The 144,179-nt window shown below is 35.2% G+C and overlaps 1 pseudogene; it reads right to left on the bottom strand.

The window, feature by feature from the left end:
- Positions 1-44,389: 44,389 nt before the first annotated feature.
- Positions 44,390-134,036, bottom strand: LOC149195005 (putative receptor-like protein kinase At1g80870; annotated as a pseudogene).
- Between the last annotated feature and the right edge of the window lie 10,143 nt (positions 134,037-144,179).

The raw sequence follows: 144,179 nt of genomic DNA, 5'->3' as shown, positions 1-144,179 counted from the left end.
CAAAATATTGAATGAGATGCCATTACTTCTATGAAGGTAAAATACATGTGTCTACACTAATTCTATCTGAAGAAAACATCTTTTTTGTATTTTTGATTAAGTCATCAGTTTCATCATGCATATTCTCTCACTGTTCTTTGACTGTGCAGGGGTGGATCAAGGAGGAGAAATACTTGGAAGAGGTTGGGAAGGTTCAGAGAGGGTCTATGTAGTCCCTAACACCCTTCCAGAGAGTTTCACAAAGTTTGGCTATCAAGAAACCTCATTTGTGAGCTTCTACAGAAAGTCTGCAGGGGTTCTACAAGATGTTCAGGAATTTCTACAAGATGTTCAAAAATTTCTACAGGATGTTTAAAAATTGGATTTTGGAGAATGGGTGAGTGAGGGAAGATGCATGAATGGATATGGAGGTAGGACAGGGGTCTGAAGTGGCCCAGGGACGAGTGGATGGAGTGGTGAGAAGGTGTAGATGGCTAAATTGGCTCAAAGAAGGTTGAAACAATGATTGCACAAAAAGGTAGGGTTACGTGGGCAAGAGGACATATGTGAGATGAAGAACTTATCTAGGAAATGGAGCAGATGGCTCTGATGAAGCTTAGGTGGATGAAAGAGTGGTAGAGATTCTCTGCACCGTATACATTCAACTGAATCAACAAAGTCTTGCGAGTAATCAAAGTCCTAGCTAATCTAATCTAAATAACAATAAAGTGAATGAACAACAGCTAAATTTGAAAGAGAAACATGTATATCAACTATGCAATGAAACATTTCAGAGATATGAACACATAACCAACTTCTGCAAATGAAAACAGTACACTAAGGATTGCATGGTAAAGCAAACTAGTGTTTTTGTTTGGGACAACACGGTTACTTCAATTACAACCCCTGATCCAATAAGGAAGAGGTGAAACCAAAATTTTTTGTTGACCCTTTCTTGGAGCCTTCTTCCTATTATTATCCTACCAATCTATTCTAAAAATCTGAAGCATTCTATTCATAAAGAGTGACCTAGTTAATCCACACAACTTAATTTGCCTAACAGAAATACCTTTGCAAATGCAAAAAAGGAAAACAACGATGCTTAAAGGAAAGATAACAGTACAAAATGGAGGCCCTAGGCTCTTAGGTTGGGCCCAACCCTGAGAGCTACGACTCCTATAGAAAACTCAAAGTTGATATGAAATAGGACTGCTTATCATTATCAAAATGGCTACAAGAAAACGAGCTAAAGATGACAGCACTGTAGTGAAAAAATATTCAATTGTTTCCAAAAATCCCCTACGAAGGCTGAGGCCTTATCATTTATACACCATGAGGGCCCTAGCAGGCCTTCTAAATCTGGGGGACTTTGTTGTCCAACTGTTAGTAGACAGTCCCTTTTCCAAAATCTGCTTGGCTGCCTTCAAGATACGGTTTTGGTGGCCTGTGAGCTCGGAGTTTGGGGGTGAAGATCCCGAGGAAGGGATATTTAATGTCATAGAAAACCCCCCTACGATTCCTCACCTCAAGCTTGGCTGTCTTCTAGCCCATAATCGCTCGATTTTTCTCCAACATGTATCAGAAAAACCTGAAATAAGCACGTGTTAGCCACCTAGGAAGAGTGACCACCCTTATTCGTACAAATGACTTAAACATACTAAAAAAATAATGCATAAGCTATGAAAAATGGAGGATTGAACAAGGACTTGGAAAAGGGTAATTAGGCAAAATGAGCCCAATAAGTTACCCAATTTGGGGCTCATCAATTGTTTCTTGAATACTTGTGAATTTGGGTTTAATCTTAATACGCGAAATGAATAAATATGATAAATGGTTGCTTAAATACCACTCTAACTAGATCTGTAGACTCCGTGTTAATAGACAGTAAGAGGTATTATGGATCTACGCGAATACAGAGTAGCGCGAAGCTGCATAACGGTGTGCGAAACCTCCAAACCACATCTAGGAATCCCAAGGGTGTGGAAACCTGGTTACAACACCCTCCCCTGCTACCTTGGGTGAGACCTCAGTCTGCGCTTCGCGGGCTGTTGCTGAAAGGGCTAGTAGCTCTGGGATTTATTTGGCTAAATACTTCTTCTATACCTGGGTCAGTCCCATATAAGCCAACAAATGGTTTCGTTGCCAAGTCGATGTCGTCAGACAAAAGGAAGCAGTGGTTAAAGCCCATCCCCAGCCATGGCTGGATGAGGCATTTTCAGTTTCAACCACCATAGAACACAAGGTAACCTACATGAAGGATAAGTATGCCACTATGGAGACATTAGAGATAGGGACTGAGGTGTCAGTGACACACGTGGATTGGATGCAGCGAATGATGGAAGAGTTTGCTATTAGCAAAATCGACAAACAGAAGATGCTCATCGATCTCCATGCAAAATTGGCCAAACCAGCTGAGTGACTTGGGACAAGTCACAATGATTGTGTTGGTGGACTGTTGGGTAGCGGAAGCCCCGCACAACAGTCATGGGGCACGAAGCCCTCAATTTTGGGTAAAAATAGGGTAAAGACTCCGCGGGATGGACAGAGCGCAATTTGTAATAAGTCAAAGTTAAAGGGGTAATCTGCCCAAAAACAATGTAAAGAAATGTATGTCGAGTCGGCCCTCCCATGCATCATGGTGTATGAAAGGGTATAAATAGAGTGATACTATATGGGTATAGTAGTTTTGAAGTTTCATTGTATGGTTTTGGATCTAACATGTAATAGGTTTTTGAGAAAAGCAGTCTGAAAGCATCTGTAAGTCTGATTCAAGGGTTGGGGTAGTGGATAGAGGCTCTGCAGCTGTGTGTGCAGAGACCTGGAAGAGTCGGTAACTGTGTGCACAGACCCTTGCAGCTGAGTGCGCAGGGCGGATCTAGATGTACTGGTGATAAGTGGAAATAAAGATAACTTTGTTCTAAGAATTTGGTATCGAATCTGAAATATTGTGAATCTGGCATTTTTATGATTAATAAGAGTCTTTTGATCTCTGCACATATGATTATTTCTTGAATACTTGTGAATCTAGTTTTAATCTTAATACGCGAACTCAATAAATCTGATAAATATTTGCTTAAAGACCACTCTAAGTAGATCTGTAGACTATGCGCTAATAGACAGTAAGAGGTATTCTGGATCTACATGAATATGGAGCAGCACAAAGTTGCAGAATGGTGCACAAAACCTCCAGACCACATCTAGGCATCCCAACGGTGTGGAAACCTCATTCTAGCACCCTCTCCTGCTACCTCAGGTGAGACCTCAGTCCGCGCTTCGCGCGCTGTTGCCGAAAGGGCCAGTAGCTGCGGGATTTGTTTGGCTAAATACTTCTTCCAAACTTGGGTTAGGCCCATATAAGCCAACAAAGGTGTTCTAAAAAATGATTGGATTTGAATGCAACCTATTTTACCTATAAATATTCCAAAATTATCCTGAGCCACACAATTTCTTTTTTGCCTCAGCTATTGTCACATATTCTGCATCTATTGTGGAATCTGCTTGCACTGATTTTTTGCCTCATCTCTAGGAGACAACTCCTGATCTAAGATTAATAGCATAACCAAAAGTAGATACCCCAGTTTCTTTGTCTCCATCAAACTTTGAATCAGAGTATCCAATCAAGCTGAAGTCACCCACTTGTGTATACTTGATTCTAGAATCTTGAGATCCCTTCAAGTACTTTAGAACTCTTTTTGTAGCACACCAATGTCTCTCACGAGTATTTTTCATAAACCTGGAGAGGATTCCAACAACAAACAAAATGTCTCATCTGGTAGTAGTCAGGTAGTTGAGACTTCCTACAAGCTGTCTATAGTTTGTTGCATCCTCAAATTCTTTTCCTTCTACGAATGTGAGCTTAACGTTTTGTTCCATTGGAGTAGTTAGAGGATTGCACTTATCCATTCCAAACCTGTTCAACAGATCTCCAATGTTATTATTTTGATAAAGGAATATAGACTTCGGATGATGAGTTACTTCAATACCAAGATAGTAATGAACATAGCCCAGGTTAGTCATTTCAAAACCTTTCCTCAATTCCTTCTTTATGGATGGAATGTAGCTATCATTGTTCCCTGTCATGAAAAGATCATCTACATATACCACAAGATATAAAATTGTTTTGCCAACTTTCTTGACAAACAAACTAGAGCTGGCTCTGATACCATGTGAGGCCATGAGGTAACTCCTCAAATGAATTGTGTCTATTGATTTAGATTTTTTATAGTTATATACATAAGGGAGTGAATCTTGGGTGTCACCTCCCTATGGCTCTTCCTTTTCCTTTATTTATTATTTACATTACTTACAACTATTCACCCAATCCCCATGATTAGGTGTCAACAGTATCCAATATCTATAGTGGCTCATTGAAAGGGAATAGTATTAAACCCGAGGGATAAATATTACAATCCCTAAAATAATCATGCTTGATCCTCTTTTACCATCACTGATTTTCATACTGAGACGATGTTTGTCACAATGTGACATTGGACCATGGTTGATTTTCATATTGAGACAACCATTCGCACATTGTGACATTGGACTGTCATTGACCATAGATGACCATGGTTGTAAGCCAAAGCGTTTTATATTAAACCTTAGGATTGATATTATAAACCCTGTGAATAATGTTATACCCTAGGAATATGAACCCTTTGAGCCGAATGGATTGATATTATAAACTGAGGGAATAACAAACCCAAGGCATTAATTCTAAAATCCAAAGGTATTATAAACCCAAGGGATTAATATTAAAACCCATGGATAAGTATTATAAACCTAGGGAATATAAACCCTAAGATAAATATTGTAAAGCCTAACATAAATATTTGTCACAATGCAATGTTGGAATATAGTTGACCATGATTCATTTTTATATTGAGACAATGTTTGTCACAATGTAACGTTGGAAATGACTAACCATCGTTGACCATGGTTGATCTCCATATTGACAGAATATTTTGCACAATGTGACGTTGGACCATCGATGACCATGGTTGTCGCAGTGTGACATTGCACCAAGAGATAGTATTTGTCACAATGTGACCATGGTTGACGATGGTTATTGACCATGATTGAACGCAAAGGTATTATAAGCCCAAGAGAATAATACTAAACCCAAGGTATCAATATTATAAATGCAAGGTATATAAAACATAAAGGGATTAATATTATCAACCTAAGGGATTAATATTAAAACCAAACAGATTAAAAACCCAACAGATTGATAATATTAACCCAAGCGATTAAAATTATAAACCCAAGCTATATAAACCGTAACATAAATATTATAAAACCAAGGGAATAATAGACCCAAGGGATTATAAGCCCAAGGGAATAATATTAAACCCAAAGACTAAATATAATAACCCTAAGGAATGCAAACCCTAAGATAAATATTTGTGACAATGCCACATTGGAATATGGTTGACCATGATTAATTTTCATATTGAGACAACGCTTGTGGCAAAACGGTGTTGAAAAATGGTTGACCATCGTTGACCATGGTTGATATTGATATTGAGACAATCCACGTCACAATGCGATGTTGGACCATGGTTGACCATTGATTACCATGGTTGTGACAATGTGACATTAAACCTAGAGACAATTTTTGTCACAATGTGACCATGGTCGAGACAACCTTTTTCAAAATGTGATGTTGGAACATGGTTCACGATGGTTGATTTTCATATTGATATAATTCTTGTGACAATGCGACATTGATGGATTTTCATATTGAGAGAATCTTCATCGCAATGTGACATTGGATGATGGTTGACCATGATTTATATTAAACCCAAGGATTAATATTATAAACCTTATCAATAATATTATACCATAGGAATATGAAGCCTTAGATTAATAAACCCTATTAATTATTATTTTATAGGTTTTTTTAATGAAAAATATCAAATTATAGTTCAAAACTTGATAAACAAATGAATAATAAATAATATTTTTTTCAAAAATATATTCATATAAGATAAAACGAAATGAAATAGGCAATTTTAAATTAATAAATTGATTTACTATAATCTCATTTGAATATATTAAATTTGTAGTAAATATATCATGTGAAACATTATTGATGGAATTTTAAATCTATAAATTTACAAATTTTTTATTGTATGATATATTCAAAAATTGATAATTAAATTAACAAAAAAAAAAAAAACCAATTTTATATTTTTACTTCATATATTTTACTTATAATCAATTTACAATATACTGCATTTAAAATTTTAAAAATAAAAATGTGTTTCAAATCATCAACCATAATTTCTAAATTTCATAATTTATCAATCATGGAGGAACTTATCATGGAACTTATTAATATAAACAATGTACTTCATAGGTAAGATATTTCAATGATATATTAAGTAAAATATTTCATTGTCAACTAATATGTATAATGAAAGGAAATAGATTTCCATGGTTAAATTATTTTTAGGCATTTCAAGTAATGTTATTATTTTATATTTAGGCTATAATTTTTTGTCAATTTTATCTTTGAGAAGAAAACAATTTTATTTCAAATTTTTCATTTAAAAAAATAAATACACAAGGAAAAATTATATCACTCTAAACACTTCTTAGGTTTGTGATTAAAATAGATAAATACTGATCTTTAAAGGAAAAACTAATAACGTTAGCTTGCAATTTCAAAATTTGTTATTGAATGATTGCTAACTAATTTTAGAATACAAATTCATTTGTGCTACTTTACCTAATTCTAGACTAATCCTACATTAAAAACCTAGGACATACCAAATTCATAAATGAGATACTTGTATACGTTTGTATTTGAAAGGTAAATAAATCTTCCATAGAACACTCCTTCAAATCATTAACATCTAAGCCACACTCACTTACAAAATTTATAGTGAACACATAATTCATCTCATGGAGATTCATGGCATAAAATGGTAAAACCTTCTACTCCTCATTTGTGCAGCAACAACTATTCCTCTCGAGAGTCAAGGTCTCATAAGTTGGTCTCATGATCCAATATCAAATTCCCAAACTTCTCATAGAGGTTTTCCATGTTAAATTTTCCACTACGAGACACCTGTGTTAGTGTACAAATATATGAATGTTCAGATATTGGCAAATAGATAGGGAAGTAAGTTATTTCCATGATTATAGGAAAATACCTTTTTACTTTGTTATCAATCGAAGAAGACATAAGATTCACAACTTGTAGCCCACATTATTCTAGCAAGAGAAGAAGATTGGAGTAGACCATATGATCTTATTGAAGGACATCTTAATAGACATCTTAACATCATAATGGATGGAATTTATTTGAACCATAGTTTATATATAAATGAATGTTATAAATAATAATGAGGAACTTATCATGGAGGAACTTATTAGATTTGGAATAATCTTAAATCCCTAGGAAATTGGTCAGTGGGGAGCCATGTGGTAGGGATCTATTTTTTTAATTTATTAAAAGTAATCGACCATTTTTCTAAATAAAATTTAATGAATGTTATAAATAATAATGAGGAACTTAATAGAATTGGAATAATCTCAAATCCCTAGGAATTTGATGTGTGGGGAGCCACAAATGTAATTTTTAAGTTTATTAAAAGTGATGGACCGTTTTGCTTAATAAAATTTTCTTATATATAAATGAATGTTATAAATAATACTGTGGAACATATTAGAATTGGAATAATCTCAAATCCCTAGGAAATTTGTGGGTGGGGAGCCATGTGGCACGAATCTAATTTTTTATATTTATTAAAAGTAATTAACCATTTTGCTAAATAATTTTTTCTTATATATAAATGAAAGCTATAAAATAATCAATAACTTATTAGGAATAGAATATTGTCAACATGGAGGAAGTTATTAAAATTGGAATAATCTCGAATCCCTAGGAAATTGGTGGGTGGGCAACAATGTGTCATGAATCTAATTTTTTTCATTTATTAAAAGTCAATGCAACCTAAGAAACCCAATAATGCACTCGAGTCATTGATAAACATTAAGAAGAAACATATGTTGAGCATATTCCCTTGAGAAACAATCTATACCCTCAATTTGGAAAATTAAAAAATTCAACAAACCTCCTTCCATCTAAAATTCATATATCTACACCTATCCCCAAAATATTTATAACTTTGCTTTTTTCAAATTCGGTTCTTCAAAAAAAATTAATACATTTTACAACTTATATTAAAACTAAAAAGAAAATGAATTGAAAATTTTTATGATGTTAATGTGTTAGTGCTCTCATATATATTAACAAAAAAATTCTTAAATAACTAATTTAAATTCTAGTAGGATATTTTTTTAATATCACAATTCAGATAAATACAAAAACCATTTATTTAAATTCTTGATTTAATAAGATTTCTATTAATATAGCCATTCAAATGAAAACAAAAACTATATATAAATATAGTTTTCTATTTATATATTAAACTAACATTTTTAAAAATAAAATAATAATTTATTAATTAATATATTTAAACATATATTTATTAAATTATGATTTATGCGATTGAGATATTAAAAGTGGTGTTTATTAATACAAAGTTTTATTTGGAAATAGGGTTATTCGATTATAACTTATATTTAAAAATAAAAAAATTGTAGTGATTTTCTTTTCGAGAATTTTAAAGACTATCTTGTTAAAGGCATTTATTAAATTATAATTTATATTTAGAAATATAAAGATTGTAGTGATTTTTTTTTGAGAATTTTAAAAAATGTTCTAGTAAAAAAAAAAATTGAGTTTGTTATTTTTAAAATGTTTGGGTTTATCATTTTTAAATTAAAAAAAAATGGTAACTCTTCAAATTTAGTGTTTATTGAATAATATAAATAGTTTGATCTTAAAATCATGTAATTTATTGAATATATTTAAAAATGTCAAAACACTTAAACACTTAACTGATACAAATTTAACCATTAAAAAATTATTTTAATATTATATTATTAAATTTAAAATTAATAAAAATCTTTTCACATATTAAAATATATTATTATAGTGTAAATTATAAATAAAATATATTGTGATATATTTATACATTAAAAAAATATTTTTTTTTCTCAATCAGTCTATTCCTATTATTTATACAAAAAATGTTACAGTAAGGTATCTGCCTTGAAAATTCTTGCCATGAAGTTGGCATTTTACAAAAAAAATCTTGACCTCAGTCCGCGGATGACCTTCAATAGTGCTTTTAACTTCCATAAAACTCCAAAATTGACACACAGCTATCCATCGCTAAACATAAACAAAACATTAACTGACAGAGACCTGAAACATACATGAACATCGAGACTCAAAAGGGAGGCGAACTCCTTCTTCATATGCAGCACAAAAACAGAGGCACGGGCTGGTTCATTCGTCATCTAAGGTATACGGCTATTCCTCAATGACCCGACACCCAAATTGGATGGATGGACCTCTGAGCCTGTAGGCTCTCCTCTTGCTGGCGCACTCGGACCTGTGTTGGCTTCAGAATTCAGCATAGAAAGGTCTCCTGTGACTTGGCGCTGGTTAACATTTGGATTTGCCGTCCTCTGATCTGTAGGAACCCCAAGATGAACAACACCCGAACCCCTAGCATTCTCACACTTTTCAATCGTAATCGAGACTATGAAGGAGGAGTTTGCCAGGGAACACGAATGCGGAAACGGGCAGTGGGATGTGCATTATGCTCACAGTCATCGATCCTAACATGCCCTCTTCGCCTGCCTCTTCCACTTCTTGTGGCTGGATAATTGAAGCGACCGAACTCCAACACATCCGAGGATGGGTCCGAGGTGGGGATGGATAGCTGATGGGTGGCACGACCGCGGGAACCGCCTCGCCTACTCCCCATTTTGGGCCTTTCTTGCGGCATTTTGATATATCGAGGCTTGACAGAGGGGCGAATGCACAGAGGGGGATGACAGAGAAACGAGTGCTCAGAGAGAAGCGGAGACAGAGCCCAGACAAGTCTGTGAGCGCCTGGAGCCGAGCAAAAGATGAGGATGGAGAAAGCTCTTGATCCAAGCGAAAGATTTACAAACAGAAACGAACCAACAGAGTGGTTCAGGGAAACACTCAGAGCAGTGACCTTTATGGAGTCGAAGGCCTGCAACGGAACCGCGGGAACGACGAACATCCTGAGAGAGCCATTGCGCAGTTAACCAGGAGACTGAAGGACAACATTAATGCTGCCATTAATAGAGGTGTGCGAAACCAGTTCACCATCCCATAACCATTACCCGTGGTGCAATTGGGTTGACACTTGCCCACTCGAAGCACCTCCAACGTACCCTTTAGCCTATCAATCACCCGCATCCGGGATACATTAAAAAAATATTATTATAGTGTAAATTATAAGTAAAATATATTATAATAGGATAATAAACTTTAATAAATAAAAGATATTTAAATTTAATAAGGCATCTGAATAAAAAATATTTGTAATTACTTTAATAAAGGAGATCTTTGTTGCCAACCTGAGGTTTAAGTTTTCTGAAAGCATTTATCCTCGAATCTTGAATGCAACAGTCATATGTGAGAGAGAACGACGGTGTTAAAAGTGCTCTGCCAAACTTGAGAGCTTTCACATGACTTGGATGTTCCTCCAGAGGTGCTACTTGACTCTTTTGTAGAACCTTGCTCTCCTTAGGTTAACTCACAGTTCTTTTCCTCCTTCGACTTTACCTTTACTCTGGGAGACTTTGTATTTTTTGTAATTGTGGATAAAAAATTGCCGGCATAGATCCATCTTAAATACCAATCTAACATAAGTAGACAAGAATCCAATTTCCTCACATGCAATTTTTTGCAATTTTTCTTATGAACAAATATGGTTTAAATGTTTTGTATAGTTATTTAATTTTATTTTCTATTTTATAATTTTTTTATGAGTAAAATTTCAACTTTGATAAGAAATAAACAAGTTTACATATCATATTCACTTGTAGAATAAGCCCCTCATCTCAACAAGAAAAATAAGAATACAGAGTATTATATACACACCTTCCTTGGCTTCAACTTCCCTTTCTCTTCCTCCTTGGACTCTATCTTTGCCGCTGGAGGGTTTGTATTTCTTGTAATTGTGGATAAAACAAAATATCATAGATCCATCTTAAATACCGATCTAACATAAGCATAGAGGAATCCAATTTCTTCACTTGCAAATTTTTGCAATTTTTTTTGAGCAGACATGGTTTATATGTTTTGTATAGTTATTTAATTTTGGCAAACATGAGTAAAAGAGACACCCTTACACATCATAGTCAGCTGCAGAATAAACCCTTAATCTCAACCAGAAAAATAAGAGTACCGTATATCGTATCCACGCTACTCTGAGGGAAATCTTGACTATGAAAGTGAAATTTCAACTCATTAAATTTGATAGTTTCCATAAGTCCCAATTTATCTTCACAATTTCAACCAAAAATAATAAAAGTTTAAAAAAATAATTAACTATATTTAACAGACACCACCGAATAACAATCAAGTTATGTATCAAATTTCATCCCTGTTCCCCATGGTATCTATGACCATCAATACAATATCACATCTCACATGAGTGTCCAAAAATTCGCATATATTATGTCACATCAGTGTCCAAAAATTCGCATGTACAGACTACGTTTGCAAAGCAGGAGTTCCTGTCGCCATTCGCTGGAATTCTTTTCCGACCGGAGCAATTTCCGGGCCAAAAAGCCGCTCGGTCGACTGCTGTTTTAGTTTCTATGGTCTTCGGACGATTTGGCAGTGGATTTGAGAAGCGGAAGGTGATAATTAGGTAGTGGCTCCAGCCATGCGAATTGCAAACATATATGATGCGTTGAACTTAGCTTTTTATAGAATTTATTTTATTATTTATTATTTATTTTATTTGGGAAGAATATCTATTTTGATTCTTTCAATAAATTTTATAATTAATTTATTTTTAAATTTAAAATTAAAATATAATGTTAGTCTTTTATTTCTTGTTAAAATATAGTAAAAAAAATTGAAAAAATCAGAATCAAAGAGTTTAAATTAATTTTATAATAGAAATAGGTTAAACACTTAAAAGTTTCTAGATACTTGAAATACTGAAATTTAATGGAGTTGTCTATAATGTGATTTTTTGGAGATTTCAGTGACGGAATCCGCCGAAGAAATTGAGATTAAATCATGATTTGTTGCAGTTAAAATGGTTTTTTAACTGCATATTTGGGTTCAGCACCCTGAAAAACCCCTGGGACGCTTTGATTGTGCAGAAACTAGCTATCAAACTTGCGATTCCAATAAATTGCTGCCGAATTTTCACCAGAAAAACCCGCAGAAAAAGCTTTCAAAAAACCAACTGCAAATTTAACAACTATAAGTCAGATTTTGAAAAAATATTACCAAATTTTCTATTATTTTACCAACTAATTTATATTATTTTACCAACTAATTTATAATTTGTTTTATATTATTTATATTCACAAATATTCATTTATTTATAATATGTCGCACTCATTTATTTTCTATACTTACTTTCCCCATTTTTGGCAGCAACGCTGACAGTCCACTTCAGACGCGGGAGATGATAGTTACGCGGGAGATGATAGTGGCTCCAGACATGCGAATCTCACACATAAATCCTGCGTTGAAGTTGACTTTTGATTTTATATATATATATCAAATATTTTTTATCAATTATTGTACAAATTAATAAATTCCACACCTAATCATAACCTTAAAATTGAAATATAACCTGTGTAACATAAAAATAAAAAAGAAAGAAATTGTAAAATACAATTTCTTTTATTTATATTCATACATTAAAATTTTCATTTATTTATTTCCTGCGGTAGTCATTTTTAATACTCACTTTTTTTCAGCAGCAACGCTTGGCAGTCGATTCGGGACACGGAAGATGATAGTTCCGTAGTGGCTGCGGTCATGCGATGCGTACACAGATCATTCGTTGAACTTGACTTTCCATACTATTTTTTTCAATTACTTATTTTATTAAATTTTATCATTGCAAAATTTAATAAATTTCATACTTAATATTTAAATTCAACTAGAGTCCTAACATAAAATTATACTAGGAAAATTAATAACTACATAATTTTAGTTTTAAAATTGAAGTATAATCTAACTATATTATATTAAGTATGAGATAAAAAAAATAACATTATGTATAATTTATAGTATTTATCTTTTTATTTATTATTTATTTTATGTAGTTATAAAGATAAATTTTCATTTTTAAGATTATTATGAAATTTTCAAAATTTTATATAATTTATAGTATTTATCTTTTTATTTATTATTTATTTTATGTAGTTATAAAGATAAATTTTCATTTTTAAGATTATTATGAAATTTTCAAAATTTTATAGATAATTTTTTGGTTGGTTTGATTAAAGGACATCAGAGTTTTGGATGCCATTTTTTATATAACATTTACCATAACCCATTGAAGTTACTTTAATGAGTTAAATTTTATATTTAATATTAATTTTTTAATTGAAATATGGTTCTAGTATGTTAATAAGAAATAAGATTGATTCTCAATTCCTATTAAAAAAAATTATAAAAAATTTGTAAAAGTTGGAAATAAAATTGAAAAATATTCAAAATTATAAATATATAAATTTGTAAAAAAATTAAATTTATATTTGTAAATGTAACCATGAATGCACTAATCTGAAATATTTGGAATAGTTAACTAAAACAAAATTATAGATATTTTGGTAGAAATATAAAGATTTTGGACTATAAATAATACCTCAAAATTATTTATAAAAAAAATAAATTTCATATGAAAATGTAGAAAAATAGCCTAGCTATATTATATATAATCATAATATATTTGATAAATATTAATAATCACCATTAATAAATTTTAAATGTTTATAAAACTCTAAATCTATACTATGTAAGTCTGACTTCACGAGTAATGTCGATATGATTATGTAAGTCTGACTTCACTGGTAATGTGGATACGATTCGATGATTTAGCTTTTATTTTTCCCTAGAACCCTGCATGGCTGAGAGTGTAACTAAAGATAATGATTGTTGTTTTTTTAATGTTTTGTTTTGTATATAATGTCGATATGAAAATATGAAAAACAAACACACTAGATTGCTTTGCAAGTGGACCGCTGGTAGTTTAAAAGAAATATACTACTTTATGACGTTTTTGTGTTCTAACTTTCGAGACATTTTAATGAACTGCTTCAATTTTTCAGACATTTTTATTAACCGAGTTGTTTTTAGTGAGATTTTTGGAAAATTTTCTTGTGGGTTTTATTTTGTTTAATTTCTCTAAAATCTAGCAGGAATTTAGAGAAATCACACACTTTATGGATAACCCCTACACAATCGAATTGCCTTAAGAGTTTTTCACTATGGTGAATCCATATATAAAGTCAAAAACCAATTTCAATAATGCAAATCAAGGTTTCACCTCAAATTTTTCCGCTAGAAAGTCCAAAAGTCGCACTAAAGACACCTCCTTAATTAACTAGTATCCCAAGAACAAATATCCCACTTTCATTGGAAATTTTTAGAGAGAGCTATTTTCTTCTCTTGGTACTCCATTAGCTTATAGCGCATCTTATGATCCTCCATTTGATGAGCAAACTGAGATAATGAGCAAAACGTGTCTACCTACTAAAATTGTTGGAATTTGTTTTTTCTTTTTTCTAAATTGATAATTAAGGTTTTATGGTGGAAATGGATTTATCACTATCAAAAATTTTAAGGCACCCAAAAATCTTGATCCTTAATAGGTGTAACTTGGATTTCTGAAAAATTCCGATGAATTTTATAAAAAATAGTTTCTAAGCAAAAACTACACATTGTTAAATTATAACTACAACATAAGATTATGCCGAGGTGTACATCACATCATAATAACACTGGATTTATTTGAAAATTTCAAATGTACAATGTAAAATGATAAAAAAAATCATTGTACAACACTGCAAGTTGTTCATTCATGGTTCATATGCACATAAACTCATATTTTACTTGTTCCCATACTAGTCCCTTACGAGTTTGATACTAGTATTTGGTTTGGGGTCAAGTTTCACTGTGCATTATTTGGCTGTGCTTTTTGCAATTTTTACCAAAATTTCGGGAAAATACTTAATATTTCTATTTTTGCATAAATTCAAAAATAATTCTCGAATTTTCAATAAAAATTATTTCTAATTTTTGATTGGCTGAGGAAGCTCTTATGGGACATAATTCCCATGGCGAAGGCCATTTTATATTTTCGATTTTTTCAATGTTTGACAATTTATTTTAAAATTAAAATAAAAACAATTTTCTGAGTCGTCATTCAATTGGTGAGTGCTCTAATACCGTCAATGTTACGTTAGCACTTTTCTCAACGATGTGAGGATTTATGTGGTTGCAGGACACTGTTATATTAGTGTCGTGTTCAATGATGTGAGAATTGATGTGGTTGAAGTTTGTTTGAATAAGCCCCGAGTAGGGGGAAAATAGATGTCAAATTAATATTATTATGTTTCTTTCCACAAAGGATAGAGTATGTGTCGGGGACAAAGTATGTGCGGGAGAATCGAGGTATTTTGCATACACTGGGGTGCTCTCACACGGGGTGCAAAGGAAGCTATTATTAATTTCTTTTTAACAATTACCGTAATGGTTGGACTATAAAAGCTAGTATTATTATGCAAAATTAAATAGATAGTTTGTTTTCCATCCGTTTGACATGTGGTTGCAGGTGTAATGACCTCGAGTTAAAAGTTCATATAATAAAGTTAATAAAGTAAAAATAAAACAAGGGTCATGGGACATGTATTCCAAGTTGAATATTAGGTAGAAAATCCTAGTGGGTGTCCATTTCGGTTTATTATGTCTAAGGAAATTGGCAAAGTCATTCACAAAAGAAAAGAAGCATTAATTGGCATTTATTAATGAAAAATATGGAAAATAGGAGAAAAGGAAGGTGAAGGTCGAAAATTTGCATGAGAAGGAAATTGAAGGAAAAACGAAGTAAAATGAAGAAATCAGAAGCCTCAAATGATAAAAAGGTTTCTGATGATCATTTCTTGGATTTTCTTAGTGTTGGAGTTTTGTCAGTTGAGAGCCTTTTTCAGTTTTACCTTTGAGCTCTCTCTACACTCTCATACTCTTGCACACTTAGACTACTTATCAAACACTCTAGCATTGGACAAAGGAAGGAAAAGCAAGGACAAGAAAGCAAGGGGAAGTCAGGATAAAGGAAGGAAGAGTTGCATCAACTGGCTATAGTAGGATTACTTTCAGGTATCGAGTTGCATGTATGGTTTCCTTACTAGTTTTGGAATGCATGGTATATGCACATGTGTATTTGGTTTTCTTACTGTCATTGGCATGGATTTTTCCAAATGTGAAAGTGGTTTCAACTTTTCCTTTTCATTTCTGGATATTCATAGTGTGATGGGCTTCTTTTACATGGTTGAGCCTTGGATTGTTGGATGGTTTTGGAATCGGGTGAGGTGGTCTTAGGAAAATCCTAAGGGTGTAAGAATCCCTTGACCAATAATGGTAGGATAGATGGTAATGCCTCAGGCTGGAGATGAGAAAATTCCTCATGGAATTTGTGAAAAAATCCAGAGGCATCCATGCTTTTTTAAGGCCTAGGGATCCCTTGACTGGTTTTGGCGGGGTTTCGGTAAAGCTTGGTAGTGTATGCTTATGGTTTGGCCTAGGAATCCCTTAACCGGTAATGGCGGGAGTTCGGTAAATCCTAGTTGTATAGATGAGGGTTTTAGGCCTAGAAATCCCTTAACCAGTAATGGCGGGATATGTGGTAAACACTTAAGAGGCCCTCGTTATTTTGTTGTGAGTCCCACATTCATGCTTGGAATATGCCATGGGGGTGTTTGGCTGGAGGAAATATTTGGTTCCGCCAAATTTATGGTCAGATGGTAAGTGGAAGCCCCTGACTTGGTTGGCGTTTGCATTAGTTAATTAAGAGTTATTTCCTCTTATATTTTATGAGTAAATATACTTGTTATTATGTGGTTTTTATGGATGTCCTATTATTGATATCATTCTGGTTATATGTTGGTTATAAGCATGTTTTCATGACATATTCTAGTTATGGCTCTTAGCATGTTTTGATTGGTAAATGAATGGTTATTTAATGCATGACCTAATAGATGTTATCGCAACTATTATGAGACGGCATTAAATATTCTTGATGATTCTCATATAAGTATAAGATATCTATGTTTCAATATGCATTCATGACTTGTAGATTATATGTTCATGATGTGTTTGACAGAATGTTTATCATGGTTAGGCTTGGTTAAGTCAAGTTCTTCTCCAAGTTTTGTATTGATGGCTTTATACTAGTGTAATTCATTGTTCTGGAAAGTTTCATTAATTTCTGGGAAGTGTTGTGGATACTAGTGATGAGTCCCATCAATATGTAGGGTTGGTTGACCTACAGGGAAGGAAACTTTTACCATTTCCATCTTGATATCCTTCATCTTCTCCTTCTAATTCAAAATTTTGCCCCAAAATCGTTTTTTATAAATTATTGTTCCTAGTATACTAAGGGTACTCATCCTAGTGCAAGACAGACCTCTAAGAGATCCTGAGCTTGGCTAGGGGCTCAAACCAACATCCTTGCATTTCTTCAACTTCTATCCACCTTTCCATACCATTAAAATAACCTTCTCACCTTCAAAATCCACTTGGATGCCCTCGTGTAGCATTACAGGCCTTCCTATAGCATTATCGCCCTCCTGTAGCAAAATTGTAGCAGCGATTACCTTCATTGGTCTTCATCCCCCCTCTATCTTTGACTTAGTCTAGATGCATAATGACTGCCAGTTGTGATTTTATGATCAGGGAAAGCTCCTAGGCCACTCCAACCCTTCCTTTTCTTCATTGCAAAAACATAGCAGAGTTAGTTCCTTTATCATGCAAGTAGGTTATTGATTTATAAGCATGTGTGAACAAGGTATATGATACCTATAACTCTCATTGTTAGTTTGATGAATTATGCAAGATAAATTAGCTTCCTTTCTACAAGTACATGTGGTATTTTGATGAATTCTGCAAGATAACATAGTTTTCTTTCCATGAGTAGATTAGCCTTTGTCCTTTCATGAATTGATTAGTTAGCATTTACAGGTTGAGTCAATGGAATTTCTACTTTCATAATTAAAAGAAATTTCAAATTTTACCTTTATCAGCAAGATTCATTCTAATTCAATAGGAGGAATTCTCTAAGCACTTTTGATCTAACGGCATAACTGAGGGTGGCACGAGTGGAATCATATCTGTTGTGCATATAGAAGTATCACCTCGAAGTTTGTACAAACCCCGGGTTGATAATTTGAGTTGAGGAGCCCTTGGGAGTTGTAAAATTCTTGGTGCAATAGGAGAGCTCACAACATGTTGGTGTCATTGTCAAGGAGGTGTATAAGTAGATGTTGTTTCTGTTTAAGCATTGTTTCTTATTTTGCATAGAGTTTTTGAAAAAGTAAAAGATAGAAAATAGAAAAAATAGTTTCTTTCATGCCTTGTAGGAGTAGGGATAATTAAGGAAATGATTTACCAAAACCCCCCACACCCTCAAACCATCAACCCTCACTCTTCTTTAGTGACTATGAACTTGGCTTTCTCAATGTAGGGGAGTTAGAATAACCTCTAGGTGAGCAACTAGATTTTTTGAAGAACCTATTGGTGAAGAAGAAGAACCCATTTCACCTACCTAAACTATTGTTAACAACAGGGAAAATGAGGTTTTCCTTCTTAGAGACACCAATGGAGAGTATATAATGAAGAACATAAGCACTACTTCCCTTCCACACTTCCATGACTTAACCTATCATGATCCTGATACGTTCATGTTTGAATTTGTTGTTGTCTATAGGACCTAAGGCTATGCATCTCATGAGAAGAAGGTTAATTTATTCTCCTCTAAGCTTAAAGATGAAACTTTTCTTTGGTTTATGGGTCTGCATGGGGTTGTGTCACTACTTGGGCCCAAATACAATAGGCCTTAAATAGAAAGTACAAGGACTATTGTACGTCAAACGAAACCAAGGAGAAAATCTTTAATATGACTCTTGGACCTGTGGAATCCTTAGAAGTCTATCTCTAGGATGACTCTTGGACCCTTGATTTGGAATCACTCAAACTAGTTCTTCTTCGAGGGGTCAGCGAGGATATGTTGGAAACCCTCATCATGCTGTCTGGAGGAGATATATATGAGTTATCCTATGAAGACACAAAAACTGTGTTGAAGAATCACTCTAGGGCTACCAAGAAGAAGGGTAGGGCTAGTGAAGGCTTGGTCAGTTCCTCTCTCTCCACAACATCCATTAAGAATGACACATGTAACATGTTGCAGGATATCAAGAATAAAGTGATGCATACCATTGCGCTGCAAATGGGTACCATGCAAATCAAAAGAAAGTAGGAGGAATAAGAAAGGGAACTAGCTATTTTCTACTCTAGATGCACCAAAAGACATCCTAGGAATGAATGCCCATTGAATGTCATAGAAGTCTGCCTAGTATGTGAATAAAATAATGCAACAAACTAATTCCCTTATTTTCCAAGACCAAACATTGTATATAAAGGGGAAAAATGGGGGTCAGAGAAACTTTTTTTAATCACTCAAAGAAGACCTCAAGGACATCTCCATATCAACAAGACATGCAAGGTGCACACTACTCCTATTATAATCCAAATCAAAATGCACCCTTGTAAACTTGGTACACTTCCACTCATCCATCCTGGTCCACACCTCCTTCTTGGCCTTATGCTCCTCCATATCCTCCTCAACTTGTCAACCATCCTTTTTAGCCATATCCATCCCAATCTTCTCAATGGGCAACCCATCACAAGGGTGGAGGACTCAATTTAACCAACCTCCTTCTTTACTACATCCACCCCAACTGTAGCAGCCCCAGTGAAAAGTTCATGTAATAAATGTTAATAAAGGAAAAATAAGACCATTGTTAAGGGACACTTATTCGAAGCTGAATGTTGGGAAAAGATATCCTAGTGGGCGTCACTAGATGTGTGTTTTAGCTAAGGGAAATTGGTAAAAACTAAGGCAAAGACATTAACTGGAAAATGCCATTTTTTGCACCTTTTTTTATGAAAATAAAGGAAATTAGGAGAAAAGTAAGGTGAACGGTCACAAGTTGCATGTGATGAGGAAATTGAAGGAAAATAATGGGAAATGAGTAAATACAGGCCTCATCTATATAAATGATTATGAGGATTGGTTGGTAACCTTTTGTTAGTTCAAGTTTGGAGCTTTTTGATTGTTCTCTTTCTCTCTCTCATTCTTGGTCACTTAGGTTTTCTTGGAGCGCTCTATCTTTAGATCAAGGACGGAAAAGAAGGCAAAGGGAAAGGAAGGGAAAACAAGGATCAAGGAAGGGAAAGCAAGAACAAGAAGCTTCAACGGGAATACTTGGAGGTAACCTTTTCCTTGTGTGATATCCTAGTTGGTTTGGACATGCATGGTTTTGCATGTTTGTGTATAGTTCTCCTTCTGTCAGTGGCATCATTTTTTCCCCGTAATGACAGAGGGTTTCAGCCTAGAATTGACTTTTTCTAGATGCCATGGTATGTTGGGATGTTTATCTCAGTTTTTAGGTTTGGTTTGCTGAATGGATTTCAGAATCAAGGGTGTAGGTGGTCTTAAGGTTCATTCCCAAAGGCCTAGGAATCCCTTCACCAATTTTTACAGGATAGATGGTAAAGGTGGATGGAAAAGTCTTGTTTTAGGGCCTACTGATGCGGGTTTGAATTGTAGTAAATCCTGAGAGATTGGTCTTGGTTTAGGGCCTAGTGATCTGGGATTGGATGGCACTCAAATTATGGTTTGGTTGTGATCGGAGCATCGATTTTGCTATGATCACGGTTTAGTGACGGTGGATGTGGTTTAACCTCTGGATTCCCTTGCTTCTTCTTGGATTGGTTGTTCTATGAGATGCCACATTCATGCTTGGAATATGGTCGGGGGTGACTAATTGAAAGAGATATTTGGTTCAACCATGTCTATGGTTGGGGGGTACACGGAACTCCTGAACCTGGTTAGATTTACCTATGATTAACAAAAGCTAAGTTCTATTACTTTTCATTGGTTTATATGTGTATTTAATATTTGTCATATCTCTTATATTTATATGGTTTTATGCTAGTTATAAGCATGGTTAAAGGACTGGTTTATGTCATGGCTATTTCATGTATTTACTTCTAAATGTTAAATAGATGGATGCAATACCTAATTGATGATATAACATGTCAATGGAGAAGTAGTTAATCCTTCTAGTTATGATTCATAAGTTATTTCAGTCATTTATGCTTTATATTGTATCCTAGACTTGTAGGTTGCATTGACACCAAGTGTTTCATAGAATCTCTGTCCCAGTTAGGGATGCTCAAGCCTAGTCCTCTAGTTGGTGTTTGATTTATCAACATTATTATCATGTATTTGATGGATTTTGAAGGTTGTAAAAAGTTATGGGCAGAGTTCGAGATCCTGGGCTATAAAACTGGCTCAAATCTAGGGGTTGCTAGCACAGGTATTATGAGAAAAGCCAACAATCACTGGAACATAGGTCTATGAGAGTGAATTTTGGTTGCTGGACAATGTTATGCATACAGCATGAGAGATACTTATAGTTAAAAGGCTTAAAAAATTAGTGGGACCTAGGGGCATGATGTCTGAGTTGGTGACATGTCTCCTAGGGGTGTTGTTGCTAATGTGGAAGGCTTCATTGATGTGTTCCATTGATTCAATATCCTTAAGGTTACCAAGGAGATTGAATCCCTTATAGTGACCTCTCTCATCACATGTTTGTCCCAACGGGTTGCTTTCTTGGGTAGACTTAGGAGGAAGGGGTGTTACACCAACCTCAAAAACAACTCACTCATCCTACTCAAGCTAAGCAACCTAAAATTCCTGCTCAACTAAATCTGAGCCCGAACAACAAGCAATCATGGCAGGTCTACAGTGGAGAGACATATTATCCTGCTTATGCTTTGGAAACTCAGGAGATCAACCTGTAGTCTCGGAGAGTGCTTCAAGATAACCATCGACCTTCTCCACCTCCAGAACTTGAAGAGGACAAGGAAGATAGTGTTCCTCAAGTCAACCCACCTTCTTTTCCAAAGGGTTTGATTCAACCTAGCGAGCAAACTCCAAAACAGGTTGAAATTATGGGAGAATGGAGGAATTTTTGTGTCAAGATACCCCTTCTCCAAGCTATTAAATATGTTCCCATCTATAATACTCTCATAAAGGAGAAATGTTTCAAAAATCCTAGGAGAAGAAAAAGAGACACCTCCACCATAAACATTGTTGGAAAATTATCTGATTTGATGCTTGGGAGGGTGATATTTTGGAAATATATAGATCTTGGAAGCCCAGTATTAGATGTGCACATCAATGGCCTTATAGTCCTTAACACCTTGATTAATCTTCGGGATGAAATCAATATGATGACTAAGGAAACCATGCTAAAGATAAACCTTGAAGGCGCTTTGACAAACACCAACACAATGTTGTAGCTTTTGAAAAAATCCACAGTACCTCCTTAGGGATTTGTTAAAAATGTTATGGTATCCATTGAATCTTGGGAGTATCCCACTGATTTCCTAGTTCTTTAGCCAAAATCCAAGTTTAATGGTTATCCTCTCATTCTTGGAAGGCCATGTTTAGCCACTGCTGATTCTTACTTTAGTTGTAGGTTTGGGAACATGACCATTAAGAATGGACATTTGTCTAAACAATTGGTATTTTATCCTCATTCTTAGTCTTCTATTGAGCATGACTTACCCTTTTGGTTAGAAGATGAGGAAGAATATTAACTGTATCACAGCACCTACCATCCAATATTCACTATGGACATTATTACAGGAGGGGGAAACCTAATGAATATAATATCATTGACCACATCATTCAAAATCAAACTCCCACTCCCATACCAATTAATGAGTTGACAAAAGAATGTAGGAGAAATCCTTGGGCTTACTTGTGCCATATTGATGTGGAGTGTGTGTTATATTCTTTCCATGACTAGTCTCACACGTGAATAGGGGTGTTAGAGGGTGGGCAAAAGCCCCCCTTGTCAGGGGGTTTTATGGGGGTGATAGCCCCCCTCTACGGGGTTTGGGGCAGCACCCCAATAATTTTTTTTTGGACCCTATATTTTATGGGTGGACCTACCTATAGTTTTGTGCATCAGTTTTGCACATGGTTTTGGGCATGATGATTTCCTGCCCATGATAACATGTGAGCCGATCAAGGGAACTATGGTTATGTTCTAATCCAAGGTTAATGATTTTGAGTTTATGAATTATTCAACATGTATATATATGTGCTGTAACATTGAAAGGAAGACAATGTAGGGGAAAATATCTATGTATTTATTTTGTGTTTATTGCCATTATATATTTTTAATTTTTAATAATTCATCTGCAGGTAATTCTTTTATGGGGTTAAAACCTACAATTGAATCATGTTCATACCATGTCAATATTAGATAGTTTGGCCCATTTAAAACATTAAAGATCAATCCTTCTCTCTCATCCAACTAGGAAGAACAATTGGGCAACTTGTTGAGTAAACACTTGAATGCTTTTGCTTGGGACTGTAAGAAAACGAACGATGTGCATATGTTGGTTTTTACTCACCATATTTACATCAAGGAGGGATGCAAGTTTGTGCACTAACCCCGGAGGAGGATGAACCCAGCTTTTCAGGACATTATGAACGAGGAACTGCAAAAACTACTGGATGTAGGGTTCATATAGCTCATTTCAGATAGTGAGTGGTGTTTTGGAGAATTTGGTATCTACGAATAAATACTAATTCCCTAGATAAGTATCCATATCTAGAACAACAGTTTAAAGTATTTTAGTCTTTCCCTACAAGAAATAAATAAGGTGAGAAGATGAGAAGACCTACTTGTAGTTCTGCTTTCCTCTCGTCTCCTTTATATCGATCTTGTCACTCCTTCCCGTACTTAATACGCTTGAGAAGTACCTGTAAACACAATAGAAAACAAATAATTGATCAAAGAAAAAGATCTATTGAATATAAGTGAATGGAATCAGATACATTTCACACACATAAGCATTATAAAACAATACAAACATGTGGGAGAAAGGTTCAAACACTCTATTAAATAGAAGAAGGAATTACAACCAGTGTGTCTGATTCAAAGTCATTCCTCCAACTTGGATCCCATCCACATCACATCAAAAGCATGAAAAACTTGTAGCATTACAATACTTGCTTCACAGCGAAATCTCAAAGCAACATTATCTCCTTACAATTCAATATAATCCAGCCCCTGATCACTTAGATGAGTAGTCAGTTTATAAGGAGATGAAGGAGGTTTTGTCATAAATGGTGGTATTGAGTGGCCTTCCATACTTAGAAATAGTTCCATGGAGGAAGGGATGATAGGATAGGATGCATATTAACTCATTCCTCATTCATTTTCGATCTCATAGGAGTTGATAAGTTAGGGAATGTTCTAGATGACTTCAAAAGATAAGAATATTCTCCAAAACCTATGTGAATTTCGCTAAAACTCGCCCAACACAGCTGAAAGGAAGACTAAATGCTCTGCAGAGATCCCTGGCATGGACTTAACTACTCTGCATCGCACCCTTACATGGGCCTACCTGCACTGGTCCCTTTAGAGGCCATTTCTGGATGTCTTCAAGTCATGAAACTGTTTGGGAAGGAGGCATTAAAAGGGATGAACTTTTTAGGGCATGTAGCAACTAAAATTAGGGTTTGATGAGCCATAAAAGCACTGATTTGGATGATGGTATTGATGTGCCCAAATGGATCTGTAACAAGTGGGTGTCACCTCTTGTGTTAGTTCCTAAGATGAATGGGAAGCAGAGAATTTGTGTTTGTTATGGGGAACTCGAAAAGGCTACAAATAAGGACCACTTTCCCTTGCCCTTCATTGACCAAGTCCTAGATAGCCTTGTAGGGAAGAAGCTCTTCTCCTTCCTAGATATATGTAGTGGATACAATCAAATCTGTATCATCCCTAAAGGCCAAGATAAGACCACATTCACATTTCCTTGTGGTATATTTTCTTATATATTTGTTCCATTTGGTTTGCGTAATGCACCTGCTACTTTCGAGAGGGAAATTTTGAGTATTTTTAATGAATTGGTTCATGACTATGTTGAAATATACATGGATGATTTCACTCCTTATGGATGTGACTTCCATGAATCTCTCTCCAATATATCCAAGGTTTTGAAGAAATGCATTGAAATGAATCTTTCTCCAATCACTGAGAAATTTTAGTTCTTAATGAATTAGGGGATTGTCCTTAACCCTTCAATATCAAAGGAAGGTATGTAAGGAGACCTAGAAAAAATTTCCATCATCAAAAGGGTCCCTACCCCTCAAAATAAAAGAGATGTTAGGAGCTTCTTAGGACTAGCTGGGAATTATAGCAGATTCATAAAAGAATTTAGTAAAGTGTCTTCACCTTCGTTTGGTTTACTGCCAAAGATTCAGATTTTTGTTGGACCAAGAATTATCAAGAGGCCCTTGAAGGTTGAAAGGAAAGTTGACCATTGCACCAATCCTAAGGGGTCCCAACTCGGCATTGCCTTTCCATATACGTACTGATGCATCAGATAAAGTTGGGGGGGTAGCCTTGGGAAAGGTAGAGGATAAGTTTCCTTATGCTATTTACTTCATTAGTAGGAATTTGTTTAAATATGAGATTAATTACACTGTTGTTGAAAGAGAGATCTTAGCTACAATATATTTTTTAAACAAATTTAGGCACTCGATCACTAGGTAGCAAACTTTTTTTCATACTGATCATGCAACCATTAAATATTTGGTGAACAAGCCTAATGTTAATACTACTATAATTATATGGTTGTTATTGTTACAATAGTTTGATTTGACTATCATTGACAATCCAGGGAAAGAAAATATGGTTGCAGATTTTTTGTTTAGGTTAACCTTCCTTGTGGGTAATGAAGAGATGGTGGATAATCAACTGCGAGATAAGAACCTATTTTCCATCTTGATTATTTCTCCATAGCTTGTTGAAATAGAAAACTACTTGGTTGTTGGGAGGTTTCCTCTTAACCTTTCATCCAGGGATAAAAGTAATATTGTAAGGAAAATCTCCCCCTGCACTTGGATTGGGGGCAATCCTTTTATATTAGGACCAAACAAAAATCTTGATGAGATGCATAAGATAAGAGGAGATCTTTGAAATCCTCTTAACGTGTCATGATGGGCCTTATGGAGGTCATTTTGTTGAAAATAGGACAAGCTTCAAAGCTTTACAGGTAGGTGTTTCATGGAAAACTAGTGTCGATTCGAACTGCTAGTCCCACTAAGACAGGTAGCTATCTTAGAAACAAACAATGAAAACTTTTCAAGAGTTCCTTTAAGTGTGATAGATGGAAGAGAAGAAAAGAGGACCAACTTGGATCATCTGCTTTGATCCTAGCTTGATTTCTCCTTTCCTTGATAAAATTTGCCACTCCTCTCCTACTTGTCCCGCTTCAAAGAGTACCTATAGAGTCAAAGTAACAACAAACTATCAAAGAATCTCTATCTAAAACATCATAAACAATGCAGAATCAGAAACACATTGACCATACAATTGCATTTATAAACAATAGAATTCACAAATACGAGATCATATGGAGGAAAACTCAAAGAACTCTATTAATAGTAATGTAAGAGAGGATTACAACCCAGCTATCTGATCTAGCATCATCCTCCCAGTTGTTGAATCCCACTTCTCCTCATGAACAAGAAAATCACCCAACAATGCAATGTCTCTTCTCACCAACAAGCTAACATCACTTCCTTACAAATTACCAAATTCTAGCCTCCTAGATCTCTCAGATGAAGGATCCATTTATAGATGTCTTGCAAGGGTGTGAGTTAGCTCTGGGATTTTATTAGTGTCATTACACTGATATTTCTTGGTTCCACTTGGAGATTTAATGATCTCTTACTCATCCCTGGGTGAATTTAGTGAGGGAAGTGTCAGAGGAGAAGTTTCTGGAAGATTCCATGATCATCCACCTTGCAAATTATCTCTGCCATTTGTCTATTCTTGCTCATCACACCCACATAAGGCCATTTGAGTATGCATCACACCTAGCCAGTTAGGCAGTCAGTATGCATCGCACCTTGCCCATGGAGCAGTCTGTATGGTGCAATTTTGGCCATTTCTGAGTAGCTTTTCAGGTGGAACTTCTGGGAAATGATGTAATCAGTTGACCATGATTCGTTAGGGTGTGAAAAAACACTTTTAGGGACTTAAGGAGCCCTTAGTTTATGGACATATGAGTTTGGGGTTACAGTGCCCAAATACGTCTATAACAGTTGGCCCCTAAAGCATGAGGTCATAAATCTTCTAATGTCGGGTGAAATGCTTTATTCATGAGGATCCGAGGTATTTGAACTAGAAGGTGACCTGTATAAGATGCAATACAATACATCATCATCATAATATTTTCATGATCTGGCTAAGGCGGGCATTCCCATGCTCAGCTTTATAAATTCATTTTCATGTACATAGGACAGACACTCGTCTGCTATTGCAGACTGGTGATTCTTCGCATGAAGAGTCATCTTCCCTAGTTTAGTTGACTATCTGTGTAGCTTCTGTGTACAATTGATGTATTTATTTTCCTGAATATATCACAACTTGGATGGATGAAACTACATCTGGGGTCTTCAAAACTCGTCCAATCTTTGCCCGATGTACAAGTCGATCCATGTGAAAAGATGTTCTGAAGTCAAACATGGAAAGACATCCCCTGATTACCAACCAATAATGTGAGCTATTAACAGACGTGAGAGGAGTCACCGATAATGATGATGACCCTCAAGGTACTATAGTACAATTCACGTGGTGTGAATATATGAGTCGAAGTTGAACACCATGCAACGTCTTTCGGTCGAAGGTCATTGATATAAACCTATCGCCGGAAGTGAGAAACTTGCCATTGAGGCATGCAAGCTTCACAGTACTGAAAGGGTTGTTTCTGAGTCAACTTCTTGGATAATGAGCTGATGTCGACAAGAAGTGACCTGTCGTAGGAGGGCCTCGATGTATCCCACATCTACGACGTGAAACGGAGCAAATAATTTTTGTGGAGGTGAAAACGATCTGAATATATGAGGTTCAAGAATGGCGGTCATGAAAAATGAGGTGTGGATGTAATGTAGTGGATGAGGCGTCTGCTGGATGGTGAATTATCTGAATGAATTCTCTTGAACATATTGGCGACACTGATATGGACGAGTAGCATTAACCCCATGGATGGCATGGCAGACCAATGGTGATGGTGAATGGAAAAACCCAACCCAACTTAATCACAGTGATGGACTGAAAGTGTCATGTTCAAGAGCGACCTGCTACCAATAGAGTTCTTCAAGTTTTCTTCCCATTTTTCCCTAGTCATTTCTGACCAATACCTCTTTATTTTTGATAAGCTTGAGGAGGATAACATATGGTTCATCTATAATTTACCCTTTGGGCAAACCTGTCGCTTTGTGTTTAGCGAGCCTAACATCAGTGAGACTCATTCTTGTTTGGGTGGACAAGTTTGTCGCAATTTTTTTAACGAGTTTAACAACAAAGATAACTCGGTCCTTTTCTTGTTTAGAGAGTCTAAAAATAGATGAAAAGGAGACTCCAATAGTCCTTTTTCATGGCATAATCCCTTAAGTCGAAAAAAGTGTAAAATAATACGAAAGGGATGACTTTTCAATAGTTTTAACGATCCGACAAAGAAAAGCACTCGATCTGTTTGTTTAATGATCCCTCAAGTCCAAAAGATTAAAATATATGAGAGGGATGGTGTTCCCCTTACTTTAACGAGCTGTGAAGGCCAATAGCTCGACAATTCGTTTATATTTATTCATAGAAACAGTCCTCTGCATCTAATTTTCCTTTTAAAATATTTAACCTATAATTTTTAACTATTTATTAATAAACTATTATCACCAATTTAAATGATTTATTGGTCTCCTATATAACTTATCTCCTTTTTTTATTAGAAATGTTTTGATCTCGGTCCTTTGGTCAATATTTACGGTTGGTCAGACTAGCCGTTGGAGGCTCTGCTCGGTCTATTTGACATGCTAAGCTGGATTTGTTTCTTCAACTTGTCCTGATAATGAACCACACTGGTTGGTTCGAAATGCGTCGACAAATGAGATTCCATGTGATTTTCGCCGAAATTCTTTCTGTAACTTGATATGGATCACAGAAGCCTAAACTCGATTATTGAATCCCTGCACGGAGAAGCCACTGCAAACAAAGTTCGTCAGTTTGGAAGAGTTAGAATTATCAATATAGATACACCATAAATAATAATATAAAGCAATAGGGTCCCCTACAAAATTATCTAATGTGCATTCCAAGAAACATGGAATTCATTAGTAGCTTTGCTAAAAAATATCAAATGTGATAGTTACGAATTTATTTTATACAATCACATAGTGATAAAACTATTTTAAGGATCAATTACCTATGTTGTCACTCAAGGTGGCTCAGAACTAATTCTTGTTTACATCCAACAAAATCATTATTGTTACAGGTCACTCTGTCACATCAGCTGAGAAGGCATAAAAACAAGATCAATCAACATCCGTGAACACTTTGTCATAATCCCTTTTCAAATACCTAAGCATCATTTCTGCAAAGAGTTGATGTTTCTAGGCCTATATGCTCAAAAAATATGTTTTTAGGTGCAACGTATCTTGTATGTATGTCCACCTGCGTTGGGTGAAAGTTACATACCTAAGCACGAGAGTTGATTAATGTAGGTTTCTTGATTATGAAAGTGCATTGATTCTATAATTTTGGGAAAATTAAAAATTATTTTCGAGTGTTCTCCTCCGGGAAGCTTCTAAGGTGGTTTTAGCCATTTACCATGATCTCAAATTGCTATTTGATCCTACTCTAGTGATATTATCTGTTATCCCTTGAGCTTGTCCTGCCTCATAAGTTGATCTCAAGGTTATATTTGTAAATAGTAAAATACCATGTTTACCCTATAAATTTACTACCTCCCATGGAGTCTGGGTTGGCTTTTGTAGAATTCTAGTGCCCTCATGTTGTTTATTTAAGCTTAAGGAATCATTATCCATTTTCATTAGGGTTGAGTGTGAAGGTTTTCTTTGTGACAAGGAAGTACAAGTTAATTGGGGTAATCTACAAAGTCAAATTATCTATACGATTGTAAATCTCTCCTTTATTTATTACCAAAATAAATATTGTTTTCCTATACTTGTGTTATTCTTATGTTGTTGTATTTCGATGCCATGTTGACTCATTGAATAGATCTATTATATTATGCTATGTGGATATTGTTTTTCCTTTCCTTATTTTAGTCATTGTTGCAAGTTCTATTTATATCATGTGGAGCTAAGATTGTAGCGTACAAACGAAGAGAAGAGGAGGACTTGCTACAAATTCTAGGTAGGTCTCTATTCACAGTCTAATTCTTCTAAGAAAAACATTGATCATTTGTCCTTTGTTGTTCTAGATTATACCACTAGATCTAGGGAGTTCATTTTTTTTTTTTGCAAAAGTGAATCTTCCATATAAAAATTATGTTTTTATCATGATCTCACGATATCAAAAATACAATAGCCATGCATTACAAAGTTTTAGAAAACATTGTTTTTATTCCATTTTCATGGCTATTGTGTCAATGGTTTGTCACATCGGACAACATCATTACGCTTTTATCATTGTCTCACAATAGTAAATATACATTAACCATGCATTTTTAATGTTTAAGGCAACTTCCTTTTTATGTCATTTTCATGATTGTTATTGCACCCCCATTTTTTTTATTTTTTTTCAAGAGGGACAAATGATGCGTACTTTAGTTATTTTATTATTTTCATTTGTTCATTTTTTGTCATTTATTTCAGGCATAATGTTTGACCAAGGTTTTGCATCTTGGGTTGGGATTTCTTATTTAACTCTTCTATCAAGTTTCTTTTCCTACTTTTCCTTCCTAACACCCATCAAGCCATCACAACAAGAACAAAAAATACAAATAAAATAAAAGCCATCATAAAAAACAAGGGAGAAACAAAGAACTACATGGTGATGCTCAAGATGAAAAAAGGACAATAAGAAAAGTTGCAAGGAACAAATCATGCAACATAAATTTTTCTTCTTGTTTCCCCCCAACAAACACCTCATTTATAAATTCCTCACTAACTCTTTTCGTAGAGTTTATATCCTTCTCTACCTTGCAAATTTTTAGTTAAGGTGTCTATGGATTATACACACTTTTTTTTATGAAACAACTGGGGTGTCCCTCCCCTTGTATTCCTTTGCACATCGATTGTGTTATCACACATCATGTTAGTACAAATATCCTAAACATAATCATTTATTCCTATAATATTGAAATAGCATACTCACATTATGCATCTAATCAAACCTTCAACAATATCTAAAATGTGCCTACAATCAAAGAATCATAGCTAGCATTTAAAAAATAAAAGATTGATCTGGAGAACTATTGACTAGTAGCACATTGTTACTTATTGTATTGAACATGGTGGTACAACATGGATAAACTAGGCATAGGTGTTATTTATGTTGATTTCCCATAAACACACTCATTTTCAGAATCTTGATATTTTTAAGGTTCATACCAAAATTTCATTGGCTCCCCAGGTAGTTGTCCACATATTCCTAGTCACATTTTTACCATAATTCACTATTAATGTTGTAACTCATGTTAATACAATAGGATCCTTGGAGTGCTTATGCATGTACATTCAAGATTGTATGCACCTAAAATATCATTATTTCATGTTTTTTCACATGCCTATCTTGTCGTTCATCTTGTTATGGAATCTCTCAAAGGTTTTTTTTTAAGAAGAAACAACAATTGGAAGAAGTCATGTTAACCCCCACACCCCCCTCACCCCTTTCCCCCGCCCCTCATAGTGAGGGACACAACATTCGACCATTATATTCTTGCAAGTTTGTTGGTCTCCTCTAGGGAATCTATCATGCATCCTTCTTGTTCATCATGCTATATCAATGAAGATCAAATCTTTTGATATCAAAGTTATATTTAAAAATCATTTAAACCAATTAAATTTTCTTGTCATTTTTTATTTCAAGAAAACTCAACTCCATTTTATTGTGAAGTGGGTATAAAAGAAGCCAATTATAAAACCATAAAATGATTCTATGATACAAGTCTATAACTTATGACAATTTGATGCCCTATGCATCTATTATGTATAGGAAATTCAAGAGTTATTTAGATTTTTTTCTCTATATTTTATGGTCTATTACACTTATTTTATTGTAAATTATCATGTTTTTAATATTAACTCTAATTTTGATTAATTTACAATTACTAAAATTTTGGTAAATTTGATATCTTCGTGAAAATCAGTACCACTATTATGAACTACTTCCATTCTTATTTGTCGTCTTGAAATAACCAAAATACTAATATCATGTCACTTTCAACTTAAAAGTCTCAAATACACTACTCACTATGATATCTCCATGACTAATATACTTTCAATTACGAGATATTATTATATTTTTTCACAACTTACCAACATTTCAGTGGTTTACAAAAAAATTAATCAACAATTCTACTATAATTTTCAATTACTTGTATTATCATTTTTTCTTCCTTAAATACTATTAGCCATGCTTTGTACCCCAACTCTTAGCTCATTCTAGTGTAACTTGTTTGGGAACAGTCCCCATCATTAAATTCATATACAATAAATTTCCAATTATTGAATGATCAATCGTCGAAATTCCTTTGCTCATGGAAATAAAATAAAAAATCTTTTTTGAACATCCAACTCTCACCACATAGAAGAAGCATTACAATTTTGAAACATTGTCAAATAGCATTAAATTGTATACATCCCTCCATGCTAATTGTTCATACCAACCATTCTATTGTTATAGCAAGTTTTCATGTCTCCCTTTACGAGGAGACCTTTAAGTGAAGAATTTGCATTAATTCCTTTACAAGTTTTAATCATTGATGAAATCCAAACTTACTCGTGCCAACTAGATAATACTATATTGGACATATTTATACCTAAGTTATATTGTATATATATAGAATTTTTTATGTAATTGTTATCTCACAAGTACACCAATATGTATTCTGTATAACATATATAGTTAATACTATCGATATCCATCATATCACTTGCTAGTGTTTAATTTTGTAGAAAAGATCCTAACAATGGCTATCAACAAGCCAATATAATTACAATTGACTCACACAAAGACACAATATATATATATATATATATATATATATATATATATATATATATATATAGATATATATATATATATATATATATATATCTCCTCACATATTTATTAAAAGTTATCAATGAGTAAGCCCACATGGCCTCCTCCAGTAATCTAGTACACCATATATTTTGGTTTATGCGATCCTTTCTCAGCTTATTTCTCATGCAAGTACATAGTTATTCTTCTGTTATAGATTGAAATTTCATTTTATCATCAAATATTTCCTTAATTGTTTCTCTTTCCAATATCCTCCGATATCTAGTACATGAGGACTTTATGACCAAGGTACTCGCAAAGGTAGTCATGTACTAATCAAGTAATTACTTCCAAAGTGTGTTAGAATAATAGTTAAATATTGGTTGCTTTGGTATCAATAACAACTTTTACATTTTTTTATTCTTTATTTTTTATGGAATCTATCTCCTTCCTCAAAAGTATGTACCAGATCTCAAATATAAGATATAAATATAAAACTTGTAGTTGTTGTATCAAAGTATTTTTTGGGAAACTAAAAAAGAAACTCTCCTAATTATTAACATGAATCTTTTAGGAATATAATTCTAAACTTTCCACGATAATTTCATATGAAGACCTCGATCTTATAACTTAAACCTATATATCCACTGTTTATGATTTCTTAATAGAATAAGGTAGGAAATGTTACTTTACAGAATTACACATGTATATATCCAAAGACTTGTCTATGTAAGTATATTGAGATTTCTATATATTATGAACTTCTCTCTCTACTCACTATTCAACAATCATGAGATGTGATTTACTAGTTAACATGTATTATTTTTCCAAACCTTTTCTTTCTCTCCTAAATACCTAACAAACCAATTCTTGTAGGTAAAGTACCCAACAAAAATTCAATTATTATTTTACAAACTTATTCTAGTGGAGCTTATAAACCTAGCGTGATACCAATGTAACATCTCCCTGTCCACTTTTGGAAAAAATGTGCATAGTTTTTCTTTCTTTTTTAAGTTATTTTCAAAGTATTGCCTTCATTCGTTCGTGTAAATTTTACTAAAATTACCTAATTAAATTCAATATTAATGTTTAGTATACATCAAAAAAAATTATTTCTCAATTTTACTTTTACCGTGGTGTGTCATCATCATTTCTAATACATCTTATAATTATAAAATCAAACGTTCTATATTCTCTCCATTTTTTTACCAAGTTCTTTTATGACGACCTTGCCTCTTAGGCTTGTATCCTAACCTTCTATCATGCTCATATCAACATTGCAATTTTTTTAACGTCTACCTATATATATGGTACTTCCAATGAAATGATCCTTTTATATATCAACCTAAGCATATCTTAGACGAAATCAGCTTTTAATTGTTTGACCGCTCGACTAGCACAACATTATAATTATTTATATCTGATTTCCTAGGGTGAAGTACTAGAAGTTGAGTGATAAAATCTCCTACACGTAATGTTCATGTAATATTATAAGTTTGATACATGATGTCACTTTCCTACCATAGTTGGCATTGTACCATTTGCATATATTTTTTTTAAAACGCGACCCTAACAAGATGTATGCTAACTCAAGGGTTGGTCATGTGAATGTGACACTTGGTTTCAATCTTTGCCTTCGTCATGGCACTTTCACAATCTGTCAATTGGACGATTGGGATTGAGTCTTGTTAATGGGAAATAGTGATTACTTCATGAGAGGGTTATGGTAACTACCCCACCAATCCGGCCAACGAAGGTTCATTGCGATTCAGCTGTGGTGGTGAGCTGAACTCTGCATTTGGGCATCAAACCTTACTGCACTACCGTGTTTAGTGGAAGGGCATTTGTTAAAATTTAATAGTGGAAATATTACTGTGATTTTCCATTCCATATTTGAATACATCCTTGATATCCGTTGCTAATTTCATTTAGTACGAGAATCTGTGTCTTTATTTTCTTCCTACGATTTGGTTCTTTAAGCGTTCAAATGCTAGTTTTTTGCATTCCTTTATTGATTTATTTTAAACTGTACACTTGGCAGGATTACAATCTCTGTAATGAATATAGAGGTTTATGATCCTACCATAGAGTTCACGTAGTAGAGGTTGTTATCCAAATCTGGCCGCTTGCAAGAACAAAATTGATGGGAAAACTCTAGTATTTTTTTTGGAGACGGTAGTGAAAACAACACTTATTATGTAGTTATTATGTTTTTATTGTGTGTTATTCCGTGTAAATGTAAATCACTGTAAATTTTTTGTTTTACTTTGTAAATGGTGGGCTCATGAAAACAACCGTTACTGTTTTTAGTGTGTGTTATTGCCAGTAAATGTAAAATTATTGTAAAATCTTTGCTTTACTTAGTAAATGAGCTGTAAATGCATTTTCATTTTTAAAAGCTCAATACTAAGTTTTAGTGTGTTGCTCCAAACCTACTTTGTTATTTTTGATGTGAGTGAATATTATTCATGAAGTCTCTCAGGTGCGCGAAGGTATTTGGGCGAAATCAGTTCTGCCAGTTCTGCCATGCGTGAAGCTATCTAGGCGAAAGTAGCTTGATAAGAATCATGTCTTTCTGCCCTTTCTAACAATTTAAACTTGACTTAGAGGGCCAATCTCATCCCTAGACCTTAGATTATGAGAAGATTCTTTTTAAATACAAACTTTTCCATGGGTATGGGCACTTTGAATAAATTGTCCAAGTCCTCCAACATCTCATCTTCTTTGTAATCCTATATCATATTCTCAAACTAATGAAAATTAAAAAACATTCAAGTTAGTTTCAAAGAAACACAAGAATATATATCCAACAAATCTCATTCCAGTCAACTTAACTCTCATCAACACCTTCCCTCCCATAATAAATATAAATATTTTAACCCTTAAGAAGAAAAAGTCATGCGCGGTAAAGCCTAAATTAATATGTGTTATATAGTAATAAGAATAAGTATATACATCTAAGAATAAATATTTTAACCCTTAAGAAGAAAAAGTTATGCGCAGTAAAGCCTAAATTAATATGTGTTATATATAATAATAAGAATAAGTATATACATCTAAGATGTTATTTTTATTTAAGAAAAAGATGAGTGACAAATTAATATATTAAAATAAGGTTGCAAAACTGATAGATTTATTAAAAAAAAGAGATTAACTTACCTAAAGTTTTATGTATCTTATCAAAGTAAAACTATATTTTTTTTTGTGGAACATTAGAAGTTATTAGAGGTTACAGAATTTTGCTTTTCCCAAATAATATTGTTGAAGTGAAAGTCCACGCCTTACACAATATTAAAAATTATGAAAGCATATATTTTTATGGAATATTAAAATTATGAAAGCATATATTTTTATGGAATATTAAAGGTGATTAGGGGTAATAAGTTTCGTTTTTACAATATAATATTGTTGAAGTGAGATTTTGCACCGTTTACAAAATATCATTCCAACCGTCAAAAAGTGATTAGAGGCAACCAAGTTTTGGTTTTGCAATACAATATTGTTGAAGTGAGCGTCCTGAAAATATTATTTCTAAGAGAAAAAAGTCTCTTGTTCGAACTCTTCTTCTAATCGTCCAATAATGTAAGCGCCATCTCCGCTTTCAAGGCTATAGACGTCCTTTGATGATGATGGCCAGTGAATGATGCGTTTAGCTATGGCAGTGGTCAAGAAGGTGAATGCCTTTTGAAAATATTGACTCTCTCATCCAGCCCACAACACACGTAAATAGCCTTGGTGATCACGTCCACTTCTTCATCCACCTTCTTCCCTACCCATTCCCGTGCCTGCTCTGAATGGCGGCACACCCTTTCAAGAATCTTCAGAGAATTTTGGATCACCATCAGCTGACCGCCCTCCTCATTAGTGCCAATTTTGTCATTTCTTTGTGGTGATTATTAGTAAGTTCCTGCGTTGGAGAAACTCCATAGTGCAAGAGAATCAATAGCATTCCAATAATGTCTGCTTCAACCCATGCCTTCGCAGCTTCCCTCGATCTCTGACAGGCGTTCTAAGGTGCTCCATAACTTTCTGTAATACTGTTTGTGTATACAATAGTCCAGTACAAGAAACATGTATGAGACAAGTACTTGTATAATTCCTCCCAATTTTCCTGCCATGAAAGAAACATCAGAGCTTTCTCCAGTCTACTACATCAACTGTCGATCTCCCTTATTAATGGATGGTCGATCCTTTCTCCCACGACATCATTTACATAATGGATCACCACCCCTGAAAACTCATTAGAATTTAACTTTATGAATTTTTTATTGTTTATATACACTGATTATTTCAATACATGCACATTATTTCCCTTATATTAAACGAGCTCATAGTACATTGTAAGGCCTCTGTGTGACGTGCTACTCCTTGGCCAGATTAAGAAATCTTCATATCTGCATAGAGTGAGTCTAAGTGATTCTGCAGACAATGTCGAGTGTCGGCTTTCGGTCCTCTTTCTCACGAAATGAAGACTTTCAATCCTCCGCCATTGCAATCCTAGAATGCATATCGATTAGGTAGGTGACCTCCTTGAATTGAACCTAATCTCATCGACAACCAAGATCTTTATGGATAAGAAAAAATTTGAAATGTAATGTGGCCGGGGAGCGGTAATTTCAAATTTCAAACGAGTGGCCCTTATGCAATTTCTGAGCTCTGTTCCTATGAGCTAGTCATTGTCCTCATGTTGCCACGGCCGTGCAGAGTGCACCCTGTTATAATGAATACAGTGATTTTTGTTACAGTTTTTTACAGTTTAAATATGATGCCTATATACATGTTTTTGGTTTTTTTACCGTTTAAATACTATTTGTTTCAAAATCTATATGTTATCCCTGAGGTTCCAATAATTTTTTAAAAAGTCATATTGACCGGTGTATTGAAAATTAACAAGTTTATATATATATATATATATATATATATATATATATATATATACCGCACTACCCTCACTTCATGGTTAATGCCTCCAATCTTGATAGTCGATAGCATGAAAAGGTTACATAGCGATGACGCAATAAATGTGAGTTAAAGTCGTGAATGCCATCCCAATTTTCCATGTAGTATGAATTAATTGGGTTGCTGACCTCCGAGCTGTTGAGATTTTTTGTTTTATTAAATTTGGGAAAAATCTCATTTATATGACAACAATAGGATTAGTTGCTATATTAGCTCAAGTGTTTTTTGAGGAGTTAATGCATCCTATATTTGTTGTGAGGGAATTTATGATTAAGTTTTATGCTCCAACGATATAGAAATGTAATCCCGTAGAAGATTGAGTGTGTGTACAGAAAGTAGAGAAAATAGGGAGAGCTCAGAGTATGTGTGAAGAATTAGATTTGTTGTAATCTCCTTTGAATAATAAGATTGTCGATGCCTCTGTTCTGGTGGATGTAGCCCAGATTGGTTGGGTGAACCACGTTAAATCTGTGTTGTGGTTTTGTGATTTTTAATGTGATGTGTATGTTTTGTTTAGTTTACTTCCGGTGTGCATTGTTTAGTCTAACAAGTGGTATCATAGCGGCGCAGCAGAAGCATGGAGGGCCCATAACCTACAGGTCTCTAGTTGTGGAGCTGGTGCGTGTGACAGAGTTGAAGGTGGAGTTTTGGTGATTAGCGCGGTTTCGGCAGAGACAGTCGTGCCAATTTCTGACTGTGATCGGGTTGGCGCGGTTTATTTTGGAACAAACGCGCCAATTGACGTGGATCCGAGTTTAATACTCGCGCCAGAGCTCATTATCCTGATTGGCGCGGAATTGACGGGTTTAAGCACGCCAATTTTTGTCACTTACACGGATTTTGTTCTGGCGCGGATCATCTGCTGTCAAAGGAGTGCCAGGGAGTGGACTGTGTTTTAGGTGTGGGTTTTCCGCTGTCAAGGAGCGCCCGACAGTTTTTCCCTCTGGTAAACCTACAAATTTTTATTTTTTCCTTTTAAAATTGTGATTACACGGTACAACAGAGGCATTTTTAATTTGGACTTGGAGATTTTGTTTGATACAACATGGCAAAAACTCAAAATGCTCGTTTTGAGATCGAGAAGTTCAATGGCAAAAATAACTTCGAAATCTGGAAAGTGAAGATGCATGATCTACTTGTGCAACAAGGCGTGGCGAAGGCGCTGTTGAGAAGATCCAAACAGTCTTACCCCATGACAGATGATGAATGGAATGAATTGGATGGAAGAGCTCTAAGCAGTATTTGACTGTGTTTGGCGGATGATGTTTTGTTTAACATCGTGTCAGATAAAACTGTTGCTCGTTTGTGGACAAAGCTTGAGAAGCTGTACATGACAAAATCCTTGACCAATAGGATTCTTCTAAAGCGACAATTGTACAGTCTGTGCATGAAGGAAGGTACTGCTATTACTGATCATTTGAATGTCTTTAATACTCTCACGGTGCAATTAGAAAGTATAGAAGTAAAATTTGAATCAGAAGATAAAGCTATAACTTTATTGTGCTCGTTGCCCGAGTCATGGGATCATTTTGTTACTTCTATAAGTCTAAGTATATCAGAAACCCTTGAATTTGATGACGTTGTTGGAGCTTTGTTGTCCGAAGAGACAAGGAAGAGGTCAAATTCCGAAACCTCTACATCAGAAGCAATGATGGCTAGAGGTTGTTCTAGAGAAAGACGCTCCAGTAAGCATAGCGACTCGCATTCAAAATCGAAAGGGAAGAAGAGTAAGGTAAAGTGTTCGTTTTGTGGCAAATCGGGACATTTGAAAAAGGACTGTTGGCAGAGACAGCAAGCATCCAAAGAAGATTCTTCAACAGCGAAGCAAGAAGCAAACACAAGAAATATAGGTTCGACATCCAAGACAGGTATGAGTGATGAAGTGTTATCAGTTGATTTGTCTAGTCATGATCAACATTGGCTGTTAGATTCTGGTGCATCAAATCACATGTGTATTCATAGGGAATGGTTTAAAACTTATAAACCAATCAATGATGGAGTAGTTTACATGGGAAATGATGTCACATGTAACATTGTGGGTATTGGAACTGTTCAGCTTAAAATGTTTGATGGGACAAATAAAATTTTAACTGATGTAAAACATGTACCTGAACTAACGAAAAACCTCATTTCATTAGGAGTACTGGACACAAATGGATATAAAACCTTTATTCAAGGTGGAGAATGAAAATTTATAAAGGAATTTTACTAGTAATGAAAGAAAAGAAGGTTGGAAATCTTTTTCAGTTAGAAGGAAGAACAGAGTCAGATTATGTTCCTATAGTGTCTGAAAATGACAGTAATTCTATTTGTTTATGGCATCAAAGGTTGGGCCATATGAGCGAAAGAGGATTAAAGATTTTATCTGATTGCAAGTTACTTCCTAGTCTAAAGTCTGTTAAGTTAGATTTCTGCAAACATTGTCTCTTTGGGAAACAAAGCAAGCAGAAGTTTCAAATTGGAAAACATACTAGTAAGGGAATCCTTGATTATATCCATTCTGATGTTTGGGGTCCATCTCCTGTAACCTCATATGGAGGTTCATCATATTTTGTATATTTTATTGATGATCTCTCTAGAAAAGTGTGGGTCTACATGTTAAAGAAGAAGTCTGATGTGTTTACATTTTTCAAATAGTTTAGAGCATTAGTTGAAAATATCACTGGAAGAACTATTAGATGTTTAAGAACTGACAATGGTGGTGAGTTTACTTCAAAGGAATTTGATAATTATTGCAAGGAAGCTGGGATCGAAAGACATAAAACCACTGTATATACGCCTCAACAAAATGGAGTTGCTAAACGCATGAACATGACTCTTTTAAAGAGAGCAAGAAGTATGCTAAGTAATGCCAATTTGCAGAAGGAATTGTGGATAGAAGCGGTTGCTATAGCTTGCTATTTGATAAATCGATCACCATGAATTGCAATAGGATGCAAAATTCCTCAAGAGGTATGGAAAGGTCATCCTTGTGATTATTCTAAACTGAAAGTTTTTCGTTGTGATGCATATGCTCTAGTTCCAAAACATCAACATTCTAAATTAGATCCTAAATCAAAAAGGTATATCTTTGTTGGATATGGTGATGGGACTAAGGGATACAGATTGTGGGATCCTACTATTCACAAGATCATTATTAACAGAGATGTTAAATTTAATGAATCCTCACTTGAAAGTTCAGATGAAGATGATAAAGTGAAACAGGATAATGTATCTAAGCTTCAACACATCCAATTTGAAACCAGTCCAAATATTGATGATGATCAAGATGAACATGGTTCAGATGTAAGTCATGAACAAGTTTTAGATGTAGGTCATGAACAAGTTTCAGATGTAGATCATGAACATGATTCAGATGCTGATCATGAAGAAGTTCCTACAGATAATAATCAACAAATTGTGGAAGTACCAGAAACATCTTTAAGGAGGTCCACGAGAATTAAACGTCCTCCTAGAAGGTATGATGATTATGTTACTTCAGTTGCTTTAACCACTAACGATGATGAACCTTTGTGTTATCACGAAGCTGTAGAAGGTTCTAAAAGTGAAAAGTGGAAAGAAGCTATGAAGGACGAGATGATGGCATTACAGAAGAATGACACATGGGATCAGGTAGAACTTCCTAAAGACAGAAAAAGTGTGGGATGTAAATGGGTGTACAAATTGAAAAGGGGTGTTAATGGTTCATAGGACAGGTACAAAGCAAGGCTGGTCGCGAAAGGTTTTTCTCAGAGAGCAGGCACTAATTTTCATGAGATATTTTCACGAGTTGTAAAAATTGTTTCAATTCGAATTGTATTAGCATTAGTTGCTTTTCTTGATTTAGAATTACAGCAACTAGATGTTAACACTGCATTTTTACATGGAGATTTAGATGAGGAAATTTACATGGAACAACCAGAAGGGTTTGTTCAAGATCGCAACAAGAAATTTGTCTGCAGGCTTATGAAATCATTGTATGGTTTGAAGCAGTCACCTCGACAATGGTACAAGAAATTTGATTCTTTCATGTTGAGTCAAAATTATATAAGAAGTGAATATGATCATTGTGTTTAATTTAAGAAATTAAGTAATGGCATGTTCATTATCTTAGTGTTGTATGTTGACGATATGCTTTTAGCAAGCAAAAGCATAACAGAGATCAACAAGCTAAAGGCTCAGATGGCTAGGACATTTGATATGAAAGATCTAGGAGTAGCAAGACAAATTTTGGGCATGGAGATTTTCAAAGACAGGAGCAATGGTAAGCTGTGGCTATCACAACAGAAGCATACTGAGAAAATACACTTGAGGTTTCGTATGAACAATGTGAAGCCTGTGTCAGTCCCTTTAGCTTTCCATTTTAAGCTTTCTTCAAGTTGATGTCCTAGTACAAATGAAGAAAAGGAATATATGTCTCGAATTCCGTATGCCAATGTAGTAGGTTGTTTAATGTATGCGATGGTTTGTACTCGACCATATATTTCACATGCGGTTGGGGTTGTCAGCAGGTATATGGCAAATCCAGGAAAAGAATACTGGTCAGTAGCGAAATGGGTGCTTCGGTATTTTAGAGGCACAAGTGATTATTGTATCACTTATAACAGAAGTAGTGAATTTGTTTGTGGTTATGTTGATTCCGATTTTGCAGGTGAATTGGATAAGAGAAGGTCAACTTCAGGGTATGTCTTTACTCTTGCAGGTGGAGCTATTAGCTGGATGTCAAAGCTATAGAATATTGTTGCTTTATCCACTACTAAAGCAGAATACATAGCTGCTTCACATGCTTGCAAAGAAGCAGTTTGGTTGAAAGGTTTGATTGGTGACTTTGGTAGGTTACAAGACAACATCAAGCTATTTTGTGATAGTCAAAGTGCAATTCATTTGGCTAAGAATCTAACCTATCATAGTAAATCAAAGCATATACCTATCAAGTACCATTTTGTAAGACATGTTATCACTGAAAGGGGTGTTTCTCTTGAAAAGGTGCATACGAAGGAAAACAATGCACACATGTTCACGAAACCAGTTTTGTTAGAGAAGCTACATTGGTGTCTGGCTTTTCTTGGCTTGTAGAAAAGATAAAAATAATAAATGAACAGGGCATCAGGCTAATTGTTGTCAAGGTGGAGATTGTTGAGATTTTCTGTCTTATTAAATTTGGGAAAAATCTCATGTATGTGAGAACAATAGGATTAGTTGCTATATTAGCTCCAGTGTTTTTTGAGGAGGAGTTAATTCATCCTATATTTGTTGTGAGATAATTTATGATTCAGTTTTATGCTCCAGCTATATAGAAATGTAATCTCGTAGAGGATTGAGTGTGTGTAGAGAAAGTAGAGAAAATAGGGAGAGCTGAGAGTATGTGTGAAGAATTAGATTTGTTGTAATCTCCTTTGAATAATAAAATTGCCGATGCCTCTGTTCTGGTGGACGTAGCCCAGATTGGTTGGGTGAACCACGTTAAATCTGTGTGTTGTGGTTTTGTGATTTTTAATGTGTTGTGTATGTTTTGTTTAGTTTATTTCCACTGCACAATGTTTAGTCTAACACGAGCTACCAGTTATGTTCACAACTTCCAAGTTCAAAATTCTTATTATGTTCATTGTTCTCCTCTGTCCTGCTTGCCTCACTAGCTGCAGCCTGCAACTACAAGTTATTGAACTTGATGTGAATTCTTGTGGGGAGAAGGGGTTTAGGTATTAGGCATAAGACCCATGCTACAAAATATGGATCTTGGAAGGCTACAGAACTTAGAGGTTGGAACTCAACAGACCACTCGCACACTTTGAGAAGATTTATCTTCTTAGTGGCTCTTACTGTGCTTACCAGTAGATTTCGTGAGAGGTAGGTGGTTTCTGCGAAGGTGAATAAAAAAAGCAAGGGTTACCACAACATGAAGTATATATATGTCAGAATATAACTCATCAGATTCCCCATAGAGGTGGGTGCTTGATTCTTTAGTGCTTTTTTATTTTGAGCTATATAATGCAATATTGAAATAGTTTGTAAGTTAGGTCACCAACAGAATCGATACTACCTAGAACTTGCCACAAATATATTGTGCCTCCATCGAATATATTTATTGTGATCACATTCATACTATTAACGAGATTTGATGAAATGTAATTTTAATATATAAACAAATTTTGTATTTCACATATTTGTAATTTAGTTATGGGATCTCTCCAAAATACTCTTCCTTCCACCATTCTTTGAACTTCTTGAACTTCTTATGGTTGTTCTTTCTTTAATTTTACTCTGTTATTCACATGGATTCACTGAGACTCAACTCTCCACTAGGTTCTTTATGGACCTCCAGGGTCTTGGTTCCATCAGTCTCTGTTTTCTCCCCCTTGTTCTCATCATCCCAGTTTCCACTCCTGGAAGGCCTAATTTGACTACCAATCCACTCCATCACATAGTATTTAGCACATATCTCACCACTGCCATCTTGTCTCCACCAACTATCGTTTCCCCAAGGCTACTTCTTTTTCAAATCTTTGCAATCAAAGGCATATGCTCTCAATTCCTTTCTCCTATCAAAGCTACTAATATCATCGATTCCAGCATCTGAAGGGAACTATTTGCACCAATCCTCACCCTCTTTCAGAATCTATTTTCCCTTCATCTACAACCCAAATACCTCATCCCACTACTCACAACCTCATGCACAAGGCCATTATCACTAAAATACTCAATTTTACTAGAGGAACAAGCTTGATGCTAGAAATGTAATGCTAGAGTGAAGTCGACCTCAGACACACAAGCGAAGTCTATCTTTAATGTTTACTATATTCCTACAATAGAGCTTCCCAATGCTTCCCTCGCCATAGTCAAGAGCATTTGATTTAGTATTTGCATTATCTCTGTTCATCTTTCCAACATCTTGGTGTTTATAAATATCATAGCATATCTTAAAATCCTCGCTTATGTTAAGGTCTTGGCTCTTCCACAGATCCTCACATCTACGTTGAAACTCTTGTCTCCCCCCAAGGTCCTCACTAAACAACTCAGGCCCATAGTCAGCATCACACTTAAGTCTGGCTAGCCCAAAATCAGCTAGTTCGGCATTGAAACGGGCTTCGAGAAGAATATTGTTGGCCTTTAGGTCGCCATGAATAATGGTTGGATCACACTTAAGTTGCGGAAAGGCCAGTGCTTGGGAAATTGCCAAAATTATCTTAAACCTGGTTTCCAAATCCAACTTCTAAGGTGAACCATTCTCAAACAGAGCCTCGTGCAAGATTTTGTTCTGCATATGATCATACACTAGGAGTCTTCTCTTCCTATCAGCACAATACCCCAACAACCCCCCAATAATTGACAATTCATTCTGAAATTCACTTTCGCCTTATGGAGAACTGATATCATACCTCTTTACTACAATTTCCTTGCCATTCCTGAGAACCCCTATGTAAACTACATTGAATCCTCCCTTCCCAAGCCTATCATTAGAGTTGAATGAGTGAGTAGAAGCTTCGAGCTCACGGTATTTAAATCTTTGAATCCTGACAACGGTGAGATCATAAGAGGTGGTTTTGTTGCCTTTCAGGTGATTGTACCTGAGGATCAACAACAACACCACTAGCCTCTGATATACAGATTAGAGCATGAACCACCTAACTTAAGACTTGAAGTGCTCTGATATACAGATCAGATCAGAGGATGAACAAATATGAACGATTCAATGAAGAAATCAAAGTCAACGGGTGAAATTGAAAGAAATGGCGAAGCCATAACTGTCAAGGTCAATGTAACTGCCAACCATATTGATGGATTCCTTGTGTTTCTTGTGCTATGAGAACTTCCAGAACATACAAGTGACATGAACCGAGGATTATACTATACTAGTCAAAGATAGAAAAAGCTTTAAGTTGCTCCACCATCACTCGCCGGAGAAGATGATATAAACATTGGTGACCATATCACAATCTAACTCGATCTATAAAGTTCCAAGCTTTTCCATCAAACTTGGGGTGTTTCAAATCATTTTCTGTTACTTATTAGAAAGCTCTCAGATATTGTTTATAACTTGCAACACCATGCCAAAAGGGCATCCGCCTGTTGTTTGAAATTGTAATTTTTAATAAATGCATCAATAAAATCCAACTCCATTCAACATTTTAATATAGATATATATAGTATGACTTTGATCGAAATGAAAGTTGAAATATGCCATTTACAGGTTAACAAAGAAAACCTTATTATAATGATAGAAATGAAAATATTAAAAAAATATACTATAATAATTAAAAAAATCTTAAGCCTATTAAAACGTTTAAAGCTCCACTTCCTTTTGATGCTTCTCAGCGCTTAATAAAACTAAGATTGAGATAGAATTTAAGATAATGAAAGAATTTCAATTTAGAACGCGAATATGGTAAGAATTTGCATTCAACCAAGAACAAAAGTAGACATTAAACCTTATTTGTAGAGCTTTCCACGTCATGAAATGATTTCATTCTGGTATTATGGGTCTATGAATGAAATGTGTAAGGCAATTTAAGATAAAGCAGTAAGTTGGCTTGAGCATAAGTATCGGGGTCACTCCATATACCCCAACTATATACGTATGCATTAACGGCTTCTAATGACTGAAATTATTTTCCTAAATGGTACATAATAAATATCATTTTCTTTGACTGTTCAGGGAAAAAAAGTTCGATAGTATTATATATAATGGCAAATATTACATCATTTGTTGAGAAAATAGGTCTAGTGAATATACCTAAACAAATTTTGCAGATTAGCTGGAACGAAAAGATGATCCCCAATCTGGCTTAATAGTCATTATCTTTGGCTTTTTAGACATTACACATTTGACTTCTCTGCATAGACATTGAATTTGCAATATGTTTATTGAAAATTTTGAAATCTAGCCATGCCAACTCGCCATTTTGTTTCACTGTCCAGGTACAAAGCATTAACCTTTCTGCATAGCCGTGGCTTATCTCATCAACATGGTATAATTATCAAAGGAATGAGGTCAGTGAGAATGGGTCTAAGTCTTGGGGAAATTTAGGTACCATCGAAATTTTGGTGGAATCCATAACTTTCCTTACAAAGAACCATGCTCCATAAATCCACATGTCCATAGCAAAGGAGATATTTAGGTGTTAGTTTTACTGTTTTATGTTTATAATTTTTTTTAAAGTAAAAATGTCTATTTTTAATATATAAATTGATTGTTTAAAAAAAATATATTTTGAATATATAAATTGATTATTTTAAAAGAAATGTTCTACATTTTTTTTTCTTCAATATTTGGCAGAAATTTACGCTTAATATTTATAGGTTATCCTTATATTTTTTGTTGGCATTTCAAAACAATTCAAAAATAGTTAAATTGTATGTTTTTATTTTAGTCACAAAGTGTTGCTGCAAATTTTTTTTTTCAACCTACTTTGTGAGCAAATCATAATAAGTGCTCAAGGAGGAGTAACTCAATTCTGATATAATATTCATTTATTTTTAATATGTGAGCAAAAATTTATATTTATATATGTCTTTAATGCAATTTAAACCAAATAAAAACTTATTTTTTTTTTATAAAAAAATGAATGAGAGAGAAACAATAACTCAACTAAAAATTTTAATATGTTCACTTCTCACACCATGAAACAGTGTTGTTGAAATAACTATTATTAATTGCAAGCCTAAGACATATTTATTTGCTAAACAATTAGATGACTGAAATAGATAGAAGAAATAGACAATTTATTGTAAATATTGAAAAACTTTTACCTAGACTTGAGAAATTATTAAATATTATAAAAAATTAATATGTATATATTAAATGTTATAAACAATAAATAGGTATATTCCCTTGTTAATATCCTTTCTTGAAATGAGTGCAAGGTTAATTTTCAAATATGTTTTTAATTGATGATTTCAAATGCATATATACTAATTTATTTATTTTTATTATATATGCGTTATATATCAAAAACTCTCTTCAAAAAAGAGGAATCAACTTTCTATAAAAAAAAACTTTGGATGGTGTAGTACATCTAAACTTTCATTTCATGATAAAGAAAACCATGATTTTTATCTAAATAATGATTTAGATGTCTTAGGGCATAATGAAGAATGTGATGAATAATTTTGATGAAGGAAAACCTAGCACCCAAAAAAAAAGAAAATGAAAGTAAGAAGAGAATTATTGATGAGTGGGAAACTAAGTATAAGTCATTGAGAGAGGCAAAGCATAAAGGAAAAGCATGTATCAAATGCATATCTTGTGAAATGCATAAGGAAATGTGACCATGGGGAACTAATACTTGTTTCTCTACATTGCAACATGATTCTATAGTTGTTCATGCTAGTTCAAGCATCCATAAACTCTTAGAGGAAAAGTTGACATGTGGAAATGAGAAGAAAGAAAATCTTGTTACAAAACACATTGCATGCGCTCACAATGTGAACAAAGAAAGAGTCATCACTACTATAAAATTAGTGTATTGTATGGTGCAAGAGGATCTACCACTCTCAAAATATGAATCTCTTTGCTTATTTACAATGCCTTTACACACACAAAATATGCCAAAGAATAAATATGATACACCATATACAAATCACGTGGTTGCGAAAGAATTCCTTTTTGATATATTGCAATATCTTGAAGAGATACAAATTTTAAAATACTAGAAAGCCCTTTTGAAAATACAGTTCGTACCATAGAAAAGCATCTTGTGGTTTATGCCACGTTTTAAAATTCTAAATTATTGGGGCATCCAATTTCACAGTTTTTGAAGCTCATAAATGTTTGTGATTGAAGAGGGAAAATAACTTTTGATGTAACCAAATATTTAATGGAATCAAGGGGTCTTTCAAAAGAAAGATTGATAGGAGTTTCCATAGATGGTGCTTCTTCAATGGTTTGTAATGAACATGGTTTTATTTCATTCTTGAAGAAAGATGTACCTAATATTGCAGTTGTTCATTAAATTTCTCATCATGGAGCTTTAGCCACATCAGATGCTTCGAAAAGAATACCTCAATTATTGTTTTGTTGAGAAATTGGCAAATAAGATACATTCTTGGGTGTAAAATTCTACGAAAAGAAATAGTTAATTTGTTACTCTACAAGAACTTATGCAACTTGAAACTCTCGAGGCTCTTCAAATCCATGGAGTTAGATTGCTTTCAATGGGAGAAGTCATTGAAAGACTTGTTGTACTTTTACCTCCCACATTAATGTTGTGGAAAAATTAAAGAAAAGACTTATGGTATGATAAGGGAAGGATATTTTCAGTGCAATTCTGTTTAAATATGATTGCAGATATAATGTGTGAATTAAACAAGTTGAAAAAGCAATTCGAGGAAGAGTAGATTGATGTCAGATCTTTAGGGAAATCCATAGATGTTACTGTAAATACTTGGAAAAGGTGTTTTTTTAGAAGTGACACATTTGCAGAAGAGAGATGTTATTTATCTAAATTTATAGATGCCTCTAAATTTGGCCTTTTAGGAATTTTTTATAACGATGGGCTTGTTCACAGGTATAAATTACAACTTGTAGCAATTCCACATGCATATGATGATTGTGTTGATATACAAAAACAATCACAGTAACCTTGTATTGAAGGTTTAGTAGAAAGTTACAAACAACTTGCAAAAGATTACGTTCAAGCTCTTGTAGAGAGTTTGAATGGAAGATTCGCTAATCTTTCATTTTTAAACTCAACAAATTTGTTTAGACCTTTCCATTATTTAGAGGATGTTGATGGCAAATAATGAAGTTCAAAGCGCTGGCTTGAAAAACTTTTTCAACACATACAAGATCCTTATTATGAAACTGAATAAAACAAAACAACATTTTATTTTGAAGTTTCTTTGAAAAAGTTGCATCCATTTGTTGACACTCTTCGTGTTAAATATGAGGGGTCATCCAGGAAATATGCATGCAGGGTTTTTTATGTTACACGGTTACATGCAAATTTTCCTAACATGACAAAGTTATGGGAGGCAACACTTACTGTTCCGACAAGTACAATTACTTGTGAGAGAGGATTCTCAAGACAAAACATAGTAAACGATGTCTGAAGAACAAAGCTATCATTATTTGGATTGTATGCCTTGATGCGAGTGTCCCTAACTAGGCTTCATTCATTGATGGGGGAATGGGATAGGGTACATGGCATCCGGAATGATGCTAAAGAAAGAATAATCTTAAATATTCATTAGAGGAAATTTTAGCCTAAAAGTGCCCATGAAACTTTGACATAATTTCCATGGCATAATATGTTAATGAATAAATATCGTTTAAATTTAAAAGGAGTTACATATAAATATTTTGGAAGGAAAATAATAAAAAGTTACTTTTTTAATTGTACTTTTGGCTCATATCCTTATAGGTTTACTCAAAATTCAAGTGTAGATACTCATTGGATGCACAATTAAATTTCACATCCAATGAATATGCGTTATGCATGCTTTTGAGAAGACATACATTGATAAAAAATGAAGATACATTAAAAAATATGTTAAAAAATGAAGATACATTAAAAATCGTGTTCAACATGCTTTTTAAATGCATCTTCATTTTTTATCAATGCAAGTCTTCTCAAAAGTGTGCATAATGGGTAGTAGTTGGATGTGGAACTTATTTATGCATCCAACAAGTGTCTACACTTGAAATTTGAGTAAACCTACAAAGAGAAAAGCCATAAATTCAATTTAAAAAAGTATTTTTCTTATTTTCCCTACAAAATTCATAACCCTTATTTTATTTTTTTAACTATTATTTTATTATTTTTCCTGTGGAGGCCACTTTTAGGCTAAAATTTCTTCTAATGTAAATTTTTTCCATTTATGTTTATGTTTTAATGGTGTTGTGTTTTGACAATTACCTCTTTTGGTGAAACTATCAATAAATTTAGCTTGTGTACATGTTGATATTGAATGTACTTTCTGAACATTTACATAGCTCATTTACATTATGTTTTTGGTTTGAAACTTATTTCACAACTACTGTTCTTGTAATGGGATAGACATCCAAGTGACTTAAATGGAAAACATGGTATGTGTGTTTCAATTTATGTTAAATAAATTTCTTTTGTCTAATTTTAGTTGCAACAAAATTTACATTCATTATTTTCATGTGAATATATATATATATATATATATATATATATATATATATATCCTTTTCACTTTATAATATTAATTTTTGTTATTTCTTAGAAATAAAAGAATTACAGATATGCATATACATATTTTCCACATATTTTCCCGCTATTTCCTTCTTAAAAAAAAATGTTGAACATTTCAACAACATGGAAAAATCATAGAAAAGATTCATCAACAAGTCTCAAATGAAAGTGTAGCCATGGGACTTGAGTGGATTGGTACAAGAAAGAATGAAAATTTTTCAACAATTATAAATACAATTTGCATAAATTAGATCGTGTACAAATAAACATTAAAAGTCATTTGATGGGCAGTTTAAAAGTAAAACAATCATAAAAAAAATCTGTGATGGGTAGGGGCACCCATCAAATTTAACTTCGCATTGTACACAACAAGTAAACTCATCGCTCGAATAAAAGAAGCCGACATCTTTTGGAAGGGAGTAGTCTATACGTCTGAATTCCTGGACACCGTTGTGAAATTTCATGTATGGTTGTACATATCATGACAAAGGTTTCCACCATCTCCAGTTGACTTCGGCTAAGGGAATTCTGACCATCCAAGTGCGTCGCCTCTGCCACCAAGAGACCATTATACTTCCATTGTATATGATATCATGTATTTAGTGTACCATACTCTCATTTGAATTTAGAAACCTACCCAAACAGAAGCTTGAATTTCCACCATTCTATTCTACATTGGTTTCAAAATTTGAAATTGTCGCCTACCCTCACTCTCAATCTCGCATGTGGCATTGCCATAGGCCCTTGGTGTTTATACAAAAATCAACTCATTCAAGACCACAATGGATGTTGCAAGGGCAACTTCGAACATGAATATGTTGGAGTTGATTTGGCAACATTTGTTGAAAAGCGAGGATGAAATAGATATTGATAATAGAACCAACGGTGTTTATATTAATATTGTGAATAGTGATGATATCCAATCCAATGTCGCTGCCACCTGGGGCTCATGGCCTCATAAAAGTGGAAGATCAATATCAAAAGACAAATAGAAGAAAATTACAAAAGAAAACTATTTTTCTTGTTATTTTTTATCCATAGTTACAAAAAGTAAAAGGGAGTTCTCTTCTTGTTATTATTCTTTTATTCGTAGTTACAAGAAGTACGAAGGATGTAGGGGTAAATGAGAAGTTGAAGGAGGAAGAGAAAGAAGAGTTGAGGCATATGAGGGCTAGGTTGTACACAGGAGTCAAGTAGTGCCCGTGGAGGAAGTTTGTTGTAGAAATTAGAGACCCCAATAGTGAGAGCTCTTGAGTTTCGCTAGGCACTTTCGACACTACCAAATATGATGCTCTCTCTTGCATATGACTATGATGGAATCATGATCGAGGTCTCATCTTAATTTTCCCCTCTCTTGTTTCTAATTGAGAGAATTTTTTTCCAAACAAATTTGTTTTCCTCATTTTTTTTTCCAAAGATAATTTTAAAGGGGAGTTTTCGGGTCATGGTTATTTGGAATACAAATTGCTTTTGGAAAACTCTAACCTTAGAAGTTCACGAAGATCTTATTTATCAAATTTTTGAAAAATTATCTATTTATCTAATTTTCTAAACTTTATTCATTTAATTAATTTCATATATTCTTTATTCACGTGTCTTACTAAATTCAAATATATTTTATTTATCTTAGTCGAATTAAATTTTATCATCTTACTATACTGTATTTTGTTTATAATTTACATTATAATAATCATTTTTTTAAATGCAAATATATAAAGTTTGTATATTAAATTTTTTATTAATTTTAAATTTAATAATAAAATATTAAAATAAATTTTTAATTATTAAAATTTATAAGCGTTTTCAAATTTTTAAATATATTCCATAAATTTATTTAAATAATAATAATTTTAATTAAAAACCAAAATATAAACTAATTATATTATTATATTGAATTTATCTTATTATATTGAATGAGACACTCTGCTTCTTAAAAATTCCATTTTTTAAGTGGTTTTCTTTCCTTTTATTGATAGAGTATTAATAAATTGAAAATTGATAAATCCCCAAAAAAACGCATCTATCATTCATACAACATGCTATGGTGATTAATGTGTTACGTTGGTTTAGTAAAAAATGTCTTTTATAAGTTATAATTTAATAAATGTATTTTTATATGCATTAATTAATTAATGTTTTGTTTAAGACATCTATCGTTTACAATAGACTACTCAATGCCTTAAGTTACTAAAAATGTCTTCAGCAAGATATACTATAAAAGAAAATCACCACAATTTATAAATCTATAAATTATAATTTAATAAATCTATTTTTGTATTAATTAATTAATTAATTAATATTTTAATTAGAAAAATGTTATTTTAATATATAAATAACAAATTTGATGTATGTATGGTTTTTGTATTTATTTAAAATGAATTGCTATTAAAACCAGAGTTTAAACAAATGGTTTTAATTCATTTGAATTGTGATATCAAACAAAATCCTATTTAAATAAGACGTTAAACAAATTAGTTATTAGTCCCTGCCTGAGACTCTTAGCAATCGATTGTGCGTTGACTGTGTATTAATCTCTTGTTTGACCAAAAAATATTGTTGTACATCACAACTTTAACCAAAGTTTTCATATTACAAAATAATATAAAATTTATTATGTAATTTTTGATTGGACAATAAAGTTGGGGGTCTTATTGTGCGCTTCGCAGATTTCAAGACATTATGTTCGGGGTAAATATAAGATATCCAAAGTTTTCACAGATGAAAATTTTTTGTTATCCAAAGTTTTACATACATTGTGCTTCGTGCTATCAATAGTGGAAGAAAAAACGTTTTCCATGTAAATCATATACGGGTACAGACTTATTAAATCATATACGGGTACAGACTTATTGAGGCAATGCGCAATGTACATCAGAGCCATATCGGTGGACCGGAATACCCGGTGGAATGTGAAAATTGGAGTCTGGGTCGCGGAAATTTGACCTTTTGTGGAACAATTTTTTATTCTCAAACGTATTTGAGGGTGAACAAAAATTACTTTAAATTTGAGGTCCAATTATTTCGAGTGCGTGTCATAAATGAGTAGTTTACCAATAAGTAATTTAAAGATAAAGATGGAGTAATTTATATAATTAGTTTGCTAATAAGTAATTTATAGACGAAGATAATGGAAGTTATATAAACGTACGAAAATTCGTAGTGTCAGGTTCTAGTTCTCCGTGTCATGGTGTCAGGTTCTAGTTCTCTGTGTCATGCATGCAGTGTCCTGCATCCTGCAAGTGCCAGCTGTTTGCATATGCAGAGAGTAAGTTCCGAGAGAAGCATTCCCCATATAATGTAATATTCACCATAAAAAAATGTTGAATTTCTACAGACGTTTAACATGGTTATTTGATGTGGAGCTGAACTGGCCGGCCAGTAACACTTGCAGCCAGACGCTCCATTGAATCTTTCCCCCCTTTTGCACGAGGTATTGCGGTATCTTCTCATCATTTTTTCGTTGAATTTATACCTTTTTCCATTAAAAATAAAATTCGTTTGGTCAGAGGACCTGGAATACCAAAGGCATTGCACATTCCCTGAAATCTTTTTATTTAATCGATACAAAAGATGATTCCCAGAGCATCTTACATCTATCTGTTCACGATCCTTTTTTTGGGTTGAAAATTTGCAGTTTTTAGCTTAATTTGGAATTTCAGAAAGCATTTATTTCGGTTTCTCAGGTATGTTATTGGGACTTCTTCTGGCTCATCTGGGTTTTTCAATCGTCTTCTTCGATACTGTTTTATATTTTGAAGTATTCTTTAAGATATATAATATGTGTTTTGGGGGAACAATTAATTCGTGTCTTTATCTCTGCATTGTGCTGATGGATGACTAAAAATGGAAGATCTATCGGAGAGATGGGCAAGGGACCTGGATTGTTTTCCGACATCGGGAAGAAGGCCAGAGGTAAGCAGCGATCGTATTTATGTGTTAATTTTTCAATGACATTAAAAGAAATCCTTTATCCTTTAGCCCTATTTCTTTTATTTCGCTGTCTCTATGATGTTTTAATAAATATGTGCCGAATAAGACAACCAGTCCATCCCTCCTTCACTTGCAAAGGAATGTCTATCAATTCAACTCTCCCATGCTTTTATATATTTAAAGACAAATTACTTTTAACTTTAAGAATCTAATAGCTACCCAGTTCGAAGGGCAGAAGATCTCTTGCTACAAATTGCCACTTGTTGTCCTAGTTCTAACATATTATTAAATGAATTGATGGTGTTCCAAAGAAATCATCCTCTTGTCTCACATTTAGATCGTTTCACTCGTATATAAGTGGTTTCATTCTTAGTTGAGTCTGTTGAGTCAACCTCTCCTTGGCCTTGTTGACGAGCCTAGTTAACTAAGTCTTAAGTTTCCACTCACCAGCAAACTCGTCAGCTGCAAGGCAGATTTGTCAGTACTTGCCAGTCAGATCCTTAATGGCGAGTAACTTGCCGGTAATTCGCTCCTGAGCTAATTACCAAAACAGTTAGGAATTAGGTTGGACACCTAATTTTCATTAGAGGTAACTGAAGGGTGAAATCTGTAGCACAATTATTATAAGCAGTTTATAGATTTGGCCTTGAATTATGTTTTAGAATATTATTGTGGCATCGGTTTTAAATAGCCTGTTATCTCTGACTGGTCATGAAGGTAACTTTTGTGATTTTCAACAGAAGATATGATCTACAACAAGATACTATGGATTTTAGATGGATTTGGGGGTTCATAGAGAACATTCTGGTCTGTTTGTTTATCAGCACGAACTCTTACAGACATGAACACTGAATAATCCATTTCAGAAATATTCATTTGTTAATATGGAACAAAAGTGCTGAGAATATACATAGGTGAATCAGATTTCTGTTTATATCCATAGATCGGACACCAGTAATGTGCCCTTCATTAGGAGTATTGTATTTGACAATTGGGAGATATGTCATGACATGAATTTCAAGTATTTCATTAAGGCTAATCTCGTCTTACTCTGACAAACACTTGGACTCACTAGTTTCCGCACAATATACCTGTACCTAGAAAAACATAATTGGAATACTTTTGAGAAGTTATTTTAGCATGATTGTCACTACTGTTGGAAAGTTTGCAGAAAACTTTGATCTTCAGTCTCGGGTATTATGAAAATTGTGTGCTAGGTTTGGAGATATTTTCCCATTACAGCAAGAGTGCTATGTTGAGAGAACCTTTCTACAGGATTTGCAATATCTCTGTACGCAAAAAAAAACCATACTTGGAATACTTTTGAGACATGGTTTTAGTGTGATTGTCACTACTGTTGGAAAGTTTGCAGGAAACCTTGATCTCCAGTCTGGGGTACTACGCAAATTGTCTGCTGAGTTTGGGGATATTTTCGTATTACAGCAAGAGTCTTATGTTGAGAGAGCCTTTCGAGAGGATTTGCCTTTTGAATCTCCAGATGTAGAGTCAGGGTCTGTAAGGCAGCAACACACATGCTTGCATCAGAAATCTTGTTGCTATCAATAAGAAGTGGCTGTAACATTCCCAAATCTTCAGTGATCAAATGGAAAAGACACTTGGAGCTGCTGCTGGGATCGAAATAAACCTGATCTGTGCTTATTGAGGTGTTGGGCACATGATTTTGTTTGCCATTTGTTCAGGCGCAATGAGGAAAGTACCTTTAGCATGAACAAATGGGTATGACATCAAATGTTTGAAGTCTTTATAAGATCAAATTCATCCTATGCATGAATGTTATGTAATCCTGTGCTCAGGATACATCATAGCACAAGAAAATCTGGGATTTGTGTTTGCTGATCTAAATCTGGAGATTTTGAGTAGCAAGTATTGATCTGGGACCAAATTTCCTTCAAAGAAAATGAAGTACATGGAGCAGAATAGGGGCCGATGGACATGCCCTTCTATCTCCAATTCTGAAACTCACCCAGTGCTCTCGGTGTAAAATTGTTCTTCACATGCGGAGACTCATTATCTAATTGCAACCCAACTGTTTCACAAATCAGATTGAAAATAGGTTAGTTAAAAATTTAAGCTTCTTCCTGGACATTATGGAATCCTTGATTTGGATTCCTCTGGTATGTTCATTCTCAAGGTCAAACTCATGTGCTTATTCGCTCATTTATCTGACTACTTCCTAAGAAATGAAACAACGGAAGAACTCATGTCCTTATCCCCCCATATATCTTATTGACCATTATTGTTAACACCCGGCAAGGAATTTTAGAGTGGAGATTTTTTAATCTCATAATAATGATAAATATAATGATACTAGAATCTTTAATTTACCATTAAGAAAAGAATTCGCCATCATATGCCAAAGATAAACCGTGTAGGAGAACATTGTCTTCTGCGTGATTATTGGTTTGAAAGACTAAAGGCCATGCATAACATAATTCTAATGTTCCTCTTCAATCTAAAGCGAAAGACGAGTATAAAATGGTTTTAATGTTTTTGGCTCATGCCATCTTTTAAAATATTATATTCATCAAATGAAATTCCAAATCGAAACCTTTTAAAATGTATATTGGAATGAGATGAATCAATTGTGGGTTAGTATTATCCGAATTTCTATATGCCAAACCTTTTTAAATGCAGGTTGGATTTATATATCATAATTTGAGGGAAATTTTAAAAGGCTTAGTCTAAAGAGAGGTAGAGAAGTATGGATTTTTGTAAATCTAAGTTATAGTTGTTAAATTTCAAAATTTTAGGTGTCTTAAACATTTTTGATGGCGCTGAATCCATTTCTACCATCAAAAGACACGATACAAACTGCCTTTACAAAAAATTTTGAAATTTTTTTACCCAGATTAAAGCCACTTTTAACCATCCAAAAAATTCTTGAGTCTCTTTAGAGGACTCCATTTTAAAATGGGTATTCAATTTATAATTTGACATTACAAACAATGTTGTTTGTGATCACCGTGACCTCATAGTGTTTTACACGACAAAGAGTATAGGTTCTGAAACTTTTTCTAGAATGGTAATATTTTTGTTGGTTAAAGAGTATAGCTTCTGAAACTTTTTCCAGAATGGTAATATTTTTGTTGGTTAAAGATTGCAGAAAGCATATTGAACATAGTCAATGAAAGCATATTGAACCTTATAAATTTGGATACAACTCTGGAATGGAAACCAGATAAACAGGATGATAACAATCTAATTTAACCACTCACCAACCAAAAGGTGACTGATGATTAATACCAACACTTTTATTCTTCGTGTGGTGATACTAACATAAGTGGAAATCAAATTTTACACAGTTTAAAATTATTTGAATTATAAAAAATAAATTATCGATAATTAAAATTTTAAATAAATAAATATAAAATATTTATTTTAAATTAAACCAGGAAAAAAGAAATATAGTAAATATTAATTATTTTTTATTTTTTATCATAATAATAAAATAGAGTAAATATTAATTAATTCTTATCCTTTACCATAATATTGTCATTATTTTATTTTTTAAATATGTATATTTTAAATTGTTATTTTTCATTATTAAAATGATGAAAATAATTTAATTAAGTTTTAGAAGTTTCAAAAAGACATGACATTTTTATTTGTACCACATTACTATTAGAGATGGACAACACTAAAGGTACTTATTAGAGAAATATTTTAGATTTCCGAAAGAAAGAATATGGTGCTACTATAATTGGCTGATATTAATTGATTATATCAAACATATCTTCAGTGTCATGTGGAGCACGATAGCATACTTTTTCATTAATTATCAAAATTTCTTCCATTATTGTAGTGTTGAATTCTTTCTATCCTACTATAGACTAGTTATGTATTTTCTTCAATTTTATTTCTTCGTACGAATAGGGTTTACATGTAGTGAAACCCTAACACTAAATTAATGTTGGTTTCCATTTTAACCTTTATAAATTAGGATCATTCAATTTTTATGTTTTTCTTATGTAGAGAGAGGGATTTTAAATTATAATTTAGTTTACTAATCTTATTTTGTTTAGTTTACTAATCTTATTTTGTTTATGCGTACGAATGGGCCAATTTACCTGGACATATGGTTGTCTTCAACATGTATCTAAACAATTTTATTTCTCAATATTTCCACATATTTCACTTCCATGGTTTTACATTCAAATATTATTATATTACTCTTCTTATTTTATATTACTAATTTTTTTATCTTGATATCCCCAGGTTGAGGAGGAAGGAAATTTATGTGCTCTTTATTAGATATTATTCTCTGTTGCAAGTCTTTTTTTTTTTGGTTTCCATAGATAGCCTCTTTCGACTCTTTACCTCGTACCTAAAGATACTAATCCCCTATATTATTTTCAATCGTTACAGGTACGACTTGAGGAAATAAAAGAATTTTGCTTCAAGAATTTTGCTCCGGTTGTACCAAAGACATTCAACTTAATTCCTAAATTGACTTTCTCTTCCTTAGTTTACACATCATACATTTCTCAATTCACCCCAAACTTTGTGTGAAGTTATCCTAACGTGAAGATAAAAGTGATTTGTTCATGATATCCTGAAATAGAGTTTTTGCTAGACTTCTAACCCTCCCATGGATACCATGTCTGTAAAACGGTTATGAACCTTAACAAATGGCATATTATATGGTTAGGCAGGGACTACCGGCTGCATGCAGCACTCGTTTAAAAACTTCTCTTTTCATATATATAGAAGTACTAAGACATTAATATCCTAAAAGTCTTTAGTCTATTATACTTTTAGCTTTAAAATAAGTTATAATATGGTTAAAGAAGCTTCTTAAAAGCGCAATTTGAAAATAACAAAATTATAAAGATTTAAGTTCACATTGAGTAAATTTATCAAAACTATAAAGTTTGAAATTTACATTGAGTAGTCCAATATGTTACGGATATTTAAACTCAAAAAATGTTAAGATATAGGAGTTTTTTAGAATTTTTTCAAATATTTTCATGTTTTTTTATACGATGCCACTCCATCCTTTAAATGTTTTGACTCCATCATTGCATGTGATTTAGTTGATCGTAAGAAGAGAATCCCCAAAAACATTCAAGTTCGATAAATTTCTTTTTCTTTGGTAATTTGAAGCTAAGCATATTAGTTCACTAAATTTTTTTCTAGTAGCCCCAATACGCCTAGAAGAAAATCAATGGATACCTTAGAGTGATGTAGGATACTCCTCGATCCTCCTAAGGATGGGTCTAAGAATGCTTAAGGGGAGTCTATTTTTATTTTGCAACTTATGTTGTAGTTCCCCATCTAGAGAAGAGGTTTTGAGAAAAAAATGTTTGCATAATAACACGCTACATGGGAGAGGGAATTATGTCTTCAAATGAGTGGTTTTATGGTAGCGAGATACCCTAAGAAATGATCAAAGGTAGAGTTTTTATGTCCTTTATAGGATGATGTTTTGACAAACTATTTACGGTTGTATTAATGGTGTATTCCTCCAAAATTAATGGTACAAAAATATATCTTTATATTTTTTACTAGAGTTCCTCTCTGAAAGGGAATTACAAGGTAAAATGGGTGTTATATTTAGAGTATCATTTGCATAGGATACATATACCTGGCACAATCAAATTCCTTCTTTGCAATGTATCATATGTTGGTTCTTTATTGTTTACAAAGGAGCCAGTTGAAAAGATTAGCATTAGGTGGGAACCTAAATTTCCAATTTTTCCTTCCCCACTAGTGAGGTGAGACTTCCTGAACCTCCTACGTTAATGTTGTGTGACAATTTTTTCATCTTAACCACCAATGGGATTGGAATATGAGATTTGTTAGTCCTCCTGATCTAGTTGATCTGAGTTTCTAATAAAAGAATATTGTAAGGCTAAAATGTAAAATGTTCAATGAATTTCTTCATATTTCATTGAACACACCTCAAGCTATGATAACTTAGCTAACTTCCCTAAGAAGTTTTAATATCACCTTGCAAATATTTATTTAAGAAGAAGAAACCTTCCCTATTCATGGTTTCAATGGCTTGGGATTGTAGTAAATGATTGGAACTTCCAACCCATGGGTGTTTCTGAGTCAAATCATTTTCTCCTTCTCCCACTTTCAACAAGAGTGAATCTCTTGTGAGTGGAAATGTATTTAGAATGGATTTGGAGACCATTGAGCTATTACGATTCCTTTTATTTGTGTTCCGTTGTGCTATACAACAACCCCCCATTTATATACAAATTTTACACAAAATCTTAATATGAAATGGGTCCCTTTTTAAATAAACTTAGTTTGATTTGTGAGTTTATAAATAAAACTGGTATTAACCTCATAATAAGAAAAATATTTATTAAAAAGCCCTATGTAAATAAATCATTTTATGAAGCCTTTTGATTAAAAACAAAGTGTTCCTTAAAATATTATAAAACAATTCTACATTGCAATAAAGTAATCGAAGATCGAACATAGCAATTACAAAGGGACATACACAAAATAAAGCTTCATCCAATCCTCCGATGCGAGAAGGAAATTGCAATCGGCAAATTGGCAATGTCAATTATAAAGGGACATACGTAATGGCCTAATCAAATCTCCCGATGCGATAAAGGAAATCGCAATCGGCAAATCGGCGATGTCAATTATAAAGGGAGATATGTAATGGCCCAATGAAATCTCCCGACGTAATAAAGGAAATCGAAATCAACAATCGAAGATGTCATAAGCCAAAGTAGCACATACAAAGCCCTCATTAAACCTTCTGATCCGATATCGCAATCGGCAATCGGAGATATCCATTGACAAAGGATAAAACGCAAGCCAAACCCCGATTGCGATCAAATCAATTAAGCACACATCTCAAAAGGTAAATATATGCTGAAAAACGGTTTGCATGCATAATACCCCGCTCCATTATATTATAATATTACCTTTCGGCAATCAGAGATATTCATTGCAAGTCACTAAGCCTCTCCCTTTGAGACTCCTGACTGTGATTTTTGATTTATCGTTTATCGACGATTGAGAAAATATGAAGCACACACGAAATAATCATTCGGTATACGATTGACGAGATGGGTATTTATGATATTAATTCACCACGATTGGCAGTTCGAATGGCTATTAAATTTTACAGTTAAGGGTAGATCCTTTAAAAGATTTTATCCGTGGTAATCCTTAACTGTATTTCATTTATCATATGTCAATCACCGTAATTCTATTCATTTTCATATTGGCTTGTAGCAACAGTATCTCTGTATTACGGTTTGCAATTGTCTGTGCAGAGTCTCTCTGAACCCATAAATCCAGAGAAAATGGGGAAGAAATCAAAGAAGTCCACAGCAACTCCTGCAACCAAAGAACCAGAACAAAGCAAGAAAGGATTAATCTCAGATACGACATGTCTTGGTCTGGGAAATACTAGCTGGGAAAGCATTTATAATCTGATAGAAGCAGAGGAGCCCGAAGAACTAGAAGAGGAAGCCACTGCCGATTCAACCAACAAGTTAGAGGGAACTCTAAAAGAATTGGCTTGTTCTTATCTTCATAGGATAGTGGTGCGGGCCAAAATTTTACCGTACATTGATGTTGTTAGATGGGTGGTTGAGAAAATCCCAACTTCAGATAGAAAATTTTCCACAACAGATGGAAGGGTATTCGGCTCATTCAAGCCTGAATATCTCAGGCAAATGTACCATCTACCTCCACATAGTGATACAACAAGGCATTCTTAGAAGCATTTGCAAAGGAAAATGACTTGGAGTCAGCCCCGATCAAGCAATGGAGGCATTTCCCGGAGAAACACAAGCACGAGTCATCGGGTAAGTACTCTGTTGACTCATTAGCTTCCCCTTATTGCTACGCTGGAGCTATGATGTGTAGATTATGGGGACAACATGATTCTGCCAAATTCACTATAGATATGGTCCTGCTAATGGAATCTGCAATTAATGGTTATGCTATGGATTGGGCAAATATTTTCTCATAGACTAGCCACTGAGATTTTAGAGTACAAAAGGAATGCACATAAAACTTCTCGGACCATTCCCCCTTTCTACTACAATGCATATATTATGGATACTATTTGTTTTAATTCTAAATACCTGGTACTCTTACGGAAGTGGACTGCCCAAGATCCAAACCCGATTCATATTTATCATAAGAAGTTGTGGAAGGCACACTATAAAAATCACCTATAAAAAATTTGCAATGGTTTTGTTTTACTTGTATATTATTCTATTTTCAATAAGCCTACTCCCAGGATATCCTAGGAAGTAGAAGTTGACTTGACAACACTAGGTAGTTGGTTTGGGGAGGATAAATTTACCTATGTAAGGCTTTTTGGTAGCCTCACTAAACCCCATGTCCTCCCCTTGTATGTGCCTGATAAATTGTTAGCACGGGAATTGGCATATCAGATAATTGTTGAAGGGACATCAAGAACCCTTAAGGACTCTAAGAAATAGACGTGGCCTATATTTCCCCTACGATGTGGCATTTTTACCCTACATAACTACAACCATGTAGAAAAAGAGGCAAAACAGATTCAGATGTTGAATCTTGCCACCATTCCAAACAGGCAATATGATCCAAGAAAGGTTGCCCATAGCATCACCGCTCAAGCCAAACTGGAAAAATTCGATCATGAAGTGGATGACTTTGATGATTTACTTTCCTCGGCTGATACACTTTTTCAAGTTAAAGGATTGGCTAGAATCAGGTATCAAGAAGAAGGGTTAGAAACGTTCAATAGGCTCAGAGACCAGAGGTTGCAAACTCTGCCTTTAGACCTATTAGCTACAACCCCTACAGTTCAGCCACCAAGTCAAACTAAACAGAAAGCTGCCCACAAGACTCCTGTAGTGGAAAAGATCTCCGAAAAAGAAAAATTGCCAGAGCAGGAGCAGGGACAAGGAAAAAGTAGTGAACTCATTGATTCAAACATTTATGTTGATCCCAAACTGCTCAAAGAATGGCAACAATTTGACTCAATCATCAGTAATACTGAGAGCCTACAAGGATTTAGCACACCTGAGGTGACAACTGGTCAGAAGACAGCAACTAATACAGTTCCAACTGAAGGAACTAGCGGCCCACCCATGACTCAAAAGAATGTAGAGATAATCCCTGAGAATCCATCCGATGAAATTGTTCTACATGTAGAAGAAATACCACCCTTGGATGTCTTCTACAGCCCTAAGCATAGGGCTGTAATCAAGAGACAAAGGAAAAAGAGGAAAATTGATCAATCTCCTCTTTTGCCTTCACAAATGGAGATAACAAATGTGGTATGGAGAGAGGAAGTCAACCCTTCTGAAGATCTCACTAAACTCTCTCAGTATGCTAGAGCATACATGGCAGCAACAATAGACAAAGCATCAGAGGTAAGAAACTTTCTTAAAGAAAAGGATCAAGCAATTATTTTGCTGGAGACATAGGTACAAGAGAAGCAGCAGAGGATAGAGCAGTTGGAACAGTAGTTAGCAGCCCAGAGGCAGTCCAATGATCAATTAAATGAGAAATTTCTCAAAGAAAAACAAAGGATTGATCAACATGCAATTCAAAAGCAACAGGAACTATCTCAAGCATTGAGCAAGTTGCGATCATTAAACGAACAATTGAGCAAATCAAAAGAAGAATAGATCGCTCAACTGTCACTGCAAATAGAAAGATTCAAAGAATATCCCCAAGTGGGAGAATTCAGATCGGAGGCTCTCCAAATTACCAAAGCATTGTCTAATCAGTTGAGCTTATTATGTCATAATATCTCTCTCGTTCTTCCCTTATGTGAAATTTCGTCATCTATGATTGATAAGTGAGTTGATCCGACACAAAAATTGGAGCAAGCAGATGAAAGATTAACAGAGTTTATCTCATGGCAAGAAAGCAAAGAAGGAAAAGCTGCAAATATACCCCAAATTCTGGAATCGTATAAAGAAATCGTATTCCTTCAATGGAAATCTCAAGTAATGAAAGCAGAAAGGGCGACATGAAGATGCAGATTAGCAACTAGTAATCTAGTTGAATTGGTTAATGATACTATTTATTTGTCAAATTTAATTTTAGAATGCTCTCTAGGGAAACTTCCATCAGCGAAAGCCTTAGAACAGACATTGAAACAGGAGCTGGAGCAAAGGGAAAGATTAATCGCAGGCATTCAAACTTTAACATGGGAAACCTTTTGGTTCTTCCTTGTTAAACCACATAGTCAGCGAACAACGATGAAATGCCTCACCGATGCAATCGGTTATATGATTCCCGAAATTACTGATGCCACATACACTGCCCAGTTACATTCATGCATGAGTCATCCTCCAGAACTGCAACCGATGCTCACCATTTTCCAGCTCAAGCCACAAGATAGTCAGCCAAAATAGTGAACCATTCTGACTGACTGCAAGCATGCCTATTTCGGGGAGATTTTCATATATTTGTGATTTGGTTATACCAACACATAGCATTTTTATTTCATAGTTTGTTAGTTTAGATAGTATTTATAGACCCTTTCATGTTTTTAGAAAGGGTCCTCAAATTTTTGTATTAAGACTTGGATCGGAAGTTGCACTACTATGCTTTCGATATATATTTTTTTATAAAAATTGGACCTGAATTCTGAGTTTTAATGAAGAATAATTTTATATGATATGCACTATTGCTTCTTGTAAAAGTATTTCCAAGTTGAAAGGTGGGATCTGAATGCGATTCATATCGGAGGAGACTCAAATACATATGGTACTACTATCTATGTTTTTGCTTCATTCTTTTATGTGAATTAGCATTTATTCATTTTGCTATTATTGATATATGTATATGTTTTAACAACAATTCTTTGACTTATTACTATTGAATGCTTAAGAGTTGTTATTTTTCATACATATGTATGTCAATGATATATAAATATTAGTGTGATAATGTTTTAATTATTACTTTGTTCAACTACTTGAACAAAGTAATTATCATATGAGCAAATATTTTTGTTTATGAGTAGAGTCATCTATATCCCTACTTGTCAATAAGAATCATCAAAAATTGCACTAAGTGAAAGACTTCCGAGGATAGATTAGTTACCTATATTGTTGCATTTTAGAATAAATCATCCATCATTCTTGTTATATAATAGAAAACCAATCACTTATCTATCCCATTTATAAATCATTGGAAAGCTGGTCCCATAATATCCAGTCACAGCCACCACACCAAACGGAAAAGGAGCTGCCTTTAAGGTCTAGACCAGGTGGTTTTCCCCGATGTTGATGCAGCGATTTTCGAGACATCAACATTTTTGGTGCTAGAAGGAGGGCATGAACTGTGAATGGTGCCCAAACCCAAATCTTTAATCCATTCTGAGCGTAAATCTCCCTCCACATCACCTTTGACTTCTCCCTTGCATGTTGAAACTCCAGTTTTCAAGCGAGAAGTTGAGGAGACAACAACCACTGCTCAACCCCAAAATATCCAAAATCTCTTGAAGTATAGTCTATGATCCAAAAACTTCAAGGATTCTCAATATCACCATAGAAATATAAGTTATCTCAAGGCAGTGTGACTTCGCAATTCGTTCCTTCTCACCCCCTCACCAGACTTCAGAGTGAAAACCTTGGTATAGAACCTACTAAGTTACCTTTTCCTAAAATGAAATGGGCAAGAAAGACAACTGAAGGGTCAGATAGTGAAACTTTCTCATCATCATCATCCATTTCATCTTCTCCAGTGCAAAGCCAACCATCCACTCCTCTACTCCAGATTGTCATTCAAAAGGGAACTGGAACTTCAACATCTTCTTCTCAACCTTCTCAAACCTCAATATCTGCTCCTTCCCAATCATCTAGAACTTCATCAATGTTATTATCTATTAGTAGCTCAACAATGGCACAGAACCCATGGAACAATCCTGGTGCAGTCACAATGCCTACACCTTTGCACCCATTGCCAGCTCATCTTGAAAAATGGTTGCCAAAATTCAATCCAGATGCAGGCATATAGGAAGATGAACACATAAACAACTTTAAGTTGTTAGTCAATTTAAAAAGAGTTATTGAGGAAGATGTGGTTGTCAGAATTTTCCCTTACACCCTACAAGGATCAGTCGGGTCTTGGTATTTTTCCCTACCATCACGATCCATTACTAGTTGGAATATTTTTCAAGAACAGTTCTTAACTAAATAAGGTGATGACAGATCTGTAGCAATGTTAATCAATGATCTTTCAAATCTTAGAACAAAGTCTAGAGAGCCTATAAAAGAGTTCAATTCATGGTTTTATAAACTCTTAAATAAGATTCCTACTGCCTCTAAACCAAGTGAGCAAGTTAGAAGTGAATGGTATATAACAACTTTAACTTCAAACATAGCTATCTTTGTAGATAGATCTGCAAAACCTACTCTAGTTGAAAATATGAAAGAGGCACTTGCTGTAGAGAAACGCATCATCACCTTAGAAAAGAAATAAGCTCTTGAAGATAGAAAATCTAAAAAAGTCTCCTTCAAAGATGATTCGGAAAAGAAAATGGCTAAAGATCCATATGATATGGAAGGTCTCCAAAAAGTTCTAAAGACTATGTCAAATGAAATAATAGAAATCAAGAAACAAGTAGTTGAGACTTCAACTAAAAAACCATTTAGAAACTTCAAAAAACTAGAATCAAAACCCCCTAATGTTATATCTAACGCAGATTCAGACTCTGAGGACGAGGAAAAAGAAGATACAGTCTTATCATCTGAAGAAATTGAAGAAGAGGTAACTGTAGAATGTCATGGGATGTGGGACTTCATTTTTCCCAATTCTAATATAGAAAATGAACAGGAAGGTTTCCCAGTAACTACTAGGAGTAAAGGCACTCTAGAACCTGTTCAAGTAACTCAGAAGAAAAAGAACATGGGTACCACTACAAAAGAAAAAGCTCCCACAAAGAAGTCTACAACGACACCTCCTAAAAATCAGCCATCAGCTTCCAATCCACCTTCAACATCTAAAACATTAGTAGTTATAGACTCTGTGGATTACAACATTATTGAGGACATGAAGAAAATGAAGGCAAATATCACTATGTTTGAACTTAGTAAACTCAAACATTAACAAAAATTGTTGCTCAAGGAATTAGATGCAATACCTTCTTCTCCGCTACCAAATGTTGTACTGTCCAAAGCTACTAATGAGATAGGTAAACCGCCACCTGGTAGAGTAGAAGCTGCTGATGTTGTTCTAATCGGAGATAGATCAAATTTCCATACTCCTCCTTTTCTCTTGACCTACAAGATTTATAATAGAAATCTGCATAATTGCGTGATAGACTTAGGGGCTTCCTGGAATATAATGTTGGCCTCAATTTGTTCTAAACTGAATATTGAACCCCAAAAGTCTACAATTCATATTGTCCAGTTGGATAGAACTAAGGTCCAGGATTAGGAGAGATCAACTCAGTTACCATTAGGTTATCACCTGATTCAAGTGTGGTTCAAAGAACTGACATTTTAATCGCTGATATTCCTAAGTTCTATGGTTTGATTTTAAGTAAAGACTAGTCTGAGAAACTTCATGATTAAATTTCTACCGATTGGTCTCACATGTGGCTGCCCTATAAAGGAAAGCCAAATCAGATAAAGATTGGTCGTGAGAAGCATATAACTCATACTGTAACAGAGTTTGAACAAGAAAATCATCCTATAGCATTCAAAAATAACATTCTTGGTAACTACACATCTGAATCATTCTTTGGTAATTTTAATGCTCAATCATCCTCTTTCTCAGTTAATAGTTTCACATCTCAAATTGAAAATTTTTCACAAATAGATACATTAAAGTGCGTTAAAATTGCTGAGGAAAATGTAAATAAAACTGTAGATAAACCTTTTTTTTGGTCATTATGTTTTGATGGGTTTAAATCTAACGAAGGTGTAGGATCAGGATGTATTTTAGTTAGTCATGAGGGAGAAAATACCATGTTATCATGTAGATTAGAATTTGAGTGCACAAATAATTCTGCTGAATACAAAGCCTTGATTCAAGGACTTTATAAAGCAATTGGTCTTAAGGTACAATATTTGAAAGTGTTTGGTGACTTTGAAATTGTAATAAAACAAGTCAGAAATACTATACATTGTATTTCTAGTCACCTTAAACATTATCAATCCTTAGTACAAGACATTGTATCTTATTTTCTAATATTTAATATTTCTCCCATTCCTAGGTCTCAAAATGCAACAACATATTTACGAGCCAATGTTGCTTCTAAGCTCCTTCCATCTGAAGATTACAGTCCCGATAGATTTTCAGTAGAATTAATTTTCAAACCATTGATTCCTGAGAATGTCACTAACTAGCGAGTGTTCAATCATGATGATGAAATTTTAAATTTCTTAACTTCTGATAAGTCCTATGATGATCAAATTATTGAGGAAAGTGAGTATGATCTTCAAATGAAGGAAAAACTTGAAGAAAATTCAATACCTAAACCAATGGTCAAACTTGAAGACCTTTATGACATCAAAGATAGGTTTAAACAGGTTACTAATTCAAAGCTTCAAAGTTCTACTTTAAGATTTCAATTAATAAACCTTGGTACAGAGGATAAGCCACAAAACATTAATCTGGGATTAGGACTTACTTCAGAAGAAAGAATTGCATTTATCAGATTATTCCATAGATATAAAAATGTCTTCACTTGGAAATATGATGATTTGAAAACATATGATACATCTATCATACAACATACAATTCCAATGATATCTGAAGAAAAACCAGTACAGCAGAAATTAAGGAAAATTCATCCTAACCTAGAGATTCAAATAAAAGCTGAATTAACAAACTCTTGAAAGCTAAGATAAATTTTCTTGTTAGACATTCAAATTGGGTGTCCAACATGGTGCCAGTAAGGAAGAAAAATGGTGACATTATAATTTGTATTGATTTCAGAAATCTTAATAAATCGAGTCAAAAGGATAACTACCCTTTATCAACAATGGAGCAAACTCTCCATTCAGTAGCTGGTTCTGAATTAATGTCTTTCTTAGATGGTTTTTCAGGATATAACCAAATTTGGGTGCACCACGATGACAGAGTTAAGACTACTTTCAGAACTAAGTGGGGAACTTATGCCCATCAAAAAATGCCTTTCAGATTAATCAATGCTGGAGCTACATTCCAATTGAAAGGTCTAATCAATAAGTTAGTAGTTTTCTATTTGGATGACATTAATATTTTCTCTAAGAAAAGATCAAATCATTTGCATGACTTGAAACAAATCTTTGAGTGCTGTAATAGGTATGGCATTTCACTCAATCCTATGAAGTCCTTTCTTGCTCTTGACCAAGGTAAACTCTTGGGGTTCATTGTTTCAAAAGATGGTATTTGTATTGATCCAGATAGAATCAAAGAGATTTCTGATATCCCATTTCCGCATAATAAAAAACAATGCAATCATTTTTAGGTCAAATTAATTTTGTAAAAATATTTGTTCCAGATTTTTCATAGATTGTTTTACCATTACAAACCATGATCAAGAAAAACTCAGTGTTTAAATGGGGGCATATAGAAAAAGAGGCTTTTGATTCAATTAAGCAAGAAATCATAAATGCTCCCGCATTAAACACTCCTAATTTTTTGAATCATTTCATTTTATATACTCTTGCATCTGATTTATCTTATGCAGCAGTGCTGACGCAAATCAATGATCAAAACTTGGAAGCAAAAATTTCATTTTATAGTTCAAATCTTCAAGGTTTTGAACTTAATTACTCCAAAGTTGAAAAACTAGCCTTTGCTATATACAAAGCCATTAAACATTTTAGGCCCTTTCTCTTAAAAGCTCACATAAAAGTTATAGTCCCTTTTTCAGTAGTAAGAAAGTTACTAGTTCAAAGGGAATTGGGAGAAAAAATGGCAAACTGGGTCACAGCATTACAAGAATATGATTTGGACATTAGACCAACAAAGATTGTTAAAGGCCAAGGTTTCTGCAGGGTGTTAGCAGGAGCTTTTAATATTCAGGAACATGAAAGTACAAACAATATTGAAGAAATAAATGAGATAAGTACCATTAATCCTGAATCCCAATATGCAGATTTGATATTCTATTTGAAAAAGGAATATGCTCCTTCCAATCTTTCCTATAAAAATAAACGTGCGATAAGACTAAAAGAAAAAAACTTCATGATTTTTGATGATGTTTTGTTTAGACGGAATTATGATTCAATTTTGTTAAGATGCTTAGAAATACCTGAAATGCAAAGGTCTTGCAGGAATTACATGATGGACCAGCAGGAGGACATTTTGGAACTGATACAATAGCCTACAAAATTATTCATGCTGGGTATTATTTGCCCACCTTATTTAAAGAAACTCATGAATATGTAAGGAAATGTAGAACATGTCAATGGAAGACAAAGGAAGCCAGCTTTTCCTTTGCAACTAGTCATCATTGAACAACCCTTTGAACAATGGGGATTGGATATCATTGGAGAAGTTATTCAACATTCATCCAAACAACACAGGTATATCCTTACAGCTATAGATTACTTTACAAAGTGGATGGAACCAATTCCTTTGAAGACAACAAACTATGAGGCAATTATTGAATTCATAGATCAGTTCAACATTACCAGGTTTGGTGTCCCAAACACTTTCATTTTTTATAATTCATCTTACTTATCTGGTAATTCCATACATGAATTTGTTATCAAAAGAGGATTCAAATTGAAATATTCTACAAACTACTACCCTCAGGGTAATGGTTTAGCAGAATCTACCAATAAAAATCTTATTAAAATCATTAAGAGAACTATTGATCAGAATCATATGAACTGGCATAAGTCTTTGACATTTGCACTATGGGCAGAATGTATAACACAGAAGGCCTCAATAAGCACTTCTCCATTTAATCTAGTGTATAGAAAAGAGCTTGACATACCAGCAAACTTAGTACTTCCATCACTAGCCTTGGTGCAGTTTATTGAAGAAAATCCGTCATCATCTATTCAATTGAGACATAATCAGATCATGAAATTAGAGGAAGAAAGGGAGAAAGCCTGAATTACACATGCCAAGCATAAACAAATTATTAATTCTTCTTTTGATACAACTTCAACCAACTCAAAACAATTACAAGTTGGTGATCTGGTTCTGAAATGGGACAAAGCCCATGAGGATAAATGAAAACACACTAAATTTCAGAAAATGTGGCTCGGACCATTTCAAATCAATGAGAAGATAGTCCCATCTACATTCATATTGCAAGATCTATCAGGAAAGAGAGATTCTCTTCCTGTCAATGGGCTTATTTTGAAAAAATTCTTTAATTGAGGAGGTAACCCCTTCTCACTTTGTAAATATTCAATTTTCAGCTAGATTTTTGGGAATAATTAGTTTATTTTCTATCTTAAGAAATAAAGTTGTAAATAGCCTTCTATTGGTCCTTACTATGTGAAAAGGTTACTTAAAAGAAAATAGTCATAATATTTACTTCTGATATATGGAAGCCTTGAAGGAAAAGTAAAAGATCTTGGAAATTACGTATAATTAAATTCTGAAAACCCTTTTTCTTTTTGTGAAATCATTTCAAAACTTGAAAATACTATAAATCATTCTAAAGTTTTAGAAACCTAAAAAAGGTTATCAATAGAAAGGAAAGACTGATATAATCTTAGCATCGTCAACTCTCAAAATTGTCATCCATGTTCTTTTAAGGAGAAAATTATTCACCCCATCCATCAAAGTTTTTAATTTTTTAGAGTGTAATTCTAAAATATATTTGATATAAAAGATAAGAGGTCTTATCACGAGCTTGCTTACCATAATCATAGGGAACTAGTTCAACTGACATTACCAAGACTGCATACCAAAACAGGGTAATGGCTGCTTATTATTATAAGACAAGGGGTCTCATCACGAGCCAACTTGTTCAGTTAAATTACAACCAGTGAATGGCATTGTCAACAGCTCGCTACCAAACTAGGACAGTGGCTTTTTATCTTAATAAAGAAATAAGGAAAAAGAAAATACAATACAAAAAAAATGTGGAAACATATCTTTTGGGTTCATTCTTTCAAATTATACTCTGAAATGGATGGGATAATGAATGAACAAATGGTTAAAAGGCAACCCTACCGAGACTATGAACGTTTGGTAGCAGTATTGGCTCTACCTGTGACAAATGAGTCATTATAAAAGCTAAGTTGGATAAGTCTCTTGTTTTATCATTATCAACCAATTAAGGTTTACTTAAAACTTAGAATGTATTTAATTTTAAGATGAGAAAGAGATAGCAAAAATAGTTTTCATTGTATTTAGAATTTATGATTACCAAGATATATTAGATTTTCTCTATCTATTAAGCTTTTTAGATTAAGAAAGTTAAAGTATTATATTAATTTCTCAGAGAAAACTATTTCTCTCAGTGAATCGTCAATTGTTGTGCTATAAAACAACCCCCCATTTCTATAAAATTTTTACACAAAATCTTAATATGAAATGGGTCCCTTTTTAAATAAACTTAGTTAGATTTGTGAGTTCATAAATAAAACTAGTATTAACCTCATAATAAGAAAAATCTTTATTAAAAGGCCCGATGTAAATAAATCATTTTATAAAGCCTTTTGATTAAAAACAAAGTGTTCCTTTAAATATTATAAAACAATTCTACATTGCGATAAAGCGATCAGAGATCACATATCGCAATGACAAAGGGACATACACAAAACAAAGCTTCATCCAATCCTCTGATCTAAAAAGGAAATCGCAATCGGCAAATCAGCGATGTCAATGATAAAGGGACATACGTAAAGGCCTAATCAAATCTCCCGATGCGATAAAGGAAATTGCAATCGGCAATCGGAGATGTCATAAGCCAAAGGAACACATACAAAGCCCTCATTAAACCTTCTGATCTGATATCGCAATCGGCAATCAGAGATATCCATTGACAAAGGATAAAATGCAAGCCAAACATCAATTGCGATCAAATCAATTAAGCCCACATCTCAAAAGGTAAATATACGCGAAATAATTGTTTGCATGCATAATACCCCGCTCCATTATATTATAATATTACCTTTCGGCAATCGGAGATATTCATTGCAAGTCACTAAGCCTCTCCCTTTGAAACTCCCGATTGCGATTTGCGATTTATCGCTGATTGTCGATCGAGGAAATCTAAAGCATGCTTGAAATAATCATTTGGTATATGATTGACGAGATGGGTATTTATGATATTAATTCACCACGATTGGCAGTTCGAACAGCTATTAAATTTTACAGTTAAGGGTAGATCATTTAAAATATTTCATCCTTGGTAATCCTTAACAATATTTCATTTATCGTATGTTAATCACCGTAATTCCATTGATTTTCATATTGGCTTGCAGCGACAATATCTTTGTATTACAATTTGCAATTGTCTGTGAAGAGTCTCTCCGAACCCATAAATCCAGAGAAAATGGGCAAGAAATCAAAGAATTCCACAGGAACTCCTGTAGCAAAAGAACGAGAACAAAGTAAGAAAGGATTAATCTCAGATACAACATGTCTTGATATAAGAAATACTAGCTGGGAAAGCATTTATAATCTAGTAGAAGCAGAGGAGCCCGAAGAACTAGAAAATGAAGCTACTACCGATTCAACCAACAAATCAGAGGGAACTCTCAGAGAATTGGCTTGTTCTTATCTTCACAGCATAGCAGCGTGGGCCAAAATTTTACCATACACTGATGTTGTTAGATGGGTGGTTGAGAAAATCCCAACTTCAGATAGAACATTTTCCACAGCAGATGGAAGGGTATTTTGCTCATTCAAGCTTGAATACCTCAGGAAAATATACCATCTACCTTCACCCGAGAAGCGATACAACAAGGCATTCCAAAAGGCATTTGCAAATGAAAATGACTCAGAGTCGACCCCGATCAAGCAATGGAGGCATTTCCCAGAGAATCACAAGCATGAGTCATTGAGTAAGTACTTTGTTGACTCATTAGCTTCCCCTTATTGCTATGCTGAAGCTATGATGTGTAGACTGTGGGGACAACATGATTCTGCCAAATTCACTATAGATATGGTCCCGCTAATGGACGCTACAATTAATGGTTATGTTATGGATTGGGCAAATATTTTGTCTGATAGACTAGCCACTGAGATTTTAGAGTATAGAAGGAATGCATATAAAACTTCCTGGACCATTCCCCCTTTCTACTACAGTGCATATATTATGGATACTATTTGTTTTAATTCTGAATACCCGGTACTCGGATGGAAGTGGACTACCCAAGATCCGAACCTGATTCATATTTATCACAAGTAGTTGTGGAAGGCACACTATAAAAATCACCTGTACAAAATTTGCAATGGTTTTGTTTTACCTGTATATTATTCTATTTTCAATAAGCCTACTCCCAAGATATCCCAAGAAGCAGAAGTTGACTGGACAGCAGTAGGTAGTTGGTTTGGGGAGGAGAAATTTACCTATGTAATGCTTTTTGGCAGCCTCACTAAATCCCATGTCCTCCCCTTGCATGTGCCTGATAAATTGTTAGCACGAGAATTGGAATATCAGATAACTGTTGAAGGGACATCATGAACCTTTAGGGACTCTAAGAAATAGATGTGGAAATATAGGCCACATCTGTTTCTTAGAGTCCCTAAAGGTTCATGATGTCCCTTCAACAGTTATCCCCGAGAATCCATTTGATGTGGCCTATATTTCGAAGGGACATCATGAACCTTGAATCTTGCCACCATTCAAAATAGGCAATATGATCCAAGAAAGGTTCTGCATAACGTAATTGTTCAAGTCAAACTGGCCAAATTTGATCATGAAGCAAATGAATTTGATGATTTATTTTCTTCGGCCGATACATTTTTTCAAGTGAAAGGATTAGCTAGAATCAGGTATCAAGAAGAAGGGTTAGAAGCGTTCAATAATCTCAGAGACTAGAGGTTGCAAACTCTACCTTTAAACCTATTAGCTACAACCCCTACAGTTCAGCCACCAAGCCAAATTGAACAGAAAGCTGCTGACAAGACTCCTGTAGTGGAAAAGATCTCCAAAAAAGAAAAATTGCCAGAGTAGGAGCAGGGACAAGGAAAAAGTAGTGAAATCATTGATTCAAACATTTATGTTGATCCCAAACTGCTCAAATAATGGCAACAATTTGACTCAATCACCAGTAATACTAAGAGCCTACAAGGATTTAGAGCACCTGAGGTGACAAGTGGTCAGAAGATAGCAACTAATACAGTTCCAACTGAAGGAACTAGCAGCCCACCCATGACTCAAAAGAATGTAGAGATAATCCCCGAGAATCCATCTGATGAAATTTTTGTACATGTAGAAGAAATACCACCTTTGGATGTCTTCTACAGCCCTAAGCATAGGGCTATAATCAAGAGACAAAGGAAAAAGAGGAAAATTGATCAATCTCCTCTTTTTCCTTCACAAATGGAGATAACAAACATGGTATGGAGAGAGGAAGTCAACCCTTCTGAAGATCTCACTAAACTCTCTCAGTATGCTGGAGCATACACGATAGCAACAAGAGACAAAGGATCTGAGGTAAGCAACTTGCTTAAAGAAAAGGATCAAGCAATTATTTTGCTGGAGACATAGGTACAAGAGAAGCAGTAGAGGATAGAGCGGTTGGAACAGTAGTTAGCATCCCAGAGGCAGTCCAATAATCAATTAAATGTGCAATTTCTCAAAGAAAAACAAAGGATTGATCAACATGCAATTCAAAAGAAACAAGAACTATCTCAAGCATTGAGCAAGCTGCGATCATTAAACGAACAAATGAGAAAATCAAAAGAAGAACAAATCGCTCAACTGTCACTGCAAATAGAAATATTTAAAGAATATACCCAAGTGGGAGAATTTAGATCGGAGGCTCTCCAAATTACCAAAGAATTATCTAATCAGTACAGCTTATTATGTCATAATATCTCCCTCGTTCTTCCCTTATGTGAAATTTCCTCATCTATGATTGATAAGTCAGTTGATGTGAGATAGAAATTGGAGCAGGCAGATGAAAGATTAACAGAGTTTCTCTCATGGCAAGAAACCAAAGAAGGAAAAGCTGCAAATCTACCCCAAATTATGGAATCGCATAAAGAAATCCTATTCCTTGAATGGCAATCTCAACTAATGAAAGAAGAAAGGGTGACATCAAGATGCAGATCGACAACTAGTAATCTGGTTGAATTGATTAATGATACTCTTTATTTGTCAAATTTAATTTCAGAATGTTCTCCAGGGAAACTTCCATCGGTGAAAGCATTAGAACAGACATGGAAATAGGAGCTGGAGCAAAGGGAAAGATTAATCGTCGGCATTCAAACTTTAACATGGGAAACCTTTTGGTTATTCCTTGTGAAACCACATAGTCAACGAACAGTGATGAAATGCCTCACCGATGCAATCGGTTATATGATTCCCGAAATTACTGATCCTACATATGCTGCCCAATTACATTCGCGCATGAGTCATCCTCCAGAACTGCAACCGATGCTCGCCATTTGACAGCTCAAACCACACGATAGTCAGCCAAAATAGTGAACCATTCTGACCGACTACAACCATGGCTATTTCAGGGAGATTTTCCTATATTTGTGATTTGGTTATACCAGCACATAGCATTTTTATTTCATAGTTTGCTAGTTTAGATAGTATTTATGGACCCTTTCATGATTTTACAAAGGGTCCTCAAATTTTTGTATTAAGACTTGGATCAGAAGTTGCGCTACTGTGCTTCCGAAATATATTTTTTTTATAAAAAGTTGACTTGAATTCTAAGTTTTAATGACGAATACTTTTATATGATATGCACTATTGCTTCTTGTACAAGTATTTCCAATTTGAAAGGCGGGATCTAAATGCGATTCATATCGGAGGAGACTCAAATACATATGGTACTACTATGTATGTTTTTGCTTCATACTTTTATGTGAATTAACATTTATTCATTTTGCTATTATTGATATATGTATATGTTTTAACAACAATTCTTTGACTTATCACTATTGAATGCTTAAGAGTTTTTATTTTTCATACATATGTATGTCAATGATATATAAAGATTAGTGTGATAATATTTTAATTATTACTTTTTTCAACTACTTGAATGATGTAATTATCATATGAAAAAATATTTTTGTTTATGAGTAGAGTCATCTATATGCCTATTTGTCAATAAGAATCATAAAAAATTGCACTAAGTGAAAGACTTCCTTGGATAGATTAGTTACTTATACTATTGCATTTTAGAATAAATCATCCATCATTCTTGTTAGATAATATAAAACCAATCACTTATCCATCCCATTTATAAATCATTGGGAAACTGGTCCCATAATATCCAGTTGGAGCCACCACACCAAACGGAAAAGGAGCTGCCTTTAAGGTCCAGACCGGGTTGTTTTCCCCGATGTTGATGTAGCGATTTTCGAGGCATCAACATGTTCTTAATATAGTCTACTACAGATTACAAGGGGAAATATTTGGCTTGGAGTATCTGTGTCCACTGTCCCAAGCCTGGAATCAATCCCCAAACAATTTCTTGGCAAGAGATTTTGTGAAGAGGAAAATGTTTTTCATTCCCCATCTCGTATGACTTTTGGGAGTTGCCAAAATTTTCTAAGAGGTCAAGAATAGAGCATTGTTTCTAGCTATTCTGTAGCATAGGAATATAAAGGATATTTTCCAAATATTGGCTAGTATGCTTTTAGAGACTGACGTCAATGTGGTCTAATAGACAAGGGTAGCTACCACAATAAAATTTACTAGGGCTAGTTAGCCAAACCTAGAATGTCATTTGTTACACTTAGAAATTAACTTTTTTCTATTTTTACATATTTACACATACAATAATTCTTGACATAACCATTTTCTTTTAATTTTAAACTAAGATATTCCATACCTATATTTTTCGTAAAAGTTGTATATCCAGGAGCTATAATATGTATTTTATGTCTAGTTTTGACATTCCCCAAATGAATAAGGAGGATGTGTCCTTATTTATTTTCATATTAGTGGATTTATAAAATGTAGAAAAAAAAATCTTTAAGTTGATAGAAATATCTAAGATCTCTTGCAAAAAAAATATGTATATCATCCACAAAATGTACATGAGATATGGATAAACAAGAGCTAACTTCAATGCCTCTTAGAGCTCCAGAGTCAATTTGTAAATTGATAATTCCATTGAGACTCTCCTCATCTTGTAGGAGTAGAAGATCCAAGAGAGGATATCCTTTTTGTAATCCGATTTCTCACACAAAAAAAAGAGAGTCTAATATATTGATTAGAAGCGTAAAATAGGTTGAGCTAATGTAGTTTAGCGTCCAAGTGACAAATGAGTGGGAGAAGCCAAAAATGAGAAATGAAAATTTAAAATGATGTATTTCTTCCTCTTTGTATGAATGGAGTGAAAACCATCCTAAGAAAGACCAATGGTATGGAATTTTGTTCCTACATGAAAATGAAATCGTTATAGGAAGATGCTTTCCAAGAGAAAGTCTTTTAACCGATGGGATATAATCATTGTCATAACTTCATATATGATGTTATAGAGTAATATGGGTATGAAAAGGTTAAAGGAGTGGGGATTACCCAATTTTGGCATTACTGCAATGAATTTTGAGTTAAAGGAGAACAAATTTTGACCGGAAGTTCTTCCCACAACTCTTAATTGATCATTTCCCAAGAAATCAAAATAGCCAAGGTAGAATTCAAATTGAATATTAATAGAGATAAGATGTTTTTCATTTTGAAAGCCATATAGAATCTTCAGAAATTTTAATAGTGACTTAAACCATTAATTGTTCAATTTCTTTATGCTCCATATACCTTGGAAAAAGTATGCCACCTAGATGAAGACATCTATTGATACAAAAGAGTCTTTCTTGTAAATATTTTGAATGTGTTGAACCCTAATAGAATTTTTGTGCTCAAAATATGTGGCAATCATACCATTTCATGTATTTATAGCCAAGATGGTGTTTGTCATGCTACTTCTATTTGCAAAATTATGAAAATATTTGCATTTTCATCCCCTACATTGAGAAAAATGGAAAAAATATTTACTTTACATTCTTTTTCTCTCTATGATAGTTTTTTATGTGGGCTTATTGTAGATCATTTATTTATTCCTTTTCAAGGGATGTAAAATGAGTTCTACTTGTTGGAATTCACAATTATACTAGGAGGGGGGGTGAATCACTCTATTGAAACATTTTACTTATCTAATATGAGGCAAACATCATCATACATTAATATCATGAATTCAACAAATAAAAAAATATATATGTGGAAACACTTTTATGATATTATAACTCGTTATGTAATTAACTATCATAGCTTAACGTGGTCTAAGAAAAGTTGACGAAATTCATTAGACATCTTACATTTTAGCCTTACAAAATTCTTTTATTTGAAACTCGGATTACCTAGATGAGGAGGGCCAATTAATTTTGTCTCCAAATTCCATGGGTAGTTCAGGCCCAAAATCTGTTACACCACATCAGTGTAGGAGGTTCAATATATATCACCTCACGAGTCGGGAAATAAGATTTCGAAATTTAGGTGCCCATCTAACGCCAAACTTTTTAGGTAGCTCCTTTGTAAACAACAAAGAACCAACATAGGATCCATTAAAAAGAAGAAATTTAATTATGTCCGAAAAATGTATCTTATCCAAATTAGACTCTAAATATAACACTCGTTTTACCTTGGAATTCACTTTCACATAAGAAGTTTAGTTCAAAATATAGGGATCTAATGCTCTACCTTTAGTTTGGGAGGAATACATCATTAATACAATCTTAAACACTTGGTCAAAAATTGATCTCATAAAGGACATAAAAGTTGTACCTTTGATCATTTCTTAGGCTACCTGGCTATCAAAGAACTAGTCCTTTGAATACATAGTTCCCTCTCCCACATAGTGTGTTATGCAAACTGTAGCTATGTAGAAAACATTTTCTCAAAAATTCTCCTCTACATGGGAAACTCTAAGATAAGTTGCAAAATTAAAATAAAAACTCCCCTCAAGCATTATTAGATGCATCCTTGGGATGAGCAAGGGGTATCCTAGTCTCTATAAGGGGTCCAATGATTTTCTTCTTGGTGATTTGGATCTCCTAAAAATAATTTCAGTGAACTAGATCACCAAGGAAAAAGGATTATCAAATTTGCATTTTTTTGGGGATTCTCTTCTTACTGTCAACTAGATGACATGGGTGTTCACTATGCAAAATTACAATCTCATAGAATTGCTAAATAGGACATTAGAAGATTTGTAACATTTTCCTTTCATCTCTTTCTCTAATATGTTTATGGGAGTAGAACCATGATGTAGTCATGGACTTTGAAGGATGGAGTGGCATTGGGAAAATGATCTAGGAGGATCTTATCAGATTAGTTGCATATTGTTGAGTTCATCGTTAGAGTTCATTTCATCATCAACACTCAGTTCATCATCAATGTTAAGTTTATCGAGTGTTGATTCAGTTATTCATGGTTTTCCAGTTCATGTTTATTGTGGTGGTGATTATGCATGCCATGTGGTGTTTAATGTCGCATTGTGACAAAGGTTTTTGTAATGTGTTTATTTATGGTGGAACTAAATAGCTAAGTGGCTAAACCTAAGACCTAGCCCTAAATATATGGTGTCAAACATATGTTAAAAACCTAATTACATAAACCTATGCACTAAACTATTGCCAAAGACGCATATTCAGATGTTATTGACCAAACAACACAAACAAAGTATAACCGCAACATCTAAGTTGTGTCAGAGCTGTGTTTCATGTGAACACTGAGGTCACATGATCGTGGCAACAAACATTACAATGCAACACAGTCTAACCGCACGGAGGTAAGCCATAACTTTTGGCGGTAGGTGTCACATGAACATTCGAAGCACACCATTAGTGGAACCGTAGGAGCGTAAGCCACAGATAAGGCGTAACCGACAGGGCTTTGGGAGGCTATCACATTCGGAGTTAGCAAGCAGTTCTGAAACCATTGGAACAAACCTGCACGGTGTCCACCTGTGGTATTATGGTAAGACTGCAGTAGTGACATGGTTGCAGTTAGCCAGCATGCACTGTTAGTTGACCGCCAGGATAAAACAAAGTCTATTTTGGATTTTTGTTTTTTTTTTGGGCATAAATGTAAACCCTCCACCCTGCAACTTAACACTAAGGTATCAACCAAGCATAAGACCGAGCAAATTCAACCAAAACTTTAGCTAGAACATGCCAAACCTAGGGAGCAGGGGTTAGAATGTACCTAATTCCTTATAAAGTCACCAACTTGATCACTGAAGAGTTAATGAGTGGTTTTAGAAGTTTGTATGAAAATTCTGGAGATTATATGATGATTTGTTTTTAGTATAGCGGGAGTATACGGATTTGGAATTGGGAACTGTGATAGGCATTGGAAATCTATTTCAGAGAGAATTCTTTTGACAGAGATCAGAAGTTTCTGTGTGCACATTCAGTCTGGTTCATTTGCTATGTAACTGACCTTCTTGGATTCAATCCTAATAAAGCATTCCCCTATCTTAAAAGCGGACCCGAAGACGTAGTCCATAAGAGATGAACTCTGTAATCAATATCGTTCTCTGGTATCGCTGTTTTATTCTGCAAATTCAAGCTTAATTATGTTTCTTAAGTTATTAATTCAGTCTTAGATCAACTGTTTTTCCTTCAGTCTTCCACATTAAGAAATTAAGGTTAATAATCAAATTCATTGTTGGCAATTAATCAATTCTACTTTAATTTTAGTTTATGCTAGATACGAGATGATATAATTTGGTATCAAAGTAGGTTGTGTTTGTAGAATTTTGCCAGTGAATGTTAATCAAGTCAAAGTCACAACGTGGATAAGGAACACTTGAGGAGTTTTATCCAGATATTGGAAAGCGAAGAGTCACTCATAAATTGACCATGACAGGATCTGATAGAGGTGAAACTCTTGAAGCAAAGATGAGAGAGGAACAATTTCATAAAGTTTTTTTAAGCATGTAGCAGATATTGAGAGAACTCTTCAAAGATAAGAACGCGAGCGATGCAACTTCTTCTTCAAAGACATCTTTTGAAACTTGATGTAAAATTTGAGTTCCCTGGTTATGATGGCGAAATGAATCCTCAAAAGTTAGATAACTAGATTAAAGAGATAAAAGTGTATTGTCATATTCAGAACATTTTTTACGATACAACGAAAATTTAGTTAGCTACACTTAGAATGGGAGGAATAGCTTTAATTTGGTGGGAAAGTAAAAGTCAAATAGATGTAAAGCGGAAAGGTAAATTCATCTCTTCATGGTCTAAGTTTATAAAAGCTCTCAAGAAGCAATTATATCCTTTGGGACACATGCAGCAAGTTGGATAAGACTGGAAGCATTTGAGGCAAGGTAAGGGGCAGAATGTTCAAGATTTTACTCAGTAATTTAGGAAGAAACATTTGGCGCTTGTTATTCCATTGGATACACATGAAACTTTATTAAAGTACATTGGCAGTTTACATTCATATTTACAACATACATTATTGATGTTTATTCCTGATGACTTTGATGAAGTGTGTGTTCAAGCCTTACATATTGAATCAGGTGGTAGTCCATTCAAGTTTTCACCACAATGATCCAAACAATTGGAAATCAAGGATTCCAATGATAGCAAGAGGAAGAGCAATTCGAAGCGAAATAAATCAGCGAAAACTTGGAAGGAAAGACCTACTTTTTCTCATTGCCAGAGAGTCATTCATGATGAATCTAGATGTTGGAAACTTCATCCCGAACTTAAGCCAAAGAAGTTGCTGAAGGAGAAGGATGAAATGAAAGAAAATGTAGCAATCCAATGAGATCTAGGCTCTTATTCAGGTGATGAAAGGAGGATAAATTCCATAGTTTCAATAGGAAAAACCTCTCATACCGGTTCAAGTTCTAGTACTTCTGCATCTTCTTCAAACATAAATCATCTGAATGAGGATAAAAGAGTTGAACTATTTCATATAAGGATAATTTATAAGCATACAAAAATAGATACAATATTTGACAATGGATCACAAGAAAATGTAATATCTAAATATGTAATTAGGAATTTGGGTTTGGAGACACAGGATCATCCAAGGCCATACCTATTAGGTTGTCTCAATAAATCAACTTAGATAAATGTCACAAAGCAGTGTCGGTTAACATTTTCCATTATAGCTAATTACATTGATGAAGTGGAATTAGATATGGTTCCAGTAGACATATGTGGAGTAGTGCTAGGAAGTCCTTATCTTTATGATCGTGATGCATTGTTTTATAGGAAAGGGCATAAATATCACCTTAAGAAAATCTGGGCTGAATTTATCATCACAGCACATAAAACTAAAACTCACTTGGATGCAGTTATTTCCAATCACGTGAAGTGATTAATAAGTTCAAATAAGAGATTTGTACTCATGTTTGTAAAATAACATCATAAGAATCAACATGATGCTTGTAAAGGTTGTGAGTCTTAGTTTAAATATAGTTTGGTTGAAGTATTAGAATCTTTTCTAGGTCTATTTAAAGAACCAAAAAATTTTGCTCATAAACGGGAAATACAACATAAGGTACAGTTGATGTCCAATGCTCCTCTTCCTAACATCAGAATGTATCATTTCAGTCCAAGTTGGGAAGTTATAATTTTCATGGTTGCAAATCAGTATTGGGGAAAGTTAGCTTTCTCTTGTAATGCATCACCATTTCATGTTTTAAACAGTTTTAAAACCTCATCTCAATGGAGAACTAAACAACTAAACGCATGTGAAAATTCAAATTAAAAAATGGTAGGAGTTCCAGTAAACCTTTAGAAAATAGAATCTGATGCTAGTAAGTATGGAATAAGTACAATTTTGTTTCAGAAAGAGAAGCCTTTTTGTTTTCATATCGAAGCATTTTCTAAAGCAACGTCAAAGTATCCAAAAAATGATAGGGAAATTTATTCTTTAATTAAAAGAGTTAAACAATGGAGACATCAGTTAATGGGCGAAGAAACAGTGATTCAAACAAGTCAACAACCACTTCAATACCTTCAAATTCAAGCTAAGTTGCAGTATTATTCACATTATAGTTTGATGGGTCTATTGTAGCAAGTCCACTTAGTAATCAGGAATAGGGAAGGTACATCAAGCAAAGTAGCTGATATGATGTCAAGGATTTCTTTAAAGGTTTTAGTTAGCCTGCAAAATAGTTTGTTAGTACATATCACCTGTATTGAACAATATCCTCTAGAGACTGTTTTCAAAGATATTCATGAATCACTAATTAATGATGCACAGATGGAAGAAAAAAATCATCATGTTTATGACATGTTTTTTAACCATCTTGGAAAGCTGTGCATACTACATATGGATGGAACAGTTGATAAGTTCAAAATGCACCATGGTAAGCATCATTCTGGTGGTCGAATGTGGTCTTACATCAACAAGGCAAAGTGGATAAAGATCAGGAGAGTGAGGGAGCTCTAGCCTCACCTCGTCTCTGCTTAAAATCAAAACTTTTGGGTGTTGAAAAGCTTTCAAGTGGAGAGTATTGATTGAGGAGTATCTCATCAAATCACTTGCATGGTGTTCATTTCATCGTAGGTGCTCAGTTCATTGTCAACATTCAATTCATCGTCAACGTTAAGTTCATCGAGTGTTGATTCAGTTCTTCATGGTGTTTCAATTAATTTTTATTGTCATGGTGATTATGGGTGTCATTTGGTGGTTAATGTCGCATTGTAACAAAGGTGTTTGTAGTGGCTTTACTTATGGTTGAACTAAATACCTAAGTGGGTAAACCTAAGACCTAGCCCTAAGGCTATGCTGTCAAACATATGTTAAAAACCTAATTACATAAACCTATGCACTAAACTATTACAAAAGACCCACATTCGGAGCTTATTGTCAACCAAACAATAGAAACACAGTCTAACCACGGTAGCTAAGCCGCATCGGAACCATGTGTCATCTGAACACCGAGGTGGCATGACCTTGGCAGCAAACATTACAACGCAATACAGTCTAACCGCACCAAGGTAAGCCATAACTATTGGTGGTAGTTGTCACATGAACAGTTGAAGTGCACCGTTAGCAGAACTGCTTGAGGGTAAGCTTCAGATAAGCCATAACCAACAGAGCTTTGGGACACTGTCACATGTAATGTCAGAAATTAGTTACGAAATCGCTCAAACAAACCTACACGATGTCTGCCTGTGGTAAGACCGCAACAATGACATGGTTGGAGTTAGCTAGCGTGCACCATTAGTTGACGGTCAGGACAACTGAAAGTCTATTTTGGGTTTTTTTTTTTTGGGGGGCATAAATTTAAACCCTCCACCATGCAACTTAACACTAAGGTGTAAACCAAGCATAAGACCGAGCACATTCAACCAAAAAAATAGCTACTACATGCCAAACTTGGGAAGCAAGAGATAGAATGTACCTAATATCTTATAAAGTGAACAACTCAATCATTAAATAGTTCATAAGTGGTTTTAGAAGTTTGTATGAAGATTCTGGAGATTATAGGGTCATTTTTTTTTTTTAGTGTAACGGGAGTATCCAGTGTCGGAATTGGGAACCATGATAGGCATTAGGAAGCTATTTCAGTTAGTGTTCTTTTGAAAGAGATCAGAAGTGCCTGCGTGCACATTCAGCCTGGTTCATTTGTTATGTAATCGACCTTCTCAAATTCAATCCTAATAAAGCGGTCGCCCATCTTGAAGGTAGACCTGAAGATGTAGTCCATCAGGGACGAACTCTGTAATCAATATCATTGTATGGTATCACTATTTTATTCTGCAAATTCAAGCTTAATTATGTTTATGAAGTTATTAATTCTATCTTAAATCAGTTGTTTTTCCTTCAGTCTTCCACATTCAACACTTAAGGTTAACAATCAAATTCACCATTGGAAATTGATCAATTCTACTTTAGTTTTAGTTTATGCTCGATTTGATATGAGGAAAGGAACATCGAAATATTTGAAAATTTTCTAAAAGACTCCCTTGCATATCTTTACATTTTTTGAGTCCTAATACCATTCACTAATTGTATTTCTCAATGTAAATTTCATTCTTTATAATTTTGATGAATTTAACTATCACAACCACATTAATAAATGTGGTTGATAAACTTTGATAGGCCCATATCAAGCACATATATCAATTATCAATAATATTAAGAATTAATGCTCTTAATGTCATTATCAATAATATTAATATAAATATATGAACCATATTATTAATAATTAATATTATATTATTAGTATGATATCAAATAATAATAATAATAATAATAATAATAAACACACATAATAATGAAAATTATATTAATAAACATTCAATAAATAACAATGATCTAATTATGAAATAAGCATTTAATAAAAATCAAGGAACAATTTAAATCTGGTTGATAGGAAATTCAACTTTAAACAATCCACTAGAACATAATTATTAAAAGCTAGTATCTTCTGTTGGAAATAATACTGAGAGGGGGGGGGGGTGAATCAGTATTATCAGATCAATCAAACTTTTCAATTTCATACTCAGAAACATATACGCTACTTCAATTAAGTGAACCCGCGTGTACACGCTACTGTGTCTAATGAAACTCGCGTATATCCAGAGATCTTATAATTCAGTTAGCTTAATCTTCAGTAAATGCATCAGATCATTATTAAGCATATTAACAGTAAACAGGTGCAGAATAACAGAACAGAACATCACACAAGAGCCACACACATGAACACAAAGATATAAGGTGGAAACCCAATGTGGGTGAAAACCACCTGCTGCAAGTCATCTCAATCTTCTTCTTAATAAGAAAATCCTTTTACAATATTTGTACTGGTGCAGTCTTATACCAGTACGGGAGCTACAACCCCCTTTGCTCTTGTACTAGCCGATCCATTTACTAGTACGCAGGCTGCTACCTGCTACAATGCTCCAAAGATCTCCTTTAGCTTTTGTACTAGCTTAGATACTAATACGTAGGTTCTTGCCTACAATCTTCTCACCTCCAGGTACCACGTTTCATACATTTTCAGACTGGATACACTGAAGCACAACACATAATCCGTAAGGCCACTTTTCATCCAATTTTCATACTGGACCCATAACTATCATTGAAGCTCAAAACAATCATCAAACTCTGAATCACTGAAACCATGTTAACAACAGTCACCAGAACACAGAGCAGACACAGAACTCTGTAATAACCATCAGATCCATCTGCAACTTCAAATATTAAGATTCACAATGTATACGCTACTTCGATGAATCAAACCCGCGTGTATACGCGCTTTTATCAAAGCCAACCCGCGTACAGATCTAAAAATAATTTCTATCAACTTGCAGCTGTACCAGACATCAATCATACTCATAATACTTATAGAAAAATACATGCGTCAGTATGTAGATCTAGAATAAGCATCATAAAGATATTTTATTTCAAACCATTTGATCCCGATCTCTCCTTAGATCTAGTTCTCCATCAACCGATGAGATCTGATCCCGATCTCTCCTTAGATCTAGTTCTCCATCAACCGATGAGATCTCTCCTTAGCTCAGATCAAGCAATGCATCATCAACCCATAACCTGCATACTGGTTCTCATACTAAGCATCATAAAGATAGTTCATTTCAAACCATTTGATCCCGATCTCTCCTTAGATCTAGTTCTCCATCAACCGATGAGATCTCTCCTTAGCTCAGATCAAGCAATGCATCATCAACCCATAACCTGCATACTGGATCTCATACTTCTTCAGATATTCAAGACATTTCAGATACACTTGCCTAATGATTTCCTTCTCCTTATATAGCCTTAGGCCTTGTTCAATACCAAGAGCCAAAACCATAGTAACACAATACCATCAACTTCAAAACTAGGGATCGACACGCCCGTCGAGACATAATGGTCCGAAACCATAGGCACAACTTCCAAGGACTAACCGCCATGGACCAAAGGTACTTTTCAACATACGCGCGCTTTTGCTGAAGCCAACCTGCGTGTACACGCGACTTGGGCTTAACGAACCTGCGTGTATGAACTTTCTCTTCCTCTTATAGTCTGATCATCAATTCCTTGCTGCTGACCTTCTGCACTATGATTTGTCATCAGTGTGGTTTGCCATCAAGGACAACACTTATCTCATAATGCAAACAATCTCCCCCTTTGGACTTGATGGCAAAGCTAACTTGTCACACTTAGAACTATCATCTGATTCCTTTGAGCTGTCCTCCATTAGTCACATCTGATATCTCTTCTGAAGATTCATCATCTGATTCCTTTGAGCTATCCTCCATCAGTCACATCTGATATCTCGTCTGAAGATTCATCCAGTTATACATAAGTGAGATATTCTTCCATCAGTCACATCTGATATCTCTTCTGAAGATTCATCATCTGATATCTCGTCTGAAGATTCATCCAGTTATACATAAGTGAGATATTCTTCCATCAGTCACATCTGATATCTCTTCTGAAGATTCATCATCTGATTCCTTTGAGCTATCCTCCATCAGTTACATCTGATATCTCGTCTGAAGATTCATCCAGTTATACATAAGTGAGATATGAGAGGGTTGCCATCAAGTACAACACATGCATCATAATGCCAACAATCTCCCCCTTTGGACTTGATGGCAACAACACCAAATCACTCTCCCCCTTTGACATCAAGGGCAAAGGGTGGACCAAGATATTCTATTCCTTTGCTGAAACATTCCACTGTCCATACTCCCCCTGAGTACCTGCTGAAATCTCTGAATAATCTCCCCCTTTGTATATGCCAAGGTGTACCAATCTGTCAATGCTCCCCCTGAGTACATGCCAAGTCTCTGTACTGCTGAAGTGTGCTGTTCATGCTCTTCCTGACTGTAGGCAAGATCTGCAAAAGATGTTCTTCAAGAAGAACATGACTCTATACATCATAAAAGACCTTCCTATCACCAAAGACTCATACATACATCCATCTCTCAACTAAGTGAGGATATACAAAAATTGACTCATCCACCCAAGTGGGAATACATCAAAATTTTACATATGACAACCAATCACATTGCATCAATCATCCCAGGCATAGTGGGGAAACCAAAATAGGCCGTTACATGACCTTGACACCATGAAAGAGATACCACAAAAGAGATATATGACATAGAGATGAAATAACTAGACCAAGACTTATGAAAGTCACCAGCAGCATCTGATAATCACCATTCAGATCAGCAACCAAGAGATCCTTCTGTTCTCCTTTCGCCTTTGTTCCTCCTGAAATCAACACCAAATGTGAACTAGAACCAAAAGCTTTAAGATAATGCCAACAATGCATCATTGGAAGATTATCTGCTCCCCCTGAACCTGTGCCAGATGATCTCTGTCAGACCTATATCAGACTTTCTGCAACCAACATCTGTCCCTGCTGATTTCCTTCAAATCTCCATATACGCGTCTGTATACACATAAACAAGCGTATATACGCAGATATCCCTTACGCAACACGCGTACACCATATACGTGACTATCCACTTGTAAAACGGCGTATGCACGCGGATATCCTTTAAACAACACGCGTACACAAATTTCCATATCAGCAACCTGTAAATGTCCTGTAGAGAATAGGTTATCAACCTATAACAAGGTATGTCTGCATCAATTCATCCCTTTGAACAGAATTCAGAGTCATTCACATTGTATCATGTGTGAAACCACCATAGCCATTTCATCAAGCTCTACATGATCCAAGTATCATTACTTGGGAACATTTGCATCAATTAACATATGTAAGTATAAACCTATCATCATATAGATAAGAACTCATCACCATGTCTCCAATAAAGCAACTTTGAGTAGTCATCCATGTATCAGCATTATGTATCTTGAGCTCAAGCTCATTTGACAAAACTTCTTGATATCATCAACAGCAACAATCCTTATCCACAAGAGTGCCTGCATCATAACTGTATGATTTTTATGCATATGACAACAGCAGTATATGAGTGACCCATCATCAAGTGAAGAAGATGTATATTCAAGCTTTGTACTTCTCCTTGTCCTTATGAAGATCACCATGTAAGCACCATATATGCATCATCAAAGAATCAACCATAAATCTGATCTGATCATCAACTATGTAACCCCAAGAATCATATGAGATTTTATCATAGACAACTCACAACCACATCATAGCAAGATATATCATTTAGCCATATAAGAATCATCACCAAGGATTATTAACCATAATGCCAACAATGAATTACTAAAGGCATATGCTCCCCCTCAACCAGTGCCATCTGTTAGATCTGATCATGTATATATCAGCAATAAGCATCAAAACATCATCATCCTCAAGTTAGGATCAAAAGCACTTCTAGACATCATACAAGTAACAAAACATTTCCACACATCCTCAGCAGACTGTAACCAATAGAGCAAATAATAGACTGAATCATATCAAATCCTTTTTCTGATCCTGTCCCCACTGCTTTTCCTCAGACTGACATATACGCGACTTTGCAGTGTCTAACTCGCGTATATACGCGACTTCCCTTTAAGGAACTTGCGTATGAGATTCAGAACGCTGAAGTTTTACACTTTCAGCTCCCCCTCAGTCTGATATGTCTGTGCTGTGCTGTGTCTCAGTACATTGTGCTGACTGTACTTCCTTCTTCCTCCATATCTTCAAGTGTGATGAGGTTTTCTCCTTTTGGTGTGATGTCCATCCTTTGTTCCTGCATTCCTTTGCTATATGTCCAGGCTTGTTACATGTATAACATCTTACATGTTTCATATTCCTCCTGTAGCAATCAGCAACTTTGTGACCATACATATTGCAAGCAAAGCAATATCCATTAAAGTACCTTGATTGAGATGACCTGTCCGCATAATAGTCTTGAACTCTTCTTCTTCTACATCTAGCTGCAACATGTCCAAGATTATGACATACATAACATTCAACATTATTCATAGGAGGAGTAAAAGATTTTCTTTGAAGACCTTCTTTCCTTGGTTGATGATGAGATTGACCTTTCATCTCCTTGTTGATCATTTTGGATTTCTCTTTAGAGTTCCTTGCCTCACCTTGTGAACTAGATTCACCTTCAACAGATTCATGAAAACCAAGACCAGTCTTGATAGCAGGAGACCTTTGACTATTAAGAATATCATCCAAGGCTTTAGTACTATCTTGAAATCTCAAAAGTTTATCCTTTTCTTCTAATTTACCTTTCAAGATATTTACCTCAACTTGAAGTTGTTCCTCCTTTTCTAGACATTGTTTCTTCATGTCTTCTCCATCTTTCCTTCCTTCTTCCAACTGATGCCTTAGTTTGAGAATCTCCTTTTCTTGTTCTTCATTCAGATCCTGCTGCATTTGACGAACTCGGAAGGCACATTCTAGTTGAGATTTTAAGCTGGTGACTTCGTTTTCTTGTATTGCAATGGCTTGGAGTAGATCTGTATTCTGCTTCTTTGATTCTTCAAGTTCTCCTTTTAGTGAGGGGATTGTAGCTTCAAGATTTTCATAGTAGCTAGATCTATCTTTGAGTTTCTTGATGGTTGAGCTTCTTTCGTTGACTTCTTTTCTTAATGATGTCACTTCATGCTGCAATTTTTGACATTGGTCTTCCTTGTCCTTGAGTAGCTTTCTTACCTTGTTTCCTTCTTCTAGTTGGGCCTTTAGTTTGGTAACTTCTTCTTTGAAAGCACATTCCCTTTTGTTCAACAGATCTTGTTGATCTTTAACTTTGTCTGCAAGCCTTCTAAACATTGCCTCTATTTGACACTTTTCTTGCTCACCCATAAAAGCATGTTCAGTAGTTTCACTATCACTTCCATCACTTTCACAAGGAAATATAGCAGGAACATCAGAGGATAACACATTCATACCTGATAATGATTCTGAATCTGATTCTGAATCTGAAGAGCTTCTTATACCTAATCCCCAATTGACTCTCCCACTGTCATAGTCCTTCTGAGATGTCTTCTTCTTCTTATGAGCTTTATTCTTAAGCTTCTTTCCCATTGATCCACGGATCTCCTTCAAGCGATCAAGCTTCTATCAAAGGACCTGCTCTGATACCAATTGTTGGAAATAATACTGAGAGGGGGGGGGTGAATCAGTATTATCAGATCAATCAAACTTTTCAATTTCATACTCAGAAACATATACGCTACTTCAATTAAGTGAACCCGCGTGTACACGCTACTGTGTCTAATGAAACTCGCGTATATCCAGAGATCTTATAATTCAGTTAGCTTAATCTTCAGTAAATGCATCAGATCATTATTAAGCATATTAACAGTAAACAGGTGCAGAATAACAGAACAGAACATCACACAAGAGCCACACACATGAACACAAAGATATAAGGTGGAAACCCAATGTGGGTGAAAACCACCTGCTGCAAGTCATCTCAATCTTCTTCTTAATAAGAAAATCCTTTTACAATATTTGTACTGGTGCAGTCTTATACCAGTACGGGAGCTACAACCCCCTTTGCTCTTGTACTTGCCGATCCATTTACTAGTACGCAGGCTGCTACCTGCTACAATGCTCCAAAGATCTCCTTTAGCTTTTGTACTAGCTTAGATACTAATACGTAGGTGCTTGCCTACAATCTTCTCACCTCCAGGTACCATGTTTCATACATTTTCAGACTGGATACACTGAAGCACAACACATAATCTGTAAGGCCACTTTTCATCCAATTTTCATACTGGACCCATAACTATCATTGAAGCTCAAAACAATCATCAAACTCTGAATCACTAAAACCCTGTTAACAACAGTCACCAGAACACAGAGCAGACACAGAACTCTGTAATAACCATCAGATCCATCTGCAACTTCAAATATTAAGATTCACAATGTATACGCTACTTCGATGAATCAAACCTGCGTGTATACGCGCTTTTATCAAAGCCAACCCGCGTACAGATCTAAAAATAATTTCTATCAACTTGCAGCTGTACCAGACATCAATCATACTCATAATACTTATAGAACAATACATGCGTCAGTATGTAGATCTAGAATAAGCATCATAAAGATATTTCATTTCAAACCATTTGATCCCGATCTCTCCTTAGATCTAGTTCTCCATCAACTGATGAGATCTGATCCCGATCTCTCCTTAGATCTAGTTCTCCATCAACCGATGAGATCTCTCCTTAGCTCAGATCAAGCAATGCATCATCAACCCATAACCTGCATACTGGTTCTCATACTAAGCATCATAAAGATAGTTCATTTCAAACCATTTGATCCCGATCTCTCCTTAGATCTAGTTCTCCATCAACCGATGAGATCTCTCCTTAGCTCAGATCAAGCAATGCATCATCAACCCATAACCTGCATACTGGATCTCATACTTCTTCAGATATTCAAGACATTTCAGATACACTTGCCTAATGATTTCCTTCTCCTTATATAGCCTTAGGCCTTGTTCAATACCAAGAGCCAAAACCATAGTAACACAATACCATCAACTTCAAAACTAGGGATCGACACGCCCGTCGAGACATAATGGTCCGAAACCATAGGCACAACTTCCAAGGACTAACCGCCATGGACCAAAGGTACTTTTCAACATACACGCGCTTTTGCTGAAGCCAACCTGCGTGTACACGCGACTTGGGCTTAACGAACCTGCGTGTATGAACTTTCTCTTCCTCTTATAGTCTGATCATCAATTCCTTGCTGCTGACCTTCTGCACTATGATTTGTCATCAGTGTGGTTTGCCATCAAGGACAACACTTATCTCATAATGCCAACATCTTCCAAAAGACACCGAGAATGATAAGAAAAGTTGCAACAATTTAAATTAGAAAGATAATGATCACGACCATTCACACTTTCCAACCAATCCCTTCTCACATTGTCTTTAGTTTTTGCATAACGTTGAGAAGAAAAAGGCGGTGAAATCTGAAAACCATCTATTGATTTCAGTCTTGATATAGCTATAAATGTTAGTACCTACCTCTCTCTTTCTCTGTTAGGCCATGAGGTAACTCCTCAAATGGACTGTGTCTATTCATTTAGATTTTTCATACTTATATACATAAGGGGGTGACTCTTGAGTTTCACCTCATGATGACTCTTCCTTTTCCTTTAATCATTATTTACAACATTTACAATTGTTCACCCAATCTCCATGATTAGCTGTCAACATTCCCCCCTTTAATCTAAAGGGATGTTGGTGAGTCCAAGCATCGTTCTGAATCTTTCATTCTTTTCTCTTCCAAGTGCTTTGGTGAAGATGTCTATAATCTTCTCATTAGTGGAACAATGGCATAGATGGATTGTCTTGGCCTCAACATGATGCCAAATCAAATGATATTTTGTATTGATGTGTTTCGTTCGATCATGGAACTTTGGGTTCTTGGCCAACTTTATTGTAGAGGTGTTCTCAATAATGAGTGGAGTTGAATGTACTTGTTTTACTTGCAAATATTCCAAAATTTTCCTGAGCCACACAATTTCTTTTTTTGCCTCAGCTACTACCACATATTCTACCTTTATTGTGGAATTTTTTCGAACTGATTTTTTGCGTGATCTCCAGGAGACAGCTCCTGATCCAAGACTCATAGCATAACCAAAAGTAGATACCCCAGTTTCTTTGTCTCCATCAAAGTTTGAATCAGAGTATCCAATCAAGTTGAAGTCACCCACTTGTGTATACTTGATTCTAGAGTCTTCAGTTCCCTTCAAGTACTTTAGAACTCTTTTTGTAGCACACCAATGTCCCTCACAAGTATTTTGCATAAACCTAGAGAGGATTCCAACAACAAACAAAATGTCTCGTCAGGTAGTTGAGACTTCCTACAAGTTGTCTATACTTTGTTGCATCCTCAAATTCTTTTCCTTTTGCAAATGTGAGCTTAAAGTTTTGTTCCATTGGAGTAGTTAGAGGATTGCACTTATCCATTCCAAACCAGTTCAATAGATCTCCAATGTAATTATTTTGATAGAGGAATATAGACTTCAGATGATGAGTTACTTCAATACCAAGATAGTAATGAACATAGCCCAGGTTAGTCATTCCAAAACCTTTCCTCAATTCCTTCTTTATGGATGCAATGTAGCTCTCATTGTTCCATCTCATGAAAAGATCATCTACATATACCACAAGTTATAAAATTGTTTTGCCAACTTTCTTGACAAACAAACTAGAGTTGGCTCTGATACCATGTAAGGCCATGAGGTAACTCCTCAAATGAATTGTGTCTATTCATTTAGATTTCTCATAGTTATATACATAAGGGAGTGAATCTTGGGTTTCACCTCCCTTTGACTCTTCCTTTTCCTTTATTTATTATTTACATTATTTACAACTATACACCTAATCCCCATGATTAGGTGTCAACAGTATCCAATATCAATAGTGGCTCATTGCAAGGGAATAATATCAAACCCAAGGGATAAATATTATAATCCCTAAAATAGTCATGCTTGACCATCTTTTAACATCATTGATTTTCATACTGAGACGATGTTTGTCGCAATGTGACGTTGGACCATGGTTGATTTCCATATTGAGACAACCTTTGGCACATTGTGACATTGGACTGTCATTGACCATAGATGACCATGGTTGTAAACCAAAGCATTTTGTATTAAACCTTAGGATTGATATTATAAATCTTATGAATAATATTATACCCTAGGAATATGAACCCTTTAAACCCAATGGATTGATATTATAAACTTAAGGGAATAACGAACCCAAGGGGTTAATTCTAAAATCCAAAGGTATTATAAACCCAAGGGAATAATATTAAACACAAGGGATTAATATTGTAAATTCAAGGTATATAAACCCTAAAGGGATTGATATTAAAAATCCAAGGGTATGATAAACCCAGGGGGTTAAAAACCAAATGGATTGATAATATAAGCACAAGGGAATAATATTAAACCCAAGGGATTAATATTATAAACAAAAGTTATATAAACCCAAGGGAATAATAAGTCTAAGGGATTATAAACCCAAGGGAATAATATTAAACTCAATGGATAAATATTATAAACCTAAGGAATATAAACCCTAAGATAAATATTATAAAGCCTAACATAAATATTTGTCACAATGCAATGTTGGAATATAGTTGACCATGATTCATTTTTATATTGAGAAAATGTTTGTCACAATGCAACGTTGGAGATGACTAACCATCGTTGACCATGGTTGATCTCCATATTGATACAATCTTTTGCACAAAGCAACATTGGACCATCAATGACCATGGTTGTGGTAGTGCGACGGTGCACCAAGAGATAGTATTTGTCACAATGTGACCATGGTTAACCATGGTTATTGACCATGATTGAACCCAAAGGTATTATAATCCCAAGAGAATAATATTAAACCCAAGGTATTAATATTATAAATGCAGGGTATGTAAAACATAAAGGGATTGATATTATCAACCCAAGGGATTAATACTAAAACCAAGGGAATAATAGACCCAATGGATTATAAGCCGAAGGGAATAATATTAAACCCAAAGACTAAATATAATAACCCTAAGGAATGTAAACCCTAAGATAAATATTTGTGAAAATGCAACATTGTAATATGGTTGACCATGGTTGACCATGGTTTTGACAATGTGACATTAAACCTAGAGACAGTCTTTGTCACAATGTGACCATGGTCGAGACAACCTTTGTCAAAATGTGATGTTAGAACATGGTTCACCATGGTTGATTTTCATATTGATATAATTCTTGTGACAATGCGACATTGGTGGATTTTCATATTGAGAAAATCTTGATCGCAATGTGACGTTGGACCATGGTTGATCATGATTTATATTAAACCCAAGGATTAATATTATAAACCTTATGAATAATATGATACCATAGGAATATGAAGCCTTAGATTAATAAACCCTATAAATTATTATTTTATAGGTTTTTTTAATGAAAAAAATCAAATTATAGTTCAAAACCTGAGAAACAAATGAATAATAAATAATATTTTTTTTAAAAATACATTCATATAAAATAAAACGAAATGAAATAGGCATTTTTAAATTCATAAATTGATTTACTATAATCTCATTTGAATATATTAAATTTGTAGAAAATATATCATGTGAAACATTATTGATGGAATTTTAAATCTATAAATTTACAAATTTTTTATTGTATGATATATTTCAAAAATTGATAATTAAATTAACAAAAAAAAAAGAAACCAATTTTATATTTTTACTTCATATATTTTACTTATAATCAATTTACAATATAATGCATTTGAAATTTTAAAATTAAAAATCTATTTCAAAACGTCAACCATAATTTCTAAATTTCATAATTTATGAATCATGGAGGAACTTATCATGGAACTTATTAATATAAACAATGTACTTCATAGGTAAAATATTTCAATGATATACTAAGTAAAATATTTCATTGTCAACTAATATGTATAATGAAAGGAAATAGATTTTCATGGTTAATACATTTTTAAGCATTTCAAGTAGTGTTATTCTTTTATATTTAGGCTATAATTTTTTGTCAATTTTATATTTGAGAAGAAAACATTTTTTTTTTCAATTTTTCATTTAAAAAAAGAAATACACAAGGAAAAATTATATCACTCTAAACACTTCTTAGATTTGTGATTAAAATAGATCAATACTAATCTTTAAAGGAAACCTAATAACATCATCTTGCAATTTCAAAATTTGTTATTGAATGATTGCTAATTAATTTTAGAATACAAATTCATTCATGCTACTTTACCTAATTCTAAACTAATCCTACATTAAAAACCTAGGACATACCAAATTCATAAATGAGATACTTGTATACATTTGTATATGAAAAGTAAATAAATCTTCCATAGAACACTCCTTCAAATCATTAACATCTAAGCCACTCTCATTTACAAAATTTATAGCGAACACATAATTCATCTCATGGAGATTCATGGCATAAAATGGTAAAACCTTCTACTCCTCATTTGTGCAGCAACAACTATTCCTCTCAAGAGTCAAGGTCCCATAAGTTGGTCTCGTGATACAATATCAAATTCCCAAACTTCTCATAGAGGTTTTTCATTTTAAATTTGCCACTGTTAGACACCTGTGGTAGTGTACAATTATATGAATGTTCAGATATTGGCAAATAGATAGGGAAGTAAGTTATTGCCACGATTATAGGAGAATATCTTTTTATATATGGTATGGAAAACTTTGTTATCAATTGAAGAAGACATAAGATTCACAACTTGTAGCCCACATTCTTCTACCAAGAGAAGAAGATTGGAGTAGACCATATGATCTTATTGAAGGACATCTTAACAGACATCTTAACATCATAATGAATGGAATTTATTTGAACCATAGTGAAGACGTAAGAAAATACCTTGTTATATATTTTCTTATATATAAATGAATGTTATAAATAATACTATGGAACTTATTAGAATTGGAATAATCTCAAACCCCTAGGAAATTTTTGGGCGGGGAGCCATGTGACAGGAATCTAATTTTTTAAATTTATTAAAAGTAATTGACCATTTTGCTAAATAAGTTTTTCTTATATATAAATGAAGGCTATAAAATAATGAAGAACTTATGAGGAATAGAATATTTTCAACATGGAGGAAGCTATTAAAATTGGAATAATCTCGAATCCCTAGGAAATTGGTGGGTGGGCAACCATGTGTCATGAATCTAATTTTTTTCATTTATTAATAGTCAATGCAACCTAAGAAACCCAATAATGCACTCGAGTCATTGATAAACATTAAGAAGAAGCATATGTTGAGAATATTCCCTTGAGAATCTATACCCTCAATTAGGAAAAGGAAAAAAATCAACAAACCTCCTTCCACCTAAAATTCATATATATACACCTATCCCAAAAATATTTATAACTTTGATGTTTTCAAATTGGGTTCTTCAAAAAAAAATGGATACATTTTACAACTTATCTTAAAACTAAAAAAAAAATGAATTGAAAATTTTTATGATGTTAATGTGTTAGTGCTCTGATATATATTAACAAAAAGTTTCTTAAATTATTAATTTAAATTCTAGTAGGTTTTTTTTTTTAATATCACAATTGAGATAAATACAAAAGCCATTTATTTAAATTCTTGATTTAATAAGATTTCTATTAATATAGCAATTCAAATGAAAACAAAAACTATATATAAATATAGTTTTCTATTTATATATTAAATTAACATTTTTTAAAATAAAATAATAATTTATTAATTAATATATTTAAAAATATATTTATTAAATTATGATTTATGCCATTGAGATATTAAAAGAGTTGTTTATTAATGCAAAGTTTTATTTGGAAATAGGTTTATTCGATTATAACTTATATTTAAAAATAAAAAATCTGTAGAGTTTTGCTTTTAAAGAATTTTAAAGGCTATCTTGTTAAAGGCATTTATTAAATTATAATTTATATTTAGAAATATAAAAATTTAGCGATTTTTTTTTAGAGAATTTTAAAGAATATCCTTGTAAAATAAAATAAAATTTGAGTTTATTATTTTTAAAATGTCTTAATTTTTTTCGGTTTATTATTTTTAAATTAAAAAAAAAATGATAATCCTTCAAATTTAGTGTTTATTGAATAATATAAATAGTTTATCTTAAAATCATTATTATTTAAAACTCTAATTTATTGAATATATTTAAAAATTTCAAAACACTTAACTACAAATTTAACCATTAAAAAAATATTTTAATATTTTATTATTAAAATTAAAATTAATAAAAATATTTATTTTCACACTTTAAAAAATATTATTAAAAAAATATTTTAATATTTTATTATTAAATTTAAAATTAATAAAAATATTTATTTTCACACATTAAAATATATTATTATAGTGGAAATTATAAGTAAACTATATTGTGATATATTAACATTTTAAAAAATATTAATATAGTGTAAATTATAAATAAAATATATTGTGATATATTCACACTTTAAAATTTTTTTATTATAGTGTAAATTATAAATAAAATATATTATACTAAGATTATCAACTTTAATAAATAAAATATATTAAATTTAAGAGATATTTAAATTTAAAAGATATTTAAATTTAATAAGGCATGTGAATAAAAAAATCTGAAATTACTTTAATAAAATAAATAAAGTTTGGAAAATTACATAAATAAACAAAATTTCACAAAGGAGATCTTCGTTGCCAACCTGAGGTTTAAGTTGTCTCAAAGCATTTATCCTCGGATATGTGTGTGTGAGAGAGAGAGAGAGAGAGAGAGAGAGAGAGAGAGAGAGAGAGAGAACGACATTAAAAGTGCTCAGCCAAACTTGAGAGCTTTCACTAGACTGTGAAGTTCCTCCACATGTGCTACTGGACTCTTTTGTAGAGCCTGGCTCTCCTTCGGTTAACTCTAATTTCTCTTCCTCCTTCGACTTTACCTTTACTTTGGGAGACTTTGTATTTCTTGTAATTGTGGATAAAAATAGCACCCATAAATCCATCTTAAATACCAATCTAACATAAGTAGGGAAGAATCCAATTTTCTCACTTGCAATTTTTTGCAAATTTTCTTATGAACACATATGGTTTAAATGTTTTGTATAGTTATTTAATTTAATTTTCTATTTTATAAATTGTTTATGAGCAAAATTTCAACTTTGATGAGAAATAGACATGTTTACAGATGATACTCACATGTAGAATAAGCCCCTCATGTCAACAAGAAAAATAAGAATACAATGTATTGTATACACATTGTCCTTGGCTTCAGCTCTCTTTTCTCTTCCTCCTTCGACTCTATCTTTACTACTGCAGGGTTTGTATTTCTTGTAATTGTTGATAAAAATAAAAATCATAGATCCATTTTAAATACCCATCTAACATAAGCAAAGAGGAATCCAATTTCTTCACTTGCAAATTTTTGTTTTTACGAGCAGACATGGTTTAAATGTTTTGTATAGTTATTTAATTTTGGCAAACATGAGTAAAATTTCAACTTTGATGACAAAGAGACACCCTTACACATCATAGTCAGCTGCAGAATAAGCCCTTAATCTCAATAAGAAAAATAGAAGTACCGTATATCCTATCCACACTACAGTAATCTTGACTATGAGAATTGGAATTTCAAAATAGACTCACTCATTAAATTTGATAGTTTCCACACCTCCCAATTTATCTTCACAATTTCAACCAAAAATAATAAAATTTTTAAAAAATAATTAACTATATTTAACAGACCGACTACCGAATAACAATCAAGTTACGTATCAAATTTCATCCATGTTCCCCATGGTATCTATGAGCATCAATACAATATCACATATCACATGAGTGTCCAAAAATTTGGGAAGCAGGAGTCCCTGTCGCTATTCGCTAGAATTCTTTTCCGACCGTAGCAATTTCCGGGCCAAAAAGCCGCTCGGTCGACTGCTCTTTTAGTTTCTATGCTCTTCGGGTGATTTGGCAGTGGATTTGAGAAGCGGAAGGTGATACTTAGGTAGTGGCTCCAGCCATGCGAATTGCAAACATATATGATGTGTTGAACTTAGCTCTGAATAGCATTTATTTTATTATTTATTATTTATTTTATTTGTGGAAGAATATCTATTTTGATTCCATCAATAAATTTTGTAATTAATTTATTTTTAAATTTAAAATTAAAATATAATCTTAGCCTATTAGGGAAAAAATATAAAATGTTATTTTTTGATATTATTTTTTTGGCCATGTTTGAGAAAGGCTAAAAATTGATTTCTTGTTAAAATATAGTAAAAAAAAATTGAAAAATCCAGAATGAGAGGGTTTAAATTAATTTTTTATAATAAGACTTTTGAAAACATGACTGTCCTGCGGTTGGAGATTAGTGGAACTCTCCCAAAATGAGGGTTCTAGTGGTGGATGTCAGTGATATAACTACTTGATCCTTGTAACGAGGAATATCATCCTTCCAAGTGTAATCTTATAAGGAATTAGGTTATTCTCTCAAGTTATTAATAAGTTGGGAGAGAGACGGGTGTGAAAACCATTACTTGTGGGCCTCTTCAATCCAATCTAGTATGGGAAGAGAGATTAATAGCACGGTTCTTTTATCCTCAAATTGCCACAATAAAGCATCAACTACTACATTGTCACAACCTTTCTTGTAAATTATCTCATAATCATATCCTAGCATTTTCGCCAACCATTTATTTTGCAGTGGCAATGATATATGTTGCTCCAAAAAAAAATTTAGGCTTTGATGGTCCTTGCGGATTTCAAAACATCGCCCTAACAAGTATGGTCACCTAGTGTCTACTGCATGTAAGATGCCAATCATTTCTTTCTCATAGGTTAGATTGAGCTAGATGTTTTCCACTTAGTTGTTGGTTGGTGAAGGCCAATGGTAAACCTTCCTGCATTAATACAACACCAATACTAGTATTGGAAGCATCACATTCAATCACAAAATATTTGGTGAAGTCTGGTAGATCCAATACCTGAGTGGATCACATGGCTTGTTTGAGAGTCACGAATGTCTGCTCAGCTACATCACTCCAGAGAAATGATTTTTTCTTGAGAATATTAGTGAGGTGTCTATAAATATGACTATAATTGTAGACAAATTTTTGATACTAGCTAGTGAGGCCCAAGAATCCCATCAAACTCTTCAAGGTTTTTGGATGGGGCCAATCTTGCATTGCGTGTATTTTTTTTGGCTCAACCCTCACTCCATGACCGAAAATGTGTCCCAAATACTAGACTTCTTCCATGTGAAAAAAGTACTTGGAAAATTTGTGGAATAACTTCTGATTCTAGAGTACTTGCAAGATGAGCTCTACATGATGAAGATGTTTGTCCCAGGTTAGTTTGTATATGAGAACGTCATCAAAGAAGACGAGCACAAATTTCTGGAGATAGTGTTTCAGCAGGTGGTTCATAGGCTCTGAAAACTAGACGGAGGATTACAGAGACCAAATGGCATCACCAAGAATTCATAATGGCCTTCATGACTTTGGAAGGAAATCTTGGGAATGTGTACTTTCTTCATGCACATTTGGTGATAGCCAAAGCGAAGATCTAGCTTGGTAAGTAATTGAGCACCATGTAGTTCATCAAGAAGATCATCAACAACCGGAATAGGAAATTTTTCTTTGATAGTGAGCTTGTTGAGGGGCTGAAACTCTGTACACATGCGCCATTCACCATCTTTCTTTAGCACTATGACCACTAGTGATGAATAAGGATTGATGTTGGGATAAATAACACTGGCCTCAAGGAGTTCCTTGATGGTTTTTTCAATTTCATTATTTTATGTGAAAGGATATCGGTATGGGTGCATATTAAGTCGTTGGGCCCCTAGACCAAAAGGATGTTATCGTCATGTTCACCCCTAGAGTGTGGAAGCCCTTTAGTTTTATCAAATACCTATTGGTGGTCGTCTGAGACCCATTGCATGTCAACATAAATATGAGGAGTAGTGGACTAAATTGCCTCAATGGCATTAAATTGGGTGATGACTCCGTGATGGCCCTTTAAAAAAAAAAATCCATTTGATGTGGGCTGATGATAGTAGGAGCACCTGCCTAGAGTCCAGATAATGTATAAATGTGGTCATTTTGCTTAAAGCTCATATATAACTCCTATAAATCCATCGTGATCGGGCCCTGTGTGTGAATCCATTGATCACCAAAGGTAATATCACAACCACACATTTCAATATCAAACATGTGGGTCTTTAGGTGGTAGTCTACCATCTAAACTTTAATATTTTCACAGTGCCTTCACATTTAATTATCCCCCCATCACTGATAAGGACATGTAAATTAGAGATTTCCCACACAAAACAATGAAAAACTTCAAAAATTCACTTATGGATAAAGTTATGAGTGCATCCACTATCAATCAATACCACTACTAGTCGATGTTTAAGAAAGCCTGGGATTTTGAGAGTTTGAGGGGAAGAAATGCTTGCCAAAGCATGTAGTGAGATAATTGGTTAATCTGGCATAGCTCTAAGATCATTGTCAGGCTAGGTTTCCTCAACTTCATCCTCAAGCCCACCAAGGGTTACAGTTTCGTCAAATGAGCTGTTATCAGTAGCATTGATTTGAATTTTTTTTGATTCATTGCATTTACGCCCCAGGGAGTATTTGTCATCAGAGTAGTAGCACAATCCTTATTTTCTTATTTAAGCCATTTCTATTGGAGAAACCTTTTGAACCTTAAGTGTTTGAGTATGGCCTTGAGCCTCGGTGGGATGCCCCTTGGCTATGACATTTGGATGAGTGGACTGGGAAACTAAGGAAATTTCCACCTCGATGGCCTCTTTGCAAGCATCTATCGACGTAGCTAGGTGGTGCATCCAGACATGGGCTTGGATGGCTTCTTTGAGACCACTGATGAAACTCTCCAATTAGAAGTCACCTCCTAGACTATCAGTTCTGATGGCCAATGTATCAAAGGCTGAAATGTAGTCTTTTATTGTGCCTATCTGCCGGAGCTTAGTGAGACTGCACAAAAAATTAGATTCCCTATCAAAGCTGTCACATAGGGATTTTGAGAACACGTGACAAGTTATCTTCCCGGGATAACATTTATCATTCCACTGCAACCATTTACATCTCTCTTGGTCCATGTAAAGGGCTCCCACGCATATCTTTAAGAGAGAAATATTGTTCCATTTGTGCTACCCATACTACAGGATTAGAGCCATCAAATTTGTATATGTCCAACTTGGGTGGTCGAGGGTGGGAATGTTGGTGATTTCCTTGCAAGTGAGTGTGATGGCTAGATTCTCCTTCAAGGTGCTCATCAACACTATGCTCCTCCCGATGAGGCCTTTGCATCATATTGGTGAGTAGTGAAATCTAGGAGGTAATTTGTTCCATATTGCCCTACAACTCATCCAACCTTTTTTCAAGGCACACAATCTTCTCATAGGCCCTGACTTGAGATCTCGTACCTACCATACACAAACCATAGAAAATTGATTAAGAGTGGTCTTCTTGGAAATAGGTTGAACTCAATAATCTATTTCCATGTATCACTTGAGGTCACTCCGGAAAAAAAATTGGGACCGCTGAAAAGCTGAGGCTGACAAGTGAATAGTACCACTACGATCAGCTTGCCATCCTGAATCTTATGAGTCTCTTGCAAGAATCTCAGGATGGTCTCAAATTCTTATTTTTTTTTTTTTTTTTTTTTTCACACTCCGAAAGAATTTTTAGTGCTCGCTAATCAAGACTATAGTGGACAAATTACAGACAACTTTATCCTGCCCAATGTCCTACCAAAATAGGGCCTGGATTGTAGTAGTAGCAAGCCTCGCTACACAAAGAGTCTGATCAACACTATGAAACTCCAACTGGGTATTTGAGTTGTACAATGACAGCAAAACCCCAACTGTTGGATCGGTTTAGTACTATGGTTAAAAAAACCCCTACCACTGGATCCGATTTGCACTGCGACGACAAAACCCCAACTACTGGATCTTATATGGAAGATAAGGTAGTGGGCAATCATTAGAAAGAAGATGGAACTATGGTCACAAAGGATTGTTAGGTGCTACAAATCACAATATACACAGGGGTGCAACAATAGTACTCAGCCCAATCTTTCAGTGTGCTAACTAAGGAGGTTCGATCATTCCCTTAGCCATACTACCCGACTACCCTTATCAAGTAATCTCCCTGAGTGTTGTTCTCAGTGTACCGTAGCAACAAGACGGTCAATGACTGGTCTAAGGATAGGTTTCTGGTTAGCTTAGGGGGCTTCTGATATACCCAAGGGTACGCGGAAGTGCATTCTGTGCGCGATTCTATCTAATGTGCTACTACTAGAAGGGGTAACCAAAGGGGTTACAAGGGAGTCCAACAAGCGTGACCACCTTTTGTAGTTTTTGCGTGCATGATACCCCAAATATGTAGGTTTATGCGCTCAATGACAGATCATGTAGTTTAAACACACTAGAACACATCTCTATCCTAAAAATAATTATGCAAAAATTAAGGTATAGTTAGCCCTAGAAAGTTCTTTGATACCACTTGTAATGCTCTTGACCTACGAGAAATTCTAGAATTCCGGAAATGAGATGAAATATATCCCAGAACACAAAATAAAATGAGAAAAATAACAAGTATTTTATTATTCAGAAATTTATTCAATTTCACTTTCCTCTTCGACGGGCCAACCTCCATTAGATTAGAGCTCGATAACAATAAGACTCGATGATCTTTCCTTTACTAACTAAGTCTATTTATATCTAAACGACATCCAAAATCCTAACTACTAGTGGTCCCTTGCATAACACAGATTAACGACTTTATTTATTAACTATGGCCTGTTTACAACTATTTGTGGTCCCTTTTCCTTAGTGCGGGTCAACCACTTACAATTATTAGTGCATGATTTATTTACTCTCTAACTCACTATGACTATGACTCAAACCATTTGGCTTATTACATAAATAAAGGGTTTAGGGTTTGACAATAACAAAATCAACATCTACACTGAAATCAATGCGTATAGTGCAAGCAATCAAATAGTGTTAGAAACAACCATCTACGTTGAAATCAATGTATCTAGACAAACAAATAAAATAGTATTAGAGATAAAAATCGACAATGAAACGAATGCATCTAGTGAAAAAAATCAAATATAATTAGAAATCAAATATGCATCTAGTGCAAGCAATAAAAAGGTATTATAAATCGTCATCTACACATAAATCAATCCATCTTGTGCAATAAATCTTCTTCCCTCTCCACCCCCTCCATCTATATATGTATCTCCCTTCATATCCCATTCTTTGTCTCTCTGTCTAAGCTCCCCCAAGCACACATACCCTCTCTCTCAATATATATCTCTCTCCTTCCCTCCCTCACTCTCTCTCTCTCTCTCTCTCTCTCTCTCTCTCTCTCTCTCTCTCTCTCTCTCTCTCTCTCTCTCTCTCTCTTCAACTCCCATCTACATCTCTATCTCCCTCTGCCTCTCCTTTCTCTCTCTATATCATCCAAAATGCATACACACTATTTCTCCATGTCTAACTATTGCTCCCTCCCTGTTCCTCTCTATCTCCCTCTCCCCCCTTCTATTTCTCTTCCCTCATTCTCTCCTCAACATCTACACTGAAAGAAATCAAATAGGATTAGAAATCAACAACTACACTGAAGTCAATGCATGTAGTGTAGGCAATTAAATAGAATTCTAAGAAAACATCATATACACTGAAATCAATGCATATAGTGCAAGAAATATTCCTCCCTCTCCCCCCTCCATTAATTCTGCTGTGAAGGGTTGTCTTTTGTAGTTCATTGTCGAAAAAGGAATCCAAAATAACCTTATTTCAGCAAAGGTCATGAAGTGGCCGAGCCTAAAGCCTACAATACATCCACAACCATACACCATCGGATGGCTTTGCCAAGGATGATATCTTTGTGTCGTCTAGTAGTTTTTCCTTTCCTACAACATCAATACCTTCAAGGATGAGGTATTGTGTGACATTTCTCCTCTTCAAGTTTATGATGTATGGTTAGGACAACAATACTTGTGGAAGTGACATGTTGCATATGAGTTTAGACCTCACTCTGTGATTATTACTTTTGCTAATAAGTTGTACATAATATTAGGGGTACACTTGCCTATCGTCATCTCTTTGATCTCTACAAAGAAATGTAGTAAGATCATTTCACAGACCAGGAAATTTGTTTTCCTTATGATTCATCCCCAAGGAAAGAAGAAGGTTATGGACACGACTTCGAGGCAAGGCTCCTCTACACAACAACAACAAATGGACAAGGTCATGGATGAGTACAGGGATATTTTCACCTCACCCATAGGGGTACCTCACACTATGAGGTCAAGAACTCCATTGATCTAACCCTAGACATGTTGCTGCCCAATGGACCAATCTATTAATGCTTTATTTTGGAGAAATTTGAGATCTAGAGGGAAATTCAGGAACTCCTACAAAAGGAGAACATCAGGCAAAGCTCATCACCCTTTGGGAGCCTGATTGTATTGGTACAAAAGAATGATGGGATCTCGAGGCTATGTATTGAATATCAGGCACTGAACGAGATCATTGTTTGGAGTAGGCATACAATCCCACAGATTGGTGTCCTTATGGACTAGCTCAAGGGGGAAAAATATTTTAGCAAGATTGACTTGAAGCCAGGTTATCACCAAATTCCTATCGAATGCTCTGATGTGTGTAAGACTACCTTTAAATCCAACGAGGGCCTTTTCGAATGGTTAGTCATGTTATTCGGATTGACAAATGCCGCTACAACCTACATGAGACTGATGGACAACATCTTGCAACCCTTCACCAATGCATTCATGGTGGTGTTTTTAGATGACATATTGACCTCCAACTACAGTTGGGAAGAGTACCATTGTGGTATTTGATAGGTCCTTCAAACCCTTCAACAACACAAGATATGTTGTAACTTGGAGAAACACACCTTTGGCCTGACCCAAGTTCAATATCTAGGTACATCATTGATGAGTAGGGTGTACTTGTGACCCATCCAAGGTCCAAGTCATTCAAGATTAGCCAAACCCAATCACTCTAACAGATCTCTATAACTTTTCGGGTCTTGCCAATTTCTATAGTAGGTTTGTGTTAGGGTTCTCTCATATCGCTTGCCCATTAAGTCAAGTCACCAAGGGGTTAGCAAAAGCAAAGTTCTTTTGGTGTGAAACCCAACTATGAGTTTTCTTTGAGTTGAAGAATCACCTTTGTTCTATAGTAGTTCTCACATTACTAGACCTACAACAACCATTTGAGAATGAGACAGATGCCTCTGACTATGTTATTGGTGCAGTTCTTACTCAGCACGGGCATCCAATGGCTTACACAGTGAGACACTTTCACACAGTCCAGAAGTACCCCACTTACAAAAAAGAAATGTATTTCATTGTGTAGGCCTTTCATCAGTGGAAGCATTGCATTCTGGGGAAGGAAAAAATCATCCACAGTGACCATCAGTCTCTACAGTTCATACAAACATAAGGGATGTTACAAAACGACCACCATAAGAAATGTTCCACCTATCTGAAAGAGTTCCATTTGAAAATTAAGTATAATAAGCGAAACACCAATAATGTAATTAATTGCCTCAGCCGACCATCGATCATGGCTCTAATCATTGTGCTCGACTCCTATGGGCATGAGACATCGTGGTTATTGCATCTTTACAAGAGAGGTCTAGAATTCAACAACATATACCAGACACTCCTCGAAGGGAAGAAAGTTCCAAATTTTCTCCTTCACAATGCACTGTTATCCCACTTGGGACACATCTGTGTTCCTTCAAGTAAGCGTGACAAGTTGATTTTTGAGGTGCACTATAGTTGAGTCAACGGAAATTTAAGAGTAGAGAAAAAAATGGCAGTATTACATAAGTATTTCTATTAGCTAAAACTTCATCAGGATGTTGGGAAGTACATTATATCTTGCACTGAATATGTCATTTCCTAACAAACCATCAAGAAGAAAGGCCTGTATACACCTCCACCTACTCCTAGATGGACTTGGGAATCTGTCTCAATGGATTATATGTCGGGCCTTCCTTCTACTAAGCATGAAAATGATTTCGTTTTCGTGATCATTGACAGATTCTCTAATATGAACATCATGGCAGCCTACAAGAAATGTATCATAGCAGAGGCCGCTGCTACGCTCTTCTTTGAGCAAGTGTGGGTACACTTTTGGATCCCATAGTCCATTATCTCATATCAGGACGATATATTCTTGAGTGAATTTTTGTCAAGTCTCTCATCGATGCTCGATACAAAATTTACTAAGTCCACAACTTTCCATCCCCAAATTGATGGCGAAATAGAGGTTGACAACATGATGATCATACACATTCCGTGCATTTACAACTCAAAGCATCCACGCACATGGGATCAAAGTCTCCCTTATGTATAACATAGCTACAACGGCGCTCTCCACAACTCAACATGCCCCAACCCTTTTGAGATAAGGCTAGGATTTCAACCATTATGCCCCATTGATGTGTCCATACCATTTGTAGCCACTTAGGTAGACTCGACTCATGTGCAGTCCAAAGCTTAAAGGCATGACAGCTTCATTGATCACATTCAATGCACCTGCCAATAGGTCCATGATATATTGGACAGATCCAATTCTAAGTACAAGCAGCGCCATGATTAGGATCGAGTGTCAGAGAAGTTCTAGGTCAACAACAAAGTTTCGCTACATTTGCAGAAGGAGCACCTTCTTGGACCCCAATGAAAGCTTTTTCCACTCCAATATAGGCTATACATAATCTCCAAGGCCATCGGTGACAATGCCTTGGACCTCAGCATCCCATCGTTTCGTGTTCTGAACCCAGTGTTAAATTTAGATCGCCTTCCACCACCTTTGTTGGTGTTGAGGTATAAAAGGTGTCTTTTTAACTCCTAATTATCTTCACATTAGTTTATCAATCCGGGCAAGATTTTCTATTTCAAGAGTGTACACAGTTTGTGGCGGCTATTTACTCAAGAGTAATGTTTCTAAATTGTAGTACAATGCTTTCAAATACAAGAGTAAATGGATGCTTTAAATAAAACTCACTTGCAATTAAAGGAAACTCAATGCTCTAAAACTAAATCATTTACTCGACAAAGTAACAACAATTATCAGTCAAGGATATAGTAGCAGTAACTCATTCCTTGTTTAACTAATGTAAACTAAATCAAGCATAAATAAGATCCTCAATCTGAGATCTTTGACAGTAATAGCCAATGTTCTTTACAGTTGTTGATCTCACACACAACACACTAAATAACCAAATTGGAAATGACAATGAATTAAATCAATAATGCTACTGCAACTTATTGAAATGAGATAATGATGCTAACTATAAGAATGCTAAAAGACAAAACTAAATGATTGTAGAAAGTAAATGAGGAGCAACACTTTGTAATAGAAATGAACAACAAAACTTATGTAACCGCAATGAATAGCAAAGCCAAGTTACTGAAATGAACAACGATGCTCTGTAAGTAAAATGAACAACACAACAATATACTTGCAAAAAGCAGTGATCTTGTTATGAGGGAAATGAACAACAACGCAATTCAATTACATCATATAAAACAGATCAGTTCATTAAGTCTAGAAATGCGAAACAGTAAAGCGATGCGACTACAATAGATAGAAATGAAACCAACCCATCACATGACAGAAATCGTAAAGGAATGATACAAGAACAATAAGTGTATCCACCAAGGCCGGGACCTTAGCCTCTAGTGAACACTCCTGGATTACACCAGTATAAAAGAAGGAATAACAACTGTATTATATATTAATCATATGCAAAATAGTTACAACCAGTTCGTGCTCTGTTTCAACAATGAGAGTCAATGATCAAAGTAAAAATACAAAAGTAGTTTTTGAATAATCTCCTCCTGTTCTTCACAATCGTTGTCCCTTTTATAATGGCTAGGCAGATAAAATAGGAACAACGGATAGAACAGTAACAGTGATCCCTCAAGATCAAGAGATCTTGAGAGATCTGCTCAATCTTCCATCTTCAGTTAACTCTTTGTCTTTTGCGTTGGTGATGTGATCTTCTTTGTCCTTATCCATAACTGCGCGCTCCATCCTTGGCTTGCTGCATGTACGCTACCTCCTGGTGAAGGAACAACAGTTACTCTACATTGTATTTTTCCTTCTCTCCGGTAGGGAACAATAGTTTTCCCATTTCATCTTTTTCCTACATGAGAAAACACAATAATTAGTTGAATTGTAATAATAAATAGTTCCCTAGTTTTTTTGCTATAATCCCTTGATATATGAATATCTTTAGAATATAAAGGGAATATAATTAAAGGAAAGGATGATGAAATAAATGGCAAATTGATAACTTTTCCATATCTCAACACACTCCCCTTCTTACCCTTCTTCATGCCCTCATGAAAACCATGTAGTTTGAGTGCAAAGTAGTCAAAGAATAGGCTAGAGAAGGGATGTCATGAGGTGGTCTAAAACCATGATTTTTAGCCAAAATTTCAAATATGGGCCCTGTTTGTGCTTCAATTAATTCGTATATGGCTTTATACCCTTCTACAATGTTAATGCCTAAATCTACCTCAGGCTGAGAAAGGGAGGTCTAGGGTAACATCAAACGACGCTTAACCTGGTAGCTAGCCCTACTAGGTCGGGAGAGGGCCCTCTCCTTGTCAATCTCAATGAAAATTTATCAAGAAAGGCTTGAGATGAGTAATATAAAAAACTAATTTTTATTCTAGGTATATGCTTAGAGGATTTTGATTGAGTTTTATGTTGGTTTGCTTGATCAAATGTGAAAGGCAGTTTTGGTCCAGGGAATGAACTTAGTCTTGCAGAGATTTCTGTGGGATGAGGTAGGAAAATGCTTTAGTGCTTTGAATTAAGTGAAATTGAGAGTCTAAAGACTGGTGAGGAGTTGGAGAGGGCATGGAAGTGTCATGAGTCCTCCTCAAACAGTAGAAAACATGTAAAACTAAACAAACCCTAAGGTAGAGCACTACAACATCAATGATTTCCACCTTTATACTTGATTCATTTAGTTACGATGAAAAGAGAGAGATAATGGCACACATAAACATATTATAACTTGAATTACAGAAGGAAAAACAATACTAAGTCACCTTGCCACAAGAATCCCACAAAATGTTGCAAACCCTGGTCTATTTCCTTGCCAAATTGCAGAGATGATGTACAATAATGCTTAAAAAATTCACAAGAGTCCAACCTTCACAAATGACTAAGAAAGTACAAGAAATAGGCAAAAAAACACCCATTCTAGCCTTTAGGGGTTGAATCCATGAGTGTAGGAGTGGTTTCAACCATATCTAAACTAGGAACACAAAAATAGTTAGTGGAACAACTTGCCTCTAAAACTTAGGAAACTGATTCATTCAACTCTAAGCCAACTACAACTGATGTATCTACCTTATCAAGTAAATTTTTATCATTTTTACATCATAGTACATCAATTTACATCATGTCACATCATGAATTTGACCATAAGAGAGGAAAAGTAAAACTAGAAGAAAACTAGGCAAAAAACTGAGTTTTTGAGCAAAATCGGCACTTTTTCATCCTGTGCGTAGCACCATTTTTTCTATGCTTAGTGCTTTTCACAAGCTTCGTTTGGAGGGCTTCCCGAGGTCCAAATCAGGTTTAGGATAGCGTTGTGGAAATCTTGGTAAGTCTACCTTCTAGGACAAGTGGAATTTTTGAATTTGGTGTCCATTTGCCCCTCCAAAAGTGCAATCTCCCAAGACTGCTTCCTGTGTGGCCAAAATGTGGCAGAGAGGGCATTTTCGAGATGTTTTTGGCCCTTTAGGTGACCAAAACTTGTCAAAATTTCCTAGTAATTTCTAGGAATGCATAATTTTTCATGAGGAATCCAAAAATGCAAAATTTTCCTCCAGAGGAGGTACCTATCAAAAGTGAGCGCTAGGTGGCGCTACGCACCTGTTAGAAAAACCTATTTTTTCCCTGAAAAAATTCAAAAATGCGAAAAATTTCATCAAATTTCTTCAATATTGACAAGAGACAATGACATTAACTAGTTCTCTGGACCAAGGAAGCTTCAGCCAAGATTCTAAGTTTGTCTTGCTCCTTTTTGACCTTTAATGCTCTCCTTAGCTTGGATTTTATGTACCTTATCCTTGTCTTGCAGATTTTGTTTCGGGCCAAATGATGATAAGCCATGTGCCGTAACATCCTTTTCTCTTTGTTATCTTTCTATAGCAGCTTCTCCAAGAGAATATTCACCTTCTCCAACACATATTCCCGATCATCGTCCTTTTGCTCGATGGGTGTCAACTTTCCCTTTGACCTCTTGGACTTTTGTCAGTTTTCTTTAATGACTTGCAGCTCGAGGAGTTCTTGTTTGTCGATAAACTGCTTGTTTTCTTTCTCAAGGAAGTTGATAATCCACTTATCCCTCTCAAGGTTAAGAGATAAGGCATGGGTGTCAGCTTCTTGTTCTTTGATGATCTCCTTGAGTCCTGAGCTTTGGGAGCCCAAATCAATATTCTCCTCCTGAATCAAAATAAAATCTCTCTCCTGACCTTCAGAAGGCCCTTCATCATACAATGGTTGCTTCTCTTTATCTTGTACCTGCTCTGCTGAAGAAGAAGGCAAAGCCCCTTTCATCCCGGGTGAAGATAGCATTTGCCTATTATCTGATGAAGGAAACAAGACCCCTTCCACCCCTAGTGGAGATAGTACTCCTTTTGCAGCTGTAAATAGCCTCCCTGTCCCCTTTTCATAAGTGATAAATACTGGCACACCTATAGTTTGAGTCTCATGAACCTCTGGTTGATTTGAAGGCCCTCCTTCCTCTTGAAATACTGATGGGGTCACTTGAGGGCTTTTGAAAACCTCATGTGAAATGAAAGTATCCCATGAAACATTCAACAAACTCAGTTGATGCAACACAACAATTTTGATCAATGAAAAATGATAAATGTTGTTGAACTGTTGATGAAGAGGTTTTCTTTGCACCAATGTAGCCATTTTCTCAATATTTCTGCATATGAAATATGGGAGGTTCATCATCCTCACTCTAGTGAAATGCATCAATAATCTAACATGATAAGCATATAAGTGAGAAAATCTCCCTTCATAGCTGAAGTATTTGATAATGATCTTGATGAGTGGAGCATAAGTGTCATGTACGTATCTGAAAGGGAAGGCCCTATTGATTTGCTTTTGATAACTAGCCTTGATATGAGGCTCATAATGCTCTTTGCCCACAAGCTATCCTTTGTTCCAATGTTCACCTACATTTGGAATACTTGTTGCTTCAGATATAGTTTCAGGCGTCAAAGTGAAGGAAATACCTACTAAGTTCACCTGGCCATTGTGAAGATGAAGGACAAATAGCCTAGAAAGTTCATGGTGGTATTTCACCCTCTCCACCATCTCACAAAACTGGTAGCAAGACTAATGTTTAAAGCATGTTACTGCAAGAGGGCAACCTAGTAACTCTGTAACTGTGGTGGGCTCTTCCCGGATGTGTTTTCCTCCCTTATGTAGTTTTCTTGGTGCATGAATCTCTTGGGAGGAATCACTCATAGTTTCCTCATCCCTCTCATAAGCTGAATCGGTTTCCATATTTGCCACTGTATGGTATAAAATGATGAGTATGAAGAGATTTTATTTCAAGAATTGGTGACCGCTATTTTCCTCTTTGGGATTTTATGATTTGGATTGATGAGTGGGATTTGATGAGTGGGACTTGATGTGTGCGACTGATGAGTGGAGGGCTTTAATGTTGGCTGTAGGGTTATTAGGGAGTGATAGGGTTTTGGGAATGAAAATTAGGGTTTGGGGAATAGTGGGAATTAGGTGTAGGACTTAGGGTTTGGGAAAATGGGAGTAAGATGAGTGTAAATGAGAGATGGAAAGGGAAAGAAAATTAAGGAAATGAAGTTAAGAGGAATGTGATATGGGAAAATTATGCAAAGGAGTAAACAAACAGCAAGAATGACAAAAACTACAAAACCCTAGACAGTTTTACAAGACAACTGTGCAGCAATTTAGGGTTTGAATTTTCACCTTTCAAAACACCATCAAGGATGACTACATCTCTTTTTATGGCAAATGGATTGGTTTACTTACTTGAAGGGATGGTATTTGCAAATTTTAGAGCCTTAGAAAGTCAATTGAATGAATTTTTGGCTTGGCAGGCTGGTGCGCCGTGCTTGTTCAAATTTCTTTGTAATGCCTATGCCTAGTGCACCGTGCCGGGTAGGTGGACTGCGCCAATGACCCAGTTCATCGCACCAAGAGAAATTTCGAAACTTGCTTCAATTTATCTCCTTTCACCTCAAAAAGTGATTTTCTCTTTGTTCTCTCTCACTTTTAGCACAAATGATGTCTTCATCACAAATGATCCCTTTATACACTTTCGAATTTAATTTTTCATTTAGAAAACCCACTTTCTAAATTTTTCCTTTTCACTTTGTTCTTTAAATCCCTGTTTTCCAGTTTGGCTCTCTTTTTGTCATTTGATGGACTAATGCTTGGATTTTCTTCTCTTTTGCAGGAGCTGGATTGCTGGAGTTTGGCAAGGTGACCCAAGGCTGTAGATGATGCTTTATTACATATGAAAACAATAAAATTACATGAAATTTGTACATTAAATGGTAAAACCCAGTTTTCGTAAAAACCCTTTATGGAGCAAATCATCAGTAGAATTTGTGATTTTAAGAAGTTGTTTGACATCCTCATGTGCTCGCTGACCACTTATTGAGATTTTGAAGATCATGGTGGGAAACCCTAGACCTAATGAGACTTGAAAACCCTAAAATGTCTTTTGCAAGTGTAATGATAAAAAATGACTGTAAATGACATGAATTTGTGAAAATAGGCCAGCAAGTAAAAGCCATGAGGGAAAATTTCATAATGAACCACTTTCATCAGTTGATCCATGACCTAATGGAATGCAAGTAATCAGATGAGACACCTAAAATTCATGCAAAAATATAATTTGATCACTGATGGAGGGATGAAGATACCGACACTAACATTGGCTCCAATGGGAATGGTAGCTCCTGGGAGGTGCCAAGAACTACAGATCTCTAGAAAGCGGACAGTGCCTCTTCCATTGGGCTACATGGAGTCAATAACTTCAGAAAACTAAAACCAATATCTTGACTCAATTACAAGACTGAAAACTGACTAAAATTGACTCAAACAACTGACACAAGACTCACTTAATTAAAACAAGTACTTACAAAGCTTTTTAATTGCAGCAGACCATCGAGATTTGAGGTCTTCAAATCATGATGATGACCACCTACCTACTGATGAAATATGTACAATCAGTGAAGTGGGCCTTCCAATGTAACCAATCCAGCAGATGGCTACTCATTGAAATTCTGCTCTCACTTTTGCCGAGCAGGTAGAATGATGTATATGTAGACAACTCACAATAACAACTGAAACCAAGGCTTATGGTAACAAACCAGGCAACATTCGTCTTCTCTAATGCTTGCAAAATAATGTCGAAGGGATCCTGAAAATCCTGAAGCACTAGCTTGTCTTGAGATCCAGCAGCAAAAATACAAGTACTCCCTTCTTTCTGATCTGGAAGAACAACTAGTTGCCGAGTGATAGGAAGGCATAGAGAGGTATAAGCTTCTGCTATTTGAGAGTTAGCTATAAAGTCCTCGAACATGAGAAATTCTAGCATATTCTCTCTCTCAGGCTCATATTCCTCATTTTCATGGTCTAGGAAATTCTTAAACAAAAAAAATCTTCAATATTATCAAACATGACAGCCTTATCATCTTCATGAAAGAAAATATTATCTGTTCGTTGATCTATAAATCTAATTTCAAGACTGTCATCATTCTCAAAAGAGGAAGAAGTTTCACCAACACTTTCTTGACCATGTGAACACTGCAGACCTGCGCTAGCTTGGGCTGTAACCTGACCTTTCAGGAGTTGATCTATTTCATCTTCAGACAGAGGAGATAAGACCTTTTGTTTTCGTTTGCTCAAGCAATTATTTTCTTCTTGAAATAACATTTCAAAACATGAAAAACCCGACTGACAGTACTCAATTCCCTGATCTTCTAAAATTTGAAAACATTGCTGATCATCTTCATAGGACATGGCAATCAAATTATCATTTACCACTGAGTTATTGAAAGAATATTTTTCACTTACTTGAACAAAGATCTCATCTTGTTTTTCATAAAATGACTTGATTACCTCCTCATGAACGCTTTGTGATAATGAAATGAGAACATTTGGTTCAATAACTTTGTCTTCTTCATTCCAGATGATCTCAAAAGCGGATCTCTCCTTCATGGGATTCAAAACAAGGTAGTCTTCATCATCATGATCTGAATCTAGATCTGAAATAGCTGACTTGACTTGATTACATTCTGAAATTGAAACTAGACTTTCCTTCATATTGTCTTCTTCTATTGAAAGATCTGAAACAAAACCTTCTCTTTCATCATTTTCCACCACACTAAGATCTTGATCTTGCTACAAATTTTCCTGAGCATCTTGATAAGTATCCCCTAAGTTCTCTTTATGCTGCTGAAATGGATTTACGTATAGAGCTTCCATGATCTCATCATCCATAAAGTTGTCATCTTCATAAATTCTCTCAAGACTTTCAATAAGATTATAAACATGTTTACAACAGTTCTGAACTAAATTTAATGATGGATAAGATTCTTTATACCTTTCAAAGAACATGGTATGAAAATCCTTTAAATAATATATACAAGCAGGCAGCAAAATTTCATACCAAGATCGGGCTTCACCTTCCAGAGTGGAAATGAATATCTGTTGGAAGTAATACTAAGAGTGGGGGGGCTGAATCAGTATTAGCAAGTTAACAAAACTTTTTCATTTCCATATTTAGATACATATATGCTACTTCAGCTAATGGAACCCGTGTGTATACCAAACTGTGTCTAATGCAACTAGCGTATATCCAGAATACTTATGATTCAATTAATCCATTAAATGTTGATCTTTAGTTAGTGCATCAGAACTTCTTTAACCATATGAATAGTAAGCAAGTGCAGTAAAACATAACAGATCATCACACACAAGAAGCACACATGAACACTATGATATAAGGTGGAAACCCAATGTGGGTGAAAACCACCTGCTGCAAGTCGTCTCTATCTTATTTTAATAAGAACCTTCATTTTACAATATTTCTGTACTGGTGCAGTCTTATACCAGTACAGAGGCTTCTACCTACAGAAGGCTACAACATTCTCTCGTTCTCTAGACTCTCCTGGAAGGGAGGTACAACCCCCTTGTCTCTTGTACTAGCCGATCCATTTACTAGTACGTAGGTGCAGGCCTATTGAAATGCTCCAACCTTTACTCATTTTCCAGCTGCTACTGGAAGGGAGCTACCACCCCCTTAGCTCTTGTACTAGTTGATGTACTAGTACGTAGGTGCCAACCTACAGAAGGCTACGACCTTCTCTTTCTTCCTCTAGGTACCACATTTCATACATTTTTAGACTGGATACTCACGGAACACAATATCATAATCTGAAGGCCACGTTTCATCCAATTTTCATACTGGACCAATCAATATCATTGAAGCACAAAATCAATCAATACTAGCATCATCAATCTCTGAATCACTGAAACACTGAAACCCTGTCAACAACACAGTCACCAGAACAAATAACAGACAACAGAACTCTGCAACAATAACCAGATCCAACTATAACTTCAAATATTATATAGTATAATGTATACGCTATTATGACAAACCAAATCCACGTACATAAGGGCTTTCACCAAAGCCAACCCACGTACAGATATACAAATATTTTCTCATAACTTTGCAGTTGTTCCAGACATCAGTCATACTCATAACATTTATAGAACATTACATGCGTCAGTATACAGTTCTTAGAATAAGAATGATCACACCGTATAGAGATTATTCATTCCAAGCCATTAGATCCCAACCTATCCATAGATCTTGTTCTCCAACAACCGCTTAGATTCCTCCTTAGCAAAGCATCATGAACCTGCATACTGGATCTCATACTTCATCAGATATTCAAGACTTTTTCCATGCTTTTGCCTAATGATCTTCTTCTCCTTTTATAGTCTTAGGCTTTTCTCAATACCACGGTCCAAAACCATAACAAATCAATACCATGGACCCAATACTTGAGATCAACACTTTGGACGAGATACCACGGTCCAAAACCACATGTTCAAATACCAAGGACTAAATACCATGGACCAAAATTAAGTTCTCCCACATGTATGCGCTTTCCCCTTGCATGAAAGTGTGTGTATACGCGTACGCATCTTTGGAACGTCTAACCCACGTGTATACGTGGCTTGGTCAAGGTGAACCTGCTTATATACTTTTCTCTCTTCATTCTTGTAGTCTGATCCTCAATTCCTTACTACTAACCTGCTGCACTATGATCTGTCATCTGTGTGATTTGCCATCAAGGACAACACTTGTCTCATAATGCCAACAATCTCCCCCTTTGGACTTGATGGCAAAGCTAACTTGTCATACTGAGAACTGTCATCTGATTCCTTGGAGCTATCTGGCATCGCATGCATTCAGTCACATCTGATATCTCTTCTATAGATTTATCTAGTTATAAATAAGTGAGATGTTCTTCTACGAGTGGGTTGCCATCAAGTACAACACATGCATCATAATGCCAACAATCTCCCCCCTTGGACTTGATGGCAACAAAACCAAATCACTTTCCCCCTTTTACATCAAGAGCAAAGGGCAGACCAAGATATTCTGTTTCCTTGATAAGCATTCCGCTGTCCATACTCCCCCTGAATACCTGTTGAAATATCTGAATGAGCTCCCCCTTTGTATATTCCAAGGTGTACGAATCTGACCATGCTCCCTCTGAGTACATGTTGAAGTCTCTACTCTGCTGAAGTGTGTTGTTCATGCCCCCCCTGACTGTAAGCAAGGTCTGAAAAAAGATGTTCTACAAGAAGAACATGACTTTATCATAAATGACCTTCCTATCACTAAGGACTCATACATACATCCATCTCCCAACCAAGTGGGATCTGACTCATCTACCCAACCAATTGGGGATACATGAAGGTTTACACATGATAACTCAAGAGTATAACATCATCCATCCCAGGCATAGTGGGGAGACCAACATAGGTCGTTACATGACCTTGATAATAAAAGAAATACACGACTGAAATATTTCATCATCCTTCCTATGCATAAAGGGGGTACAAATTACATCAGAAGAGATTTCATCAAATGAGTACAATAGATAGAGACACATTATTACATCATGATTCTTGATATGACTTTTACATCTAAATAAGACTATGATAGTCATCAACAACTATCATACGCAATTTATGATCTGCTCCATAAGCATCTGTCAACAACATCTAGACCAGCAATCATGTTCTCCCTTTGCACCTATTCCAAATGGTCTCTGTAATACCCATAACAGAATTTTCTCATCCCGAGTCTGGCCTATTGATTTCCAAAATATACGTGACTGTATCCACAGAAACATGCATATATACGCGAATGTCCCTCATAAAACTCAAGTACAACCACTTCCAGTTCAGCAACCTGTAAATGTCCTGTAACAAGGTATGTTTTCATATAGATATCAACTCATCATCATAAAATCATTCACATTATATCATTTGTGAAAAACACCATAGTCATCTCATCATCATCAAGATCTGCATGAACCAAGTATCATCACTTTGGGAACATCTGCATCAATCAACATATGTAAGTATCAACCTATCATCATATAGGTAAGAACTCATCATGATCATGTCTCCAACAATGCAACTTTGAGTAATCATTCATGTATCCAGCACTATGTATCTTGAGCTCAAGATCATTTGTCAAGACTTCTTTATATTATCAACAATCCTCATCCACATGAGCGCCAAGAACTATAGGAATCCTAGATCATAACTATATTATATGATCTTTATGCATATGATGACATCAACATATGAGTGACTCATCATCAAGTAATGAAGTTGCGTATCACCATGTAAGCACCATATATGTATCATCAGAGAATCAACCACAAATCTGATCTGAAAATCAACTATGTAACCTCAAGAATCATATGATATGGACAACTCATAACCATATCATAGCAAGATATACTATTCAGCCATATAAGCATCATCACCAAGGACTACTAACCATAATGCCAACAATGCATTATTAAAGGCATATGCTCCCCCTGAACCTGTGCCAGTTGTCAAATCTGATCATGCATATATCAGCAAGAAGTATCAAGGCATCATCATCAACAAGTTAGGATCAAAACACTTCTAAATATCTTACAAGTATCAAGAAATTTCTACACATCATCAGCAGATTGTAACCATTATCAAATAGAGCAAATAATGGACTGAATCATATCAGACCCTTTTTATCAACCTGTCCCTACTTCTTTTCTCAAATTGACATATACACGACTGTGCAGTGTATAACTCGCGTATATACGCGACTTCCCTTTATGAAACTTGCGTATGAGATTTAGGACACTGAAGTTTTACACTTTCAGCTCCCTCTGAGTTAGTTATGTCTGCGCTATGCTGTATCTTTCTAACTGTACTTCCTTCTTCTTCCATATCTTCAAGTGTGATGATGTTTTCCCCTTTTGTTATGGTGCCTGTACTTTGATCCTGCATTCTTTTGTTGTATGTCCAAGCTTGTTACATGTATAACATCTTACATGTTTCATATTCCTCCTGTAGCAATCAGTAGCTTTGTGACGAAACATATTGCAAGAAAAACAATATCCATTAAAGTACCTGGAACGTGATGGTCTTTCTGTGTGATGGTCTTGAACCATTCTTCTTCTGCATTTTGCTGCAACATGTCCAAGATTATGACATACATAACATTCAACATTATTCATCAGAGGAGTAAAAGATTTTCTTTGAAGAATTTCTTTCCTTGGTTGTTGACAGGATTGACCTCTCATCTCCTTGTTGAGCATTTTAGCTTTTGCATTAGAGTTCCTTGTCTTACTTTGCGAACTAGATTCACCTTCAATCGATTCATGAAAACCAACACTAGTTTTGACAGTAGGAGACCTTTGACTACTAAGAATATCATCCAAAATCTTAGTACTATCTTGAAATCGTAAGAGCTTATCCTTTTCTTCTAATTTATCTTTTAGAGTGTTTACCTCAGCATGAAAATGCTCTTCCTTTTCACGATACTGCTTCTTCATGTTCTCTTCAGCTTTCCTTCCTTTTTCCAATTGATGTCTTAATTCAAGAACTTCATTTTCTTGTTTTTCAAGAGCTTGGAGTAGTTCTTTATTCTGCTTATTTGATTCTTCAAGATCTTCCTTTAGCGAGAGGTTCGTAGCTTCAAGCCTTTCATAGTAACTGGATCTATCACTGAGTTTCTTGATTATTGTGCTCCTTTCATTTACTTCATCCTACAACTTTTGACATTGATCTTCCTTTTCGCTGAATAGCTTCCTTACCTTTTTACCTTCCTCTAGTTGAGCTTTTAGTCTAGTAGCTTCTTCTTTGAATGAATTTTCCCTTTTATTCAATAGATCTTGGTGGTCTCTAATTTTGTTTGTAATCCTTTTAAATACTGCCTCTATTCGATATCTTTCTTGCTCACCCATAAGAGAAAATTCAGTTGTTTCTCTATCGCTTTCATCGTCTTCAAATGGATAAATAGATGTATCACCAGAGGATAACAAATTCATACCTAATAGATCTTGTTCATCTTCATTCTGAAGTAATTCTGAATCTGATGTGCTTCTTCCACATATTCCCCAATCGATTCTCCCACTGTCATAGCTCTTCTTAGATGTCTTCTTCTTCTTAGGTGCTTTCTTCTTAAGCTTCTTTCCCATTGATCTACAGATCTCTTTCAAGCGATCAAGCTTCTACCAAAGGACCTGCTTTGATACCAATTGTTGGAAATAATACTGAGTGGGGGGGATGAATCAGTATTAGCAAGTCAATAAAACTTTTTCATTTCCATACTTACATACATATACGCTTCTTTAGTTAATGGAACCCGCGTGTATATGCAACTGTGTCTAATGCAACTAGCGTATATCCAGAATACTTATGATTTAGTTAATCCATTAAATGTTGATCTTTAGTTAGTGCATTAGAACTTCATTAACCATATGAACAGTAAGCAAGTGTAGTAAAACAGAACAGATCATCACACACAAGAAGCACACATGAAGACCATGATATAAGGTGGAAACCCAATGTGGGTGAAACCCACCTACTGCAAGTCGTCTCTATCTTATTTTAATAAGAAACTTCATTTTACAATATTTCTGTACTGGTGCAGTCTTACACCAGTACACAAGCTTCTACCTACATAAGGCTACAACCTTCTCTCGTCCTCCAGACTCTCCTGGAAGGGAGCTACAACCCCCTTGTCTCTTGTACTAGCCGATCCATTTACTATTATGTAGGTGCAGGCCTACTAAAATGCTCCAACCTTTACTCATTTTCCAGCTGCCACTGGAAGGGAGCTACCACCCCCTTAGCTCTTGTACTAGATGATATACTAGCACGTAGGTGCCAACCTATAGAAGTCTACGACCTTCTCTTTCTTCCTCCAGGTACTACATTTCATACATTTTCAGACTGGATACTCATGGAACACAATATCATAATCTGAAGGCCACGTTTCATCAAATTTTCATACTGGAAGCATCAATATCATTGAAGCACAAAATCAATCAATACTAGCATCATTAATCTCTAAATCACTGAAACACTGAAACCCTGTAAACAACACAATCACTAGAACATAGAACAGACAACAGAACTCTGCAACAATAAACAGATCACCCTATTACTTCAAATATTATCTAGTATAATGTATATGCTATTATGACAAACCAAATCCGCGTACATACGCGCTTTTACCAAAGCCAACCCGCGTATAGATCTACAAATATTTTCTCATAACTTTGCAGTTGTTCCAGACATCAGTCATACTCATAACATTTACAGAACATTACATGCATCATTATACAGATCTTAGAATAAGCATGATCCAACCATATAGAGATGATTCGTTGTAAGCCATTAAATCTTGTTCTCCAACAACCGCTTAGATTCCTCCTTAGCAAAGCATCATGAACCTGCATACTAGATCTCATACTTCATCAGATATTCAAGACTTTTTCCATGCTTTTGCCTAATGATCTTATTCTCCTTTTAGAGTATTAGGCTTTTCTCAATACCACGGTCCAAAACCATAACAAATCAATACCATGGACCCAATACTTGAGATCAACACTTTCGACGAGATACGACGATCCAAAAGCATAGGTTCAAATACCAAGGACTAAATACCACAGACCAAAATTAAGTTCTCCCACATGTGCGCGCTTTCTCCTTGCATGAAAGTGCGTGTATACGCATACGTGTCTTTGGAACGTCTAACCCACGTGTATACGCGGCTTGGTCAAGGTGAACCTATGTATATACTTTTCTCTCTTCATTCTTGTAGTCTGATCCTCAATTCCTTGCTACTGACCTGCAGCACTATGATCTGACATCTGTGTGATTTGCCATCAAGGACAAAATTTTCTCGTAATGCCAACAATCTCCCCCTTTGGACTTGATGGCAAAGCTAACTTGTCATACTAAGAACCGTCATCTGATTCCTTTCAGCTATCTGGAATCGCATGCATTTAGTCACATCTGATATCTCTTCTGTAGATTTATCTAGTTATAAATAATTGAGATGTTCTTCTACGAGTGGGTTGCCATCAAGTACAACACATGCATCATAATGCCAACAATCTCCCCCTTTGGACTTGATGGCAACAACACCAAATCACTCTCCCCCTTTGACATCAATGACAAAGGGTGGACCAAGATATTCTCTTTCCTTGATAAACATTCTGTTGTCCATACTCCCCCTGAGTACCTGCTCAAATCTCTGAATGAGCTCCCCCTTTGTATATGCCAAGGTGTATGAATCTGACCATGCTCCCTATGAGTACATGCTGAAGTCTCTGCTCTGCTGAAGTGTGTTGTTCATGCTCCCCCTGACTGTAAGTAAGGTCTACAAAAAGATGTTCTACGAGAAGAACATGACTTTATCATAAATGACCTTTCTATCACTAAGGACTCATACATACATCCATCTCCCAACCAAGTGGGGATACATCAAGGTTTACACATGATAACTCAAGAGTATAACATCATCCATCCCAGCCATAGTGGGGAGTCCAACATAGGCTGTTACATGAACTTGATAATAAAAGAAATACATGACTGAAATATTTCATCATTCTTCCTATGCATAAAGGGGGTACAAATTACATCAGAAGATATTTCATCAAATGAGTACAATAGATAGAGACACACTATTACATCATGAGTCTTGATATGACTTTTACATCTAAATAAGACTATGATAGTCATCAACAACTATCATACACAATGTATGATCTGCTCCATAAGCATCTTTCAACAACATCTAGACCAGCAATCATGTTCTCCCTCTGCACCTGTTGCAGATGGTCTCTGTCAGACCCATAACAAACTTTTCTCATCTTGAGTCTAGCCTACTAATTTCCAAATTATACGCGACTGTATCCACAGAAACATGCGTATATACGCAGATGTCACTCATAAAACTCTTGTACAACAACTTCCAGATCAGCAACCTGTAAATGTCCTGTAACAAGGTATGTTTGCATATAGATATCAACTCATCATCATAAAATCATTCACATTATATCATTTGTGAAAAACACCATAGTCATCTCATCATCATCAAGATCTGCATGAACCAAGTATCATCACTTTGGGGACATCTGCATCAATCAAGATATGTAAGTATCAACCTATCATCATATAGGTAAGAACTCATCATCATCATGTCTCCAATAATGAAACTTTGAGTAATCATTCATGTATCCAGCACTATGTATCTTGAGCTCAAGATCATTTGTCAAGACTTCTTTATATTATCAACAATCCTCATCCACATGAGCACCAAGAACTATAGGAATCCTACATCATAACTGTATTATATGATCTTTATGCATATGACGACAACAGCATATGAGTGACTCATCATCAAGTAATGAAGTTGTGTATCACCATGTAAGCACCATATATGCATCATCAGAGAATCAACCACAAATTTGATCTAAAAATCAACTATGTAACCCCAAGAATCATATGAGATGGACAACTCATAACCATATCATAGCAAGATATATCATTTAGCCATATAAGCATCATCACCAAGGACTACTAACCATAATGCTAAAAATGCATTATTAAAGGCATATGCTCCCCCTGAACCTTTGCCAGCTATTAGATTTGATCATGCATATATCATCAAGAAGCATCAAGGCATCATCATCAAAAACTTAGGATCAAAACACTTCTAAATATCTTACAAGTATCAAGACATTTCGACACATCATCAGCAAATTGTAACCATTATCAAACAGAGCAAATAATGGACTGAATCATATCAGACCCTTTTTCTGAACCTGTCCCTACTGCTTTTCTCAAACTGACATATACGCGACTGTGTAGTGTATAACTTGCGTATATACGCAACTTCCCTTTATGAAACTTGTGTATGAGATTAAGGACACTAAAGTTTTACACTTTCAGCTCCCTCTGAGCCAGTTATGTCTAGGCTATGTTGCATCTCTCTGACTGTACTTCCTTCTTCTTCCATATCTTCAAGTGTGATGATGTTTTCTCCTTTTGTTATGGTGCCCGTACTTTGATCCTGCATTCCTTTGCTATATGTCCGAGCTTGTTACATGCATAACATCTTACATGTTTCATATTCCTCCTGTAGCAGTCAGCAGCTTTGTGACCAAACATATTGCAAGAAAAACAATATCCATTAAAGTACCTGGAACGTGATGGTCTTTCTGTGTGATGGTCTTGAACCATTCTTCTTTTTCATTTGGCTGCAACATGTCCAAGATTATGACATACATAACATTCAACATTATTCATCGGAGGAGTAAAAGATTTTCTTTGGAGAATTTCTTTCCTTGGTTGTTGATGGGATTGACCTCACATCTCGTTGTTGAGCCTTTCAGATTTTACATTAGAGTTCCTTGTCTTCCTTTGCAAACTAGATTCACCTTCAATCGATTCATGAAAACAAAGACCAGTTTGGATAGAAGGAGACCTTTGACTACTAATAATATCATCCAAAATCTTAGTACTATCTTGAAATCGTAAGAGCTTATCCTTTTCTTCTAATTTATCTTTTAGAGTGTTTACCTCAGCCTGAAAATGCTCTTCCTTTTCACGATACTACTTCTTCATGTTCTCTTCAGCTTTCCTTCCTTCTTCCAGTTGATGTCTTAATTTAATAACTTTGTTTTCTTGTTTTTCAAGAGCTTGGAGTAGTTCTTTATTCTGCTTATTTGATTATTCAAGATCTTCCTTTAGCTAGAGGGTCGTAGCTTCAAGCCTTTCATAGTAACTGGAACTATCTCTGAATTTCTTGATTATTGTGCTCCTTTCATTTACTTCATCCTGCAACTTTTGACATTGATCATCCTTTTCCTTGAATAGCTTCCTTACCTTGTTACCTTCCTCTAGTTGAGCTTTTAGTTTAGTAGCTTTTTCTTTGAAGGCACATTCCCTTTTATTCAATAGATCTTGTTTGTCTCTAATTTTGTCTGTAAGCCTTTTAAATACTGCCTCTATTCGATATCTTTCTTGCTCACCCATAAGAGAAAATTCAGTTGTTTCACTATCGCTTTCATCGTCTTCAAATGGATAAATAGATGTATCACAAGAGGATAACAAATTCATACCTGATAGATCTTGTTCATCTTCATTCTGAAGTGATTCTGAATCTGATGTGCTTCTTCCACATATTCCCCAATCAATTCTCCGACTGTCATAGCTCTTCTGAGATGTCTTCTTCTTCTTAGGCATTTTCTTCTTAAGCTTCTTTCCCATTGATCTACGGATCTCCTTCAAGCGATCAAGCTTCTACCAAAGGACCTAATTTGATACCAATTGTTGGAAATAATAATGAGAGGGGGGGGGGTGAATCACTATTAACAAGTCAATAAAACTTTTTCATTTCCATACTTAGATACATATACGCTACTTCAGTTAAAGGAACTCGTGTGTATATGCAACTATGTCTAATGCAACTACCGTATATCCAGAATACTTATGATTTAGTTAATCCATTAAATGTTGATCTTTAGTTAGTACATCAAAACTTCATTAACCATATGAATAGTAAGAAAGTGCAGTAAAACAAAACAAATCATCACACACAAGAAGCACACATGAAGACCATGATATAAGGTGGAAACCCAATGTGGGTGAAAACCACCTACTGCAAGTTGTCTCTATCTTCATTTAATAAGAAACTTCATTTTACAATATTTTTGTACTGGTGCAGTCTTATACCATTACATAGGCTTCTACCTGCAGAAGGCTACAACCTTCTCTCGTTCTCCAGACTCTCTCGGGAAGGAGCTACAATCCCCTTGTCTCTTGTACTAGCCGATCCATTTACTAGTACGTAGGTGCAGGCCTACTGAAATGCTCCAACCTTTACTCGTTTTCCAGCTGCTATTGGAAGGGAGCTACCACCCCCTTAGCTCTTGTACTAGCTGATGTCCTAGTATGTAGGTGCTAACCTACATAAGGCTACGACCATCTCTTTCTTCCTCTAGGTACTACATTTCATACATTTTCAGACTGGATACTCATGGAACACAATATCATAATCTGAAGGCCATGTTTCATCCAACTTTCATACTGGACCCATCAATATCATTGAAGCACAAAATCAATCAATACTAGCATCATCAATCTTTGGATCACTGAAACACTGAAACCCTGTCAACAACACAGTCACCCGAACACAGAATAGACAACAGAACTCTGCAACATTAACTAGATCCGACTGTAACTTCAAATATTATCTAGTATAATGTATATTCTATTATGACAAACAAAACCCGCGTACATACACGCTTTCACCAAAGCCAACCCACGTATAGATCTGCAAATATTTTCTCATAACTTTGCAGCTCTTCTAGACATCAGTCATACTCATAACATTTGCAGAACAATACATGCGTCAGTATACAGATCTTAGAATAAGCATGATCAAACCCTATAGAGACGATTCATTCCAAGCCATTAGATCTCTATCTATCCTTAGATCTTGTTCTCCAACAACCGCTTAGATTCCTCCTTAGCAAAGCATCATGAACTTGCATACTGGATCTCATACTTCATCAGATATTCAAGACTTTTTCCATGCTTTTGCCTAATGATCTTCTTCTCCTTTTATAGTATTAGGCTTTTCTCAATACCACGGTCCAAAACCATAACAAATCAATACCATGGACCCAATACTTGAGATCAACACTTTCGACGAGATACGATGGTGCAAAAGCATAGGTTCAAATACCAAGGACTAAATACCACCGACCAAAATTAAGTTCTCCCACATGTACGCGCTTTCTCCTTGCATGAAAGTGTGTGTATAATCATACGCATCTTTGGAACATCTAACCCGCTTGTATATGCGGCTTGGTCAAGGTGAACCTGCGTATATACTTTTCTCTCTTCATTCTTGTAGTCTAATCCTCAATTCCTTGCTACTGACCTGCTGCACTATGATCTGAAATCTATGTGATTTGCCATCAAGGACAACACTTGTCTCATAATGCCAACAATATCCCCCTTTGGACTTGATGGCAAAGCTAACTTGTCATACTGAGAACTGCCATCTAATTCCTTTGAGCTGTCCGACATCGCATGCATTCAGTCACCTCTGATATCTCTTCTGTAGATTTATCTAGTTATAAATAAGTGAGATGTTCTTCTATGAGTGGGTTGCCATCAAGTACAACACATGCATCATAATGTCAACAATATCTTCATCAAGCAATCTTCAGGAAAATCAACCTTCAACTTGCGAATATGTATGTGAAATCTAACCAGATGTAAAACAACATCATCCCTATCATCATCTTTAAACATAGGAAAATTCCTTTGCCAATCTAACTTCAGAATTTTATTTGGAAAACCTGGAATCTGATCTCGGCTCATGGGAGCATACCTTTGATCTAGCGAAACCATTTTGATAACAATGAATTGACCAAGAAATCCTTCAGGCTACTGATTCTTGAAGAGTAGAGTCGCCATTAAAAATTCTGAAGCTTTAGATTTTTCGACACTGGAGTTGCTAGGTGAATGATTTCAGCCTTTCGGTGTCTGATCATTGTCCACCATCAACAATCAGATCTAACTTGATACATGTACTGGGGCAATTTGCAAGTCATATGTTCAGTTCATAAACTAAACCGGAGATTGACTGAAGCAGCATTCATCTACTTATGCACTCGCAAAGCAAGAGCAGTTCGAAGGCTACTTGGCTAACTTCAGGCTCCGTCTGTAGTTTATAAAGCAAAGAAATTTAACGAGCAAACAAACATTTTTCCCCAGTATGGGGACCACTGTGTTAGTGCCTAAATCTACCTCAGGCTGAGAAAGGCAGGTCTAGGGTGACATCAAACCACGCTTAACCTGGTAGCTAGCCCTACCAAGTCGGGACAGGACTCTCTCCTTGTCAATCTCAATGAAAATTTATCAAGAAAGGCTTGAGATCACTGATATAAAAAACTAATTTTAGGCTAGGTATATGCTCAGAGGAGTTTGATTGAGTTTTATGTTGGTTTGCTAGATCAAATGTGAAAGGCAGTTTTGGTCCGGGGAATGAACTTAGTCTTGCAGAGATTTCTGAGGGGCGAGGTAGGAAAATGATTTAGTACTTTGAATTAAGTGAAATGAAGAGTCTTAAGACTGGTGAGGAGTTGCAGAGGGCATGGAAGTATCATGAGACCTCTTCAAATAGTAGAAAACATGTAAAACTAAACAAACCCTAAGGTAGAGCACTGCAACATCAATGATTTCCACCTTTATACTTGATTCATTTAGTTAAGCTAAAAAGGGAGAGATAATGGCACACATAAACATATGATAACTTGAATTACAAAAGGAGAAACAATACTAAGTCACCTTGCCACAAGAATCCCACAAAATGCTGCAAACCCTAGTCTATTCCCTTGCCAAACTGCAGAGATGATGTACAATAATGCTCAAAGCATTCACAAGAGTCGAACCTTGAAAAATGACTAAGAAAGTACAAGATATAGGGAAAAAACCACCCATGCTAGCCTTTAGGGGTCAAATCCATGAGTCTAGGAGTGCTTTCAACCATATCTAAACTACGAACACAAAAATAGGCAGTCGAACAGCTTGCCTCTAAAACTTAGGAAACTTATTCAATCAACTCTAAACCACCTACAACTGATGTATCTACCTTATCAAGTCAATTTTTATCATTTTTACATCATAGTACATCAATTTGCATCATGTCACATCATGAATTTGAGCATAAGAGAGAAAAAGTAAAACTAGAAGAAAACTAGGTGAAAAACAGAGTTTTTGAGCAAAATTGGCACTTTTTCATCCTATGCGTAGCGCCATTTTTTCTATGCTTAGTTCTTTTTCCGAGCTTCTTTTGGAGGTCTTCACGAGGTCCAAATTAGGTGTAGAATAGCTTGCTGGAAAGCCTGGTGAGTCGGCCTTCTAGGACAAGTGGAATTTTTGAATTTGGTGTCCATTTGCCCCTCCAAAAGTGCAATCTCCCAAGACTGCTTCCTGTGTGGCCAAAGTGTGGGTAGAGAGGGCATTTTCGAGATGTTTTTGGCCCTTTAGGTGACCCAAAACTTGTCAAAGTTTCCTAGTAATTTCTAGGCATGCATAATTTTTCATGAGGAATCCAAAAATGCAAAGTTTTCCTCCTGGGGAGGTCCCTATCAAAAGTGAGCGCTAGGTAGCGCTACGCACCTGTCAGAAAAACCTATTTTTCCCTGAAAAATTCAAAAATGCCAAAAATTTCCCGAAATTTCTTCAATATTGGTAAGAGACAATGTCATTAACTACTTTTCTGGACCAAGGAAGATTCAGCCAAGATTCTAAGTTTGTCTTGCTCCTTTTTGACCTTTAATGCTCTCCTTAGCTTGGCTTTTAGCTACCTTATCCTTGTCTTGCAGATTTTGTTTCGGGCCAAATAATGATAAGCCATGTGCCACAACATCTTTTTCTCTTTGTTAGCTTTCTCTAGCAGCTTCTCCAAGTGAATATTCACCTTCTCCAACACATATTCCCGGTCATCGTCCTTTTGCTCGATGGGTGTCAACTTGCCCTTTGCCCTCTTGGACATTTTCCAGTTTTCTTTAATGACTTGCAGATCCAGGAGTTCTTGTTTGTCAGTAAGCTATTTGTTTCCTTTCTCAAGGAAGTTGATAATCCACTTAGCCCTCTCAAGGTTAAGAGATAAGGCATGGGTGTCAGCTTCTTGTTCTTTGATGATCTCCTTGAGTCCTGAGCTTTGGGAGCCCAAATCAATATCCTCCTCCTGAATCAAAATAAAATCTCTCTCCTAACCTTCAGAAGGCCCTTCATCATACAATGGTTTCTTCTCTTTATCTTTTACCTGCTCTGCTGAAGAAGAAGGCAAAGCCCCTTTCACCCCGGGTGAAGATAGTATTTGCCTGTTGTCTGATGAAGGAAACGAGACCCCTTCCACCCCTGGTGGAGATAGTAGTCCTTTTGCAGCTGCAAATAGCCTCCTTGTCCCCTTTTCATAAGTGATAAATACTGGCACACCTGTAGTTTGAGTCTCATGAAACTCTGGTTGATTTGAAGACCCTTCTTCCCCTTGAAATACTGATGGGGTCACTTGAGGGCTTTTTAAAACCTCATGTGAAATGAAAGTATCCCATGAAACATTCAACAAACTCAGCTGATGCAACACAACAATTTTGATCAATGAAAAATGATAAATGTTGTTGAACTGTTGATGAAGAAGTTTTCTTTGCACCAATGTAGCCATTTTCTCAATATTTCTACGTATGAAATAGGGGAGGTTCATCATCCTCACTCTAGTGAAATGCATCAATAATCTAACATGATAAGTGTATAAGAAAGAAAATCTCCCTTCACAGCTGAAGTATTTGATAATGAGCTTGATGAGTGGAGCATATGTGTCCTGTAGGTATCTAAAAGGGAAGACCGTATTGATTTGCTTTTGATAACTAACCTTGATATAAGGCTCATAATGCTCTTTGCCCACAAGATGTCCTTTGTTCCACTGTTCACCTACATTTGGAATACCTATAGCTTCAGCTATAGTTTCAGGTGTCAAAGTGAAGGAAATACCTGCTAAGTTCACCTGGACATTGTGAAGATGAAGGAAAAATAGCCTAGCAAGTTCATGGTGGTATTTCAGCCTCTCCACCATCTCACAAAACTAGTAGCAAGACTGATGTTTAAAGCATTTTACTACAAGAGGGCAAGCTAGTACCTTTATAAGTGTGGTGGGCTCCTCTCGGATGTGTTTTCCTCCCTTATCTTGTTTTGTTGATGCACGAATCTCTTGGGAGGAATCACTCACAGTTTCCTCATCCCTTTCATAAGTTGAATCTGTTTCCACATTTTCCATTGTATGGTATAAAATGATGAATATGAAGAGATTTTATTTCAATAATAGGTGAGTACTGTTTTCTTCTTTGGGATTTGATGAGTGGGACTGATGAGTGGGATTTGATGAGTGGGACTTGATGAGTGGAACTGAAGAGTGGAAGCTTTTGATGTTTGCTGTGGTGTTATTAGGTAGTGATGGGGTTTTAGGAATGAAAATTAGGGTTTGGGAAATAGTGGGAATTAGGTGTAGGGCTTAGGGTTTGGGAAAAATGGAGTAAGATGAGTGTAAATGAGAGAGGGAAAGGGGGAGAAAATTAAGGAAACGTAGTGAAGAAGAATGTGATATGGGCAAATTATGCAAAGGAGTAAACAAATAGCAAGAATGACAAAAACTACAAAACCCTAGACAATTTTACAAGACTGTGCAGTAATTTAGGGTTTGAATTTTCACCTTTCAAAACACCATCAAGGATGACTAAATCTCCTTTTATGGAAAATGGATGGGTTTACTTACCTGAAGGGATGGTATTTGCAAATTTTAGAGCCTTAGAAAGTCGATTGAATGAATTTTTGGCTTGGCAAACTGGTGCGTTGCGCCAACACCCAGGTGCGCCATGCCTGTTCAAATTTCTCTGTAATGCCTACCCTCGGTGCGCCACACTGGGCAGGTGTGCCACGCTAATGACCAGGCGCGCCGTGCCAAGAGAAATTTCAAAACTTTCTACAATTTCTCTCTTCTCACCTCAAAACACAATTTTCTCTTTGTTCTCTCTCACTTTTACCACAAATGAAGTCTTCAAAACAAATGATCCCTTTATATACTTTTGACTTTAATTTTTCATTTAGAAAACCAACTTTCTAAAGTTTTCCTTTTCACTTTGTTCTTTAAAACCCTGTTTTGCAGTTTTGCTCTCTTTTTGTCATTTTATCGACTAATGCTTGGATTTTCTTGTCTCTTTTGTAGAAGCTGGAGTGCTGGAGTTTGGCAAGGTGACCCAGGGCTGCAGATGATGCTTTATTACATATGAAAACAATAAAATTACGTAAAATTTGTACATTAAATGGTAAAACTCTGTTTTCACCTCAAAACAAAGTTTTGAGGTAAAAACCCTTTATGGAGCAAATAATCAGTAGAATTTGTGATTTTATGAACTTATTTGACGTCCTCATGTGCCTGCTGACCTCTTATTGAGCTTCTAAAGATCATGGTGGGAAACCCTAGACCTAATGAGACTTGAAAACCCTAAAATGACTATAAATGACTTGAATTTGTGAAAATAGGGCAGCAGGCAAAAACCATGAGGGGAAATTTGATAATTAACCACTTCCATCAGTTGATCCATGAACTCATGGAATGAAACTGATTGGATGAGACACCTAAAATGCATGCAAAAAGAGAATTTGATCACTGATGAAGGCATGAAGATATCGACACTAACATTTAGGATACCAGACAATATGACAACGAAATCGACAGCCTAGCCAATATGGCCCTTCCCTCAAGATGAGGTTGTTATAAGTAACCAAGCGATCTGCAGCTAATTTAATGTTTTTATTGTTAAATGGTTCTTTGTCTTGTACATTACGATTGGAAGTTTTCCATCTGAATTTAGCTGCTGCCAAAGAACTGTCTTTGATAGAGAGAAAATACTCTACCCCTTGCTGGACAATTTCTTTGTGGATGGGTCCCGAGGTCTAGATGACTCCTTCCTTTTTCATTAGACTCTTATGTTTGGTCAGTAGTTGCAATGGATTTTTTGATTCACCCCTGACCCAAAGGTCCAACCCATTTTCTTGTATTTGAAAAGTATTATGGGCTTTGAACCACATCAACTTGTTAACAACAAATGAAATGAACACTTGAAACTATACATCACCCACAAAAGGGCTGGGGTTCTTCTCCATTTCTTCTTCCAATATAAAATTATGCAAATGAAACTCACAGAGTAATCGTTGAACTTTTACTCCATGGTGTTTACAACAATTTATGAAATCCTCAACAGTTTTTAATTCTATGGGTTTCCCTACCCTAACAACCTTAATTTTTAATTGTAAATACCTTTCTAATAAATCAAAAGCATAGTTCTTGGAAAGGAACTTGCATGCTAAAACATCTGTGTAAAGGGAACAAAGAGTATCCATCTGACACATGACTGTTTCCAGTCTGTTCTTTATCTTTTAAGTTCTTTCTTCTGCCCTCCGACACTTCTCAAAGGCCTCACCTTCTGACGCGTTGATATTCCGCAATTACTTTTGTAGTTCCTAGTACCTTTGTTGAGGAACAATCTCTTCCTTAAGCTTCTCTATAGTTAGCTGAGCCTGTGCAAGCTTCTCTTGAAGACTTGTTATACCAAGATCACTACTTATCAAAACATCTCTGGCTTGGATGTCTGACTGGGTGTCTGCACTGTTGGAGGGTATTCCCTTTGCTTGAACAGCCGTATTGCAGAAATGTGTAGTCTCTATTTGGGCAACTGCTTCTGTAATGGTTGCATGTTGTTCCTCATCGTTTTGAATGAGAATGGGCTCGGTTTGAGTCTTCGTAGCCCTTGTATCATGGAATTCAGTTTGAATGGCTGTATTTACCATTTTCAGGGTTCTACTTGCAACTTTTCTCCTTTTTAATATTCTTATCTCTTTTCTAAGTCTTTTCACTAAGCTCTGCAGCTTTTGTTGTTCCTTTCACAGCCTCTCATTTCCACTCTTCTTCTTCTTGGGAGGAACAACTATTTCACAACTCGTTTTTTCTCTTACTGAGCTTGGTTACTAAGTTGGGTTTTGTTCTCTAAGGGATATGTATTTTCCCTGACTAGTTTCCATTTCCTCTGTTTGGCCCTCATCTTCTGTGTTTACATCAACCTGACTAGGTTCTTCTGGAGAGGTAACCCTAGTTTGGTCTGCCTTTTCCTGAGTGATTTTTGTCCCTGCTTCTATTTCATCGACTATTTCTTCTAATATATTCCTATTATAGGCAGAGTCCTCTTCTGATTGTGCTTCTTCAACATTGAGGTTGAGCGGACTTTCGGGCTAAATATATTCACTCATATTGGCCAAAATTTGGGCCAATTCCTCCTCATATAATGGGTCTTGTGGTGGACTTGTGCCAGGAGTTAGGGGAAGTTCTGCTTCATCCCTCTCTTCTTCACTAGTATTCTCTCTTTCTTCCTCAGTTCTAATTCTTGGTTGTCTCTTCCTTCCAGCTGTAAGGCTTGCTCATTTTCAGGGCTAGAGAATTCTAAGGGTTGGCTGTTGCTACCCTAGACGTTCTCGGTTGTTCCCATGCTTGTTCTCAATATAGAAGAGTGTCTATGATTTTGTGGTCCATTTGCTATGCTAGTAGATTATAGATTACTATCAACCGAATTAGACAATGATGACTTACAACCGTATCTATATGTCAGGTTTTCTTTATCCTTTGAGCACCGTCATGCAACAAAAAATTCAAATATGCAGGCAGGCTTACAGAACATTTCTGTTTTAAAACTGCTAGTAATTTAAGGTGGCATGGTCTTACCACATCCTTTCTTCCATCGCATGTAATGTAGCTCTGAACTACGCTAGCCAGCTCTGTCGATGGTTCTCCTAGAGACGAAGGCTGGACTCCTTTAACTTTGACAATTAGGTTCTGTCCTTATCCCGAAAGACGGCCATGGCATCTTGAAGCCTCAATTTTTCATGTGTCCATATGGGTTCGAATGTTGGTAGTCCAAATACCTCAGCTATTACTGTATCCGTCACTGTTATTCGTCTTCCTCTTAATATAGAGTGGTCATCCTGCAAATTCTGCAAAAATTCAATAGCCACAGTTTCATAGGGTTGCTGCAGTCGTGTAAAATATGCGACCCATCCAGCCCTTAATAAAATTTCTCATACGGCATCGGAAACTGCTAGTATCTATGGCTCGCTATGTACTGATCGTTCTCCCATTTTGTCTAAGTTTTTCACACTGTTATTTTTACACAGCAATGCACAAAGCCAACAATGGAACAACAAACTGTAAATATCGGATAATACCTTTTCTTTAACATAGATACCATTAAAACTTGCTATTATGGGATATTATCCAACCTGGTACAACCAAATAAAAGACTGACACATATGCAAAAGTGCTTTGGAAGTCACCCGCGCCCCCTTGAAAAATGATAGGTCGCCTTTGACCGGTTAAATGGAGGAACGACGTACTGATGACCATCATACCATGGTGAAAAACTGGCAAGGTGTACATATTTATGACAAGATCACAAAAGTATCGAGTTGTTGAAATCGATGCATTAGAATGGAAATTATGAATAAATATGGAGATGCTATGGAGTGATGCGAAAAAGGGAAAAATGACAGTTGACGTAGGTAAGATGCTATGTGGTCATTATTCCACTCAAACCGTTATGATTGACTTTTTAAATGATATTTCATGCATAAAAGGTTCAAAAGGAATTGGGAACATAATCTCTTTTGAAATAAAGATAAAGAAATAAGAAAAGGGTTTATAATTACTATTGATGTTTGAAATATATGACTCCAATACCATCAACAGAGCTTTGTTGCCCACAGGTGTTTATAACCTTGACAAAGTTTCCATTTCACCCTTTGGAGCCATAACCCTTTATGTATGCCTAGGAAATGACCTTGTGATGTCAGAATGGAGGCCATTGTGCTGGCTTGGTAACCAGATGGATCACAATGCCATTCATTGGGAAGGAGTGAAAGGTGGACAGGCTGGCTCGTGATGAGACCTCCTGTTCCAAGGACTTTTATTTTTCTGATGTGTCCATTGGATCATATCCCTGGTGTGGTGGCCATAGTGGGAATGCCACTTCACTGCTTCCTTATGATCATGGTAGGTTGGCTCATGATGAGACCCCCTATCCTCCATCTGCCAAATCATAGAATTGTTAGTGAACATATATATATATTTTCTCTTTACTTTTCTCTTTTCTTTTATATAGAACTTCGTATTTATATATAGAGGATGGCTCATCACTCCTTAAGAGTAGGGATGGTGGAAGAAGTGTGATCATATCAATAGAACAAAATATGCCCTTATTCTTATTTACTAATTAGTAATCAAAGAGAATTATGAGAATTAGGGAAGAACCAGCATGATAAAAGTAGTCAATCAATTTGAGTTCTAGTGAAGATAAGGGCAGCAAAGTAATATAGATAGTTGTGTCCTTCGCTTTTTCTAATCAATACAAAGCAATCTCATTAAAGATGATAATTTTTCTTTTTTTTTATTTTCTTATTCTAGCAATCTCTAATTTTGTATCCTTGCATAAATTTGTATTCTTGCTTCCAAAGGATCATGAAGAGTGAAACATTATTCACAAAAAATGCACTCAAAAAAAGGTGTTGTTCCTTAAATGGAACGATTGATTTTCCTTAAGAGGAACAGCAAAAAGACAACTACACGCAAAACAAATGTTCCTTAAGAGGAACGGTAGAAAGATAAAGAAATTGCACATGAAACTGTTGTTCCTTAAGAGGAACAAAAGTTGTTCCTTAAGAGGGACAACAAGTAAAACAGGCGCAAATAAAAGTGTTGATCCTTCAATGGAACAACATAAAAACAAATGAAAGCGAAACTATTGTTCTCTAAAAGGAACAACAAGAAGCAAAAAATGACAAACTATTGTTCCTTAGAAGGAATGGTAGCTGTTCCATAGGAGGAACAACAACTGTTCCTTAAATGGAACAGCATAGACATGGGGTACCAGACTACTATTCCTTAGATGGAATGGCTATTGTTCCTTTTAAAGGGAACAATAATTTTTCCTTAAACGGAAGAGAATAAACAAATGTAAATGGGACTATTGTTCCTTAAATGGAACGATTGTTGTTCCTTAAGAGGAACAACAGTTGTTCCTTAAGAGGAATAACAACATACAAAAATGCAGAACTATTGTTCCTTAAATGGAACGGCTACTGTTCCTTAAGAGGGACAGTAGTTGTTCCTTAAGAGGAACAACAAACATTCAAAAACACAAAATTGTTGTTCCTGAAATGGAACGGCTACTATTCCTTAAGAGGAACAATAGTTATTCCTTTAAGAGGAACATAAAAAACACTCAAAATTGTTTTTCCTTAAGAGGAACGGTTGTTGTCCCTTAAGGGCAACAACAACTGTTCCTTAAGAGGAACAACAAAAATACAAACATGCAAAATTGTTGTTCCTTAAGAGGAACAACTGTTGTTTTGTAAGAGGAACAACAATTGTTCCTTAAGAGGAACAACAAAAGTACAAACAAGTGAGATTGTTTTTCCTTAAATGGAATGGTTGTTGTTCCTTAAGAGGAACAACAGTTGTCCCTTAGATGGAACAACAAAAATAGACCACACACGGCACTGTTGTTCCTTAAATGGAACAATTGTTGTTCCTTAAGAGGGACAATACTTGTTCTTTAAGAGAAACAACAAAGATGCAAACACACAACACTGTTGTTCCTTAAATGGAATGGCTACTATTTCTTAAGAGAAACAGTAGTTATTCCTTAAGAGGAACAACAAAAATATAAACACGGGAAAATCTGTTGTTCCTTAAATGGAACGACTGTTGTTCCTTAAGAGGAACAACAAAAAGAAGACACACAAAAAAAATGTTGTTCCATAAATGGAACGGTTGTTGTTCCTTAGGAGGAACAAGTGATGTTCCTCAAAATGGACAACAAAAGAAAACACATGCAAATACTATTGTTCCTGAAATGGAAAGACTGCTCTTCCTTAAGAGGAACAACAGTTGTTGCTTCAGAGGAACAACACGCAAATTAGATAAGGGAAAATTGTTGTTCCTTAAATGGAATGGTTGTTGTTCCTTAAGAGGAACAACAACTGTTATTTAAATGGAACAACATTAAAATCTATACAGAAAAAAAAAAATTATACAAGCAAATTTAGAAAAAAAAGAAAAGTTTATATACAAAATTCAAAAACAAATGAGTTGTCTACTACCTTGATGCTAAGGATGGGTTAGCCTCCTCGGCGAGAATTTGCATGTTGGAATCTTCCCATAGCTGTTGGTAAAAGGACTCCTTGGTAACCGGTTTGTGATAAAGTCGCATTCGGTGACCATTTAATTTGAAAGAATATCCAAATCCATCAATGGTTGTCAATGTAATGGTTCTATTATCATGCACTTTTTGTATCTCATAAGGTCCGAGCCATCGTGTCTGGAGTTTTTCGGGGAAATCCTGGAACCTTGAATCATATAGGAGTGCCCAGTATCCTTCGTGCAAGATCTTTTTTTTAATAAGGGCATTGTGCCATTTCACCCTTTGTTGTTGAATTAATGCAGTGTGTTGAAGAGCCAAGAGCCTGATGTCATCTAATTCATTGATTTGCTGTAATCTATTGGTCTGAGCTTCATTTAAATTCAAACCCACCTTGTGCGTTGTTCTTAATGTTTGAATCTCAAATTCGATTGGGAAGATGGGTTCCTTACCAAATACCAATTGATATGGTGAATATCCCGTGGTGTTTCTCCATGTTGTGCGATATGCCCACAAGGCTTCTAGAAATCTTGAAGCTCAGTCACGTCTCTGTGATGCAACTGTTTTTGTAAGTATTGCCTCAATCACCTTATTAGTACTTTCTAGTTGGCCATTTGGCTGTGGGTGGTATGGAGTTGTAATTTTGTGCTGGATATGGTAATTTCTCAATGTTGTGGCAATCCTGTTACCTACGAATTTTGGTCCTCCATTTGTAGTTATGTCTCTTGGTAGGCCATATCGCACAAATAATTGGAAAAGAGAATGTATTACTGAATCCTCTGTAGCTCTTGTCACCGCCTCTACTTCAACCCATTTAGTAACATACTCTGTTGCAACCAGTATGTATGTTTTTTGATTGGATGATGGGTTAATAGGACCAATGAAAGCTACTGGCCACCGCTCAAAAGGCTCAATTAATAATTGTGGGTTCAAAGGCATTTCATAAAATTGTCCAGGGCGTCCCACCCTCTCCCAGCTATGACAGGCTTGAACAAACTTTTTAGCATCTTTAAATATAGTGGGCTAGTAATATCTTGTTTGTAAGACTTTGTGACCAGTTCTGTGGTCTACAAAATATTCGTCACACAGCCCATCATGGCATGCTTTTAGAATGTAAATCACTTCATCTTCCCAGACGCATCTTCTGATGTGCATATCTGCCCCTGTATGGAATAAGTAGCCCCCAATCCAAGAGAATCAGGTACTGCGTTGCGTTGTTTGTTTTCATTCATTAGGCGTAAGGTGCTTGGGTAATTTTCCCACTACCAAGTAGTTTTCAATGTAGGCATACCATGGTGTTTTGACAGTAGCAACAAATAAATGTTCATCAGGAAATTGATCCTCAACTACTGCTGCATCAACTGGCTTTGGCATTTGTGAGAGAAAATCAGCTACAGGGTTTTCTTTTACAGGTCTATCCTTAATTGTGATGTCAAATTCCTACAAGAGAACCAACCATCTAGTCACTCTTCCATTTGTAACAGGTTTATTTGCTAAATACCTAATGGCAGAGTGATCTGTATATAAAACTACAGGATATCCAGTTATATAGTGTCTAAATTTATTTACAACATATATTACAACTAAGAATTCATTTTTAGTCACAGTATAGTTTAATTCAGGAGGAGATAGATTTTTGTTGATATAATATATTGCATATGGCTTTTTATCTTCTTCATGTCCAAGAACTTCTCTGATTGTTGTGTCTAAAGCATCAAATGAAATTTGGAATGACAAATCCCAATTTGGGTCCCTTAGCACTGGGGCTGTTGATACAAGCTTTTTTATATCCTCAGAAGCACGGTCACACTTATCTATCCAAATAAAATCAATATTTCTTGTTAGTGCGTATAAAGGTGCAGAAATGTGAGAAAAATGCTTTATAAATCTTCCACAAT

This window comes from Pinus tabuliformis, chromosome 2_2 (genome assembly GCF_031772625.1).
Source record: "Pinus tabuliformis cultivar Carrire ecotype Pingquan chromosome 2_2, CPIR1, whole genome shotgun sequence".
Lineage (NCBI taxonomy): Eukaryota > Viridiplantae > Streptophyta > Pinopsida > Pinales > Pinaceae > Pinus > Pinus tabuliformis.
This window is presented reverse-complemented; position numbering and strand designations above follow the sequence as displayed.